At 54.3% G+C, this 121,896-nt stretch overlaps 11 protein-coding genes, 1 long non-coding RNA gene and 1 pseudogene across 21 annotated transcripts; 8 read left to right on the forward strand and 5 right to left on the reverse strand.

Moving 5' to 3' along the window:
- Window positions 1-2,449: 2,449 nt before the first annotated feature.
- LOC136373115 (zinc finger protein 892-like) lies at window positions 2,450-10,362 on the forward strand. Of its 3 annotated transcripts, none has more exons than XM_066338066.1 (3): window positions 2,468-2,605; window positions 7,596-7,823; window positions 9,115-10,362. In XM_066338066.1, the coding sequence occupies exon 3, from the start codon at window positions 9,142-9,144 to the stop codon at window positions 10,132-10,134; it is 993 nt and encodes a 330-aa protein (XP_066194163.1). In that variant the 5' UTR covers window positions 2,468-2,605; window positions 7,596-7,823; window positions 9,115-9,141; the 3' UTR covers window positions 10,135-10,362. The 3 variants fall into 3 exon arrangements, with proteins under 3 accessions (XP_066194165.1, XP_066194163.1, XP_066194164.1); XM_066338067.1 differs by having other exon boundaries at window positions 7,596-7,757; XM_066338068.1 differs by lacking the exon at window positions 7,596-7,823 and having other exon boundaries at window positions 2,450-2,605.
- An 11,784-nt stretch (window positions 10,363-22,146) lies between these two features.
- Window positions 22,147-87,922, reverse strand: LOC136373112 (zinc finger protein 3-like). 5 transcript variants are annotated; one of them, XM_066338064.1, is made up of 3 exons: window positions 30,841-30,978; window positions 23,620-23,726; window positions 22,147-23,547 (listed from the first exon to the last, which is right to left on the reverse strand). In XM_066338064.1, the coding sequence occupies exon 3, from the start codon at window positions 23,535-23,537 to the stop codon at window positions 22,461-22,463; it is 1,077 nt and encodes a 358-aa protein (XP_066194161.1). In that variant the 5' UTR covers window positions 23,538-23,547; window positions 23,620-23,726; window positions 30,841-30,978; the 3' UTR covers window positions 22,147-22,460. The 5 variants fall into 5 exon arrangements, with proteins under 5 accessions (XP_066194161.1, XP_066194160.1, XP_066194159.1 ...); XM_066338063.1 differs by lacking the exons at window positions 23,620-23,726; window positions 30,841-30,978 and adding an exon at window positions 87,782-87,922 and having other exon boundaries at window positions 22,147-23,564; XM_066338062.1 differs by lacking the exon at window positions 23,620-23,726 and having other exon boundaries at window positions 22,147-23,564; window positions 30,841-30,996.
- LOC136373087 (uncharacterized) lies at window positions 34,257-36,680 on the forward strand. Its single transcript, XM_066338028.1, has 3 exons — window positions 34,257-34,317; window positions 35,115-35,499; window positions 36,208-36,680. The coding sequence occupies exons 1-3, from the start codon at window positions 34,294-34,296 to the stop codon at window positions 36,678-36,680; spliced, it is 882 nt and encodes a 293-aa protein (XP_066194125.1). The 5' UTR covers window positions 34,257-34,293.
- On the forward strand, window positions 36,687-39,225 carry LOC136373117 (uncharacterized). Its single transcript, XM_066338070.1, has 2 exons — window positions 36,687-37,117; window positions 37,475-39,225. Exons 1-2 carry the CDS (start codon window positions 37,103-37,105, stop codon window positions 38,423-38,425), a joined length of 966 nt encoding a protein of 321 aa, XP_066194167.1. The 5' UTR covers window positions 36,687-37,102; the 3' UTR covers window positions 38,426-39,225.
- On the forward strand, window positions 42,884-45,836 carry LOC136373104 (zinc finger and BTB domain-containing protein 9-like). 2 transcript variants are annotated; one of them, XM_066338050.1, is made up of 2 exons: window positions 42,884-44,252; window positions 44,295-45,836. In XM_066338050.1, the coding sequence occupies exons 1-2, from the start codon at window positions 42,977-42,979 to the stop codon at window positions 44,963-44,965; spliced, it is 1,947 nt and encodes a 648-aa protein (XP_066194147.1). In that variant the 5' UTR covers window positions 42,884-42,976; the 3' UTR covers window positions 44,966-45,836. The 2 variants fall into 2 exon arrangements, with proteins under 2 accessions (XP_066194147.1, XP_066194146.1); XM_066338049.1 differs by having other exon boundaries at window positions 42,884-45,836.
- On the reverse strand, window positions 46,258-49,632 carry LOC136373111 (coiled-coil alpha-helical rod protein 1-like). Of its 3 annotated transcripts, none has more exons than XM_066338058.1 (9): window positions 49,479-49,632; window positions 49,262-49,403; window positions 49,046-49,219; window positions 48,282-48,371; window positions 48,010-48,111; window positions 47,482-47,758; window positions 47,024-47,087; window positions 46,665-46,810; window positions 46,258-46,529 (listed from the first exon to the last, which is right to left on the reverse strand). In XM_066338058.1, exons 1-9 carry the CDS (start codon window positions 49,592-49,594, stop codon window positions 46,408-46,410), a joined length of 1,233 nt encoding a protein of 410 aa, XP_066194155.1. In that variant the 5' UTR covers window positions 49,595-49,632; the 3' UTR covers window positions 46,258-46,407. The 3 variants fall into 3 exon arrangements, with proteins under 3 accessions (XP_066194155.1, XP_066194156.1, XP_066194154.1); XM_066338059.1 differs by having other exon boundaries at window positions 47,482-47,585; window positions 47,685-47,758; window positions 49,046-49,403; XM_066338057.1 differs by having other exon boundaries at window positions 49,046-49,403.
- LOC136373088 (mediator of DNA damage checkpoint protein 1-like) lies at window positions 50,708-59,985 on the reverse strand. Its single transcript, XM_066338029.1, has 9 exons — window positions 59,943-59,985; window positions 56,111-59,087; window positions 55,558-55,827; window positions 54,901-55,086; window positions 53,839-53,964; window positions 53,433-53,543; window positions 52,673-52,723; window positions 51,957-52,087; window positions 50,708-50,834 (listed from the first exon to the last, which is right to left on the reverse strand). Exons 1-9 carry the CDS (start codon window positions 59,954-59,956, stop codon window positions 50,708-50,710), a joined length of 3,993 nt encoding a protein of 1,330 aa, XP_066194126.1. The 5' UTR covers window positions 59,957-59,985.
- On the forward strand, window positions 60,260-71,532 carry LOC136373108 (tubulin beta chain). Its single transcript, XM_066338055.1, has 4 exons — window positions 60,260-60,463; window positions 64,645-64,753; window positions 67,060-67,170; window positions 68,939-71,532. Exons 1-4 carry the CDS (start codon window positions 60,407-60,409, stop codon window positions 69,994-69,996), a joined length of 1,335 nt encoding a protein of 444 aa, XP_066194152.1. The 5' UTR covers window positions 60,260-60,406; the 3' UTR covers window positions 69,997-71,532.
- Window positions 72,237-81,494, reverse strand: FLOT1 (flotillin 1). The gene is made up of 12 exons (XM_066338056.1): window positions 81,361-81,494; window positions 80,575-80,650; window positions 80,396-80,486; window positions 78,782-78,925; window positions 77,861-77,980; window positions 77,384-77,479; window positions 76,628-76,780; window positions 75,939-76,120; window positions 75,468-75,513; window positions 74,644-74,781; window positions 73,289-73,444; window positions 72,237-72,925 (listed from the first exon to the last, which is right to left on the reverse strand). Exons 1-12 carry the CDS (start codon window positions 81,401-81,403, stop codon window positions 72,845-72,847), a joined length of 1,326 nt encoding a protein of 441 aa, XP_066194153.1. The 5' UTR covers window positions 81,404-81,494; the 3' UTR covers window positions 72,237-72,844.
- A 3-nt stretch (window positions 87,923-87,925) lies between the features above and the next one.
- On the forward strand, window positions 87,926-93,682 carry LOC136373124 (uncharacterized). Its single transcript, XR_010745579.1, has 3 exons — window positions 87,926-88,209; window positions 92,843-92,949; window positions 93,072-93,682. It is a non-coding gene; the product is annotated as an uncharacterized lncRNA (long non-coding RNA).
- An 11,384-nt stretch (window positions 93,683-105,066) lies between these two features.
- On the forward strand, window positions 105,067-106,904 carry LOC136373114 (zinc finger protein 79-like). Its single transcript, XM_066338065.1, is given in 2 exon segments — window positions 105,067-106,268; window positions 106,271-106,904. Coding segments are annotated over 2 exon segments (1,077 nt in total). The 5' UTR covers window positions 105,067-105,280; the 3' UTR covers window positions 106,360-106,904.
- Window positions 106,905-108,661: 1,757 nt separating this feature from the next.
- On the reverse strand, window positions 108,662-111,408 carry LOC136373118 (class II histocompatibility antigen, B-L beta chain-like; annotated as a pseudogene).
- Window positions 111,409-114,287: 2,879 nt separating this feature from the next.
- On the forward strand, window positions 114,288-117,397 carry LOC136373089 (C-type lectin domain family 2 member B-like). Its single transcript, XM_066338030.1, has 5 exons — window positions 114,288-114,302; window positions 116,271-116,424; window positions 116,526-116,710; window positions 116,812-116,912; window positions 117,032-117,397. The coding sequence occupies exons 1-5, from the start codon at window positions 114,288-114,290 to the stop codon at window positions 117,144-117,146; spliced, it is 570 nt and encodes a 189-aa protein (XP_066194127.1). The 3' UTR covers window positions 117,147-117,397.
- The last annotated feature ends 4,499 nt before the right edge of the window (window positions 117,398-121,896 follow it).

Genomic DNA, 121,896 nt, shown 5'->3' on the forward strand with positions numbered 1-121,896 from the left:
GCCCTGGGAAGGGAGCGGCACATTGCCATCCCCACGGATCTTATCCCCAAAATCCTACTCTTGGGATTTCTCATCCATCTCTTCCAACATCTCTGGGTCTCTGGGAAGAGCCCGAAGGGATGGAATTTCCCACCCGTGGGTGGGGGCCACCAAGTCCCCGTTTGGAACTGCAGCCCCCACTTTTCCCAGTTTCCTTCTCCTGTTCCCCAGCCGGGTTCCCCCTGCCCCTAGCGGGTGGGAGCAGCTGTGAGATATTCATTTTGAAGAATTAAGGACTTTAGTTAAACTAGATATTGCTGACGTAGACTTCCCTTTGCTAACTAGACATTGTTGAGTTAAACGTCCCTTTTTTTAATGTAAGCTGGATTTAAGGAGCTGATAAATCAGGAGACCTGTCAACTTAATCAATAGACTCCAAGAACACAATGTGATCATAAATCAGATAGTCTTGAGAAAACAGGATCCAGGTGTCACCAACACTAAAAGGCTAAAAAGTCAAAGAAGGAAGATCCATCTTACTTCATCATTTTGAGACCCCACCCCATAAGAAGGACCCATTTCAAAGAACAAACAACGCATGCCTAATTGCTTTTTGGCTAATTACCATACGAAGCAGGGAATGGGATGGACCAGAGTTATGACTATACATTTGTGTTTTGGGTATTCAACACTCTTGTACATAGAAAGACCCTGTGATCATCTGTAAATTGCGGTGTGTATTCGGGAGCTATCCCGCGTCGTGATAAACACACACTTTGTAACTTCAAACTGTTAGAGAGTCTCTGTCCCTCATAGTTGGATATCGGTATTAGATTAATATCCATACTTTTAATAAATCAGAAACACTCTCTTTATTCTCAAGGCTAAGATAGAACTTGCACACATGAATTCCTGCAATGGGAGAATACAGGGTTTAGCACTGTCTGTTAAAGCTAAAGGAATTCCCAAGTATTAGTCCTATTTGTGACACTTGAACATATTCCCAGTGCCTTTCCTTCCTTTCCTTGGAATCAGACACAAGTGTTTTGTCCATATGTCCTGCAGTGCTCTTGCTGAATGAAGCTCCATCGGGCCTTTCTTTCAGAAATGAATCAAGCAAACACAGATTGCCTCCCCAAACCCTTCTGCACCCTTCCAAACCAGTGCACTACTCAAGCACAACCCTGAGGCACAGCCCGGATCGCCCCTGTCCCAGCAGCTCAGAGCTGCACTGCACAGTGCTTGCTGTGTGCCAGACAGCAGAAAGCATCAGGGCCTGGTGCCCCTGGATATTTCTGCTGAAAGGAAAGCTGTGTGCTAGTGGCTTTCCAAACAATTCGATGGGTGAAGGTCTGGCTGTTAACAGCTCTGAAATGGCTCCTACTGTCTCTACTGACTTTGGGCAGGAGGTTTGTTGCAGAGCTCAGACAGTTTGGCTCCTGAGATAGACAAGGGTCTGCAGGAGCCTGAACTTGGGAACTTGGGGCTAAACCAGGAGGTTCAAGGCGGGGAATATGTGGAAGGCAGTTGGGGAAGGCTGAACCTTCCTGGAACCTCAGCCAGTGGGGAAAGGAAGGGGCAACATGCGGCAGGGAATTTAGGATAAAAGGAGGGAGCGTCTTCAGAAACCTCAAGAGAGAAAACCCTGTGGGCGTGTGCCCCGGTGGACTCCATCCCTTTATTCTAATAAAGTTGAAAGGGACTCCTGTGTCGCCTTTTTGGACATAACCCTCTGGTGTTTGTGGATTTTCCGGACACCTGGGGCCCAGTGCAGCGCTTTGGGGGTGTCCAAGAAGGGGAGGGGGACAGTGAATGGGGGGTCCAGGTGCATGGGGGGACCCCGGGAAATTGGGGATAACGGGGTCCCGGCCGATAACGGGGAGGAACAGGAGCGAGCCCCGAGGGACCCCCCGGTGCCGGGGACCCCCCTGTGCCCCCCAGTCCCGCTCGGGCCCCCCCAGTCCCGGCGCTGTTCCCGGGGGTGAAACGGGAGGGGCCGAACCCCCGGGATGGGTGGGGGGCCCCACCTCACTTGGCTTTGCTTCGTTCTTCCCAACTCTGCGGGAAAACGACTTTGGGAGTTTTCTGCCACAAATCTCCCCCCGCCTCCGCTCAGCCCGAGGGCGTTGGGGGTTTTCCCTTTCGGGGGAAATCAAAGCCACGCGCTGATGCTCCTAATTCGGGCCAGGAGAACCGACGGCTTTCCTCGGAGCCGGTGGCGGCGAACACGCAGGGCTGGGCCAGGCGGGCCGGGAGCTGCGGAGAACTTTGTTTGTGTTTTCAGCTCAATCCCGACTCGGGCCCGGGCCCGTCCCGGGGCTGTTCCTCATCTCCGGCTTTCCCCTCACACAGCCCGGGGGCGGGGCCTGAGAGCGCGGGGCGGGGCCGGGCCGTGTGCAGAGCCCGCCCCTCGCTGGCCGCCATTGGCCGATTCTGCCGTCAGTGCCGGTGGTGGCTGCGCGCTGATTGGGCGGAGCGGGGCCAAGCCCGGCCCCGGGGCCGCCCCCCGGGCGCCCGTGGCTGGTTGGAGGCGCCATTGTGGGAGCGCGTGTGCGAGCCCGGGAGCGGCGGCAGCGGCCGGAGCCCGCTGAGGCGGCGGCGGAGCTCGGAGGCGGCCCCAGCGCAGGTGGGAGCCGCGCTCGCTTGTGCCGGGGCTCGGGGCCGGCTGCGGCCGGAGGGGGCGGCAGGGGGCTCTGGCGGCTTCCTTGTGCCGTGTGGGCGCCGTGTTGCCCGTGGCCTGAGGGCGCTGCGGGAGCGGCTGCCCGCGGTCTCCTTCCCGCCGCTGCCTCGGCAGGAGCCGGTGCCGGAGCAGCGCTGGCCCGTCCCGGTTCCCGTGGGTAGGACGGAGGTGGCCGTCCTGTCCCCGGGGCTGTGCGGGAAAATTCCCGTCGCCAGAGGTTTGTGTCCCCAAAGGAGACCGAGGAGTCCTGTAAAAGTGACTTTATGGATGAGCAAAGGGAGAGGCCGTGCGGCATTTGCTGTGGGGTCTTTAAAACGTACCACTTTTTTTGGTCCTTTTTTTCCCTTCTACATCTCCCTTTCCCCATAGCTGAGATACTTGGAAGGTTCAGACTTCCTGATCCACCACTTACTTAATTCATCTATTAAGTATGTCTCCCTTAATATGCACTCTCACTATGATATTAACCTCACTGCTTTCAATCCCTTCTCTTCTTATTTTCTCAATTTTTGTTTTTACAAACTTTTAATTACCATTGACTCTGTCTTTTTTCCTGGCTCCTCTTTGGCTTTGGGCTCATTGTCAGTGAGCTCCTTCCCTGTCCTTCTGTAGCCGTGTGTGGCTCAGGAGGCCTGGCTGCCACCTGCATCCCCTTTCTCAGCTGCTGAATGAGCTGCCCTCAGCAAGGTGTCCTGCAGGGCCCAAAGATGAGAGTTGCTGCAGCACAACAGAGGAGAAAGAGCATTCGTTTAACCCCTGGTGTGCCAGGGAACCACGAAACCGTGTCCCATTGCCATCCTTCCCATGTTTGGACTGGAACAGGAGCTGTTTTCTTACCTGCTTTGTCATCTGTTTCACCACTTTTCGGTGTTGGCTATTTGCCAACAGTAGTTTGAGTCATTTAATTTTCCACAAACTCTTCCTTCTTTTGCTGATAGATAATCTGATCCCTTCCCATAGTGAACTGTTGCATTCCTCATCTGAGTGGGCTGGTCACCAGGAAATTCAGGAGCTGGATCTGTCTGGTTGGTTTTTATTTCGCGGACATCTTGTAATCTAATTCTGCCATTGAAATGATCAATGGGTTCTGTGGCTCCTGATCTGAATTGGTTCGGGTTCCCAGGGGCTGGTCCATGGTGTTGTAGGATTTGTTCTGGTGACTGTTCATCTTTTCCCCATTTTTGGGTGCTCCTCCAGCCAGGGATGCATCAACTGATCACTTTTCTCTAATTAAATCATGACTTACTTGGATTCCCAACTGATTTCCCTGAATCTGTGGTAGCAAAAAACTCCAGTGGTCTATTACACCCTATAGGCAGTGACAGCACATGTTGGAGTGGGGAGAGGGATGATTCCCCCCTCACTTATTGTAGTGAAGTTTTCACAACATTCACCATTTGCTGTTTCCCTTTGCAGCTGAAGCAATTTGTGTTGCAGAGTCAGAAATCCTCACTGTGGGCTCTGCCTTTGGCTGTGGCAATTCCATCTGTGCAAGCAGGCAGAGCTTGGGCTGAGGGCCAGAGGGAATCAGCCCAATTCCTGCCCCAGGCAAGAAGAGCCTGGTGATTGTCCACACTTTTCCCCAGCAGTGTTCATTTGCATTTCTAAAGCTCTTCTCCAGGCAGCCTGGAACCTATGCTCCTCTTCCAGGGCAGCCTTGGAATGACTCACATGTGGCACCCCCCCAAAAGCTAGAGATCTTTTTCGTTGGTTTGTTTGAGGACTTGTGGAGGCCAGACGTTTGTTGTTGTTTTGTTTTTTCTTAACAGTATTCTGTTAACTGTTAAAGGGGCACCTTTAAAACTCTTCTAATTTTGCAATTGCAACCTATAGGTGAGCCCCGCAAAACCCATACCAAAATTTTGCCATCTCTAATGGTAAACGGCCACACAAACACACGCACAAAAAGACTCCAAAGCAAAAAAGATTTTTGCTGCGTCTTCTGCTATGAATAAAAATTGATTCTCAAACCCCTGGCCCAAACCTAACTGATAACAGAAAAGTAGGATTATTAAGAGAAAACACTCTAATGGTATAATCTAATCCCAGCCAGCCTACTATGGGAGGCTAATTGAGAGCCAGAGTGGAATTGTCCCGGTGCCTTCCCCAGCCCCTGTGGCAGTGCAGGCACAGAAAGGCCTGAAGCTCAAGCAGTGGCAGCAAGGCTTGGCCCCCAGTGTGTGGAGATGGCCGAGGAGGTGGCCAGGCAGACGATTCCAGCAGAGGATCTGTGGGCAGGCACAGGGGCTTCCCCCGCTGTGGAGCCCTGGCTGCTGCTCCGGTGCCTTCAGTGCTGCTCAGTCGTGGCCTCTTTAACATTCACAGACAATTCCAGTTCCTTTTCTGTGTCTGGGAGAGCCAAGGCTGGGGCATCAGTCATTTTGGTTTTTCATTTTCTCCAGTTTTGTTCTCTTTCTCATGTCCATACCACAACCTTGAGGCTCTCTGGGGTTACAAAGTCATGCAGTGTTCTGGCTGGAACAGAGAATCCTCCGTGGAGGTCCTGTAATTCCCTGTTAATCCTCAGAATTGTCGCAGGTTCTTTTAAGTCCTAGGTAACATTACATCTGAGATTCTCTGGACCCTCTCTGGGTCAATCCACCACAGACCTTCAGTCAGAATATATCCCAAATATTTAACCATTTTCTCCACCATTTCTGCTTTTTTTTTTTTTCTTTCAAATACTGATGGATGCTTTTTAGCTTGAAAACGGAGCCATTTCACAGAGGCTTCTTCTACCACTTTTTCTCTTCCTCCTGACTGAAGCAAGTCATCCACATCCTGCCTTTACCCAATCCCTGGGAGTGAGGTAAATTCTTTTGATATTTTCTGCAAGGCTTGCCCGAATAAGGCTGGTGCTCCTGTGCATCCCTGCAGAAGGACCGTCCATGTCTTTCCCATTTTCCCTTTCCCTCCTGTTCCCACTCACAGGCCAAACCCTGTTCACCGTCCTGTGTCAGTGGCATCCCCAGAAAGCATCTTTGACACCAAGTCCTGAATGGTGGCAGTGTGAGGAGGGAACCTGGTTCCAGATGGTGGAAGGATCTGAGCCTGTGGGGTGCCTGGGTTTGATAATCTCATTTCTTCTTCTTAGGTCCTGCACCATTCTGTGGATTCCACCTGATTTCTTGATGGGCAGCACAGGAGCATTATAGGGAGAGATCCCTGGCTCCAAAAGCCCTGCCTTGAGCAGGGGCTCAGTAACAGGCTGTAAGCCCTTCCTTCCCTCCCGTGGAATAGGGGATTGCTTTTAGACACCACTTGTCCTGGCTGCTCCAGAGTAATTTGGAGAGGCTGGGTATCTAATTTTCCCTCTTTCCCTGGGGCTGCCCACACTTGTGGGTTCACTTCAGCACAGGCCTTGCCAGACATTTGACACAAAGGTACAAGAGAAGTAGCCTGAGTAGCACCTTTGACAGTATTAATTTGCATTCCCAATTTAGCCATCAAATCCCTTTCCAGTAAATTACAAACACATTTAGGAGCAAAAGAAAATTCCTGCATTCCAAACCCATCCCCCACATCTCCTGATAGTGGTTGAATAAAACACATCCCATCATCTTTCCCACTTAGCCCCTGAATAACCAAAGAGATTTTTTGCCTTTTCCCGCCTTAGGTGTGAGATTGAGATTGGATGGAGTGGCTGCTGTGTCTATGAGGAAAGGCCTCCTGTGGATCCAGCCCCAGCCTGGATGTTGTCAAGGGCTCCAGTGTGGTGGGTCCCTGGTGTAATGGGAGCTCTGGCAGCCCCAGGAATCCATGTCCGTGCAGGGGTGGACTTGCTCCTGCTGAGGGTGCTGCTGTGTGTGCCTGCAGTGTCCTTGTGGCCTGCAGATGGAACCCTGCTTCCTTGCCCGGGGCTGTTTGGGTGGGCTCTCCGTGCCGAGGAGGGCACTGCCTGTGCCAGGTGCTTGTGGCCGAGCCCGTCCCCTCGGTGCTGGGGCCCCCTCGGGCCCTGGGCTTCATCCCTCAGGGGCTGTGGAAACTCTGCCATGGCCTTTGCCTTCAGCTCGGCCTTTTCCTCCTCCCTTCTTGCCTTCCCCTGCTGTGCCTTTGTGACCAAGTGCTGCAGGGGCTTCTTGTGGCCCTGGTGCAGCCCCCCTGAGTGCCTGTGGGTGCTCATCCTCTGACAGCTGCTGAGCTTTCTGCAAATCATTCCTTTCTCCAGCCACCCAAACCAAATCCTTACAAGATGATCTCGCTCCCTCCGTGTATAATGCCCATTTGGCAGCCGTTCCTGGCTGCTGTCCCTTGTTCTCCCCGTGCCCTGCAGAGCCCGTATCCCAGAGCCGGGGCCTGTGGTGCCGCAGTGTCCCAAGGCGGCTCCCCCGGCGGGCAGGGCCGGCAGCTCCACGGGGCCGGGCAGCGGCCGGGGCGTCCCGCAGCCTCCTGGGGGCCGGGGGCCAGTGCCGGCCCTGCCCTGGGGGTGCTGGGGTCAGGCAGCGCCCGGCGCTGAGCCCCGGCTGCCCCACAGCCCCGGCCCGGCCCCGCAGCTCCCCACAGGCCCCCAGCCCGTGCCCCCGGTGCCGCACCTCACAGTCCTCAGTATTTTTGCCATCATCCTTTTTCTTACCACAAAGATTCCTCCTGCTGCCTCTTCCTTCACCCTCTTCATACACACTCCCCTTCACCCTCACCCTTCCCAGCACACCAACACCATCTATCCCCTGTTGTCTAAATCTTTGCTCGACTTCCTTTATTGTCTCCCTGGGTGTCCATTTCCTTAATTACCTCTCAGAGAATGTGCCAACTGACCCAACATTCTCCCAAGGGATCCTTCAGAGATATTTTGGGATCATCATCCTTTTTGCCAGGACGCCTTCCTGGCTTTCCCTGTTCCACCCTCCATGGGTGCCCTGCCATGTTTACTTCCTGAAGATCCCAGTGTCCTCACTGATGAGATTTTCAGTGCTCTCTCCCTGCCGACTCCTCACAGAGCCCCTGATGTGTCACTCGTCTGTCTCCTGGACACTCTCGGGTCCCCAGTCAATCCCCGGTGCCGCCGCCACCCAAGGGAGCCGATCACCCAAACTGGGTGAGGCACTTTCAGCTCCAGTTACTCCCCGGACAGTGGAAGGAATTCCAAACAAGCCTCAAGGTGTGTGGAAAAATTGACATCACCAGAGGTTTGTGTCCACCAAGAAGACAAAGGAGTCCTGTGAATGTGATTTCATTCATAAAAAAAGGGAGAGGCCTGGGATATTTCCCGTGGGGTTTCTCCAGTTGGAGGAGGCAGCCTCCTTTACATCTTTGTTTTCCTGGCCACATCTCCCTCTCCCATTCCCCATAGACTGAAGTACTTGAGAGGTACAGATTTCCCAATCCATCTACTACATACCTCCCTTGATAATGACCCGACTTCTGTATAGGTAGCGATATTCTTGGCTCGGTTAAGTCTTTGTTCCTCTTCTTGAAGTTGATGAATTTCGCAGGACCTTGGCTGAGCAGCAGTCTGAGTGGTCAGTTAATAACATTTTGTGGAACTGATGGCTTCTTCCGTCCCTTTATTGTGTCCAAGTGCCTGGCCCTATCCCCAAGCAGTTGCGCAGCATCTGTTTGTAAAGACACTTTCCTCTTCCTTTCTTGGGGGTCTCCCATTTGCGGGACATCCCCCCTGGAGCAGGGTGTCGCCCCTTGCTGCAGCCCCACCCCTCTGGCAGTGCTCAGCCAATCGCAGCACGTAGTTTTGATGACTCACCAGTTGCCAGGCAGACTCGCCCCCCCAGCGTTCCCCACCCGGACCCCACCTGTCCCCCCCCCCCCCCCCTCGGCCCCAGCGCCCCCCGCGAGGGGAATTTGGGGAGGTGGGAGGGGGAGCGCCAAGGCCGGGCCCCCCGCGCTGTCGTGGCGGGAGCGGCCGAGAGCCCAGCGCTGCCCCAGCTCCATCCGTGCCCCTCCGGTGGGATGCTGTGGGTTTGGGGGGGAAGAGGGAGCCGGCAGTGGGTGCTGGGCCTGGGGGCAGGGGGACAAGGGAAGGAGCAGCAGGGCTGAAGGACAAAATATTCCAGGGATGCACATGGGAGGAGAAGGTGGCATTTTGCAGGCGAAGGACAAATAGTAGAAGGAAGATGAGTGTGAGGAGCAGTACTGACACAAGAGGAGGAGGAGCTGGAAGAGGAGGCAACAGAAAGTTACACCCCTCCCTGTATCTGCAGACTCCCCCTAGCTAAAGGTGCATTCCCCCCACCACATGCAGCAGGTGACCGGAGAAGGAGGATCCATGATTTTCTTGGGGTTGAATCTTTGTGTTTCTGCGCTTTGTGGAGCTAAGCGTTGGTGCTTTGGTTTTTTGCAAGGGGTTGAATCTTTATATTCTGCAGGGAGTTTTGGCTGAATCTTGGTGTTTTGGAGGTTGTTACAGGCACGAGATGCGCCATGACTTCCTGAGATGAACTTGGGCAAGGGAGAACACCCAGCGTAAGGCATTCTTCTCTTGTTTTTTTTCTCCACACCAGGATTTTTCATTCCCAAGACGTGGCCAGATGGAGGAGGAGGAAAAGCCCCAGATATTCCCCATGAGGAGGGGCTGCAAACCCAGCCCAGGGAGCTGTGGAGAAGAAGGACCCACTCTGTTCCAGGAGGGCAGCTGGAGATCCAGCCAGAGCTCGGAGTTGGTAGAGAAGCCTCATGGCAAGGAGAGGCCTTACAAGTGCCTGGAATGTGGGAAGGGTTTCAGCCAGAGCTCTAGCTTGCTCCAGCACCAGGTGATCCACACTGGGGAACGGCCCTACCAGTGTGGGGAATGTCGGAAGAGCTTCAGCCACAGCTCAAACCTTATTCGTCACCAGAGGATCCACACTGGGGAACGGCCCTACCAATGTGGGGAATGTGGGAAGAGCTTCAGCCAGAGCTCCAGCCTGATCCAGCACCAGGTGATCCACACTGGGGAAAAGCCCTATGAGTGTGAGGAATGTGGGAAGAGCTTCCGCCGGAAGGGCTACCTGAGGGAACACCAGAGGATCCACACTGGGGAAAAGCCCTATGAGTGTGGGCAATGTGGGAAGACTTTCAGCCACAGCTCCCTGCTGAAGGAACACCAGAGGATCCACACTGGGGAAAAGCCCTACGATTGTGGGGAATGTGGGAAGACCTTCAGCAAGATTGCCCACCTGATCCAGCACCAGGTGATCCACACAGGGGAACGGCCCTACACCTGCTTGGAATGTGGGAAGAGCTTTGGGTGGATCTCTGCCCTGAGAAAACACCAACGCATCCACACTGGGGAGAGGCCCTACGAGTGTCCTGAGTGTGGGAAGAGGTTTCAGATCAGCTTCAATCTCCTCCTTCATCAGCGGATTCACACAGAGGAGAGGCCCTTCCGCTGCCCCGACTGTGGGAAGGGCTTCAACCGCAACTCCACCCTCACTGTCCACCGGCGGATCCACACCGGGGAGAGGCCCTACGAGTGTCCTGAGTGTGGGAAGAGATTCTCACAGAGCACTCATTTAACCCAACACCGACACAGGCACCACTAATGGAAGTCTTGTGAGCGCCACAAGTGCAGGAGGAGCTTCATGCACTGCTCCATCTCCTATGGGAGGATCCACATTGGATGATGCCCAGTGACCCTGTTGCGCAGAGCCGTGGTGACCCGTGTTCTGAGTGATTCCTGTTGGGTGGGGAGCAAAGTGCTGGAAAAATTTTTTTCCGTTCTCTTTGTGCTGCCTTGATTTGCTTGGTAATAAATTCACTCCCTGTGTTCAGGCTGGGTCTGTTTCGCCCGTGCTGGTGCTCGGGGTGGAATCGCTCCTGTTCCTTCTCTCAACTCCTGGCCCTCACCTCAGCCAATCAGAGAAGGTAATAAACAATATTCAGTTAATCACAGAGAGTAGATCTGATGACTCACTGGTTGCCAGAAAGACCCGCAGCACCCAGTATTCCTCACCTGGACCCCAGCCTCCTCACCGAATCTCCACCCCTCTGCGGGGCAGGTGTGGCCTTGCCCTGGCCATGCTTTTAGGCCCCCATCAGCTGCCGACAGAGGAGTGGGAGGCTGCAGCTTAACATCCAGCTAACTTAAGCCTACCCCTCCCCGCTGGCCAGGCCGAGGGAGATGTTTGCTGAGGCACTGATAGCAGCTCTGGGCTCAGGGTGGACTAGACTGGCCCTTCTCTGCTACAGACCCCTCCCGGGACCTGTGTGTGGCCTGGCTGGGCGCAGCTTCTGCTGCTTTTAGGGCCGGGCCCACCCCATGAGATCAGAGGTGGGCAGGAGGATCCCTACTCGCCCTCCTCCCCTCCCCTGGTGACTTCCAGGCAGAGAGGAAAAGCAAGGAGAGGAGCCCAACTGCTTTGAGGTCTCTTGGTGTGAGAGGCAGCTGCCCGGCAGAAATCATGTGACTGCTGCAGGCTCTGGGCAAGATTCAACTTCTTTCTGGCACAGGTGAAACTTCTAAAGCCCTAACTTTCCTCTAAGTGAGAGAAACAGCTAAATTTGAGACATGTAAAGAAACAATATGAAGATATTAAAGTCAGTGAAGAAAGAGTGACCCCTTAAGTGGAAGAGATAAGAAGTTGCCTTGGTCCTAGGCTGAAAATCTCTTATGAGTTGTGGTAATGGACTGTAATATGAATATGCTAGAATATTCTTTTAAATCATAGACAATATTAATTGAGGAGAAAATTATTTAGATTTGTATATTTAAGCAAAGGTATCTGTGATTGAGTGAATAATGGAATAGTAGTTGTGATCTAGTGATCCTATGAGATGTTTGAACAGAGAGAGAGATAAGAAGCCTTCTGCACCAGTGAAGAAGTAAGAAGACATCTCTGTTCCTTGAGACGAAAAATCCTTTGTGCTTAAACTGTTTATTTTTAAAATGACACCCCAATATGCAGGAGTCCATGGCCCATATGTAGCCACGTGGGAAAGCCTATGTAATATGAGAGGTCTACAACTACAGAAGTTCCTGGGCAGCTGCTTTTTTGAGAGCTAAAAGCCACAAGCAGACTGTTTTCTTTTTATGAAAAGTTAGGAGAGCTTTCTCTCTCTAAAAGAGCTGAATGAAAGACTATTTTATAAGTAGTACTGACCTAGAATTCTAAGATTTCTCTCTTTACATTGTTTGTGGGAAAGTGAACACTTAGGGGGAGGAAGGAGAGTGTTTTGAAAGCTTCATCTTGATTCTCATTTTTCTTCTTTTAATGTGGTACTAAATCTATCTTTGTACCTTTAAGTATAGGCCTGCTTTGCTTCTCTCCTGATCTTATCTCACAGCCAAGACACTCAAACCACTGCACTAAATTTAGAAAACAGAGATAGGTGACTGTGAAACCCCTACACCAGAACACAGCTGTGAGGTGATCAAGGTGGTGAGGTGACCATGACTTAACTATACCCATGGTTAGGGTTAGGGAAGGAACTGGAAAGGGGAGAAGAGAAAAGTGGATGGATATAAATATTTGGGAGTTGTACTCACCCTGGATGGGGGTTTCCAATCCTTTAGTCTAGAGATCATGGAGGGTGGAATGCAGAGATAGATGGGGATCCTCAGGGATTTTGGGGGCAGGAGGAGGGATTGTGTGAACCCTTTGCTGGAGGGGGAGAGGGTCTGGCTGGAGCCCCTCCTGTGCTTCTGGGGCCTTTGGCTGCAGAGTTGTCACAGGCTCAAAATGGTTTGATCCCATCTCAAAATCCTCAATGCCACCCTAAAATACACAATCACATAGAACCCCCTAATCCCCAAGAGAGGTGGGATGGGGATTTGGAATGGTGGGATGAGGGAGAGATTCTGCTTCCTAAAACAGAGGAGGATAAACAGCTACAGGCAGAACTGAGGGGGTTTCCCCCACTGACATTCTCCAGCCTTTGGCATTCCTGCCAGAACCCCTGAGGGATTCCAGGTCCTACTCACCATCCTCCTCTGGTTAACCATTTCCTCCCCATACCCTCCATTGACTTCTTCTCTGGAGAAAGACTCAGGTCTACCAACTCCGACTCCTTGCTCTCCCCTCTGCACATGCAGACACTTCCCATTGATGAAATATTGTCACTCCCCATGTACTCTGTGAGCCTGGAAATAATGGACAAGGCTTGGCCCCCTCATGACTGGATTTTTTGGGTTTATGTTGCTGGGATTTTTTAAATATTGGTGTCTCTTCTCCAGTTCCACTCCAGGTTGGGATGGTGTAAACACAGCTGCAATCTTTCAGTGTCTGCCGAGTGAGAATTTACTACCAGAGCCTGTGCCAGGCACGGAGTCACAGGGACACTGGAGGGACATTTCTCTGCCCAGCACAGCCTCAGCTGGGCAAGTACAGCCCATGCTGAAAACAGCCAGTGACAGATGATTTCTGAATCTTGTCTTCCTCCCAGGAACTGGTTTGAGAAGAAAACCTCCTTGATTTTCTGAGGCAAAGAAAAAGAAAAGTATTATTTAATAAAATAAAAAGCAAGGGTTCTTGGAACAGTGGTTGTCTTTAAAAAGTCAGAGCCAACAATGTTCTGTGTGCTGGGGCAGACACTGATTGGAAACAAAAAGCTGCCCTTAGACTTCCCTGTTTTTCATCTCTGCTGTCATCTGGAAAGTTACGGTGCTGTATTTTGGTTTGCTTTTTTTGGTTGTTCTGTTGTTGTTTTTTAATGCTGAGTTGCTGAAATACTCCTAGGTAAAGAAAATAAATAGGAAATTCCCCCCTTCCCCTAGTCAAATCCTGTAGTTTGCCAAAAGAAGGATTGAGACTGTATGTCCAGCAAGCCTGGGCTGTTCCTAAGTGCTTTGCTTTGAAAGGACAGCTGTCTGTTCCTTCATGGATAGGAACAAATCAAAGCTACCCTGGAAGCAGAAACTATCCCTCCTTTCTGCCCTTCTTACAGGAATACAAACATGTTTTCTTCTGGTGAATGCTTTTCACATTGAGGGCAGCCCATCTCCAGCCCAGATTCCTCTCTTGCAGGAAAGTTTCTCTCACAGTCACAGAGCCTCCTCTCTCACCAGAGAAACAAAGTCTTCTGACGGGAACAGAATCTTTCAGGTTAGAAAAGACACTGAGCTCATTGAGTCCAGCCGTCAACCCAGCACTGCCCAGGCCACAACAACCATGTCCCCAGGTGCCACATCTACAGGTGCTTGAAATGCCCCCATGGATGGCGACTCACCCTTTGCCCTGCCAGCCTGTTCCTGTTGCCTCCTCCGAGGCCTGGCGACCTGGTTCAGGAACAGCACGGTGGCCAACCCCAGACCGTTTGGGCCATCAGCTCACAGACACCAGTGTGGTGGACAGCAAATGGCGTTTATTACTGTGTTGCCTGGGACTATATAACTTCTGTTAACTGCGTCACTTCCTTCTGCTTACGTTGTAAACTGTCACTGGCTAATTAAGGGGTCAAGTGACCTTAGCTGAGGAGGGAAGGGGGGTTCTGCCTGCCCGTACAACGCGACATCTTCCCATCGCCTGTCCCTAGTTATCTCGAATTAACCACATTTCCCCCCCATGACTATCTAAAAAACATACAGAGTATAAAGTTTTAAAAATGCAAAAGTTAGTAAGATCTACATAGTACCTTAAAAAGCAATATAACGTGTGTAATAAGTGCACTTCAAAGCAGCTGTCGGCAGTCAACTAGCAAAATGTTAACTTTTTCTAAACGGCTTCTAACAAACGACACTAATTTGTTTAGTATGCAAGGCCCAAAAATCAACATCAGGAGTATTATGGTAAGTGGGCCAATCAGAGAGGAAAGAAGGGTGGTCAGCCATGGAGACTGGTTGAACTAAGATTTGAACCATCCCTGTTGGGCTTCTCTCTCTCTTTTTCTCTGGGCTAACCTTTCCCTTCACTCGACCATGGAGTCTCGTACAACTCCGATGTGGTCTGCATAGAAACAGCATTCCTCTCTCAAGGCAGCACAGAGGCCTCCTTGCTGCAATAGCAAGAGGTCCAGTCCTCACCTGTTCTGGAGGACAAATTCTGAGAGCGAGGAAACAGATTTTTCTAGAAAGGAAATGGATTTTTCAATTCTTTGTAAGTCCCCCTCAGTGGTCATCTGCAGCTGAGAAAGACTTTGGTACTGGTTCATGAGGGCTGAAACAGTTGTGGCTGCACCGGTAGCTCCCAGGCCAAGCAGCATCGCAATGGTGATGCCTGTAATTACTTCTCTTTTGCGGAGCCAGTTGGGATCTTCTAAAAAGCGGTACACTTCTTCTTCTTGGTGGTACAGGACCCTAGGAACAATCAGAACTTGGACACAAAAGTCAGCAGAGTCATTAAATTTGTTAAGGAGCACACAGGGACTCACTCTGGATTGGTGACAGACCCACATTCCTAATGCAGATGGGATCGCCCATTTTTTGTTGGTTGATTTGTTAAGTTTGATAACTTCTGTGCAGATACTACTTTTTTGCTTTGCCAAGGTTGCATTGCCAAAACACTTACCTTGGCCTGTGATCTGACTCAGAGATTCCTCTCTGGGGGGTGTCCCATCTACACTGGTGTGGGTTTAGTTTTGTTGAGTAACTAAAAGGAACATTGAGGGCAACACCTTCTTAGAAAGGAGGTTCTATGTCATAGCACAGCCAGCATGAACTTGTAAGGTTTGGGTTTGATTGGTTCAAGGACGCAAAGGTAGCATTTAACACGCTAAAAAACAGATTGTAAGGAGTTATCTAGAGATTTGATAAGTGGCTGCAAAGTCAGATGCGGTGGTAAGGGTAAAGGTGGGGCTGGGTGTGGACCTTTTCTCAAGTCTAGTTACTGCAAAAATCAGACTGGGTCCAGCTGATCGGGGTGCTGGCAGTGGGAACTTGATGATTTGAATGTTTACCCAAAAGTCGGGAAAGGTGCAAACAAACACTGACCATACTTTGCCTGTCTCCCAACCTTTATGGGTTGGCTGCAAAATTGTCATTGTGTACTTTTTAGAAGTGTGTCTCATTCCATATAAGGGTGGGTATATTTGCTTGTTCACTCTAAATTTTGGTTCGCGATAGTTTGGGGGAGCATACCTGACTTGCAGGAACTCATCAGGTTGTTGCGGTTGCCATCTATCGCTTGTCACAATTGTCTCACAACCCCAATACCCACAGTATCCATACCCTGTGTAATTCCAGTAGCTTTTACCTGGGTTAGAGGCAGGACACCAGTAAGTTTGTTTTAGTGTGAAATCACCAAGACTGGGAAATCCTAATTGTGGGGGAAATAAGTCTCTCAGCTTAAACTCAAAAGATGGGCTGTCTGGTGTGATGTTTTCTTTGATTTCCTTTTCACTCCAAAGATGGCGTAGGACCCACCTGAATGGTTGATGAGGGTAATGGTTTGCATCGGCTTGCCCTTTGCTAACAAATCCTAAAAGCAAAATCACGCAAAGATGTCGTTGCTGCTTGGATCTCAATGATGTGCAACTCTTGGGCGTTGTCGGGCTGCTCGATGATTGTCCTGGGTTGTAGTTTAGGACATATTCTGTCACCATCTTCAGTTAATGGCCCATCAATGCCTTGTATATGACTCATGGATAACTGCCTTCGGGAATTATCTCTCTTCAATGGGCCATTAAGGGCCTCCTATATGACTCATCATCCCATTGTGAGATGCTCCACCCAAGGGGAGGACCCAAGCATTCTCACCTCGATATAAGCTGAGATTTGGGACAGTACAAGCAGCCCTCACCCACTGGATTCCCAGAGGACCGGAGCTACCAGACCTTTCTACGAGATCACTGCTTCAGGGAGACCACCTCGCCTGGACTGCTTCCATCACCCTGATCAGGTTGTATTCTGACTCTGTCAGGGGTGGGGTGTTTTTTTTGTATTATTGCTTTAATTTTACTTTATTTTATTTTATTTTATTTTATTTTTCCTTCTCATTAAATTGTATTTCTGACTTGGAGCCTCTCACTTGGTTTGTTTTCAAACCACACCAATGATTTGCTGCTTTTTCCGGGCCCCGTGGTGAAAGAGTCACGGAGGCGTCCAAAGATCCAGCCCTGCAAATAGAACTTCACAGTTTTCATTAGTTATATTCTGAAGGTTTGGTTTGATTGACTTAAGTGGACACCATTTGATTTTACCATCTTTTTTAACAGCTGCGTACCCTCGCCCTGTGAGCACTAGTCTCCGGCCTTGTTCCCACTCCCTGAGCTTGTTTCTAATGACAACTGGTAGGCCTTCCTCCAGTGCTCGAGTGGCCCAGTGTTTCTGGGCAGGACTGTTCATTTCGTCTCCCCTGGGGAATTGATTTAGTGCTAGCAAAGCGGTTGCCAGAATTCGTGCTTGGTTTCCTGGGGGAATGGAGCTGGCAAAGCCCTCTGTCTCTGCTAATACTTCTAATTTGGCTTTCAGGGTTTGATTTGCGCGCTCAACAATGGCTTGCCCAGTGCTATTGTAAGGGATGCCATGTACTAAAGTGATACCCCATTTTGAAACAAAAGCCTGGCTCGATTTTGAGGCAAAGTTCGGGCCATTGTCTGTTTTGATTTGCTTTGGAACGCCAAGCCACGCCATGGCTGTTAACCAATGTTGGATGGTCGCTTTGGAGTTAGTTTTAAGGTGTTGTGTGGCCACGATCACTCCGCTATATGTGTCTACAGTCACTGCAGGCCATGCTCAGGGTTTTAGCAGCTGACATAGGGTAAAGTCTGTTTGCCATATTTCTGAGGCTTTAAGGCCTCTGGGGTTGACTCCGCTGGACCACAGCGATGATTTCTGACAGTGGGGGCATGTAGCTACAATGTCTTTCGCATCAGCGGTCGAGATCCCGCACTTTTTGGTAATGCTTTAGCCCCGATGTGGAGAGACTCGTGTAGCTGACGGGCATCTCCCAGCGTCCACAGTCCTTTACCGGTGGCGTCTGCCTTGTCATTGCCGCTCTGAAAGTACCCTCTGGTGGGATTGTGGCTGTTAACATGGATAATGGAAATGGTGCCTTTTTGCGAGAAAAGTGCTTCTTCAAGCATCACTGCCACTGTGGATGTTGACACGCCAGGCCCAGCCATGGCTAGGCAGAGCTTGGCCACAAATATAGAGTCGGTTACAATGTTGAGGTGCTCTTCTGGGAACAGTCCACACGCCAGTACTATGGCTGCTGCTTTGAGCTGCTGGACCGAAAGCTTAGGGTTGGTTGTTTTGATGCACTGCCACTTGTCTTCTGGCTGCCATGCCGCCACTGCAGTTGAGGTTAGTGAGATTAGTCCTGGTTGTGATCGGTCGATGACTTTTCGTGGGAGGTTGATGTTGATGACTGCGAGCAGCTGAGTCCAAGGGGGTTTTGCTGAATAGCAAATTTCTCCTCCAAAACCAGCAAGGGCTAGGGCTAGATGCTCCGATACTGTTATTGATTGTGCAGAGAGCTGTTTGTGGAAGGGCAGGTATATCTTGGCGGGTTCAATTCCCAGGTGCCTTAGGGTGAGTTTTCTGCCTTTCATGATGAGGTTGCCAAGACACTTCACTCCCGGAGAGGATGCGTGTGATGGTTTTCCCAAGACCAGCCATTGTATTGGTTGAGCTTTGCCAGGGGGTCCTTGGGCTAGTGCTCCCACTCCTCCTTTCTTTGTAAAATGGACATATAAATCAAGTGGTGTGCCTGGGTCCCATCTGCTGAGTGTGCTCACGGACATTTGCTGTCCGATAAAATTGAGCAAGCTTGCCGCTTCTGGTGTCAGAGGTTTTTGCTCCCACGCGTGTTTTCCTTTCAAGAGGACATTTAGGGGGTACATGACCTCAGGAGGAATCAGGACAATGTTGCAGAGCCACTGTAAGGATCCCACCAGCTGCTGTATGTCACGGAGCATCTTGATGTTCCGGTGGATTTTTATCTGGGGAGGGGTTATGTAGATGCTTCTGATTCCCACTCCTAGAAAGGTTACACATGGTCCCTTTTTTATTTTTACATTTGCAATTTCAAAGCCGTTTGTTTTCAGAGTCTCTGAGACTGTTGACACTAGTTGATCCACTTGGTCCTCTGCTGGTGCGGAGATCAGGATGTCATCCATGTATTGGATAATAGTTGCAGCCAGGTTGCAGTCGGACAGGCACAATTGCTCGGTCTACTGTGATCTGGCAGATGGTGGGAGAGTTGACCATTCCTTGAGGCAGAACTTTCCACTGGAAGTGCAGGCTGTTCGGGAAAACAACGGAAAAGGCAAACTGCTCCTTGTCTTCATCATGCAAGGGTATGGAAAAGAAACAGTCTTTAATGTCAAGCACTGCACAGGGCTGCCCTTCTGGTATCATCGAGTTCATGGGCAGTAAAGTTTGGACAGGACCCATTGGCTGGATTTTTTTGTTTACTTCCCGCAGGTCGTGCAGAAGGCGGAAGCCTTCGCTAGATTGTTTGGGTGTGACAAAGACGGGAGTGTTCCATGCACTTGTCCTCGGAGGGTTCTATGTGATTCCGCTGCAGCTTGCAGCTAATTAGCTCAAGGAGGGCAGTCATTCGAGGCTTTGACAAGGGCCACTGCTCGACCCACACAGGATCAAGTGATTTCCATGTTAATTTGATGGGTAACGGCGGGTATGCAGCAGTGGCCCTGAGAATAAATGTGTCAAACTGACATTCATCTGGGCTAGGACATCTCTACCTAACAGGGGTGGACATTTTGGCATAATGTACAGGAAAAGCGTGACAGTTTTCTCTGGTCCTTTTTCAGTGAGAAGTGTTATTGCTATTTATTGAGTGCTTTTGAGGGCCCGAGACAGCCTCCCAATTCCACCTACCATAGGAGCCTCCTTTACTTTCCAGTGTGGAGGCCAATACATTTCTGGGACAACAGTTAGGTCCGAGCCGGTATCAACCCAAAAAGCAAGAGGGATAGCAGTGTTGTCAGAGCTTTTAGGAAGATAACAAAATCCTCGGACTATCAGTGAGTGTTTGCCCACCTTCATGACCAAGGCCACCCAGGGGTCTCATTCCCAGGGGCCTGTTCTTGGCATTCTTGGGGCACGGATGGGTATGGCTGATCTATTGGCTGAGCTGCAAAGTTGGTCATTTCTTGAGGGGGCAGTGGGTGCGGGAGCTCCGCGTCCCATTAAGCCTTGGCATAATTGAGCCACTTCATGTTCCAAGTGGGAGGGAGCTGTGTGCAGCCCGGCTGCCCCCTCCCCCTGCCATTTCCCTGAGACTTGGACCTACATTCTTTGGCAAAGTGCCCTTTCTTCCCACACCCCCAGCATGGCCCCTTGGATCGTGTCTGGTGTGGGGAGACTGCTGCTGATGGATGCCCTGACTGGGGGCAATTAATTGCAACGTGACCTGCCTGGCCACACTTAAAGCATGCCATTACACTAGTTATTGCAGTATGAACGGCTGCCTGGATTTGGGCTAGTTGTTGTTCTTTCATGACATGCTTAATCATGTCTGCAGTGCTGGACCCGGCTGGTAGTGACCGCAGAATGTCTTTGGTGGTTGAATTGCATTGTTGGCACAAACACTCTGCTAGCACAGGGCCCTTTGCTTCTGGGGGTAAAACTGAGGAATTGACTGCTGCTTGGAGGAAATCTACAAATTGTGTAAAAGTCTCACTCTCACTTTGCTTTATTGTGGCCCATGGTGATGGTTTAGCAATAACTCTGGAGGCAGAGCGGACTGCTTCTCTAGCAGCACAAGTAGTTACCATGACCTCGTGGGCCCGTAGGCCCTCGGCCTGTGCCTGGGGGGTGATCATGGTCGGGTCTGTGCCCATTAACCGCTGCAGGCTGGAGCCATGTAAGGGATGGTCTGCCCCAGTTACCGAGGCTAGTTGCTTTGCACAATTGTCCTCCCATTCTTGTTTAAAAACAATCATTCCTGCCCCATCAAAAATTAATCTGCAGGTTTGTTTAATGTCAAATGGAATCATGTCATCCCCCCTGAAAACACTGTCAATGAGGGTGGAAACCATAGCTGAATTGATCCCTCTGTCCACAATTGCTTTGACAATTGCCTGCACATCTTTAGGGTTTATTGGTGAATAAGTTCTCTGATTTCCGCCTTGCCCCCCCACTCGGACCAGAAAGGCCAACTTGGCTGAAGGGGCCCAGCCGGCACACACTACTGTTATTTTCCTCCAGTCCGTAAGTGGAGTTTGCTCCTTCCCTTTGACCCAAGCAGGAGCATTAAGGTTATTGGTTTTATTTGCCTTTACTATCTCTTTGTTGGAGTCGGAGCCCAAGTCAGCTATTGAACACTCCCGAAACCACTCATCCCAGCTGCTGTCTGACTCAGATTCGGAAGCTGAACGACCAGATACTTCCTGGCTCCGGTACCTTTTTGTCAGGCTTCAACCCCGCCCCTTTCTCTTTGAGTCGGGCCACTCCTTCCCCCTCGGCTCACCCTGCCTCCTGCTAGGGGAGGCTCTTGCCTTGCAGAATGCTTTTTGTTAAGAGTTTGAGTTTACCTTGCCCACTTTTCTGTTCTCCCACATTATTTGCTTGCAAATGTCCACATTATCTAACAAACCTTCTTTGTTCCATCTAGCCAAGGCTATGCCCTTCTCATCCCTCTGTTGTTCAACGCCATTTTGCGGTGCATAGGGCGGGGGTCTCTCCCAGGCCTCCTCGGACCCTGACTTAACAGTGATGCTCCTGGCCTCTTCCACTAACCCTTCCCAACATACTTGTGCCTGCTCCTTTCCCTCTGTAGGTTGATCCGAGCTCTGAGGCTGTAAAAGCGGCTTTTGCCCTTGCGAGTTTTCACACTCAATAAAATCACTTTCGTCTGTGGTCTGTGTGGCTGCCCCAACCCCCAGCTGAGGCGTGACCATCAGACAGTTCTATGCAGCTTTCCAGGTCTCTTGCTCTTGCAGAGCCTTTTGCAAAGCCTGCACAACTTTTCCCCATGCCTTAAGATGCTTTCCTGAGCCTGAGGACATTGTTCCCTCAGCCAGAGCCCTAGTACATTTATCCCGTATTTCTGGGTGGAGTATCTCCACCGGACGATCAATGACCCAAATTTGCACCAGTCTCACAATAGGGAGAGTAAAATCTTTTCGTTTGCACTCAATTCAGCATTGCTTATGAATCTGAGATACGACCTTCGCAAGAGCTTCCATCCTCCTTGCTGCTCCAGGGGCGTCCCTGTGACGGAGGGTCACACGTGCGGCTGCTGTTAGGAGCACGAAAGGATGAAACAGGCCAGCAGGAGGTCAAGCAGCAAAGCTTCTACTTTATTTTTCTGACTCCATATATACACAAATTTACAGACAGGCCAAGATTGGCTACACAGGTAGCCACTTTTTTTACCTTGTTGGTGAACATCACCATCCATTATCTTCCTCCTCCCAAAGGAGAAGAATGTAAACATGAAATTATTTTTTAAAAACATACATAGTTTACTTGAAGCTGCGTGAGAACAAAATGCAACAGTGAAAAGCAGGCAAACTTGAGGCAACACGTCCCCCTCACCGAGCTAGACCTGCTGCTCAATCGCTGTTTCACCCGTCCAGGTGACACCCATCTTCAGGATGATTTCCTGGGTTTTGGCACCACTTGTTACCTCCTCCGAGGCATGGCGACCTGGTTCAGGAACAGCACGGCGGCCAACCCCAGACCGCTCAGGCCATCAGCTCAGACACCAGTGTGGTGGACGGCAAATGGCGTTTATTACTGCGTTACCTGGGGCTATATAACTTGTGTTAACTGCATCACTTCCTTCTGCTTACGTTATAAACTAGGTGTTATTGGCTAATTAGGGGTCAAGTGACCTTAGCTGAAGAGGAAAGGGGGGTTCTGCCTGCCCGTACAGCGACATCTTCCCATCGCCTGTCCCTAATTATCTCAAATTACCCACACGAGGGTCACTGGGGATCATCCAATGCTGATCCTCGCATGGGGGATGGAGCTGGAGCAGTGCATGAAGCTGTTCATTCACTCAGGGCACTCACAGGGATTCCATTAGTGGTGCCTCCGTTGGTGTCTGGCCAAGTCAGAGCTGCTGGAGAAGCTCTTCCCACACTCGGGACACTCGTAGGGCCTCTCCCCGGTGTGGATGCGCCGGTGGACAGTGAGGACAGAGTTTTGCTTGAAGCTTTTCCCGCAGTCGGGGCATCGAAAGGGCCTCTCATCTGTGTGAATCCGCTGATGGACGATGAGATCAGAGCTGGTCTGAAATGTCTTCCCACACTCGGGACACTCGTAGGGCCTCTCCCCGGTGTGGATGCGCTGATGGTTTTTCAGGTTGGAGCTCCATCCAAAGCTCTTCCCACATTCCAAGCAGGTGTATGGCCCTTCCCCTGTGTGGATCACCCGGTGCCGGATCAGCGCCGAGCTTTCTCTGAAGCTCTTCCCACATTCCCCACACTTGTAGGGCTTCTCCCCAGTGTGGATCCTCTGGTGTAGCACCAGGCTGGAGCTCTGGCTGAAGCTCCTCCCACATTCCCCACACTCAAAGGGCTTTTCCCCAGTGTGGATCCTCTGGTGTTTAATCAGACTGGAGCTCTGCCTGAAGCTCTTCTTGCACTCCCCACACTCAAAGGGCAGTTCCCCAGTGTGGATCCTCTGGTGCCGGATAAGACTGGAGCTGTGGTTGAAGCTCATCCCACATTCCCAACACCCAAAGGGCTGTTCCCCAGTGTGGATTCTCTGGTGTTGCATTAGACTGGAGCTCTGCCTGAAGCCCTTCCCACATTCCCCACACTCAAAGGGCAGTTCCCCAGTGTGGATCCTCTGGTGCCGGATAAGACTGGAGCTGTGGTTGAAGCTCATCCCACACTCCCCACACTCATAAGGCCGTTCCCCAGTGTGGATCAGCTGGTGCCGGATCAGGTCGAAGCTGTAGGTGAAACCCTTCCCACATTCCAGGCACTTGTGGGGCTTCTCCCCTCCATGAGGCTTCTCCTCCAGCTCTGAGCTCCGGCTGGATCTCCGGCCGCCCTCCTGGCACAGGGGGGGCCTTTCCTCCTCACAGCTCCCTGGGCTGGGTTTGAAGCCACTCTTCATGCGGGATCTCCGGGGCTTCTCCTTCTCCTCCATCTGGACACTCCTTGGGAATGAAAAATCCTGGTTTAGGGAGAAAACACTAGGAAAGCACCTTAGACTGAAGGTTCCTCCTTACCCAAGTTCATCTCAGGAAGTCATTGGTCCCCCTGTGTCCGTAGAAGCTCCAAAACACCAAGATTCAGCCCCAAAATCCTCCAAACGAAGACTCAGCCAAAATCTCTTCTAAAATATAAAAATTCAAAACATGGCAAAAAATCAAAGCACCAACATTAAGCCAAATAAATTTCAGAAACACCAAGATTCATTGCCATGAAAATCGTGCATCCCCTCTCTGATCATTTGCTGTATCTCAGGGGCTGATGATGAGAGTGGCTGCATATACAGGGAGGGGTGAAACCCTGTGGCGTCTCCTCTTCCTGCTCCTCCTCCTCTTGTGTCAGTACTGCTCCTCACACTCATCTTCCTCCTACTATTCCTCCTTCTCCTGCACAATCCCACCTTCTCCTCCCACATGACTCCTTGGAACATTTTATTGTTCAGCCCTGCTGTTCCTTCCCTTGTCCCCCTGCCCCCAGGCCCAGCACCCACTGCCGGCTCCCTCTTCCCCCCCAAACCCACAGCATCCCACTGGAGGGGCAGGGACGGAGCTGGGGCAGCTCGGGCTGGGGCAGCGCTGGGCTCTCGGCCGCTCCCGCCCGCACTCGCTCCCCACTGCAGCCGCTCCCGCCACGACAGCGCGGGGGGCCCGGCCTTGGCGCTCCCCCTCCCACCTCCCCAAATTCCCCTCGCGGGGGGCGCTGGGGCCGAGGGGGGCACAGGTGGGGAACGCTGAGAGCTGCGGGTCTGCCTGGCAACTGGTGAGTCATCAGTGCCGCCCTCCCTGATTGGCTGAGCGCTGCCAGAGGGGTGGGGCCGCAGCAAGGGGCGACACCCTGCTCCAGGGGGGATGTCCCGCAAATGGGAGACCCCCATGAAAGGAAGAGGAAAGTGTCTTCACAAACAGATGCTGCCCAACTGCTTGGGGATAGGGCCAGGCACTTGGACATAAGGAAGGGACAGAGGAAGATATTAGCTTCAGAAAATGCTATTAACTGACAAGACTGCTGCTCAGCCAAGGCCCCGCTAAATTAATCAACTTCGAGAAGAAGACTTAACAAAGACTTAACGGAACTGTGAATATCATTACCTATACTGAATGGGGTTCAATTTAAGGGGGGTGTGTAGTATGTGGATTGGAAAGTCTGTAGCTCTCAAGTATTTCAATCAATGGGGAAATGGAGAGAAAGATGCAGCCAGGAAAAAGAGGATGAAAATGAGGCTGGGTCGTCCTCCAACAACTGGAGAGACCCCATGGGAAATGTCCAATGGCATCTCCATTTTTCTCTGAATGAAATTACATTTACAGGACTCTGTCTTTTTTGTGCACACAAACCTCTGATGTCAATTTTTCCATACACCTTTGGGCTCATCCAGAATTCCTTCCACTGTCCAGGGCAGCAGGCAATGGCTGGAGCTGAAGGTGCCCCACCCAGTTTGGGTGATCGGCTCCCTTGGGTGGCGGTGGCACCGGGGATTGACTGGGGACCCGAGAGTGTCCAGGAGACAGACGAGTGACACATCAGGGGCTCTGTGAGGAGTCGGCAGGGAGAGAGTACTGAAAATCTCATCAGTGAGGACACTGGGATCTTCAGGGAATAAACATGGCACGGCACCCATGGAGGGTGGAAAAGGGAAAGCCAGGAAGGCATCCAGGCAAAAGGCATGACTATCCCAAAATATCTCTGAAGGGTCCCTTGGGGAGAATGCTGAGGTAGTTTTCACAAAGTTTTAGCTTTCACGCTTTTCAGATTCTGTGCTGTCTAGGGGTGTAGTTCTGAGCCTCAGATTAAGTGCTAGTAAGCTCTCTTTACAGAGTAGGTAGACAAAACAAATCTTTTTCCTGATGAAGACCAACGTTAACAAGCACAAATTTCAAGTCTAAAAGCATAAACAATGGTGGAGTAAAGACAGAAACAAGGATGACACCTCAAGACCTGAGGCTGTGGTTGGACAACTGAGCCCCCATATGCAAATGGACCAAACCTTATAAAAGTTTAGGACCCCATGACCAGTCGTCCATTTTGTGACCGTTCTAAGTCCACCCTGGGTGTGGCCTGGGTCAGGATTGCAGGGGGTTTCTCTGGGCTGGGCAGCGGCAGCAGCGGGCGCAGAGGTGCGGCACCGGGAGCACGGGCTGGGGGCCTGTGGGGAGCTGCGGGGCCGGGCCGGGGCTGTGGGGCAGCCGGGGCTTAGCGCCGGGCGCTGCCTGACCCCAGCACCCCCCGGGCAGGGCCGGCACTGGCCCCCGGCCCCCAGGAGGCTGCGGGACGCCCCGGCCGCTGCCCGGCCCCGTGGAGCTGCCGGCCCTGCCCGCCGGGGGAGCCGCCTTGGGACACTGCGGCACCACAGGCCCCGGCTCTGGGATACGGGCTCTGCAGGGCACGGGGAGAACAAGGGACAGCAGCCAGGAACGGCTGCCAAATGGGCATTACACATGGAGGGAGCGAGATCATCTTGTAAGGATTTGGTTTGGGTGGCTGGAGAAAGGAATGATTTGCAGAAAGCTCAGCAGCTGTCAGAGGATGAGCACCCACAGGCACTCAGGGGGGCTGCACCAGGGCCACAAGAAGCCCCTGCAGCACTTGGTCACAAAGGCACAGCAGGGGAAGGCAAGAAGGGAGGAGGAAAAGGCCGAGCTGAAGGCAAAGGCCATGGCAGAGTTTCCACAGCCCCTGAGGGATGAAGCCCAGGGCCCGAGGGGGCCCCAGCACCGAGGGGACGGGCTCGGCCACAAGCACCTGGCACAGGCAGTGCCCTCCTCGGCACGGAGAGCCCACCCAAACAGCCCCGGGCAAGGAAGCAGGGTTCCATCTGCAGGCCACAAGGACACTGCAGGCACACACAGCAGCACCCTCAGCAGGAGCCAGTCCACCCCTGCACGGACATGGATTCTTGGGGCTGCCAGAGCTCCCATTACACCAGGGACCCACCACACTGGAGCCCTTGACAACATCCAGGCTGGGGCTGGATCCACAGGAGGCCTTTCCTCAGACACAGCAGCCACTCCAGCCGCTCTCAATCTCAGACCTAAGGGGGAAAAAGGCAAAAAATCTCTTTGGTTATTCAAGGGCTAAGTGATTGTAATTTATTGGGAGGGGATTTAATGGCTAAATTAGGAATGGAAATTAATACTGTCAAAGGTGCTACTCAGGCTACTTCTCTTGTACCTTTGTGTCAAATGTCTGGCAAGGCCTGTGCTGAAGTGAACCCACAAGTGTGGGCAGCCCCAGGGAAAGAGGGAAAATTAGATACCCAGCCTCTCCAAACTACTCTGAAGCAATCAGGACAAGTGGTGTCTAAAAGCAATCCCCTATTCCACGGGAGGGAAGGAAGGGCTTACAGCCTGTTATTGAGCTCCTGCTCAAGGCAGGGCTTTTGGAGCCAGGGATCTCTCCCTATAACGCTCCTGTGCTGCCCATCAAGAAATCAGATGGAATCCACAGAATGGTGCAGGACCTAAGAAGAAGAAATGAGATTATCAAACCCAGTCACCCCACAGGCTCAGATCCTTCCACCATCTGGAACCAGGTTCCCTCCTCACACTGCCACCATTCAAAACTTGATGTCAAAGATGCTTTCTGGGGATGCCACTGACACAGGACGGTGAACAGGGTTTGGCCTGTGAGTGGGAACAGGAGGGAAAGGGAAAATGGGAAAGACATGGACGGTCCTTCTGCAGGGATGCACAGGAGCACCAGCCTTATTCGGGCAAGCCTTGCAGAAAATATCAAAAGAATTTACCTCAGCCCCAGGAATTGGGTAAAGGCAGGATGTGGATGACTTGCTTCAGTCAGGAGGAAGAGAAAAAGTGGTAGAAGAAGCCTCTGTGAAATGGCTCCGTTTTCAAGCTAAAAAGCATCTATCAGTATTTGAAAGAAAAAAAAAAAAAGCAGAAATGGTGGAGAAAATGGTTAAATATTTGGGATATATTCTGACTGAAGGTCTGTGGTGGATTGACCCAGAGAGGGTCCAGAGAATCTCAGATGTAATGTTACCTAGGACTTAAAAGAACCTGCGACAATTCTGAGGATTAACAAGGAATTACAGGACCTCCACGGAGGATTCTCTGTTCCAGCCAGAACACTGCATGACTTTGTAACCCCAGAGAGCCTCAAGGTTGTGGTATGGACATGAGAAAGAGAACAAAACTGGAGAAAATGAAAAACCAAAATGACTGATGCCCCAGCCTTGGCTCTTCCAGACACAGAAAAGGAACTGGAATTGTCTGTGAATGTTAAAGAGGCCACGACTGAGCAGCAGCCAGGGCTCCACAGCGGGGGAAGCCCCTGTGCCTGCCCACAGATCCTCTGCTGGAATCGTCTGCCTGGCCACCTCCTCGGCCATCTCCACACACTGGGGGCCAAGCCTTGCTGCCACTGCTTGAGCTTCAGGCCTTTCTGTGCCTGCACTGCCACAGGGGCTGGGGAAGGCACCGGGACAATTCCACTCTGGCTCTCAGTCACACTCACACACTGGGCTCGATGGGATCACATTGATGGAAAAAAAACCGACTTTAAAAATTATTTTTTATTTCACTACTCCGGCTTGGTTTGCCTTTGCGTTGGAGAAAGGCATTTTAAAGGTTTTTTTAAAGGATGTTGAACCATTCAAAAGAAATGAGTTTAACATCTCAACAGACTGGGAATAGCTCAAAGGACACCTACAAAGATGACGACCATCAACAAAACATCCACGACCATCAACAAACAGCAACCCCAGACACTGTCCCTGGAATAGTTGGAGACACCTGGTCTGGAAAAGGATTATAGGGGAATCCAGGAGTGCCGACCTAATTAACATCAGAGGCAAAGAAATCAGGCTCAAATAAGAAACCAGATTCTAAGAACTTCCAAACCTGGAACCAATGAACATTAAACCAATGGATTTTTATGGGTTTAGACTTCTTAAAATTTAGGAAAAATTTACTAAAACTCACTTGCAATGGAATGATTTTCTCTGCACACATGGATTACGTGTGGATGAAATGATTTCTTTTCCATATCTTGGCCAGAATCAAGTAATGCCTTGATTCTCTAATACTAAAGATATTGTTGGAGAACAGCTTAACCCTGTGTTTCAGTCACAAAAGTACATCACTAGAATAATTTTTCAAAATAATCTTAATTTTATATTGTCAGTTAGGTTTGGGCCAGGGGTGTAAGAATCAGTTTTGAGTCCTAGGAGAAGAAGTAGAAAAAACTTCATTGGTTTGGAATGTTTTTGTGTGTTTGTGCATTCCTCCAAGCGATGGCAAAATTTTGATATGGGTTTTTCCACGTTTGCTTTTAGGTTGCATTTTGCAAAACTAATAGAGCTTTGAAGGTCACCCTTTAATGCATAAACAGTTAATAGAACATGGTTTAAAAAAATAGGAAGAAAAAAGAGTGTGAGGGAACCACAGATGAGTCATTCAATGTCTGCTCTGGAAGAGAAGCTTTGCTGCAGGCAGCCAGGGGAGGAGATTTAGAAATGCAAATGAACACTGCTGGGGAAAAGTGTGGACAATCACCAGGCTCTTCTTGCCTGCGGGAGGAATTGGGCTGATTCCCTCTGGCCCTCAGCCCAAGCTCTGCCTGCTTGCACAGATGGAATTGGCACAGCCAAAGGCAGAGCCCACAGTGAGGATTTCTGACTCTGCAACACAAATTGCTTCAGCTGCAAAGGGAAACAGCAAATGGAGAATGTTGTGAAAACTTCACTACAGTAAGTGGGGGGAATCATCCGTCTCCTCACTCCAACATGTGCTGTCACTGTCTGTGTCACACAGGGAGCATTAGACCACTGAGGTGTTTGCTCTAATTAAATCATCACATACTTGGATTCCCAACTGATTTCTCTAAATCTGTGGTAGCACAAAGAGATCAATTGATGCAGCCCTGGCCAGAGAGAGCACCCAAAAATGGGGAAAAGATGAACGGCCACCAGAACAAATCCTACACCAGGGACCAGCCCCTGGGAACCCGAACCAATTCAGATCAGGAGCCACAGAACCCATTGATCATTTCAATGGCAGAATTAGATTACAAGATGGCCTCAAAATAAAAACCAACCAGACAGATCCAGCGCCTGAGTCTGGCCCAGCAATATCCTCAAACCAAGAATGCAACATTTCTTTCACCATGTGATGGGATCAGATTATCGATTAGCAAAAGAAGGAGGACAGGGTGGCAAATGAAATTACTCAAGATCCCGTTTACAAATAGATGACAACAGAAAAGTGGTGAAACAGGTAACAAAGGAAATAAAGCAGCTCCTGTTCCAGTCCAAACGTGGGAAGGATGGCAATGGGACACGGTTTCGTGGTTCCCTGGCACATCAGGGGTTAAATGAATGCTCTTTCTCCTCTGTTGTGCTGCAGCAACTCTCATCTTTGGGCCCTGCAGGACACCTTGCTGAGGGCAGCTCATTCAGCAGCTGAGCAAGGGGATGCAGGTGGCAGCCAGGCCTCCTGAGCCACACACGGCTACAGAAGGACAGGGAAGGAGCTCACTGACAATGAGCCCAAAGCCAAAGGGGACCCAGCAAGGAAAAACAGAGTCAGGGAGTGAATCTGCTTGGAGATAGGGCCAGGGACTTGGGGATGAGGAAGGAACGGGAGAAACCATCACTTCCAGAAAATGTTACTCACTGACACGGACTGCTGCTCGGCCAAGGTCCCGCGAAATTCCTGACCATGGAGAAGAAGAACAAAGACTGAACAGAGCCACGAACATCGGATGTTATATAAAAGCGGGGTGCATATTAACGAGGACATGCCGGAGGCGGATCGGGAAGTCGCAACTTTCCAAGTCCCTTCGCCACTGGGCAAAGGGACAGGGAGATGCAGAAGGGAAAATCAGGATAAAAAGGAGCCCGCGTCCTACAACAACTGGAGAGAGCCCACGGCAAATGCCGCACGGCCTCTCCCTTTGCTCATCCATAAAGTCACTTTAACAGGACTCCTCGGTCTCCTCTGGGGACACAAACCTCTGGCGACGGGAATGTTCCCGCACAGCCCCGGGGACAGGGCGGCCACCTCCGTCCTACCCACGGGAACCGGGACGGGCCAGCGCTGCTCCGGCACCGGCTCCTGCCGAGGCAGCGGCGGGAAGGAGACCGCGGGCAGCCGCTCCCGCAGCGCCCTCAGGCCACGGGCAACACGGCGCCCACACGGCACAAGGAAGCCGCCAGAGCCCCCTGCCGCCCCCTCCGGCCGCAGCCGGCCCCGAGCCCCGGCACAAGCGAGCGCGGCTCCCACCTGCGCTGGGGCCGCCTCCGAGCTCCGCCGCCGCCTCAGCGGGCTCCGGCCGCTGCCGCCGCTCCCGGGCTCGCACACGCGCTCCCACAATGGCGCCTCCAACCAGCCACGGGCGCCCGGGGGGCGGCCCCGGGGCCGGGCTTGGCCCCGCTCCGCCCAATCAGCGCGCAGCCACCACCGGCACTGACGGCAGAATCGGCCAATGGCGGCCAGCGAGGGGCGGGCTCTGCACACGGCCCGGCCCCGCCCCGCGCTCTCAGGCCCCGCCCCCGGGCTGTGTGAGGGGAAAGCCGGAGATGAGGAACAGCCCCGGGACGGGCCCGGGCCCGAGTCGGGATTGAGCTGAAAACACAAACAAAGTTCTCCGCAGCTCCCGGCCCGCCTGGCCCAGCCCTGCGTGTTCGCCGCCACCGGCTCCGAGGAAAGCCGTCAGTGCTCCTGGCCCGAATTAGGAGCATCAGCGCGTGGCTTTGATTTCCCCCAGAAGGGAAAGAATAAACTAAACCAAAGTGAGGTGGGGCTCGCTCAGCAATCCCACAGGATTTTTCATCCTTCGATAACAGCTCCAGGATTTGGGGCGCCCGACCTGGTTAGGGCGGGGACAGGGGTGTCTCCAGCGATAGTGGGCTCCCTTGGGCCTCGGTCCTGTCCCTTCCCCTCCGTTACCCGGAGGGGAGGGGACAGGACCCGGAATCCCCCGGAATCCCCCGTTATCACCAGGGTCCCTTTCAGAGTCCGTCCAAGGATGTGATATGTCTCACGACCGTCTCCAATGACTGAGGACTGAGACCCCAGACTCTGAAAGGAGCCCTGGCCTGGCTGAGCTGGAATGTTTGCCAAGTCTCGGAGGACTGGTCTGCATCTCCATGAGAATGGAGTGCAAGAACAATGGAACTGGTCACAGTGGACTGAGCCAAGGCTACTTGCCCAAACTGGTCAGCCTGTACCAGAGTATGGCACGTACGGTGTGCAGCCTGTTCCTGAGCACCCAACCTCGACACGGGTGTTTCCCGCTCTGGCTCTGGGCCCCTTGCTTTGCCTCAGCACAGGTGGCTCCTGCTTTGGCTTTGTGCCACTCGCTTTGGTCCCCGCCTTGACCAACCTATAAAACCCTGGAGACCCCTGCTCACCTTTGTGATTACCCCACTGGAGAAGAACCGCGTCTATGGGCATCTCAGCCTCGAGGACTCGTCCCTCCACGCTGGCAGCTATAATCCCCTTACCCTCTTTCTCTATATTTTCTTACTATTCTTTATTTCTCTCCCACTATCGCATTTTGGTGGCACTAAATAAAGGTGTATTTTTCATTGAATAAACTGAGCTGTCCCCCGCATTGTCTTTTGCGCTCTGAGATCCATAAAACGAACCATCGGGACCCCCGCATATGTTTGCGAACCCTGACAGACCCCTCTTATTTACCGTGGACCCCCCATTCACTGCTTCCCCCTTCACCAAACCCCGCAAACCGCTGGGAGCCCCCCGACTCATGAGCCCCCCTCAGTGCGCCAAGACCGGACCCCCCACTCACCGCCGCTTCCCCCACCCATGGCACCCTCCACTCACCACGCCCCACCCCGTCAGCACACCCCGGACCGCCCCCAGCGCCTCCCTCTCGGCTCTCCCGAGCCCCCGGCCCGCGTTGGGCCCCGCCGGCGCCGGGATGGCGCCACCCTCCTGGGCCGCCGCTCGGCGGAGCCTTTCGGAAAATGCCGATCACTCTTGTGGACACGCCCATAAAGGGGCGGGGCCGCGCGAGGCGCATAATGACAGCGTCAGAGCAGGGCAGGGGCGGGGATTGGGACGGAATGGAGTGAGGGAAGGGGCGGGGCATCGGCAGCGGCGGATAATGAGAGGAGGGGCGTGGCCTGGGTGCGGCGGGAAGGGGAGCGTGGAAAGGGGCGGGACCTGAGGGGAAACGAGAGTGGGCGGGGCCCTCAATGAATGGGGCGTGTCCTGAAAGGGGCGGTGCCTAGAAGGAAATCAGTGGGCACGTGTGAAAGGGGCGGGGCCATCAATGGGAGCGTGGGAAGGCGAGACAATGGGAGCCTTTGGGGACTCCGGGGGAGGGTTGGGGACCCAGGGTGTCCCAAAGGACCCCAAATCCTGCTGGATCCAAAGGAATAGTCCTAAATGCTCTCAGATCCCAAGTCCTGCTGGATCCCAAGGAAGCATCCCAAATGCTCTAATAATACCAAATTCCAGATCTCAAATGCTGCTGGATACCCAAAGCCCAATCCTAAATGATCCCAAATCCTGGATCCCAAATGATCTAAAATCCTGCTGGATTCCAAAGAATTGTTATAAATGCCTATTATAAAGTTGGCTTTTCACAAGATGTGCTATATGATTAATAACGTTGGGGTAAGAATGTAAGTTTTTATTTCTGCTGTTAGTAAAGGAAATCAGGCATAGTGGTAGTAGTGATATAATATGGTTAAACTGTCTGTTTGGTTGGGATAACATCCAGTGAACATGTGAAGAGGACTCTGCTATTAATACTCCAGCTATCAGCATCTCCCATCTGAAGGAAGCACGGACCGAGGCCCAAGCTGGAGGTGATGATGAAGACACAGCCCAGAAACATGCAGCTCTGAAAAGGCGGACCCAAGGAGGGGCCATGCAAAACAGTCCCTGGAATATGGAAACTAGTTTATGGAAAAACGGGAACATTCAACAGATTGATACAATAGAAAGGGTATTTAAAGAAAGCCTGTGAAAAAGCAGAGTGTGGACTTGGCTAAATGCCAAGTCACCTGGCCGGCTGGACTTTGCTTTTTTTATCTCCTAATTGTCTTATCTTTTATTAAACCTATTTCTTAAAATTTACATAAAAAAGTGAATCTCTTTTTCACAGGATAATACCAAATTATTTCAAATCCCAGATCCTGGATTCCCAAAATCCCCAGATCCCAGATCCTGCTGGATCCCCCAAATCCAATCCTCAAAACTTCTCTGATCCTGGATCCCAAACAACCTGAAATCCAAGACTCAAAATGCTGCTGGATGCCAAAAAAACAATCCTAGAAACCCTATACTCAGTCAGGGTCCTGGCATGGTAAATCAGAGCCCTGGGTGGGGTGAAAGGGTCCTGAGGGGGTCAGTGGGTCCTAGCAGGGGAAATGAGGGCCCTGAGAGGTTAAATGGGGTTCTCAGGGGGTAAAATGGGTCCTGGAAGGATAAATTGGAACCTGAGGAGTTAAGTGGTGCCCTGAAAGGATGAATGGGGGTAAATCAGGGTCCAGGCAGGAGAAATCAGGGTCCTGAGGGGGTCAGTGGGGTCTTGGCAGGGAAAATGGAGTCCTGGAGGATCAGTCCAGACCCCAAGTGGTTAAACCCAGCCTCGAAAGGGTCACTGAGGTCCTGGCACGGTGAATTCTGCCCTTTGGGGGAGGATCAGGATGTGGGGCCCTCCCTCCTCCGAGCCTTGACGCCCTTGGCCCTCAGAGCTCCAGGATGGGGACAGGGATGGAGCCCGAGGTAGGAACCCCAAAACCCCCAGGGTCACCCCCAGCAGGCACCTGAGGGGATTTGGGGGATTTTCAGGGGATTTGGGAGGGGGTTCGGGGATTTTGGTGAAGTTTGGGAACCCCCAAGGCTGTGGGTGCGGCCGGGAGGGAATAAGGAAGTGGAAAGTTCCGGAGTCTGTGGAGCTCAGAGCGGCCAGGGAGGGAGAAATGGGCGGTGGAAACCCCCAAATTCCTGAGGAGATTCAGGTGGAAGCCCCCAAAATCTCACCTGGGTACCTGGGAACCCCAAAACCTCCCTGGAGCCTCACCTGGGACAGCTGGGAAACCCCAAATCTTTGGGAATTCTCCCCTGGGAAACCCCAAACCTCTCCTGGGAGACCTCAAATCCCTCAGGGGCTCCCTCTGGGTCTCCCCTGGCCCCTTGTGTCCACCCTGCCCCCCTGTGCCATGTCCCCTCGATGTCCCCTGCTCACTGGGACCCCCCAAAACCCTTCCAGGACCCCACTGAAACCCTCCTAGGGCCTCCCAAAGCCCCTTCAGGATCCCCAAAACCCCATCTGGGACCTCCCAAACCCCACCTGGGATGCCCAAGACCCCTCAGGACGCTCCAAAAACCCTCCCAGAACTCCTCAACTTGTGCCTGGGACCCCCATTCTCCCCCAGGCCCCACCTGGCACCCCTGAACTTCCCCCAGAGCTGCCCCAACACCCCCAGAATCCCCCAACCCCCACCTGGGACCCCCCAAACCCCACTGGGGACACCCCCAAACCCTCCCTCACCCCCCTGACTCCCCTCTCTTGTCCCCAGCTGTCCCCCCCTGCCCTCCCCGCCGAGGTGGCCCTGGCAGTGGCTGCATGGCGCCGGGCTCTGGAGGCGCTGGTGGCCCTGGCCGAGACCTTGGGGACACCGGGCAGCGTCCCTGCGGCACTGGAGCAGGCCAAGGCCGTGCTGGGCCAGGCCCGGGTGGCCCTGAGGGGGCTGGAGGTGGCCCAGGAGGCCACGGTGGCCCCGGCAGTGGCCCTGGGGACCCTTGGGGACGAGGACCCAGAGCGGCTGAGGCTGCTTGGGGCCATGGCTGAGGCAGCAGCGACAGCGCTGGAGCGTGAGGAGCAACGGGCACGGCGGTGCCAGCGCTGGCTGAGGGCCGGGCACGGGCTGGCCGTGGGGCTGATGGTGCTGTGTGCAGCTGTGTGTGAGTAAAAACCAGCCTGGACCAGTAGGGATCAGTATAGACCAGTATGAACCAGTATAGACCAGTATAGAGCAGTGTGGACCAGTATGAATTTCTACAGACCAGCAGAGACTTCCCTCTGCCCTGACCAATATGAACCAGTTCTGACCAGTATGGACCAGTTCAGGCTTTCCCTGCCCCAAGATGGAGACACTGGGAGGGAACTGGGGACACTGGGCTGATGCCATTGGGGGCACTGGGGACACCAGGATGACCCTGGGATGACTCACTGGGGTGGTGGCACTGGCACAGTGAGGGTGGGGACACTGGGATGAAACTGGGGACGCTGGGCTGGGGACTTTGCTCTGGGGGCAATGGGGTGATAGCATTGGCACAGTGACAATGGGGCAGTGGCACTGGCGACAGTGGGGTGGTGGCACTCAGGTGGTGACAGTGGGACAGAATTGGGGACACTGGGACACTGGGACAGGGTGAGGGACGCTGGGATGGGACTGGGGACACTGGGACAATGACATTGGTATAGAGACACTGGGATGGTGCCACTGGGACAGGGCTGAAGAGACTGGGATGGAACTGGGTTGGTGACACAGAGCTGGTGGCACTCGGGTGGTGACTGTGGGACAGAATTGGGCTGGTGGCACTGGGTTGGAACAGGTGGCACTGCCCTGTCCTTGGTGCCACCTGTGCGGTGTCCTCGTGTCCCCGCAGTGTCCCTGGACTCGGCCCGCGCCGCGCTGGGGGTGGCCGAGGACAGTCACCTGCTGCTGGCCCTGGCCGCGGTGGCCGTGTCCTGCGAGGTGGCCCGGCGGGGCTTGGGGACATCACGGCGTCACCTGGCCACCGCCGCGGGCCACCAGCGGGGCATGGCCCAGCGCCTGCGCCACCGCGCCCGGCGGGTGGTGGCCGCCAGGGCCAGCGCCGAGGCCGCCGCGGCCACCAACGAGACCACGGCGGCTGTGCTGGGGCGGCTGGAGGAGGTGACCCAGGCGCTGGAGACCTTGGTGGTCGCTGTCACCCAGGACAGGGAAGTGACGCCATGGGGGACGCGGGGACACGGGTTCCCCAACGCCGCCTGGGCGCTCGGGGACATCGTGGGAGCCTTGGGGACATCGGGGGAGGAGCACGAGGAAGCGGCGCGGAGGCTGGAGGTGGCCCAGGGGGCGCTGGAGGGACAGGGGTAGGGACAGCGTGGGGACATGGGGGCACTGTCACCGCCGGGGCACGGGACACCCAGGGACCTTGGGGACACCCCCATGTCTTTCCCTCGGGGACACCGGGGCCACCCTGGCGCCCCCTGTCGCGTTTTGGGTCACCACGATGTCCCAGCAGTGTCCCCAACAGGACCCCGGTGTGTTCCCAGTGTTCCCAACAGGACATAAGGGGGACACTTGCGCCTTGTTGAGGACGTGGGGGGGACATCGGGGTCCAGTTGGGGACACTCAGGCGGACATTCGGGAAACTCAGGAGGACTTTGGGAACTTGGGATGGCCCCGCGGGCAGGGCGGGGCCGGGGCGGTGACGTCACCTCTTCCTGCTCTCCCCCCGGCCACGCCGCGTGTCTCCGGAGTGTACCCAGAGTGTCCCCAGAGTGTCCCCAGCGGCCATGGAGCCCCGCGAGGTGCGACAATCCCTGCGCGGGGGGGCCGGGAGGGGACAGGGGGAGGTGGAGGGGACAAAGGCTCCAAAGGGGATGGGGGGACACGGGGGGTGGCAGAGGGGACGGGGGGGGACAGAGGGGACAGGAAGGCGTGGCGGGAAGGGGGGGGAGGAAACAGAGATGGAGGGGACCGAGGGTGGCAGGTGGATACAGCAGGGGGTGGCAGGAGGATGGCAGAGGGGACAGGGGATGACCAAGGGGACAGCTGTGTCCTCCAAGGAGGGGACATACAGGACCCCTGGAGGGCACAGGGGCCACCCCAGGGGTCACAGGGGCCACCTCACGAGGTCCCTGCCACCTCCCCTGTCCCCTCCCCAGCTGCTGGAGGCGTTGGTGGCTGTGGTGGCCACCCTGGGCCAGCTGGCAGCCACTGTGGCCGGGCCGGATGGGGATGTGCTGCTGTCCACATCCCCAGGGTCCCTGCACACGGCCCTGGGGACATTCATTAGTCACCTCCGGGACACCCTGAGCCACCACGGTGTCACCTCCCTGGGCCAGGCTCTGGCTGCCCTCGGGGCCACCCCGGGGGCCACCTGGGCCCATGTGACAGCCGCGGCCAGAGCCTGGTGGGACTCGGTGGCCGCGCTCGAGAAGAGCTGGGTCCAGGTGGCCAAGGAGGCCACGGAGCTCCGTGACGCCTGTGGGGACGCGGCCACTGCCGAGGCCACCACTGCTGCCACCGCCGCTGCCCGGGCTGGGGACCCGGAGGAACATGCCACGTGCTGGGGGACAGCTGTGGACAACATGAAGGCTGTGGCCTGGCGGCTGCCAGTGGCCCTGACCAAGGAGGAGGGGGCCTCGGCGGAGGCCGCACACGAGGCCCGGATGGTGGCAGCCACTGGCAAGATGGTAGCTGCCACCAAGTCCATGGAAGAGTCCATGGTGGCCTCCAGCCAGGAAGAGGCGGCCACCAGGAGGGGACAGCGGGCGAAGGTGGCCCTGGACATCCTGGAGTATTTGGTGGCCGCATGCAACAAAGCCACCGCGTTCCCTCGGGAGATGCAGCGCCGGCTCGAGGACATCAACTTAGCCCTGGAGGGGACAAGGGAGGGATCCCGTGATGTCCCCAAGGCCTTGGTGACCGAGGCCGAGCTGCTGTGGAAGGGCAGTGCCAGCCTGGCCACGCGTCACCTGCTGGGGACACTTCGAGAAATCCGCAACCTCGTCTCGAGTCACTCGGGTGACCCTGGTGGCTCCCGTAGCCGTGTGGTGGCCGAGCGGTGCCAAAGAGCCATTGAGGACATCCCGAGGCTGCTGGGGGAACAGTGATGTCACCACTGTGATGTCATCGGGGTGGTGATATTGCTGTGAGTTAAATTGATGTTCAAACTGCATACGAATTTACCCCTTTTTATGCTCTTACCTGTTCTTGTTCCAGCCCCAGCTGAAACTCCTCGTTAATGTACTTACCCCTTTCAACTCCAAGAATTCACTGTTAAAAAGTTCTTACCTGTTTTATCTGGTTTTTTACCCTACCTTTAGTCGTTTGTACCCCTCATCCCCTTTTAACTCGTCGGGTGGCCCAGCCGCTGCTCCCCAGAATGGACTTCTGCATTTCCTATAAGGACTTGCGCAGACATGCGTATTAAACTCATCTTGCTGCCTGAAAATAAAACAACCCTAGACAACGAGCCACTTTAAAAGGACACAAGAAACCCCACACTATGAAATGGCAGGAACCTAACGAAGCTAACTACACCGATTTCAGCCCAAGTGAGTCAACACAACCTGAACAGCACCCAAGCACGAAGACCCCCCCAAACTTCTAAGCCAAAAGGTAGTCTCTGGACGATTCCTGTGAGGGTAGAGGCTCCAGTCCTGCAGGTAACGACAGCCCTGCGTGACCCTCCTCCTGGACGTCGACCATCGGGACCAGCGGCGGCGGCCTGAGCCCCCACCTCCAGGCCCCTCTCTAATTAAGGCTTAACAAAGGAGCAGAAGGTCTCCTGGCTCTTTCGTTTTTACAATCTCGCTGGGAGATACTGCTGGTGTCACGTGTCCTCTTGGCAAACCCTGTGAGGTTTGAGACTAATTTGGGGAATTTGCATTAAAATTATCCCAAATCCTGATGGGAATTCTTGGGCTGACATCACTGGGGACATCTGGAGACATGGACATATCCATCAGGACACTCATTTACCCTTCCAGGAACGCCATTCCCTGCTCAGGATCCCGATATACTCTGCCAGGACACGGTGATCTCCTCAAAACCCCGATTACGCTGCCAGGACCCTGAGCCCCCCATTGTCTAGGTGAAATTTTCCCTTCCAGGATGCCAATTTCCGCCCCAGGCGCTCCCCTTTGCCCCGCCCGGATCCCATTTAGCGCCTCCGTTCGGGCCCCGCCCCCGGCCCCGCCCCCGCTCTGATTGACAGGACGGGAGAAAGGGGCGTGTCCAATGAGGGAGCGGGATCTGCGATTGGAAACCGAACGGGGTGGGGCGGAGGGAGGGGGCGGAGCGACCTCCCAAATTCCGGGAATTTCATGGGAATCCCCTCAATCCGGGAAATAGGAAATAGAGACACCCCAAAACAGAACCGCGGGCCTCCAAATCCTGGGAATTTCATGGGAATCCCCCCAAAATTCTGGGAATTCCATGGGAAACTCCCCCTAATGCGACCCGGGACTCCCCCGAATCCCTCAAATTTGGATAAAAGTTAATTTTCCAGGAAATTCCTGGATTTTAAAGCCTCCAAAAAGTTGATTTTCCAGGGAATTACCAGTTTTTAATGCCTCTAATTCAGATAAAAATTTGAATTTCCAGTGAATTCCAGGATAGTAATGCCTCAGATTGGGATAAAAAGCTGATTTCCCAGCGAATTCCTGAATTTTATTGCTTCAAATTGGGATAAAACTAGATTTTCCAGCCAATTCCCAGTTTTACAGCACAAACCCCAGGAATTTCCTGGAAAATCAAGTTTTAATCGCAATGTGACGCATTAAATCCAAGAATTTCCTGGAAAATCAAAATTTCCTCTCGGTTTTGGGCATTAAAATCCAGGAATTCTTGATCAGCACTGGAAAATCAACTTCTTATCTCAATATGAGGCATTAAAAATGGGAATTTCCTGGAAAAATCAACTTTTAAACTCAATTTGCCCTGGGGACAAGGCTGGGTACACCTGGACAGGGGTTGGGACATCTGGGGACATTGGGATTGGGGACATGAAGAGACACCAAGACCAGGATTGGTGACACCTGGGGACAGATTCTGGGGACACCTGGGGACATCAAAATCAGCTCTGGGGACACCGGGGACAAGGTTGGGGACATCAAGGACAGGGCTGGGGACACCAGGACCAGGATTTGGGGACACCAGGGGACACCAGGAAAGGGGTTGGGGACACCCGGGGACATCAAGGACAAGGTTTGGGGACACCAAGACCTGATTCGGGGACATCTGGAGATGTTTGGACAGGTTTGGGGACATCGGGACCCGGACTGGGGACAGCTGGACAGGATGTGGGGACACTGAGGGTCACTGAGGACAGGATTAGGGACACCAGGACAGGGCTTGGGGACACTGGGGGACACCAGGACCAGGGCTGGAAACACCTGGGGACGTCAAGAACAAGGGGACAAGGTTGGGGGACACCAGGACAGGGTTTGGGTACATTGCAGACAGAGTTGGGGACAGCTGGGAACATTGAAACCATTGTTGGGGACACCTGGGGACATCGAGGACAGGGTTAGGGACACCTGGACAGGGGCTGGGGACATCTGGGGGGCACTGGGGACAAAGTTAGGCAGACACCACCAGGTTCAGGGACATCTGGGGATGTTGGGGACCCAGTTGGAGACGCCTGAGGACATCAGGGACAGGTTTGGGGACAGCTGGGGACATCAAAACGAGCATTGGGGACACTGGGGTGGTGGGGGACAGGGCTGGGGACACCAGGACCAGGATGTGGGGACACTGGGGGACACCAGGACCAGGTTTAGGGACACCAGGACAAGGTTGGGGACAGCTGGACTGGAGCTGGGGACACCTGGGGATACTTGAGGAGATTTGGGATAGGATTGAGAGGGTCTAAGGGACACCAGGGCCAGGGTTGGGGGCACTGAGGACATCGGAGACACCAGGATCGGGATCGGGGACATTTGGGCAGGGGTTGGGGACAACTGGAGACGATAGGAGTGGCTTTAGTGACACCGGAGAGATTTTGGGAACACCGAGGGGGAGCAGTGACGTGTCCCGATGTCCCCCCGCGTCCCTAGGACGCCCCAAATGTCGCCAGATGCCCCCAACAGTCGGGGAAGGGGGGAAGAGGCGGAGGGGGCGTGGTCTATGCCGTCATGCCGGATGGGGCGGGGCTTTCCTTGTTGACGTCACCGACTGGAGCCGCTGGCGGAGCTGGAGGTGAGTAGGGGGGGCCCAGGGGGGTTTTGGGGGGGGTCCCGGAGGGTCCTGAAGGGTTCCAAGAGAGATTCTGGGGAATCCCGGGGAGCTCTTGGGGATCCGGGACGGTCCTGGGTGGGGTTTGTGGTGTCCCGAGGAGTCCTGGAGGGTCCTAGGAGGGATTCTGGGGGGTCCTGGAAGGTTCCAGGGGGATTTAAGAGGGTCCGGCGTGGATTTGGGGGACAGAAGGGATCCTGGGGGGTCCCAGAGGGTTCTCAGTGGGATTTGGGGAGTCCCAGAGGGGTCCCGGAGGGTCTGGGGGGGTTCGAGGTGGAATTGGGGGGGAAATTGGGGCATCCTAAAGGGAATTGAGGGGTCCTGGATGGGAAGTTGGGGGGTGCCGGGGGGAATTTGGGCAATTCTGGAGGGTTTTGAGGGGTCCTGGAGGCTTCTAGAGCAAATTTTAGGGGAATTGAGGGGTCCTCAGAGGGATTTGTGGGTTCTGGGGGATCCCGGGGGGGATTTGGGGGGATCCCGGAGGGTCCTGAGGGGGATTCGGGGAGCCCCAGGTGGTATTTGAGAGGTCCCAGGAGGCTTCTAGATGGGGTTTGGGGGGTCCTGGGGGAATTTGGGGAGGCCCAGGTGGGATTTGGGGGCCCCGGGGGGCTCCTGAGGGGGTTCAGGGAGGGATTTGGGATTTGGTCCCAGGGTGTCCCGCGTGGCAGTTTGGGGATCCTGGGTGGGATTTAGGGGGGCCCTGGGCTTTTCAGGTGGTCCCTGATGGGTCCTGGGGGGTCCCAAAGGGTCTGGGAGGGTCAGGAGGTTCTGGGGGAATTTTGGGAGGTCCTGAGGGAGTCTTTGGGTTCGGGGATAGGTAATTTGCGGTGGGGGGGGGGTCAGGGATGCAAGGGGTCGTCTGGGCGAGCAGGGGGCGCCCTGTGGGTGAGGGAAAAGTCAGTGGGGCACCCAAGGGGTCAGTGGGGCACCCAAAGGGGTCACTGAGGCACCAAAGGGGTTAATGGGGCATCCCAGCAGTCACCTGGTCAACCATTGGTCAGTTGGGGACCCAGAGTGTCAATAAGGCACCCAAAGGGTCAGTGGGGCATTCAAGGGTCAACTGGGCACCTGAGAGTCAAGAGGTCAACACAAGGGTCAGCTGGGAACTCCAATGGGCAACTGGTCAATCCAAGGGTCAACTGGGCATTCAAAAGAGCAGCTGGGGATCCAAAAGGGCAACTGGGCATCCCAAGGATCAGCTGGGCACCCAAGGGTCAACTGGGCAACCAAAAGGCCAACTGGGCACCCAAGGACCAAGAGGTCAACACAAGGGTCAGCTGGGAACTCCAATGGGCAGCTGGTCAATCCAAGAGTCAGCTGGGCACCCAAGGGTCAACTGGGGACCCAGTGACCAACAGCTCAACACCATGGGTCAGCTGGTCACCCCCTGGCCAGCAGCCTGACCCAGGTGGCCCGTGCTCACCATGTCCCACAGGGCGATGGCGCCGGGCCGGGTGCGGATCTCGTTCCCGCGGCACGCACCCGCGCTGCTGGACTCACTGAACCACCTGCGGCTGCAGGGCAAGTTCTGCGATGTCACCATCCACGCCGGCAGCCGCGTCTTCGCCGCCCACAGCAGTGTCCTGGCGGCCGCCTCACCCTTCTTCCATGACAAGCTGCTGCTGCGTGCCGGGCCGCGCCTGACGCTGCCGCCCGCTGTCGACGCCGGTGCCTTTGAGGGGCTGCTGGAGCTCATTTACTGTGGCCGGCTGACTGTGGCTGCTGAGGCGCTGCCCGGCCACCTGCTGGTGGCCAGCGCGCTGCAGATGTGGCATGTGGTGGAGCGCTGCTCGCAGATCCTGAAGGAGCTGGAGGGGTACAGGGCCACCCGGGGTCATAGTGGGGTGTCGGCATCAGCAGGGAACGTCCGTGGTCATGATGGGTCATCATCATCATCATCATCAAGGAACGTCCACGGTCATGAAAGGTCCTCATCGTCGTGGGATGCCTGTGATGGTCACGAGTCAATCCATGGTCTTGATGGGTCTTCATCATCGTTGTCATCATCAAAGGTCATCCATGGCCATGATGGGTCCAACCCTAGTCTTACAGGGTCCATCCATGGTCTTGATGGGTCCATTCGTGTTCTTGATGGGTCTTCAAGGGTCGTCCATAGCCATGATGGATCTTTGTCCTCATGGAACGTCCATGATGAAGATGAGTCCATCTGTGGTCTTGATGGGTCTTCAAGGGCCATCCATGGTCATGATGCGTCTTTACCTTCGTCATCATCACGGACCATCCGTGGTCAAGAAGGGTCTTTGTCATCATCGTCAAGGACCGTTCGTGTTCATGATGGGCCATCATCATTGTGGAATGTCCATGATGGAGATGAGTCCATTGGTGGTCTTGATGGGTCTTCACCATCATCATCATCAAAGGCTGTCCATGGCCATGATGGGCCTTTGCCTTCATCATCATCATCATTACGGGCCAACCAGGGTTGTGAAGGGTCTCCATCATCATCGTCACGCACCATGCGTGGTCCCAGTGGGTCATCGCATGCCTACCACAGTGGAGAAAGATCTCCATCTTCCTCCTCCTCCTCCTTGCGGACCCTTTGTGGAAGCGCCGCCGCCCTGCAGCTCAACCGCAGCAGAGCAGGACCCTTGTCATTGTCATCGTGGGGCTCCCACGGTGCTGAGGGGGCAATCCATGGTGACATCAGGACCATCCATGGTGGTGATGGGGCCATCCATAGTGAGATTGTGACAATCCACGATGACAGTGAGACAGTTCAAGATGACATTGTGACAATCCATGATGACAGTGGGACAATCCATGGTGACACTGTGACAGTCCATGGTGAAGACGACCCTTCCTCCTCCTGGGCCACCTGCACCAGCACTGAGGAACTCCTCCAGCTCCATGTGGCCACCACTACGTCCCCGTCCCTGTCGTCCCAGGAGATCCTCAAGATCCGTGTGGGGGACAATGACAACGACGATGACGAAGGCCCCGCGCGGATCCCACCGGATGCCACCACCACTCTGGCCATGCTCCCGGACCCGCCCACCGTCTACATCAAACCCGAGCCGGCCACTGCCACGGCCACTGTGCTGGACATCCCACCGCCAGCCGAGCCACCGCTGCCCGGCTGGACGCCAGTGGACTTGCATGGCAACGAGCTGCCGCAGCGCGACGGGCAGCCAGTACACGCGCCAGTGAAGCTGGGCACCGTGCCCACCGATGGGAAACGCTTTGGCTGCGCCTGCGGGAAGCGATTTGCAGCGCGGCCCAAGCGCGACCGGCACATCCTGCTGACCCTGAGCCTGCGGCCCTTTGCGTGTGCCCGTTGCCCAAAGCGCTTCAAGCTCAAGCACCACCTGGGTGAACACATGAAAACGCACCGCGCTGACCGTGCCAACCGTGCTGGGGGCCGGCATGGAGCGGGACAGAGCAGTATGGACTAGTATGGACCGGTACGGACCAGCAGTACACATCAGTACAGACCAGTGCTGGGCAAGTGAGTGATCAGTAGAGACCAGTACAGACCAGTATGGACCAGTGCTGGGCCTCTCAGTGACCAGTATGGACCAGTGCTGGGCATTTGACTGACCAGTATAGACCAGTACAGACCAGTACAGACCGCTGTTGGGTACGCAAGTGACTAGTACGGACCAGTGCGGGGCTGGCCAGTGACCAGTGTGGACCAGTACAGACCAGTATGGAGCAGTACTGGGCAAGTGAGTGACCACTGCAGCTCCCAGAACAGTTTGGAGCTCTTAGACAAGTTAAAGGATCTGCTTCCTGTTCATTTCAGTTCCCAGTTTATGCCCTGGATTGGTTTGGGATAGCTCCCAGTTCATCCCAGTTCACTCTGTACGGGTTTAGGCCCAGTTCTGCCTTTAGTCCCACCCCTTCAATCCCCAGCCATTCAACACTCTCATTCCAGAGCACAACAGCCAATGGGAGCGCAGGAGATGTGGGACATTGTTACCACAGGAACAGGCCAGCTGGGCCGCTCTCGGCCAATCAGCGCTTGTAGAGCGCGGCGGAACAGCCAATGGCGATGGGGGGGGGGGGGGGGCGGGAGCAGTGGTGCCATGGGGACAGGCACATGCGGTCGCCATGGCAACGGGTGTAGCTGGAACTGGGGCGGGAACGATGGGAAAATGTAAAAATAAAGGGAAAAAAAGGGATTTTAGTGTGGAGTGGCAGCGACTAGGGGGTGTTGGCGACAGCAGGGACCTCCTTGGGGGGGACACTGAGACCCGTCCAGGATGGCGCTGGGGCCTTTGGGGGCCCTGATTTACCCTGCCAGGACTCAGTGACACACTCATGGCCCTCACCCCCCATTACCCTCCCCCCACAGCGATGTCCCCATTGTCCCCATGTCTGTCCCCAGGCTGGACCAGGCACTGTTGGTGGCACTGGGGACACTTTGGGGATACTTTTGCGGGGGGTAGGGTAGTTTGGGGGCTCTTGGGGTCACGGAGGGGATGAGAACACCTTTAGGGCGCTGGGGTCATTTCTGGTATGTGTGGGACGCCTTGGGGACACCTTGGGGGCATTGAGAGGGTTTGGGGACACCTTGGGGAAACTTTGGGGAGTTGGGGACATCTCTGGGACATGTGAGGACACCCCAAGGGCATTAGGGGAGATTGAGGACACCAAGGAACCTTCTTGGAGACCTCAGGGCCACTTGTGGTGGCTTTGGGGACATCGGGGGCTGGGCGGAGACAAAGTGACACTGAGCCAGGGCTGGGGCAGAGCCTTGACATCATCGCTGTCATTGTGACATTAATGACATCACCACGATATCACAGCAACCCAAATGATGCCATCTCCATCCCTGCCATGTCACCTGTGACATTACTGCTCCCTGATGATGTCGCCACTATCCTCAATGACGTCACAGCTCCCTGATGATGTCACTGCTGTCCCCGCGGGGCGGTGGCACCGTGGGGTCCCTGATGTCCCTGAGGATGGCGGCACCGAGCGCCTGCAGCTGCATCACCAACGGAGCAAGGGACACTGCGGGGACACGTCGTGGACACATTGGGGACACTGGGGCCACACTGGGAGACACACTTGGGGACATTGGGGAGACATTTGAGGACATTTATGGACGTTTGGGGACACTGGGGACATGTTTGGAGACATACTCACCTGTGCCCAGGCGTAGCCTGGTCCCATCCCTGCCCTCGGGGGGGTATGGAGGTGGCACCTTGGGGACAGAGCCACCCCCAGTGTTCCCAGTGTCACCTCGGTGCCACCCCCTCAGCTGCTCCAGTGTCATCTCTGGGGCCATGGCACTGGGGACAGGGAGGGGACAAAGCCACTGTGTCACTGCTGGGGTCAGTGCTGTCCCCAGTGCCACCCCAATGTCCCCAGGGCCACCCTGGTGTCCCCAGGGCCACCCCCTGATGTCACCAGTGCCACCTCAATGTCCCCAGGGCCACCCCAGTGTCACTCACTGTCCTCAATGTCTCCAATGTGTCCTCAGGGCCACCCCCACTGTCACTCACCCGCTGTCCCCTGCTGTCCCCTCCAGCTGTCGCTGCCACCGGAGCCATCCCAAGGCCACCAGTGCTGGGGACAGAGAGGACACTGTGACAGGGACAGAGCAACAGCAACTGCAGCATCCCCAATATCCCCAGAGTGTCCCCAAGGTTCAGGAACATCCCCACCCCCCCAAAGTGTCCCCAACCCCTCTGAAGGTGTCCTCAGAGTCCCCAAAGTGTCCCCAAGATGTCCTCAACCCCCCTTAGGTGTCCCCAGTCCTCCCCTAACACCTTCAAATTGTCCCCAAACTTTCCCCAAAGTGTCCCCAAACCCCCCTCCCAATGCCCTTGAACTGTCCCCAGGTGTCCCCAACCCCCCAAGGTATCCCCGCAGTGTCCCCAGGTGTGCCCAAGGTGTCCCCAAGGTGTCACTGGCCCCATAGTGTCCCCAGGTGTCCCCACTGTCCCCAGCTGTCACTGACCCCACAGTCGGTGCCGGGCCCGTCCCAGGCGCTCACTGAGGGTTCCCAGGGCCACAACAGCCTCGGTGACATTGGCCAGGGCCACGCCCAGTGTCCCTAACAGCCTGGGAACAGCAACAGGGACATCAGCAGGGACATCAAGGGGGACAACAATGGGGACAGGAGTGGGGACATTAACGGGGACATCCCAGTCCCCCCAGTACCGCCTCAGAGCCTGGCCCAGTTTCCCCAGTTCCTCCTCAGCTGCCTCCGCCCGGAGCCGCTCCTGGGACAGAGCCTGGACATGGAATGACCCCTAAATGTCACCAAATGGTCCCCAAACATCCTCTCCCTGTCCTAGGTGTATCCCCAATGTCCCCAGGTGTGTCCCAGGTGTGTCCCGAATGTCCCCAGGTGTGTCCCTCACCTGTCCCAGGTGTGTCCCTGGTGTGTCCCCAATGTCCCAGTCCCAGGGGTGTCCCCAATGGCCCCAGGTGTGTCCCTCACCTGTCCCAGGTGTGTCACTGGTGTGTGCCCAGTGTCCCTCACCTGTCTCTCCCCCTGCAGTTCCTGCTCCCCACGGCGCAGCCGCAGCTCCAGCAGCGACACCTGGTGGGACCTGGCGGCCACGGCAGCACCCAGAGAGCGCAGCTGGGACAGGGGGACATCACAGGAGTGACATCATAGGTGTCACATGGGTGTGACAGATATGACACAGGTGTGACAGGCGTCCCCTCACCTGTCCCCCTGTCCCAGGTGTGGGATGTCTCCTGTCCCCTCACTTGTGCCCTGTGTCCCCAATGTCCCCAAGTGTCCCTCACCTGTCCCTGCAGCTGCAGCTCCTGGCCCTGGTGCAGCCTCACCTGCAGCAGCAGCTGGAAAACTTTCTGGCGCCAGCGGGACAGCAGCACCTGGGGGGACACACCTGAGAGCCCAAATACACCTGGGACCCCAAAATCTCACCTGGGACCCCCAAAATTCACCTGAGAGCCCAAATACACCTGGGACCCCAAAATCTCACCTGGGACCCCCAAAATTCACCTGAGAGCCCAAATACACCTGGGACCCCAAAATCTCACCTGGGACCCCCAAAATTCACCTGAGAGCCCAAATACACCTGGGACCCCAAAATCTCACCTGGGACCCCCAAAATTCACCTGAGAGCCCAAATACACCTGGGACCCCAAAACACACCTGGGACCCCAAATACACCTGCGGCCCCAAAAACTCACCTAAGAGACCCCAAATGCACCTGAGACTCCAAAACCTCATGTGGGATACTCCAAATGCACCTGGGAGCCCAAAAGTCACCCCTGAACAGCCCCAAATGGACGTGAGACAGCCCCAAACATGGCAGGGCCACCCTAGGTGTGTCCTCAGTGTCCTCAGGTGTGTCCCCAACATCCCCAGGTGTTTCCCCAGGTATCTCCAGCTGTCCCAGGTGTGTTCAGGTGCCCCCCAGATGTGGCAACGTGTTCAGGTGCACCCAGAATGTCCCCCCAGGAGCCTCCAAGTGTCCCAAATGTGCCCAGATATGTCCCCAAATGTCCCCAGGTGTCCCCAATGTCCCCCCAGGTGTCCTTACCTGCTCTGGGCTTGGCTCCGACCCCTCTGGGCCAAGGCCCCGCCTCCTCAAGGCCTCCAACTCCATCTCCAGGATTTGGCTCCGCCCCCTTTCTGCCTCAAGCTCCACCTCCAGTGCATGGCTCCGACTCCTTTCTGCTTCCAGGCGTTGGCTCCGCCCTCTTTCTGCAGCAAGCTCTGCCTCCAGGCATTGGCTCCGCCCTCTTTCCACTTCCACCTCCGCTTCCAGCACGTGGCTCCGCCTCCTTTCTGCCTCAAGTGCCACCTCCAGGCCTTGGCTCTGCTCCCTCAGCGCTTTAAGCTCTGCCTCCAACTCATGGCCACACCCCTTTTTCACGGCAAGCTCCGCCCCCAGGGACCTGTGAGGGGGACTGGGGTTACTGGGAGCACTAGGAGAGAGGAATGGGGGAAACTGGGAGAACTGGGAGCCTCACCTGGGGCGCAGCACGAAGTAGGAGGGGGGTATGAGCCCCCCCAAACTGGGAGGGAGCAGCTGGGAGCACTGGGGGCCACTGAGAGCACTGGGAGGGCCCGGGCGGGGCTCGGCCATTGGCGACCTGTGGGGGGAACAGTTCCCAGTAAGGACCAGTAAAGACCAGTAAGGACCAGTATAGCCTGCCCCCAGTCTCAGTAACCTCCCAGTCCTTCCCAGTTCTACCTCCCCACGTTCTCAGTCTGTCCCAGTCCCTTCCAGTCTCTCCCAGTACCTTCCTGTTCCCAGTCTCTCCCTGTTTCCCCGCGCGGTGCACGCCGGGAAGGCGCCCCCACTGCCGCTTTCGCGCGCTCCCGCCTCAGCCAATCAGAGGCGGCACCTCCCGAGTCCCGCCTCCCCCCGACCAATGGGAGGCCGCGCCTGGGAGAGGGGGGCGGGGCTACGAAAGGACACTGCCCCTTTGGTGAACGGACCAGTCAGAGCTCGGGAGCGGGGTTAAAAGCGGATCGGATCTTGGAAGGGGAAATGCGACCCGGAGGGGTCTTAGAAGGGGAAATGGATTGTTAGGAGGGGTCCTGGAAGAGAAAAATGTGTTTCTGAAAGGGTAGACCGGGGTCCTGAGGGGAGAATGGGGTCCTGGCAGGATAAATTTGGTGTCTGAGCGGGTCACTGGGTCCTGGCGGGTAAATCAGGGTCCTGAGGGGAGGATGAGGTCCTGGAAGGGTAAATCGGATTCTGAGTGGGTCACTGGGTCCTCGCAGGGTAAATCAGTGTCCCCAAAGGCCCCAGCACCATCCTGAAGGGGTCCCAGTGTCCCCAAGAGTGTTCCGGCTGTCCCCAACACCCCCAGAGATGCCACCCCCACCCCAGTCGCTCCCACCCTGCACCAAACCCTCCTTATTCCCTTTATTCGCTTTTTTTTTATCTTTTCCCGCCTTTCCCTCCCCAGTACCGGCAGCCCCCGTTGCCATGGCGACCGCCCGGGCCCGTCGCCATGGCAACGCTGCTCCGGCCCCTCCTGCAGCGCCATTGGCTGTTCCACCGCGCTCCGCGAGCGCTGATTGACCGAGAGCGGCCGAGGGCGGGAATGAGGACCCGGAAGCACCTTTGCCCGTTGCCACGGCAACCCGGCTGGCCGGTTCCCATGGTAACGAAAGGCCCGTCCCTCCCGCCCTCCCATTGGCTGCTGAAACGAAAGCGTTGATTGGCTGGGGGGTTTAGGGGGCGGGACTAAAGGCGAAACTGTTGCCAAGGGGGCCCCAAAACGGCCTCGATGTCCCCAAAGGGACTCCTGATGTCCCAACCCTCGGCGTGACCATCTCGGGGGCGTGGCCCCTGATGGGGGTCTCTGATGTCCCTAAAGGGCCCCCAAAAGGGTCACTGGTGTCTTCAGGGGGGGCCCAAGTGTCCCCAAAAATGGCTCCTTGATGTCCCCAAAAGTGTCTCCGACGTCCCCAAAATGTCCCGAACCTTCGCAAGGTCACCCCAGGCCTGTCTCTGGGCTGTCCTCTCTGTCCGTAATCCCCCCCACCCCGACTCCCCCCTCCCAAAATTTGGGATTTTTTTCCCCAATAACCCCAAAATCCCCTGCCCAAATTCACTTTATTGGGATTTGGAGGACTTTGGGGGGTTCCGGGGGGGTCTCCGGCGGCTCCGGGTCCAGGGAGGGCTCGGGGGAGGCTCGGGGACCTCAGATTTGGGGTGGGGACCCTCGAGAGGACCCCGGGGCTGGTTTTGGGTGGAATTTGGGCCATTTGGGGGCCGTTTGGGGGGTTTGGGGTTTTTTTGGGGAGTCCCTGAATTTGAGGTGGGTCTCTGCCTGCTTCGAGTCCTGGGGGCCTCCTGAGGGGGGTCCAGGGAGGGATTTGGGATCCCAAAATTGAGGTTGGGACCCCCTGGGGGCCCCCGGGGCTGTTTTGGGGGCTTTGAGGACAGGTGTGGGGCGGGTTTGGGTGGACTGGGGTTTTTTGGGGGCCCTTTTGTGGTTTTTTGGGATGTCTCTGAATCTGGGGGGTCCTGAGGGGGATTTTTGGGGAGTCCCCGGCGGCTCCGAGTCATGGGAGGCTCTTGGGGGGGGTCTAGGACCCCAAAATTACAGTTGGGACCCTCTGAGTGACCCCGAGGCCGTTTTGGGGGTTTTTTGGGCGGATTTGTTTTTTTCTGGGGGGTCCCTGAATTTGGTGCAGTTTTGAGGGGGGGTTGGGGGCGTCTCTGCCCACTCCGGGTCCTGGGAGGGCTTGGGGGAGGAGTTTGGGGTGGAGCTGGGGTATTTTGGGTGAGATTTTGTGGGGTTCTGGGGGGGATTTGGTGTCTTTGCGGGGGATTCATGGGTTTGGGGGCGGGATTTGGGGGTTTTTTGGGTGGATTTGGGCATTTCTGGGTAGGATTTTTTTGGCTTTTGTTGGGATTTTGGGTTTTTTTGGGGGGATTTGGGGTTTTTAGGGGGGGATGTGGGGGTTCCAGGTTGGTGAGCAGGAACTGGGCGATGTCGAGGCGCTGCCGCAGGACCCCCGAGAGCAGCAGCTCGGCCGAGAGCAGCGGCAGCCGCGCGGCCACGGCCGGGGCCCAGAGAGAGCGGTCCTGGGGACACGAGATCACCAGCACTCGGGGCTGGGGGGGAAAAACCCCAAAAGTCAGTGAGGAACCCCAAGATAACCCCCCAAAAACCCCAAACCCTGTGGTTCTGGGGACACGAGACCACCAGCGCTCGAGGCTGGGGAAACAACCCCAAAAACCCAGTGAGGAACTCCAAGATAACCCCCTAAAACCCCAAACCCTGTGGTTCTGGGGACATGAAACCACCAGCACTCAGGGCTGGGGAAAAATGGGGTAAATAACCCTAAAATAACCCCCAAAACCGCAACATAACCCCAAAAGCCATGGTCCTGGGGACACGAGATCACCAGGACTTGAGGCTGGGGGAAATAACCCAAAATAACCCCCAAATAACCCAAAAAGCGAGGAACCCAAAATACCCCAAAAGAACCGCAAATACCCCCCCAAAACCCTAAAAAAATAAAACCCAGTGAGAACCCCCCCAAAACCCCAAAATTCTCCAAACCCCGCTCCCCAAACCCCCAGAACCCCAGTGAGAAACCCCAAAACTCCAGTGAGAAACCCCAAATACTCAAAAAATCCCTAGTTCCCCCAAAATTACAGTGAGAAACCGCAAAAACCCAGTGAGGAACCCCAAACCCTGATGGGATCCCCCTGGTCCTGGGGACAGGAGATCACCAGCACACGGGGCTGGGGGGGAAAAACCCCAAAAGTCAGTGAGGAACCCCAAAAACCCCAAATACTCCTAAAACTCCAGTGAGAACACCCCCCAAAAAACCCTCAAAACCCAGTGAGGAACCCCAACGGGATCCCCCAATTCTGCGGACACAAGATCACCAGGACTCGTGGCTGCGAGAGGTCCCCAAAACCCCCAAAATCTCCTAACAAAACCCCTAAACCCCAGTGAGAAACCACCAAAACACAACAGGGATCCTCTGACCCCAATGGGATCCCCAAGTCCTACCCCAAACACCCCCAAATACCCCCAAAACCCCCAAACCCAGTGAGGAACCCCCCAATTAACCCCAAAACCTAATGAGAAACCCCAAACACCCCCAAAACCCCATCCCCCAATGTCCCTAGTCCCCCCTAATGTCCCCAACACCCCAATGTCACTGATGTCCCCTCTGTCCTCAGTCCCCCAATGTCCCCAGTGTCCCTGTTCTCTCCAGTCTCCCAATGTCACCAATGTCCTCAATGTCCCCGTCACCTCCAATGTCCCCAACCCTGATTGTTCCCAATGTCCTCAATCCCTGCAATGTCCCCAACCCCCAGATGTCCCTGATGTCCCCAATACCCCAATTCCTCTGATTGTTCCCAATCCCCTGGATTTCCCCGATGTCCCCACTGTTCCCAATCCCACTCTGTCCCCTGTCCCCGTGTCTCCGTGTCCCCTCACCGTGTGCTCCTGGGGCAGCTGTGGCAGGAAGGTGCCACCACAGCAGGTGATAATGTCCCGCATGTCCTTGGGGCACGGCTGCACGCTGGGGGTGACATGGACCTGGTAGCCCTGGGGACAGAGAGGACATTGGAGGACATCAAGGGGACACTGGGGACACCAGGGGGACAGTGGGGAAACCAGGGAGGGTGGGGACATCAGGGGGACAGTGGGCGATTGGGGGTTGGGGACATAGGGGCTGAGAGGGGGGTGATTTGAGACATTGGGGGATTGGGGACATTGAGGACATTTGGGGACACTGGGGACACTGCTGTCATTGCCACCTCCAGCAGTGGCCGTGCCCATGCCCAGGGCTGGCTCAGGGCTGGGTTTAGGTGACGTTTGGGGACACTGGGGACATTGTCACCTGCAGCAGTGGCTGTGCCCGTGCCCGTGCCAGCGCCGTGCGCAGCCGGAAACCAAAGCGCCGCTCAGGGGAGGGGTCCTGGGGCAGGAAGGGACCTGGGGACAGCGGGCGGCCACTGTGGGAACTCTGGGGACAATAGGGATGTGAGGGTCACACATGGCCACCACAGGAACTCTGGGGACAATGAGGACACAGAGCCACTCCAGAGTTCCCAAACCAACCCCCCCGCCTTGTCCCCAGACTTGCCACCCCAATAAAAGCTGCCTTTTATTGTCCCCAAGGTCACCCCCACTTGTCCCTGAAGTCCCTAAAGCAAATCCCCCTTGTCACCGTGCCCCCCTGTGCCCAAGGCCACCCGAGCTGTCCCCAATGTTCCCATCGTCCCCAAATCCCCCAGTGCCACCCTATCTCCAATGTCCCCATCATCCCCCATGTTCCCAAGGCCCCCTCAATATCCTCAAGGCCCACCTCTGTATCCCCAAGGTCCCCAAAATCCCTTTCCATGTCCCCAAATCCCCTCTCCTTGTCCCCAAACCCCCCTCATTGCCACCAAGTCCCCCTGATTGTCCCTAAGTCCCCAGTGTCCCAGGGAATCGCTCGATGTCTTCAATGTCCCTGAGTGTCCCTAATGTCCCTGAGTGCCCCCAATCCCCCCAGTGTCCCCAACCCCCTGATGTCCCCGATGTCACCTACAGGAGCCACTGGAGGGTCACAATGCGGAACCCCCAACCGAGGGTGCACAGAAACATCAGAGCTCCCCATGTCCCCAGTGTCACCAACCCCCAATGTCTCCAATCCTCCTGGTTGTCCTCAATGTCTCCAATGTCCCCAATATCCCCAACCCCGACTGTTCCCAGTGTCCTCAATCCCTGCAATGTCCCCAACTCCCAGATGTCCCCAATGTCCCCAATACCTCTGACTGTCCCCAATCCCCTGGATGTTCCAAATCTCCCCAACGTCCCCAATCTCTCCTGATTGTCCCCAACGGCCCCAATCTCCCCAATGTCCCTGAGTGTCTCCAGTGTTCCCAACCCCCCAACCCCCTGCTGTCCTCACTGTCACCTGCAGCAGCCACTGGGGGGTGACAATGGGGATGCCCTTGCCCAGGGCACAGAGGAATTTCAGGGTGCGCCGGATGCCATCTGTCACCAGGTGGCTGCAGTCCCTCACCGAGGTGGCCTCAGTGCCACCCAGCGTCCCCAGGGCCACCAGCAGCGCCGGGGAGGCCACCAGGCCTGTGAACAGCACCTGGGGATATTGGGGACACATTGGGGACAGCCCTGAGTGCCACCAGGCCTGGGGACAGTGGGGACAGGTTGGGGACAGCCCTGGAGGGTTTGGAGACACCTGGGGGACATCAGGACAGGTTGGGGACAGTTTGGGGACACAATAGGGACATCCCTGGGGGACACACTGGGGACACTGTGGGGACATCCCCAGGTGCCACCACCCCTGGGAACAGCAGCTGGGGACAGTGGGGACACACTGGAGACAGCTTGAGGACATCTCTGGAGGGGTTGGGAACATGTTGGGAACACTGGGATGGGTTGGGGGCGGCTTGGGGACATCATCCGAGGGCTCAGGGGACATTGGGGATGTCCCCAGGTGCCACCAGCCCTGGGACAGCGGCTGGGGACCCAGCGGGGGGGATAAGAGCACTGGCCTGAACTGGCCCATACTGGTTTATACTGGCCCATACTGGTTTATACTGGTCCTTACCCGGATGTGGGCGGGGCCCGGCAGTGGCCGGGGGCGGAGGCTGCGCTTGGCGCCCCCTGCTGGCTCCTCCTGCTGCGGGGGCAGGGCTGACACTGAGCCCCGCCCATTTCCTTTTATGGACATGGAGGGCGGGGCCTGTGCAAGCCCCACCCCTGCTTGGTGCCGCCTCCTCTGGGGGCGTGGCTGGTGATCTTGATCACGCCCCTTTGGGGTGGAGTCCGAGGAGACCACGCCCCCTCTGCTCTCAGCCAATCGCTGACTGCGCCGCACCTGCAGGGGAGGGGCTGCCATAGAGACCCCAAAACCCAACGGGAACCCCCAAAATTCACCTGGGACCCCCAAATTCAGCCAAATTCCCCGGGGCCACGCAAAACCCCCTAAATTCTCCCAGGACTCCCCAAAATCCATCTGGGATCCCAAAAATTCACCTCAGACCCCCCCCCCCCAAATTTATCTGAGACCCCCCAAACCACCCTGGGACCCCAAAATGCACCAGGAAGCCCAAAAAATCCACCAGGACCCCCAGAATCCACCCGGGAACCCCAAATCTGACCTGTGGGGTGGGCAAAGCTTCTGCCTCCTCCTGGATAGTGCCTGGGGCTCTCCCAACATCTGGATTTGGGGGTTCGCTCTCCACATCTGGAATCTGGGTCTCCTTCAGAGCCGTTTTGCAGCTTTCTGGGTGCTCCACGTCTGGATTGGGGGGCGGGAACAGCTGGGTGGCCACATCTGGATCTGGGCAGGGCTGCCCTGTGCCCTCCACATCTGCATTTGATGTCTCCACCTCCACATCTGGAATTTCAGGGAGTTTGCGGGGAGTTTGGGGTGTTTTTGAGAACTGAACATCTGAATCAGAGGGTCCCTTCCTCTCCATAGCTGGATCAGGGGGCAGGAACAGCTGGGTGGCCACATCTGGATCTGGGCAGGGCACCGCTGGCCCCTCCACATCTGGCTTTGGGGGTTTTGCCTCTACATCTGGAATTTCAGGGAGGTTTGGGGGTGTCTGGGGAGACCAAACACCTGGATCTGAGGGTCTTTCCCCCTCCACATCTGGATTGGGGGTCAGGAACAGCTGGGTGGCCACATCTAGATCTGGACAGGGCCCCTCCACATCTGGCTTTGGGGTGTCTGCCTCCACATCTGGAATTTTGGGGGAGTTTAAGTGAGTTTGGGGGGATTGGGGTGACCCAACATCTGGGACCAAGGGTCTCTCCCCCTCCACATCTGGATTGGGGCACAGGAACAGCTGTGTGGCCACATCAAAGTCCTCCTCCCCAACCTCATCTGGATCTGGGGGTGCTGCCCTCACATCTGGAATTCTGGGCTCATCTAGGGCTGTTCTGAGTTGTTTCAGGCCCAAAACATCTGGATTTGGGTGGTGCACCACATCTGGATCTGGGGGCAAGAACAGTTGCGTGGCCACATCTGGATCCAGGGAGGACAGTCCCTCCACATCTGGAATTTCAGGGGCCTTTCGGACAGTTTCAGGACTACCAACATCTGGAGAAGGCAGGAATGGCTGTGTGGCCACATCTGGATCTGACTCATCTTTCACATCTGGATCTGGGGTCCCCTCCACATCTGGAATTTTGGGTGGTTTCTGGGTGGCTTTGAGTCGTTTTGGTCTCCCAACATCTGGATCGGCTCCAGCCTTCTTCACATCTGGATTTGGGGGCAGGAACAGCTGGGTGGCCACATCTAGATCCCACTCCTCCTCTTCCACCTCCACACCTGGAATTTTGGCAGAGTTTTGGGTCCCTTGGAGCCTCCCAATATTTGGATTTGGTGGGATTGGCTGCACATTTTGGGTAATTTTCCGCCTTTTTGTGAGCCGAACATCTGGATCAGCCTCCTCCTCCACATCTGTCTCACTGTCTTTCAGCAGCACCCTGCGACCCCTCCATGACCCCCCCACAGCTGGATTTGGGGTCTGGCTGGACACATCTGGAGTTTCAGGCACGTTTTGGGTCATTTTCTGCCTTTTTGCAGGCCAAACATCTGGACTGGCCTCATCCTCCTCCACATCTGTCTCACTGTCCCCCAGCAGTGCCCGACACCCATTTTTGTGCCTTCCACCATCTGGATTTGGGCTCTTTAGCCCTACATCTGGACTTTCAGGCACATCTGGTGTCATTTTGAGCTTTCTTAGGGTTACCACATCTGGATTCACCTCCTCTTCCTCCGCATCTGTGTTGCTGTCCACCAGGAATGTTTGGCACCTGATTTCAGGGCCCGAAACATCTGGACTTGGGGTCTCTGCAGCCACATCTGGACTTTCTGGGATGTTTTGGGTTACTCTGAACTGTTTCAGGGGCTCCACATCTGGATCCTCCTCCACATCTGTGTCACTGTCCACCAGCAGCACTTGACACCTGCTTCTGGGGGTGGAAACATCTGGGTTTGGTGTCCCCAATTGCACACCTGGCGTTTCAGGCACATGCTGGGTACCTTTAAGCCTTTTGGTGGGCTCCACATCTGGATCCTCGTCCACATCTGTGTCGCTGTCCACCACCAGCATTTGATGCCTGATTTTGGGCCTTTCCACAGCTGGATTCGGGGTCCCCACCTCCACATCTGGAATTGCAGCCACGCTTTGAGTCACTTGGAGGCTTTTTGGAGACTGCAGATCTGGATTCACTTCATCTTCCACATCTGTGTCACTGTCCCCCAGCAACATCTGGTGATGGAGTTTTGGGCCTGAAACATCTGGATGTGGGGCCTTTGCTGCCACATGTGGAGTTTCAGGCACATTTTGGGTCATTCTGAGCCATTTTTGAGGCTGCACATCTGGATCCTCCTCCTCTCCTTCCTCATCTGTGTCGCTCTCCACCAGCAGCGTCCAATGTCCCAATCTGGTCACCTGCACAGCTGGATTTGGGGTCTCCACCTTCACATCTGTAATTCCAGGCACATTTTGGGTCACTTTGAGCCTTTTTGGGGGCTGCACATCTGGATCCGCTTCCACATCTGTGTCGCTGTCCACCAGCTCCATCCCACACCACATCTTTGGGCCTGGAACATCTGGATTTTGGGTCTTTGCTGCCACATCTGGAGTTTCCAGGACATTTGGGGTAATTTTCAGTCGTTTTGGGGAATCCACATCTGGATCAGCCTTCTCATCCTCCACATCTGTGTCACTCTCCACCACCAGCATCCCACACCCATTTTTAAGACATGAAGCATCTGGATTTAGGGTTTTCAGTCCCACATCTGGAGTTTCAGGCACATTTTGGGTAATTTTAAGCTGGCTTTGGGGCCCAACATCTGGATTTGGCGCCACCTCCTCCACATCCGTGTGGCTGTCCACCAGCAGTGTCCGGTGCCCATTTTTGGCCCACAGAACATCTGGATTTGGGGGTTCTGCTGCCACATCTGGAGCATCTGAGGTGTTTTGGGCCACTTCGGGAGTTTTTGTGTCGTTAACATCTGGATCTGGCCCCTCTCTGACCACATCTGGGGCCTTTTGGGGGCAGAGAAGGTGTTTTTGGGGGGTCCCAACATCTGGGGGCACAGGTGGATCCTCCAGGGTGCTAGAAAGGGGAGTTGGGGTGGCTCAGGAGTTTGGGACCCCAAAAATGCCCCAAAGAGCCCCAAAACCCCCATAGGAACTCTCCAAACTGCCCCCCAAACCTTCAAAAAATGCCCCATGGACCCCAAAACCCCCCATTGGAACCCCCAAATCGTCCCAGGGACCCCCCAGAATTTTCACTCCCCCCCGAAATCCCCTAAGCTGCCCCTTCCAAACATCTCCAAATTCTCTAAGGAACCTCCCCCCCCAATCACCCAGAGACCCCCAAACTGCCCCCAAAGCACTCAACACCAACACAGGCTCCCCCCAAAATGCCCCAGAAACCCCCTCAAAATTGCCCAAATTGCACCCAAACCGCCCCAAATCCCACAAGGATCCCCCAAAACTGCACACAAAAGACCTGAAATCCCACAAGGATCCCCAAATTCCCTCTCAGGAACCCCCAAGCCCCCTCAGGGACCTTCAACCCCCTCAGAGAGCCCAAACGTCCCTCAGGAACACCCAACCTCCCTCAGCGACCCCCAAATCCCTTCCGGAAGCCCCAACCCCCCTCAGGAACCCCCAAATTTCTCTCCGGAACCCCAAATTCCCAAACCAAGCTTCCAAACTTCCCTCAGAGACCCCAAACTCCTCAGGAACCTCCAACCCCCCTCAGAGGCCCCCCGCAATCTCCCTCAGGAACTCCCCAAAACTGCCCCCCGATACCCCAACCCTCACCAAGAACCGCTCCAACCCGCCCTGTGAAGCCCAAATCCCTTCAGGAGACCCTAGAACACCCCCGGACCCCAAATCCCAAAAACCTCCCCCCCAAATTCCCTCAGGAACCCCCCAAAGCGGCCACGGCCCCCCCGCTCACCCCTCCCGCGCCATCACCGCCGGGGCCCGCCCCCCGCGCTCCCATTGGCGGCTCCCATGGCGCTCCAAGGCCGATCGACGCTTTCCATTAGCGGGCACGCCCGTCAATCATCGGCAGACCACAGAGACGGGGCCGGGCGGTCCTCCGGGATACCCGGAGCGCCAGTGGGAAGAGCTTACGAAAGTTTGACCAATGGAAGAACAGAGTACTGGATTGACAGCAAGGTTAAGCAATAAAAGGTCAGCAAGCGGGCGGTGCTGACCAATGGGAGCCGCGGCTTTGTCCTATATGAGCGCGCGCGGGGCCGTGGCCCGCCGCCATTTTCGCCGCCGTCGAGCTCGCGCCTTCGCTCCGCTGTTAAAGGGGCCGCGCCGCCTCTGCTTTTTTTTTTTCTATCCGATTGTCCGAGCGCCTCCGCGCCGTCCGGGTGGGCCCGAGCCCCCCCGCCAGACTCCACCGTCGCCATGAGGGAGATCGTCCACATCCAGGCAGGCCAATGCGGCAACCAAATCGGCGCCAAGGTGAGCGGGGCGGGCCCCTCCTACCTTCCCCGCCGAGGCGGCGTTGCCCCTTTAAGAGCCCCCCCACCCCTCGCGCGCCAAGACAAAGGGTGCCCCAAACCGCGGCGTTTATTCCCCAAAATCGGCGTTTTCCCGCCGAAGAAGAAGCTCTAAGGGAAGGAGGCGGTGCTGAATTTGGCGGGTTTGGGGTTAAAACAAGGAGATTCTGTCGCTCAATGAGGATTTTCGGCGGTCGGATGCGCCCCCCCCCCCACGCGGCCGCAAAATGGCGGCTGAGGGCGGCGCCCCCGAATCGCGGCGGTTTGCCCCCAAAATCGCTCTTTTTGGGGCGTTCTAAAAAAAAAAAATATAATGATTTTACCCTACTTCGTTGAAATTTTAGTAAAATATTGGGTTGCAAATAGCGCTTTTTGCCCCTGATCGGGGGCGGGGGGGGGTTAGCCGAGGATGGGCGTGGAAGGCGCCAAAATGGCGGCGAAAAGTCCTGAAATTAAGGGATTTAACGACAGAATAAAAATTTTTACAGTAATTTGTTCCTAATGAAACTTAAAACCTGGTTTGCTTCTGGTTTTTAAACATCCTGGTTTAAATTTGGCTTTTTCATACCCGAAATCGTTGATAGCACGTCAAAACCGCCCCTAAAATCGATGATTTGCCCGACAAACCCGTCCTATTTTTCCTCCAAAATGCGGATTTTGTGACCCAAAGTGAAGATATTTGACCCCTAAATGGGGCGTCGTGCCCAGAAAGGTCAGTCCCGATAATGGGAGGATTCAACCCACAGAAAAGTGGTCTAATGTTCACCGTAAAGGTTTTTAGCTCATAAATAAGAGGCGTGTTTCCTTTTTTTTTGATCCAAAACCAGGGGGTTTTGTTCTGAAAAATGACTTTTTTGTTACAAAACAAAAATTTTTAAGCTTTTTTTAAACCACGGGTATCATAACAAAAACCCAGTTCGTTATTTAGTCCTTAAATGTATATTCTAGATCTTTAAATTGGAACATTGAACCCCCCCAAAATAAGGTTTTTCTTCCCCTGAATCAACTTCGTTGCCTTAAATACCCGTTTTACCACTAAAAATTATTTATTTTATTCCATAAAAAATACTTTTACTTCTAAAATCTTAATATTTTAGACTCATTTTTTAATTATTGATGAGGGGTTTTGCTGCTAAAATGCAGCTTTTTGTCCCCAAACCCTTTTTTTCCCAGCCCCAAAATGGAGTTTTGCAGCTCCAGCTCAGCATCTTTTTAGTGTTAAATAACATTTTTCTCCACAAATAAGATTTCTATCGCCAAAACATGGATTTTTTGAGGAGATAAAGTGATGGATTTATTTTCTAAAACTAGAACTTTGGTTAAAGTCGAGGTTTTTTTGCAGCACGGAGGGAGTTCCCAGCCCCAAAATGGAGGTTTCCAGCCCCAAAATGGAGGTTCGGGGGAAGAATTGCAGCTTTGTCCTCCCAAATCTGCTTCTTTTAACCTCAAAATCACTGCTGCTGCTCCAAAATAACGGGTTTTATTTGAGATTCATTCTTTTTAGCACAAATTGGCGATTTTTGCCTAAAAAGCATTGTTTTAGGCCGTGGAATTTACATTTCTTTACAATGGAACGTCATTTTGCCGCTCCAGAAATCTTTTTTTTCCCCTGAATGGGGAACCCTCAGAATGGCCTTTTTAAACCCCATATTTCATTCTTTTCTTCTTCAGATGTCACTTTTTGTCCAAAAATGGCCATTATCAGACCCAAATCTTTTTCGTTGTGTCTTCAGACCGCATTTCCTGCCCCCTAATTAAACAATTTCTGCCCCAAACCAAACCCTTTGTTTTCCAAAACCCCTGAAATTGGAGTTTTACACCCCAAAATGAGATTTTTTTTTTTAGCTCTGGAAAGGAGGTTTTGAACCAAAATTATGATTTTGAGGCCCAAAAACGGTTTTTTACTCTACAGAAAATGCCAACATTTAAAAGGTCAAACTTGCTCTGAAAAGATGGTATTTTTGCCCCAAACCTACATTTTTCACCCCACTATTTGCAATTTTTACCATTAAATATTATTTTTCTCCTAATAATCTATACTTCTGTCATTAAACTCCTAATTTCTATCCCAAATCCACACTTTTACCCAGAAATAGTGATTTTTTAACCTACTGTGTTCCAAGGCTCTAAAATGCAGGGTTTTTTTGCCCAAAAAAAGCAGATTGTTTCCAAATTTGATCTTTTAAAACCCAATTTCTTCCTCATTTGCCCCAAATCTCAATGTTTTAACCTCAAATTAAGACATTTTGGAGCTTTTCTATTCCTACATTTCCCATTTGTAAGCCATTTTTCTCCCCAGCCCAAATATCTGTCTTTAACCCATTTTTGCCCACAACCCACTAAAACGGTGAATTTTAACCAATTCCTTTCTTCTGCTCCAAAATCAGCATTTTTAAGCTCATTTATTCCTCTTTTAGCCTCAAATTGCTGATTTTTAATCCGTTTTCTCTCTTGGCTCCAAAATTAATGTTCCAAATCCCATTCTCCTTCTGAGACCTGAAATAGTGGCGTATTAAAAACAGTTTTTACATAATCTCCCAAATCGTCATTTTAATCTCAAATCACTATTTTTTGCATTTTTTAAATTGTCGATCGCAGAATTACCAGGTCTTAACACAAATTATTTTTTTAACCCTATTTCTCCCTCCGCAGCTCCAAAATATCCATTTTTTCTCTTTAGCCCCCAAATCGCCTTTTTTTACCTCATTGTCCCTTAAGGCCATGCGCCCTGCTCTCCCTCCAGGGCCCATTTTAACCCCAAACCCCCACATTTGTGGGGTTCTCACCTTCAAATACAAAACTTAAAAGCCCCCCGAGCTAATTTTGTGTGAAAAAAATCCTTGTTTTGGCTCCAGAAAGTGCCGATTTGGGGGGCAAAAAGCTGCTTTTGGACGGGTTGGTTTGAATTTGAACGTTTTGCCGCCGTTTTTCTGCGTTCCCGCCCTTTTGAGGGAGCAGGGCCACGCCCCCTCACAGCCGCACCACAAAACCACAGAAACAGTCTCAAAAATCACCTTTTTTACACCAAAGAAAAAAAGCAGTGGGGTGGCTGCGGGTTGTAGCCCCACCCTTTTACGACCTGACCACGCTATAAATTTATTTTAAAGGTCCCAGAATCCCTATTTTTTTAACCCAAATCTGGTCCTGACTGTGGGTAAGGTCTTTGATCCCACCCCTCACATTGCCGCGCTCCCGAATTCCTTTAAATCCCTCAAATCCTTTGTTTTTCCCCCCAAAAAAGCAGCCTAAGGGAGGTAAGCGGGGCCAGACTCACATCTCATTTTTCCTTTAAGGTCCCCAAATCCCCTTTTTGTCCCCTAAATGAATCCCAGGTGTAGCAAACTGGGTGTGGCCCCACTCCCTACAAGCTTCATGCCCTTTAGCCCAGACCACGCCTCCATTTCCTTTAAAATTTATCATAACCCCCCAGTTTTTTGATGCTGTTCAACAGCCATTTCCTACCCTAAAATTCCATTCTTTTCTTAGCCCCAAATCCTCATTTTCTCCACCAAAATCTGGTGTAGCAAAGTGGTCATGGCTGATAAACCCCTTCTTTTCCTTAAGCCCCACACCCCCAGCCTTCCTTTAACCCATTCAAATCCCCATATTCCACCCCAAAAATCTCCCAAGTTCTTTTTCCCCAAAATTCCCATTTTTCCCCAGAAATGTATCTGGGATGGGCATGGCCCAGCTGACCCCATTCCTCCTTATACCCTGCCCCTTTAAACCCCAGACCATGCCCTCAAATCCCCATTTCCCAGCCAAAAATCAATATTTCCTCCCCTCTAAAATCCCCATTCTTTTTTTTCCAAATTGTTTTTTCTCCCAAAATGTGATCCCTGATCCCACCCTTTAAGAAGCCCCACACTTTTTTTTTCCACAGACCACACCCTCAAGCTCCTATTTCTCCCCTTCAAATCCCAATTTTTCTCCTGCCAATCCCCATTTTTTCCCCCTGAATGAGGTCCTGGTTGTAGCAAAGTGGGTGTGGCCCAGCTGCTCTCCCCTCCACAAGCCCTGCCCCTTTTACCCCAGACCATGCTCCAAAACCCCATAAAATTCCCATTTTTCCTCCCAAAACCCTCGAGGCTTTTCCCCAAATCACCAGGTTTTTCCTCAAACGCTGTCCCTATGTCCCCACAGTTCTGGGAGGTGATCAGCGACGAGCATGGCATCGACCCCACGGGCACCTACCACGGGGACAGTGACCTGCAGCTCGACCGTATCAGCGTCTACTATAATGAGGCCACAGGTGGGGACACCTGGTGGCACCTGGGGACAGCTGTCACCATCTCCCGGGGCTCCTCTGCTCTTCCCTCCCCCATTGTGTCACTGCAGTGGTGGCTGGGAGGTGTTGGGTGGCACTTAGTGGCTTTTGTCATGCCCTTCAATGTCACCTTGCTTTGTCACCTCCCTCTGCTGTTACTTTGTCACTTCTAGTGTCACTTTGGCACCCCATTCCCTGCTTCGTCACCCCCCCCCCATATTACTTTATCCTCTTCATTGTCATTCTGTCCCCAGTGTCTCCTTCCAGTGTCACCTTCTTGTCTATTATCACCCCTGTGGCACCGTGTCCTGTTGTTCCTCTCAGTGTCAGTGTGTCTGTACCATTTGTCACCTCATCTCCTGTGTCCCTGGGTGCCACCCCCTCCTTTGTCACTCCAGTGGTATCACCTTGTCCTGTCACCCCCCCCACCCGGTGTCACCTCATCTCCTGGTGCCATCCCAGTCCTGTGACCTTGCAGTGTCATCTCCTGGTGTCACCTCTACCCTGGGGATTCCCTGGTGTCACCCTGTCCATCACTGCTTTCTGTGTCACCCTGTGAGCCTCCCAGTGTCACCTTGTCCATTGTCACCTCCCAGCCTGTGATCCCCCTGATGTCTCCTCCCATTGTCACCCCCAATTCTGTGACCCTCCTTGGTGTCACCCCCAGTGTCACCTGTCTTTTATCCCTTTGTCCTCTTCTCTGTCCCTTTGTCTCATTCTGGGCAGCTTTGGGGCCAGTTTAAAGATTTGGGGGGTTATGTTTGGGGTGTGCTGGGGGCCTTTTTGAGGTGGTCTGGTCTGAATTTATGGATTTCGGGGTGGGGTATGGGAGGTTGGAGGGTTGCATTTGGGGATTTTTGGGGTGCGATTTGGGAAGTTTAGAGCGATTTGGCGGGTTAAAGTTATTTGGGCTGGTTTGGGGTGAATTTGGGCATTTTGGGGTGATAAGGGATTGAGTTTTGGGGGATTGGGTGGTTTTCAGGTCTATTTGGGGTGATCCTGGATATTTTTGGGGTTATTTGGGTAGTTTCGGGGTTGGGTTTGGACAGTTTTTGGTAGATTTGGGAGGTTCTGGGGTTCATTTTGGGGCAAATTTGGATGTTCTACAGTGATATGAAGTGGTTTGGGGGTGAATTTGGGCATTTTGGGGGCGCTTTAGGGCTGAGTTTGTGGTAGTCTGGGTTTTTAGGTAATTTGGGGTGATGCAGGTAATTTTGGATGATTTACAGTGGTTTTGAATATTTTAGTATTTCGAAGTTGGTTTGAGATGACTTTCGGGGTTTAGGTATTTGGGTCTGTTTTGGGGTGTTTTGGATTTGATTTTGGGTGGGTTTGGAGTGATTTTTTGGGTGGGTTTGGGGTGGTTTGGGATAATTATGAGATGGTTTTTGTGTGAATTTAGGTGGATTTTTGGTGGTTTGGAGATGACTCCAGATAGTTTTGGGGTGATTTTGGGTGTTACGGGGTAATTTTGGTTTTTTTCAGGCTGATTTTAGTTCTTTTGGGGTCAGTTTCTGGTGTCATTCCAGGTGTTTGGGGGCAGTTTTGGTATTTTTGGGGTGGTTTGGGATATTCTGGGAATAATTGTGGCTCTTCCTGGGGTGATTTTTGGTATTTGTGCGTTAACTCTGAGCGTTTTGGGGGTAATTCTGGGTGTCTTTTAGATAACTAAGTATTTTGGGGGTGATTCCAGGTGCTTTAGGGGTAATTCCAGGTACTTTAGGGATAATTTTGGTGTTTTGCGGTGAATTCTGGTGGTTTGAGGTAATTTCTTGGGTTTGGGGTGTTTTGGTGGGAATTCCAGGTGTTTTCAGGTGATTCTGAGTGGATTTTGGTAAATTCTGGGTGGTCTTAGGGTATTTCCTGTTGGTTTTGGGGGGTAATTCCAGGTGATTTGGGGTATTTCCAGGCAATTTTGGTGTAATTATTTGTGTTTTTTGGGTAATTCAGGTGGTTTTAGGGTACTTCAGGGTGGTTTGGGGTTAATTTTAGCTGGTTTTGGGGTGACTTTTCTGGTTTTTGGTGACATCACATAAGGTAAATTCAAGCCCAGAGCCATCCTGGTGGTTTTTGGGTGCAATTTGGCCGTTTTGGGGTAATTCTGGGTGCTTTTAAGGTAATTTAGGTGGTTGTGGGTTAATTCTGGGTGGTTTGGGGGTGAATTTCTCAAATTTTGGTCCTTCCTCAGGGGGTAAATTCCTGCCCAGGGCTGCCCTGGTGGTTTTGGGGTGAATTTTCCCATTTCTGTGGTTACTCTGAGTGATTTTGGGGTGATTTTTGGTCTCTCCCAGGGGGTAAGTACGTGCCCAGGGCCATCCTGGTGGATCTGGAGCCTGGCACGATGGACTCGGTGCGCTCCGGCCCCTTCGGGCAGATCTTCCGGCCCGACAACTTTGTCTTCGGTGAGTGACAACCTGGGACACACTTGGGCACGTGTGAGACACACCTGGGGGCTCCTGGGGACATGTGAGGGCATTGACACACACCTGGGGACATGAAGGACACCTTGAGGTATTTGGGACACACCTGGGCACACTTGAGGGACATCAGGGACACTTAAGGACACATGGGAGCATTTAGGACACCCAGAGACACTTCAGACACTCAGGGACACACCTGGCACAGTGGGTGGTGGCCTCAAGGAGTGGCAGGGTCTGAAAGGGGAGATCAGGGTCCCCATGTGTCTCCAAGGTGGGGTTGGAGGACCCAACGGTGGCACAAAGCTCCTCAAGTGTCCCACCAAGGTGGGTTTGAAGGCCCTCAGGTGTCCCCAGAGATAAAGATTGAAGGTCTCCATGTGGGGGTGGAAATCCTTATGTGTCCCCCCAAGGTGGCGTTGAAGGTTCTCAAGTGTCCTCAAAGGTGAAGGTGTCCAAAGAGGGGGTTGAGGGGGTCCCTAAATGTTCACAAGGAGGAGTTGAGGGTCTCCAAATGTCCCCAGGGTGGAGTTGAGGGGTCCCCAAGGGTGGGGTGAAGATCCTCAGGTGTCCCCAGGTGGGGTTGGAGGACCCAAGGGTGGCACAAAGGTCCCCATGGATGGGCTTGGGAGTCCCCATGTTGTCCCCGAGGTATGATTGAAGGCCCCTGAGGCCCCCAAAGGGGCAGGAAGGTCCCTAAGATTGGTCAGAGTTGCCCAAGCTCCTCAGAAATGCTTTGAAGGTCCCCAGGGATGGTCTGAGGGTCCCTGAGGTCATCAAGGGTGGGTTGAGTGTCCCCATAGATGCTTTGCATGTCCCCAAGGGTGCTCTTAGGGTCTTCAGAAGTGGGTCCCAAAGATCCTCAGGGCTGGATCACAGGTCCCCAAGGGTGATTTTGAGGCTTCCCAAGGTGGGCTTGAGGTTCTTGAACTCCCCAAGGATGGTCTGAAGGGTCCCTAAAGGTGGTTTGAAGGTGCCTAGGGTTGGGCTGAAGATCACGAAAGATGATTTTTGATATTTCCAGGGTCTTCAGGGTTGGGTTGAGGGTTCCCAACGTGGTTTGAGGGTCCTCAGAGATAGTTTGAAGGTCCTCAAGGTGGTTTGAAGGTTTCTCAGCAGGGGTAAAGGTTCACAAGGTCCCCAAAAACCCTTTGAAGCTTCCCAGAGGTTGTTTGTGGATCTCCAAAGGTGGTTTAAAGATTCCTTGAACTCAGGGTTTTGAGGGTCTCTCTAAGTGGTTTGCAGGTCCCTGAAGATGAGTTTAGGTGTCCTTAATGGTGGTTTGAGGTCCTCAGAGATCATCTGAAGGTCTCCAAGACCCCTATTCCAACCCTTCCACCCCTTTTCTAGGCCATAGCGACGCCGCCAACACCCAGGCCAGGGATGACTGTATGGGGGGGCTGAACCACGACAGGGGGGTGGGTGGTATCAGAGGTCCCAGAAGTGGTTGGAAAGTCCCCAGGGTTGGGCTGAAGATACCAAAAGATGATTTTTAGATCTCCAGGGTCGTCAGGGTTGGGTTGAGAGTTTCCAGTGTGGTTTGATGGTCCTCAAAGCAGGGGTAGAGGTTTTCAAGGTCCCGAACAGAGGCTTGAAGGTCCCCAAGGTTGGCATGGTTTGGTTGAGGGTCTCCGAAGGTGATTAAAAGGTCCCCAAGGTTCTCAGGAGTGGTTTGAGGATCTCCAAAGGTGGTTTGAAGGTCCCCAGAGGTGTTTTGAAGACTCCAGCCCAAACCTTTCTCCCCCTTTTCCAGGCCAAAGCGGCGCTGGCAACAACTGGGCCAAGGGTCACTACACGGAGGGAGCAGAGCTGGTGGACTCAGTGCTGGATGTGGTGCGCAAGGAGGCCGAGAGCTGCGACTGCCTGCAGGGCTTCCAGCTGACCCATTCCCTGGGCGGGGGCACCGGCTCGGGCATGGGCACGCTGCTGATCTCCAAGATCCGTGAGGAGTACCCCGACCGCATCATGAACACCTTCAGCGTGGTGCCGTCGCCCAAGGTGTCGGACACGGTGGTGGAGCCCTACAACGCCACGCTGTCGGTGCACCAGCTGGTGGAGAACACGGATGAGACGTACTGCATCGACAACGAGGCGCTCTACGACATCTGCTTCCGCACCCTCAAGCTGACCACGCCCACCTACGGCGACCTCAACCACCTGGTGTCGGCCACCATGAGCGGTGTCACCACCTGCCTGCGCTTCCCGGGCCAGCTCAACGCGGACCTGCGCAAGCTGGCGGTGAACATGGTGCCCTTCCCACGGCTGCACTTCTTCATGCCGGGTTTTGCCCCTCTGACCAGCCGTGGCAGCCAGCAGTACCGGGCTCTCACCGTGCCCGAGCTCACCCAGCAGGTATTCGACGCCAAGAACATGATGGCGGCCTGTGACCCCCGCCATGGCCGCTACCTCACCGTGGCCGCCGTCTTCCGCGGCCGCATGTCCATGAAGGAGGTGGATGAGCAGATGCTGAATGTGCAGAACAAGAACAGCTCCTACTTCGTGGAGTGGATCCCCAACAACGTGAAGACGGCCGTGTGCGACATCCCGCCGCGTGGCCTCAAGATGGCCGTCACCTTCATCGGGAACAGCACGGCCATCCAGGAGCTCTTCAAGCGCATCTCGGAGCAGTTCACGGCCATGTTCCGGCGCAAGGCCTTCCTGCACTGGTACACGGGGGAGGGCATGGATGAGATGGAGTTCACCGAGGCCGAGAGCAACATGAATGACCTCGTGTCCGAGTACCAGCAGTACCAGGATGCCACGGCCGAGGAGGAGGAGGATTTCGGTGAGGAGGCTGAAGAGGAGGCCTGAGGGGCTTCTGCAGAGTCCCTCCCCTTCCCGGTGTGTTGTCCCAGAGAGGCGTCAACCGGTGGGCGGCGCCTTCGGTGTCATTGTCCTTTATCATCATCGTCAGTGTTGGCCTTGGTCATCGGCGGCAGCAGCAGCGGAGTCCTCACCCGACCTTCAGCATTGTCCTCATGGTTCCCCAGTCTTCATCATCTTTAAAGAGTTTTCAACCTTCATAGTCATCATCATCATCACCGAGTCCGTGGTCTTCGTCATCCTGGAAGAGTCTCCAATCTCGATCATGGTTCAGAGCTCCAAATTTCTGTCATCTTCGTCCTTGAAGAGTTCCCAATCTTCATCAGCATTGAAGAGTCCCCAACTTTCAGTGTTGTCCTCACAGCCCCCATCCTTCATCGTTGTCGTTCTTGAGGAGTCGTCAGCCTTCGTCATCATGGAACAGTCTCCAAACCTGATCATGGTCAGAGCTCCCAACTTCGTCATCACTGAAGAATCGGCAAGGTTCGTCGTTGTCAAGGAGTCTCCAGCCTTCATCATCGTCGAAGAGTCCCCAGAGTTCATCATTGTCCTCCAAGGGTTCTTGGCCTTCATCCACCTCCTCACAGAGCTTCCAGGAGCTCTGAGCCTTTGTTGTGGTCCTTGGAGGGTCTTCAATCTTCATCATCCTCAGCCCTTGGTCTTCATCAGGGCTGGTCAGTTGGCCTTGACCTTCATCATCATCATTATCATGGAAGAGCTTCAAAGAGCCCCTGGCTTTCGTCATCATGGAGGAATCTTCAAGAGTTTCTAACCTTCACCCTCATCCTGGAAGAGTTGCTGACCTTCATCTTCCTCATCATCATGGAAGAGCTCTTGACTTTCATTATGGTTGGGCCTTGACCTTCATCTTCATCATGGAAGAGCCCTGACCATCATCATCATCATAACCACCTCCACCCCTCCCCAGCTGCCACCTTGGCCTCTTGTCCCCTCCCCCATGCCCCTCTACCTCCATTTCCCTAATTTTGGGTTGTTCTTCCCAGTTTTTGGGGGGTTTCTCCCTTTTTTTTTGTCACTTCCTCCATTTTTGGTTCATTTTCCTCCTTTTATCCCCTCGCTTTTGTTTCTTGTCATTTTCCCTCATTTTTGGTAATTTTTGGTCCGTTTCCCCTATTTTTGGTAATTTTTTCCTATTTTGGTCATTCTTTCCATGTTTCCCATTTTTGCTGTTTTTTTCCCCATTTTTGGCTGCTCTCAGCCCAGTCCTGTTTTCCCAAATTTTGCTTCCTTTCTCCCAATTTTTCGTTCATTTTTCTCTATTTTTGCTTGCCCATTTTCCCTCATTTTGCATTTTTATTCCTCAGTTTTCGTTCATTTTTTCCCGATTTTCTTCCACTTTTCCCCATTTTTTGTCCGTTCCTCCCCAATTTCTGTCGCCTTTCCTGGTCGCGCTCTCCCATTTTTGGATGTTCTTATTGTTTTTTTTTTTTTTCCCCGTTTCTTTCGTTTTTCATATTGAAAAGTCGCCCCCGGGTCCAGAATAAACTCGGGATGGAAAAGCCACCGTGGGTGTCACATCCTGGGTCACCTTTGTCACCTCCAGGGTCACTTGGGGGTCCCCAAGGTCACTTTAGGGTCACCTGGAGGGCCCCAATGTCACCTGGGATGTCCCCAGCTGAGGGTCCCCATTGTCACCTGGCGGTCACTGGGAGGGATCTCGGGGTCACCTGGAAAGTCCGGGGGACACCTTTGTCACCTGGCCCCCCAGGGTCTCAATGTCACTTCAGGGTCCCCAGTGTCACCTGGGGTGTCCCCATTGTTACCTCTGTCACCTGGGGGTCCCCAGTGTCACTTGGGGGTCACTGGGAGGGGGCCACCGATGTCATCTGGCGGGGGGGGGGGGGGGGGGGGTGTCGGTCTCCCTTGTCCCTTTTGGTGCTCCTCCATGTCCTCTCCTCCCTGGATGTCCCCAGGGTGTCACCGCGTCCCTTAGGGGTCCCCAGCGTCCCCTTGGTGACTCGAGTGTGGCAGCACCGTTGGGTGGGGACACTAGAATGACACTTTAGGGACAAGGTGGCACTTCAAAAAACTGGGGGGTGGCAGCACCTTGGGGACACGGTGACACTAGGGGTGGTGGCACTTTAGGAACATGATGACATTCAGGGATGGCACCTTGAAAACACATTATGGACATGACCAAGGTGAGTATGGTGGTACCTTGGGTACACTGCAGGGCTGGTGGCACTTAAAGCACACAGGGACACTGCTGTGGTGGCACCTCTGGGACACTTTATTGACATGGTGACACTGGGGGTGGTGGCACTTTAGGGACACTTTAGGGACAGGGTGGCACCAGGGGTGGTGGCACCACAGGGACACTTTTGGGACACAGTGACAGCAGGGTAGTGGCACTTTGGGAACATTTCATTGACATGATTGCACTGCAGTGGTGGCACTTTGGGGACAGGGTGACTGCAGTGGTGGTACCTTGGGGACACTGAGGTACGTTGAGGAAAACACAGTGACATTTGGGGGTGGCACTTTGGGGATGCTGCCATGGGGTAGTGGCAGGTTGGGGACACCTGGGGGACATGGCAACAAGTGCAGTGGTGACACTGCAGGGACAGTGGGGACGAGGTGGCACCTTGGGGACAGTGACACCATAGGGACACGCTAGCACTTCAGAAGTGGCACTTGGAGGAGAAAGGTACCTTGGGGCCGGTGGCACCTTGGTGGCCTCAGGCGGTGCTTTGGGGACACAGTGGCATCAGGGACTAGTAGCACTTGGGTGGCACTTTGGGAACACAGCGGGGTCCCGGTGGTTCCAGGGGAGGGTGGTGGCACCTGGAGACACGTTGAAGTCACTTTGATGTCACTAGGAGGTGGCGCTCGGAGACACTTTGAGAACATTAGGGGACATTTTGGTGGTGTTGCCCTCGGCCTCTGTTGGGGTCACCTGAGGGGACAAAGGCGGGGGGGGATGTTAGGGGGGACCTGGGGGTGTCATCTCCCCCCAGGGGACACCAAATATCCCCAAATTCACCCCAAATCCCACCTGGGACCTCCCAGATTACATCAAAATCCATGTAAACGCCCCCAAACTTCACATGGAACCCCAAAATCCCCTCAGTGACCTCCAAAATCCTCCTGGATTCCCTAGACACTCCTTGCAGCCACAAACCCCGCAAAATCCCCCAAATTCACCCCAAAATCCACCTGGGACTCCCTAAATCCCCCAAATGTACCCCAAAATCCCTCTGAGCATCCCCCAAACCTCACCCAGGACCCCTAAAATCCCCCCCAAATCCCCCAACCTCACCTGGGATCCCTTGGCCAGCGCTCCCACAGCCCCCGGCAGCCGCGTCACCAAATCCAGGATTTCCGAGGGAATTTTGGCCACTCCGACGTTCCCGGAGCCACCCACAAGCGTCACCCGGCGCGTCCCCAGCAGTGGCTGCGCGACTGCCTCGGCCACCTGTGCCCCCAGGAGCCCGGGACCAGGCCAAATTCCAGTCACAATTCCCAAATTCCCAAACTCCAGCCCCAAATCCCCCACTTCCATCCCCAAATTCCTGACCAAATTCCCAGGTTTTAGCCACAAGTTCATGATTTTTCCAAAACTCCCCGATTTCAAACCCAAAATTTCCAAATTTTCCTCCAACGTTTCCAATTTCACCTTGAAATCCCCAAATCGCAGCCTCGAATTCCCAGGTTTTAGCCCCAAGGTTTTTTCCCCAAAATCTGCAGATTTCCCAGCGAGATTTTCAGATTTCGCCCCAGAATTCCGGAATTCCAGACCCCCCCCAATCCCTCTGCAGATTCCCGAATTTCAGGGATCCTTCCTAAGAGACCCCAAATCCCTTTAAACAATCCCAACCCCCCCAAATTTTGGGTGTCCCCAGACTCCCCCCTAAAGACCCCCAAATCCTCCAAATTCCTTTTTAGTGACCCCAAAATCCCCCCACGGAACCCCCAAATCTTCCCTTAAGACCCCAAATTCCCCAAAATCCCCCCCAAATCCCAAAAATCTCTTAATGACCCCAAAACCCTCCAGGGACCCTTCAAATTTTGGGGACATTTTCTTAGGGACCCCAAATCTCTCTTCAAATTGCCCCAATTGCCCCGAATTCCTCCAAATTCCTTCACGGCACCTCCAAATTCCCCCTCAAAGACCCCAACCCTCCCCAGTGTCCCCAAAGTGTTCCTCAAGTGTCCCCAAGGTGCCACCATCCTCCCCAGGCCCCTGAATATCCCCAAGGTGCTCTCAAGGTGCCACCATCCCCAAAATGTCTCCAGAGTGTCAGCTTGAAATGTCACTGTCCCCAAAGTGCCACCACCATCCCCATGTCCCCAAAATGTCCCCAAATGTCACTCTGTCCCCAAAGTGCCACCACCGCAGTGCCATCTTGTCCCCAAGTGCCACCACCACCCCTTCCAGTGTCCCCAAAGTGCCACTGCCTTCCCCATGTCCCCAAGAGTGCCACCACTACAGTGCCACTGTCCCCAAACTGTCCCCAGAAATGCCACCCTAAATGTCCCCATGATGTCCCCATGTCCCCAAAATGCCCCCAAGTGCCACCACTGTCCCCAAAGTGTCCCCAAGTGTCCCTGCAGTGTCCCCATGACCCAATGTCCCCACCTGTGGCAGTCCCTGCAGTGTCCCCATGTCCTCACCTGGGGCAGTCTCTGCAGCACCATCTCCACCACGGCTGCGTCCTGGAACTGCCCAAAGGCCTCGGCCTTGGCCGCCGCCGCCGCCGCCTCAGCGCGGGCACGGAGAGACACGGCCTCGGCACGGGCAGCGCCTGTCACCTGAGGGGACACCGGGAGTGGGACTGGGACCCCAGAAACGGGTTCAGTAACCCCAAAAATGGGACTGAGAACCCAAAACCAGAATTGGAAACTCCAAAACCAGGAATGGGACCCCCCCAAAAAAAGTCAGAAACCCAAAAATGGGCTCAGGACCCCAGAAATGGGATCAAGACCCCAAAACCAGGATTGGGAATCCCAGAAACAGGATCAGGAACCCAAAAATGAGGGCAGAACCCCAAAAACAAAACCCCCCAAAACGGCATTGGGACCCCAAAAAACGTGGTCATGACCCCAAAAATGGGACTGGGGACATCGGAGACGGGATCGGACACACCGCAATCCCAGGAATGAGGAGGAACCCAAAAACACCAAGGGAACCCAAAAATGTCAGAACTTGGACCCCCAAAATCCCACCTGGGACAGCCCAAAAGTGGGTTCAGGACCCCCAGAAATGGGACTGGGGACATTGGAAATGAGGTTGGGAACCCCAAACACGGGATCGAGACCCCCCCAAAATTCCAGGAGAGCCAAAAATGCCCCAGGGAACCCCAAAAAACTCCAGATTTGGGGCCACAAACTTCACCTGGGACCCCCCAAGCCCCACCTGAGATGCCCCAAAATTCACCTGGGACCCCCCAAATTCTGTCTGGGACCCCTGAACCCCCCTTGGGAGCCCCCGGACTCACCTTGAGGGCCTCGGCCTCAGCCTCAGCCTGCAGCAGCACCTGTGTCCTGTAGGGGGCGCCAAGTCAGAGGGCAGAGCTGTTCTTAAAGGGGCAATGCTGTAATATGAGTGGGCCCACAGAACGAGGGTGTGGCCTATTTGAAGTGGGCGTGGCTTCTCTTTAAAGGGAAAAATTCGTCTTTAAAGGGCAATGACAGCACCAATTGGGGCAATGTGTCTCTTTAAAGGGCAATGGCTACAGACAGACTGGTGGGGCCGACTGAGGTGTGATGGTGGCTAACTGGGAGGTGTGGCTTCTTGCTCAAGGGGTGTGGCTTCCCTTAAAAGGCCCACAGCTTGACTAAAGTCTCAGTGAGAGTGTGGCCTCTCCTTAAAGAGATGGGACCCTTCAAAACACCTCCAAACCTGAGTGGAGGAGGGCGTGGCTCGTCCATGGAGGGGCGTGGCCTCCCTTAAAGGGGCGGTGCCTCACCTCTCTGCCTCGGCCAGCCGCTCCAGCCGGTAGCGCTCGGCCTCGGCCGGTTTACGCACAGTGGCCTCCAGCTCCTGGCGGCGCCGCCCAACCTCCTGCTCCTGCAGCTGTGCCCGCTGTGCCCGCTCCACCAGCGCCACCTCGCCCCGCTGCGCCGCAATGGCCTGTTGCGAGCGCGCCGCCTGCCAGAGACACGGGACAGGTGACGCAGGGACACCTTGCCCCACTGCACCACGGCGGTCTGCTGAGAGCACACTGCCTGCTGGGGACACGGGACAGGTGACAATGGGGACAGGGGGACAAGAGAAAACCATCAGGGGTGGGACATGGGGACAGGTGACAAATCCATGGCGGAGGGACACAGGGACAGGTGATACCATGGACAGGTGCCAAATGCATCAGGGGAGGGATGAGGGGACAGGTGACACTGGGAACACAGGGAGAGGTGACAGCAGGCAGGGGTCCAGGTGTCTCGAGGGGCAGCTCAGGTGGCTGGGGGCAGTCCTCAGGTGACCCAAGAGACCCAAATTTGGGGCCAACTCCGGGATTTGGAAGTTCCAGGTGTTCTGGGGTGGTCCTAGGTGAGCCAGGTGAGCTTCAGCCCCCACTCCAGCCCCCCCAAGTGTGTTCCCTGTCCCAGGTGTTCATTTCCTGTCCCAGCTGTGTTACCTGTCCCAGATGTTTCTCACCTGTAACTGGAAGGCCAGCTCTGCTGTGGCCCTGCGGGCACTCACGGCTCCGTCACACTCAGCCTGGGCCACCTGGAAGTCGCGCTGGGCCCTGGCTGTGGCCTCCTCACTGAGCAGCTGTGCTGACACCTGCTCCTGCCGTGCCCGCGCCTCCTGTGGGGACACCAGGGTTACTGGGAGGGACTGGAAGCACTGGGGGTACTGAGAGTACTGGAGAATAGGGCACTGGGAGCACTGGGAGCACTGGTGGGGCTGTGGCCTCCTCGCTAAGCAGCTGGGCAGACACCTGCTCCAGCCCCACTCACACTCCTGTGGGGACACTGAGGGGCCTGGGAATAGTGGGAGGGACTTGGGAGGGACTGGGGTTACTAAAAGGGACTGAGAGGGTCTGGGATGGAACTGGAATGGGACTGGGAGGACACTGGGAGGGCACCAGGAACACTGGGAACGGGGTACTGGGGGTACTGGGAGCACTGGGGATGTTGAGAGAGTTTATGGAATGGGGATACTGCGGGCCCTGGGGTGGACTTGGAGATACTGGATGGGACTGGAAGGCCATTGGGAGAACTGCGATGGACTGGGAGAGCAGCACGTACACGGTACCGGGGTATCGGGTACTGGGAGCACTGGGATGAACTGGGGGCCACAGGGAGAGCACTGGAGGGCACTGGGGCATACTGGGAATACTGGGGGTGACTGATCAGAAGGTGCCCCAGGTGTGCCCAGCTGTCCCCAGCAGTCCCCACTGTCACTCACGCGGATCCCGGCGTCGCGTTTGGCCTCAGCCTCTCCCACGCGGGCGTCGCGCTGGACCTGTGCCGTGCGGCCCTTGCCAAGGGAGCGCAGGTAATCCTGCATGGTAAACCACAGGTAAACCTGTGTCACCTGGGGCACACCTGTGTCACTCCTGTGTCACCCCATCGCCCCAGGGTGTGTCGCAGGTGTGTCTTAGGCTCCCCCACATCTCCCAGGTGTGTCCCAGGTCTCCCTATCTTGTCCCTGGGCATCTCCAAGTGTGTCCCAGGTATGTCCAGTGTGTGGCTTGGTTGTGTCCCAGGTCTCCCCAGGTGTATCCCAGATATACCAGAGCTTTCCCACAGGTATCCCAGGTGTCCCAGGTGTATCCTGGCTGTCCCCAAGTGCCCCCAGGTGTGCCCAGCAATAGCTCAGGTATCTCCCAGGTGTATCCCAGCTGTCCCCAGCTGTGCCCAGGCGTCCCCCAGGCATCCTTACCTGCTCATCGTGCACATCCTTGAGTGTATAACTGACCACAGAGATGCCCATGTTCACCAGATCAGATGAGGCCACGCGGAAAACCTGATCCGAGAACTTCTGCCGGTCCTTGTAGATCTCCTGGGCAGGGTCGGGGCTGGGGCTTAGAAGGGTGACACCCAATTTGGGCAGGGCTCAAAGGGGCAGGGCTCAAAGGGGCAGAGCTCAAAGGGGCAGAGCTCAAGCAGGGTGGAGCTCAAGGGGGGTGGAGTTAGTGAGGTGGGGCCCAAAGGGGTGAGGCTCAAATTGGGCAAGACTTGTTGTGGTGTGGCCCAGAGGAGTGGGATTGAGCAGGGTGGGGCTCAAATAGGTCATGTCTTGGTGGGGCAGGGGTGGGGCTTAGCAGGGCAAGGCTTAGAAGAATGAGGCCTGAGGAGTGGGGATTAAATTGGGCGGGGCTGAGGAGGGTGGGGCTCTAAGGGGCAGGGCAAAAGAAAGCAGGGCTTAGCACAAAAAGGGCTGGTGGGTGAGGCTTAGACAGGGAGTGTGGCTTGAGGCAATGGGTGGTGCCAGGTGGGCATGGCTTGGACCTGGGGGTGTGGCTCTGGCATAAGGGTGGTGCCTTAGGGGGGCGTGGTTTGCCCACTGGGCGTGTCCTTCTCTGGAGTGGGGCATTTCAAGGGTCAGGGCTCATGGGTCAAATGGGGGAGGGGTCTCTTGAGGGGCCACATGGCATCCCAACGGGGGAGCGGTGAATGGTCCCCGAGGGGCCGTGTCCATCTCGGGGATGTGGCTTCTGAGCCAATGGACCTTCCAAGCAGATCTGGGATTTCTTAAAGGGGCCACACCCCATCTTAGGGGGCAGTTTGGTTGGATCCGAAGTAGGTGTCCTGGGAGGCACATGGCTTCCCCAAAGTGCACGTGGCTCCCTCCCAGCCCCACCTCCACGGTCATGTGGGCCATGATGGCGCGCTGGTGGCCCTCCAGTGTCTCCAGGGCGATCTGGCCGATCTCGCTTTCTGACTTGCCCAGGAACATCTGGCAGGCGGCTGCCAGCATCTCCTTGTTCTGCCCCTGGATTTTCACCTGCGGGGAGGAGGGGCTGGGATCACCTGGGGACACCCCCAGCCATCCCCAGGACCCCCAAAACTGGCACAGTCCCTTTAAGGGGCTGGTGTGGCATTGCCCTTTTAAAAGGCTAGTTGCTTGGCAAGGTGGGCACCAACAGGGCAGTGCCCTTTGAAGGGTCTCATCTTGGAGAGGGCTTGAGGGTCCCCACAACCCCCAGCCCACTGTGTGTGTGGGGGTCTGCCCCTCTTAAAGGGGTCCCCCCCACCAAAACCCCTTTGGAGGTGGCGTCTGGACCACTCTAATGGGATTTTGTGGTCCCCAAGCCCCTTTAGAAGTTAGATCTTGACCCAATTAAGAAGCGTTTAGGGGGGCTGCCCCCATCATGAACCCTTTGTATTTTTTAAAGGGTTTTTAAATGGTTCTTAAAGGGTTCTGTAAGGTTTCGAAAAGGGTTTTCAAAGGGTTTTTGAAAGGCTTTTAAAGGATTTCTAAAGGGTTGTTAAAGGATTTTAAAACATTTTTAAAGAGTTTTTTAACGTTTTTTAAAAGATTTTTAAAATGTTTTTAAAGAGTTTTTAAGAGTGTTTAAAGGCTTTTTAAAAGTTTTTAGCCATTTAATAGGGGGGTTAAAAGGTTTTTTTAAAGGTCTATAAAATATTTTAAAGGGTTTTTAAAGGTTTTAAAAGGATTTTTAAAGGCTTTTAAAGGGTTTTTAAGGGGTCCCCCCCCCCGTGAGGATTTTTTAGGGTCCCCACCTCTCCAAGCCTCTTTTAAGGGGGATTTTCCCTCCCTGGGGTTTGGGGATCCCCAAAACTTCGAGCTCCTTTTATGGGATTCCCTCCCCCTAAATGTCCTTTTAACCCTTTAAATTGTTCCAAACTCCCATTAAAGGGCCCCTCCCTTTCCCCTGCGTTGTTTTACTCTTCCCGTGACCATCACCGCTTTAAGAACGCCATTTCGTGGGCCCCACTATCACCTCCCTTAAAAGGGCAACGCCACCCGGGTTAGTTCGGGCAGGGGAGCCCGGGGTTTGGGGGTGGCCCAGGGGGGAATTTGGGGGGTCCCGAGGGGGATTTGGGGGGTTCTGAGTGGACTTTTGGGGGTCCAAAATGTGCTTTAAGGAGTCCCAGTGGGGTTTTGAGGTACCCGAGTGGGAGATTTGGGGCTCCCGAGGGGGATTTTGGGGGTTCCCAAAGAGCCATTTGAGGGGCTTCTGAGTTGATTTGGGGGGTTCTTAACGGGGTTTTGGAGTCCAGGGAGGGTTAGTGGTTCCGAGGGGCATTTTGGGGACCCTGGAGGGATTTGGGGGGGTCCTGGATGTATATTGGGGGGGTTTCAAGGGTGGATTATTTTTGGGGGTATAGAAGAGGATTTTTGGAGGACTTTTGGGGGGTTCTGATGAGGGGTTTTTGGGGGTCCAGGAGGGAACTTTTAGGGGATCTTTGGGGGTTCTGATGGAGGATTTTGGGGCTGTTTCAGGGTTACCTGGGCAATGCCGGTGACGGAGATGGGCACCCCGTGGCGGGTATAAACCTTCTCGCTGCGCACTGGCAGCGTCAGCGTGTTCAGGGAGATCCTGGGGGGAGCCCGGGGGGGTCATCCCAAATCTCGAGGGACCCCCTCCCCCCTCGAACCCCAAATCGCCCCCCTCGGCCCCTCCTCACCGCTGGATCTGCTGTAGGCACGGGATCACCAACACCCGGCCCCCCGCCACCATCACCGGAGGGCTGCGGCAGAAACCTGGGGGACACCGAGAGCTCGGGGGGACCCCAAAACCCGGGGAGGGGGACAACCCAAAACTCCAGGGGAAATCCTAAAACCCCGCGGGGGGCCAGGGTGACACCCCCAGGAATCGCCAGGAGTGGCGTGAGGGGTCCGAGGAGGGGTTTGGGGCGGGGCTGGGTGGGTCGGGGGGACCCCCAGGAGTTTTTGGGGGGAGGAATTCATGGGGGATCCCAGGAGTCCCGAGGGAGGCAGGGGAAATGGATGGGGGGGACCCAGGAGGGTTTGGGGGGGTTGGGAGGGGTCCAAGGAGTCCCAGAGTGGGTTTGGGAGTCCCGAGGGGTGGTTCCCAGTTTTGGGGTTCTCAGGGAATTTTAGGGTTCTAGGGGTTTTCTGGAGGGTTTTTGCAGGATTCTGGGCGTTTTTGGAGGGAATTCTGATGGCTCCCAGAAAATTTTGGGGGTATTCTGGGAGGGTCCCAGAAAGGCTGAAAGGCTTTGGGGGGATTTTGGGGGTTCCCGGGAGTTTTGGGGGAGATGTTTTAGGGGTTCCCAGGAGGTTTTATGGGGGGGATTCCTGGGGTTCCCGGAAGGGATTTGGGGGTATTCTGGAAGTTTCCAGGAATTTTTGGTGGGAATTCTGGGAGTTCCCGGGAGTTTGGGGAGATTTTGGGGGTTTCCGGGAGTTTCTGGGGGATCCCCAGGAGCCCCCGGGCCCCCCGAACTCACCCGACACCACCATGGCCTCGTTGGGGCCGCAGGTGAAGAACATCGCGGCGGGGGGACCGGGGATCGATCGGGATCAATCGGAGCCGATCGGAGCCGATCGGGATCGATCGCCACTTCCGCAACCACCGCCCCGATCCCGGCAGCCCCCGCGCTCGCCACTTCCGCTGGGCGGTGACGTCACGCGATTGCCCATTGTTCGTCGCGCAGGGGCGGGAAGGGGAGGTCTGTTTTGCCTGGCAACTGATGACGTTATGATTTTCCGGCGCTCCATTGGCTGCGCCGCACCGTGCTCAGGTGTCCTTATTATCCATGGAAAATGAGAGATTTCAGTAAGGGATGAACATGGAGGTGAGGGGAGTGATGGGGTCTGGGGACCTCCAGACCATGGCTGGGTCGTGATCATCTCATGGTCATCCCATGGTCACCTCATGGTCATCTCATGGTCAGCTCATTGTCAGCTCGTGGTCATCACTGGGTCAACTAATGGCCACAATAAATCAAGGTCATCTCACGGCCATGGTTTTGTCATGGTCAAAATCATCTCGTGCTCACAGTCATGTCATGGTGATGGTCATCTCCTGGTCACCATCATCTCATGCTCATGGTCATCTCATGGTCAGGATCATGTTATGGTGATGGTTATGTTATGGTCCTTTCTTGGTTGCAATACCTCATGCCCAGGGTCATCTCATAGTCATTGTCATGTCATGGTCACAGTCATGGACACTGCTAATTATGTCATGGCTATGGTTGTATCATGGTCATCTCATGATCACTGCATGATCTCGATCACCACATGGCTGTGTTATTGTCATCTCTTGGTCACAGTCTTCTCATGGCCATGGTCATGATCATCTCATGGTCATCTCCTGGCCTCAATACCTCATGCTCATGGTCATCTCACAGTCATTGTCATGCCATCATCACAGTCATGGTCATTTCCTGATCACCATTATCTCATGCTCATGGTCAACTCACCGTAATGGTCATCTCATGGTCGCCTCATGGTCATGATCATCTCATGATCATAATCCCCATCATCTCATGGCCATGGTCAGACCATGGCGACAATCATTTCATAGCCATGGTCAGAGTAGGGGAACCTCACAATCACCTCTTTATCTAAATCATCTCCTGCTCATGCTCATGGTTGTTTCATGGTCATCTCATGGTCTTGATCATCTCCAGATCACCATCATGTCATGCTCATTGTCATCTCACTGTAATGGTCACCTCATGGTCATCTTAAGGTCATGGTTGTGTCATGGTCTTTGCATGGTCATTGTCATCTCATGGTCTTGATCACCTCATAGCCATAGTTGTGTCATGATGTCACCCACATGCGTGACATCACATCTCCACCACCCCCACCCAGGTGTGATTTCACCACGCTACCTGGCATGATGTCACCTTGCTGTGACATCACCTGTCCACACCCCTCTCATCCTGCTCAGGTGTGACATCACCCCCGCCAGGGGTGACATCATCTAGGAGTGTGACCTCCAGGCTCACCTGGACATGACATCACCTTTGTACTGAGCTGTCCCCTCCCCCCTCCCCACCCATCCCAGATGTGATGTCACCAATCTCACCAGGTGTGACATCACCAACCCACCCAGGGGTGACATCACCCACTCCGGTGTGATCCCACCTGTGCCCAGGTGTGACAGGTGTCCTAGGTGTCACTCTGTCCCTGTTCCCTGTCCCCTCCCCGTGTCCCTGTCCCCGCACAGGTGCCCCGGTGCCTGACAAAGCTGTCCCTCCACATGAAGCGGCGCTCGCAGCCCGGGCAGGTGTAGGGCCGCAGCCCCGTGTGCGTTTTCATGTGCTCGCTCAGGTGATGTTTCATCTTGAAGCGCTTGCGGCACTCAGGGCAGGTGAAGGGCCGCAGGTCCAGGTGCATGTTGACGTGGCGCTGGCGCATGCTGCGGTGCGAGAATGCCTTCCCGCAGTGGCACACGAACAGCCGCGGGCCCTCGGGGGAGCCGCACCAGCTCACCTGGTCTGCAGGGGTCCGGGGGGGTCTCCTGGGGGGAATTCTGTCAGTTCCGGGCGCGGTTCCATCAGTTCTGGACAAAATTTACGTGTTTTCCTGTGAAATTCTGCTGCTTCTGGTCAAAATTCCCTCGTTTTGTGTGAAATTCTGCCAGTTCTGGGCAAAATTCCCACCGTCAGGAAACTCATGATGTCCCCCGGGGCCATGGAGAGGCGCCCGGTGTAGGCGCAGCCCAGCACCAGCGCGAAGGCCGCGGGGTCCATCACGCTGGGCAGCTCGATGGAGTCCAGGTTCTTCAGGAGCAGCTGGTCATGGAATAAAGGAGAGGAGGCGGCCAGGACGGCGCGGTGGGCGCGGAATTCCCGGCCCTGCACTCGGATGGAGACGTCACAGAGCTTCCCCTCCAGGCGCTGCCGGTTCAGGTTGGAGAGCAGCGCCGGCGGCACCTGCGGGAACTCCAGGTGCAGCAGCGAGGGGCAGGAGGAGGAGGAGGAAGGGGGGGAGCAGGGCCGGGGCATGGCAGAGGACGAGGAAGAGGAGGACCTGCAGGGGCTGCGGGGGTGGGAAAAAAAATCTCCAGGGGTTCGGGGGATCAGGGTTTGGGGAAGGAACGGGGCAGAACGGGCTCAGAATGCACTGGTTCTGCGCTGAGATCCCTGAGTTCCGGCCCAACTCCCATGAACTCCAGCCAAAATCCCATAAACTCCAACGAAAATCCCATTAATTGCGGCCCAAATCCCCGAGTGAGCGAGGGGTTCACATGCCTTTGGGAGCGATCCCTCATTGTCCCCAGCGCTGAATAAATTACAATACCTACTTTAAAATTACTTTGAGTTTTACAGTCTTTTCGTGTGTCACTCAGGTGAGAATTCCCAAGGATTTGGGGGTTCCCAGCTGCCCAGGTGAGGCCCCGGGGAGGTTTTGGGGTTCCCAGGTACCCAGGTGAGATTTTGGGGGGTTCCACCTGAATCTCCCCGGGAATTTGGAGGCTCCCATCTCCCTTTTCCCCCTCTCTGCCCATCTGAACTCCACAGGCTCTGGAACTTTCCACTTCTCTTTTCCCTCCTGGTCGCATCCACAGCCCTGGGGGTTCCAAACTTCACTAAAACCCCAAAATCCCCCCAAAATCCCCCAAATCCCCCAAATCCTCTCAGGTGCCTGCTATGGGCGATCCCTGGGGGATCATCCCTCAAGGGGCAGAATTTGCCCTCCCAGAACCTCAGAGAGCCTTTCAGAGGCCGTGTTTAACCCTTTGTGGCTCACATTGATCCCCCAGGGCTCCATTTCCCCTGAGAGGACCAGACTGACCTCCTCAGGGCCCATTCACTCCACCAGGGCTCTGAGACCCTACCAGGACCTTGATTTTGAATTGGTTTTTTGGGATTGTTTTTGGGGATGCAGCAGGATTTGGAGTCTGGGATTTGGGATTGTTTGGGGATCCAGGACTGGAAATCTTTGAGGATTGGATTTGGGGTATCCAGCAGGATCTGGGATCTGGGGATTTTTGGGAACCAGGATCTGGGATTTGAGATCATTTGGGATCCATCCTTGGGATCCAGCAGGGTTAGGGATCTGGAATTTAAGATTGCTTGGAATCCAGGATTTGGGATGATTTGTGACCCCCAGGGTTTCCAAACCTTCCTGATGTCCCAAAAGTGTCCCTTTGTCTCCCCTTCCCTGGATGGGGAAAGGGATTGATGGCTCTGCCTCTTTCCCACGCTTCCATTCCTTCTCTGCCCATTCCTGTGGTTGCACTTGAGGAACTCCTGGTGACACAAGAAGCTGGTGGCACTCGTGTGTCCTCAAGTTTCCCCACATGGCCACCCCAATGATGTCACAGCAGTAATATCACTGTCCCCCCAGCAGCCTCGGAATGTCCTTGATGGCTTTTTGGCACCGCTTGGCCACTGCGCAGCCACTGAGGCCAGCAGGGCCACTGGAGCAGCCATAGAGACTCCAGAGGAGGTGGTGGATGTCCCCAAGTGTCCCCAGCAGGTGACACATGGCCAGATGGTCGCTGGCTTCCCACAGCCACTGGGCCTTGGCCACCGCCGCCAGCAAGACCTCAGGGACATCGGTGGATGCCTCCTTTGTCCCCCCAAGGACCAACCTGATGGGCCCAAGGCAGCGCTGCAGCTCCCAGAGGAGCACAGTGACTTCTTCACACATGGCCACCAAGTGTCCCAGCAGCCCCAGGGCCACCTCTGTCTGCTGTCCCCTCCTGGTGGCTGCCCCCGCCTGCCTGGTGGCCACCAGGGCCTTTTCATGTGTGGCCACCACCAAGGCCACCTCACCCTTGTTCAGGTTGCCCAGTGGCTGCAGGGCCACAGCCACCAGGTTGTCCCCAGCTGTCCACCAGCCAGCAGTCTCATCCCTCAAGTTCCTGGTGGTTGCAGTGGCTGGTCTCATCTTCGCAGGTGATTTATTAAAAAAATATGGATATTGATCTAATACCAATATCCAACTATGACGGACAAAGACTCTCTAACAGTTTGAAGTTACAAAGTGTGTGTTTATCACGATGCCGGGCAGCGTGCAGGATAGCTCCCAAATACACACCGCAATTTACAGATGATCACAGGGTCTTTTTATGTACAAGAGTGTTGAATACCTGTGGGAATACACAAGTCTGAGAGTAAGACAGACTTAATTAGCATAACTAGTCTGGTGACTAGGATGCCGTGGCAAGGACAAACAGAACTTTGAGCCTATGAGAAGATGGGATTAAAACCTGTTTAAGGGAAATGATTCAATCAACCCCCTACGATAAAGATGTTGTATAATGCATCTTCTAACCTAATTATTGTAGTAGAAATTATTAACCTCGCTGAAATGGTATATAAGACTTGGAAAACCTCAGTAAAATCGAATTCTGATCATGAATCAGTCTTCCCGTCTCTCCATCAATCGCCGATAAATACCCAAAACACAAATGCATAGTCATAACTCTGGTCCATCCCATTCCCCGCTTCGTATGGTAATTAGCCAAAAAGCAATTAAGTATGCGTAGTTTGTTCTTTGAAATGGGTCGGTGGTCCTTCTTATGGGGTGGGGTCTCAAAATGAGGAAGTAAGATGGATCCTCCTCGCTTTGACTTTTTAACCTTTTAGTGTTGGTGACACCTGGATCCTGTTTTCTCAAGACTATTTGATTTATGATCACATTGTGTTCTTGGAGTCTATTGATTAAGTTGACAGGTCTCCTGATTTATTGGTTCCTTAAATCCGGCTTCTGTTAACAAAGGGAAGTCTACCTCAGCAATATCTAGTTTAACTGAAGTCCTTAATTCTTCGAAATTAATGTCTCACAGGTATTGTGGAGCTCATCAACCAGCCAGAACTGGCTGCAGTTGTCACATTGGTCCAGGTGGCCTCTTGGGTGTCCTTGAGGGCAGCCACGGCTGGGCCCAGGGGTGTGACACCGCACTGGTGCAGGAAGGTGACATTGTTGTTGTCCACTGGAGGCCCCAGGTGAATCTCCTCAGGGCTGTGTGCAGGGACCTTGGGTACAGGAGCAGCCACACTGCTCTGCATGGCATGTTCATGGTGGCCACCAGCTCACCCAGGGTGGCCACCATGGCCACCAGCACCTCCAGTACCTGGGGAGAGGATAAGGGGAGGTGGTGGGGACCTCGTGGCCTCCCTGGGTGGTCCCTATGGACTACAGTGGTCCCCTTTGTCCCATCCCTGGAGGGCACAACTGCGCAATATGTCCCTTTGTCACCTTCTCGTCCTGTCTGGCACCCCCTACTGTCCCCCGTGCCACCTCCCGCTGTCCCCTCGCCACCGCCCCGCGCCACGCTCGCTCCCCTACACCCGTCTGTCACCTTCCCCCTTCCATCCAGGTCCTGCTGTTGTCTTTGCGACGTCCTGTCCCCTCCTGCCAACTCTGTGTCCCCTCTGTCCCCCCCTCCCCCACTCTGCGCCGGGATTGTCGCACCTCTCGAGGCTCCATGGCCGCTGGGGACACGCCCGGGTGACACTCGAGAAACACGCGGGTGCGGGTCCGGCCCCCGCGGCCACCGCTGGGGTCACAGCAAAGGGGGACACAGAGGACAGGGCTGCTCAACCTCTCACGCTCCATCCCGGCTGCTGGAGCCTTGGAGCTGCCGTGGGGGCCGTGGGGCTGTCCTGGGGGCTGCACCCCGAGCCGGGGCCCCTTCCCAGTGCTCCCAGTCTGCCCATCCAGCCGAGAGCAGCCAGCGAGAGCTTCAGCTGGGACGGCAGAGGGGCGCTGCTGAGGGCTGGGACCCACCTCACTTTGCTTCAGTCTGTTCTTCCCAACTATGGGGAAAAACGATTTTTGGAGTTTTCTGCCAGAAATCTCCCCCCTTCTCCACTCAGCCCAAGGGCGTTGGGGGTTTTCCCTTTCGGGGGAAATCAAAGCCACGCGCTGATGCTCCTAATTCGGGCCAGGAGAACCGACGGCTTTCCTCGGAGCCGGTGGCGGCGAACACGCAGGGCTGGGCCAGGCGGGCCGGGAGCTGCGGAGAACTTTGTTTGTGTTTTCAGCTCAATCCCGACTCGGGCCCGGGCCCGTCCCGGGGCTGTTCCTCATCTCCGGCTTTCCCCTCACACAGCCCGGGGGCGGGGCCTGAGAGCGCGGGGCGGGGCCGGGCCGTGTGCAGAGCCCGCCCCTCGCTGGCCGCCATTGGCCGATTCTGCCGTCAGTGCCGGTGGTGGCTGCGCGCTGATTGGGCGGAGCGGGGCCAAGCCCGGCCCCGGGGCCGCCCCCCGGGCGCCCGTGGCTGGTTGGAGGCGCCATTGTGGGAGCGCGTGTGCGACCCCGGGAGCGGCGGCAGCGGCCGGAGCCCGCTGAGGCGGCGGCGGAGCTCGGAGGCGGCCCCAGCGCAGGTGGGAGCCGCGCTCGCTTGTGCCGGGGCTCGGGGCCGGCTGCGGCCGGAGGGGGCGGCAGGGGGCTCTGGCGGCTTCCTTGTGCCGTGTGGGCGCCGTGTTGCCCGTGGCCTGAGGGCGCTGCGGGAGCGGCTGCCCGCGGTCTCCTTCCCGCCGCTGCCTCGGCAGGAGCCGGTGCCGGACCAGCGCTGGCCCGTCCCGGTTCCCGTGGGTAGGACGGAGGTGGCCGCCCTGTCCCCGGGGCTGTGCGGGAACATTCCCGTCGCCAGAGGTTTGTGTCCCCAGAGGAGACCGAGGAGTCCTGTAAAAGTGACTTTCTAGATGAGCAAAGGGAGAGGCCGTGCGGCATTTGCCGTGGGCTCTCTCCAGTTGTTGTAGGACGCGGGCTCCTTTTTATCCTGATTTTCCCTTCTGCATCTCCCTGTCCCTTTGCCCAGTGGCGAAGGGACTTGGAAAGTTCCGACTTCCCGATCCGCCTCCGGCATGTCCTCGTTAATATGCACCCCGCTTTTGTATAACATCCGATGTTCGTGGCTCTGTTCAGTCTTTGTTCTTCTTCTCCATGGTCAGGAATTTCGCGGGACCTTGGCTGAGCAGCAGTCCGTGTCAGTGAGTAACATTTTCTGGAACTGATGGTTTCTCCCGTTCCTTCCTCATCCCCAAGTCCCTGGCCCTATCTCCAAGCAGATTCACTCCCTGACTCTGTTTTTCCTTGCTGGGTGCCCTTTGGCTTTGGGCTCATTGTCAGTGAGCTCCTTCCCTGTCCTTCTGTAGCCGTGTGTGGCTCAGGAGGCCTGGCTGCCACCTGCATCCCCTTGCTCAGCTGCTGAATGAGCTGCCCTCAGCAAGGTGTCCTGCACGGCCCAAAGATGAGAGTTGCTGCAGCACAACAGAGGAGAAAGAGCATTCATTTAACCCCTGGTGTGCCAGGGAACCACGGAACCGTGTCCCATTGCCATCCTTCCCATGTTTGGACTGGAACAGGAGCTGCTTTCTTATTTCCTTTGTTATCTTTGTTACACCTCTTCTTGGTTGTCATCTATTTCCCAGCAGGATCTTGAGTCATTTAATTTTCCACCCTGTCCTCCTTCTTTTGCTAATCAATAATCTGATCCCATCCCATGGTGAAATAAATGTTGCATTCTTCATTTGAGTGGATTGGTGGGCCAGACTCAGGAGCTGGATCTGTCTGGTTGGTTTTTATTTCGAGGACATCTTGTAATCTAATTCTGCCATTGAAATGATCAATGGGTTCTGTGGCTCCTGATCTGAATTGGTTCGGGTTCCCAGGGGCTGGTCCCTGGTGTTGTAGGATTTGTGCTGGTGGCTGTTCATCTTTTCCCCATTTTTGGGGGCTCCCTCCAGCCAGGGCTGCATCAATTGATCTCTTTTCTGTAATTAAATCATCACTTATTTGGATTCCCAACTGATTTCTCTAAACTTGTGGTAGCACAAACCCTCCATTGGTCTAATGCTCCCTGTGTGACACAGACAGTGACAGCACATGTTGGAGTGGGGAGAGGGATGATTCCCCCCACTTATTGTAGTGGAGGTTTCACAACATTCTTCATTTGCTGTTTCCCTTTGCAGCTGAAGCAATTTGCGTTGCAGAGTCAGAAATCCTCACTGTGGGCTCTGCCTTTGGCTGTGCCAATTCCATCTGTGCAAGCAGGCAGAGCTTGGGCTGAGGGCCAGAGGGAATCAGCCCAATTCCTCCCCCAGGCAAGAAGAGCCTGGTGATTGTCCACACTTTTCCTCAGCAGTGTTCATTTGCATTTCTAAAGCTCCTCTCCTGGCTGCCTGGAAGGAAGCTTCTCTTCCAGAGCAGACATGAAATGATTCACAAGTGGTCCCCACACAATCTGCTTTTTTTTTTTCTTTTTTTTTTTTTTTTTCCTATTTTCTTCCTTTTTTTTTTTTTTTTGCCTTTTTTTTTGTGTGTTTTTTTGTTGTTGTTGTTTTTTGTTTTTTGTTTTTTGGTTTTTTTTTTTAAACAATATTCTAATTACTGTTTATATGGTAAAGTGTGACCTTCAAAGCTCTACTAGTTTTGCAAAATGCAACCTGAAGGTGAATATCGAAAAACCCATAGCAAAATGTTGTGATCTCTAAGAGTCCCACACAAGCACACACAAAAACATTCCAAAACAATCAAGTTTTTTCTACTTGTTCTTCTAGGACTAAAAATTGATTTTGATACCCCTGGCCCAAATCTACCTGACAATATAAAAGTAAGATTATTATGAAAATTATTGTAATGGTGTAATATTTTTGTGGAAACTGTAGGAAAAAAATGCTCTAACAAAATCTTTACTGTTAGAGAGTCAAGGCTTTACTCCAATATAGCCAGGATGTTCATCAGGAATCATTTTGTCCACACATAGCCCATAGTGTGCAGAGAAAATCAATCCATGACGTCAGTTTTACTAGATTTTTCCTAAAATTATGTAGTCTCAACCTCTTGGGTTTTTTCTTCACCCGAGATTCAGGTGGTTGAGAGTCTTTTGGCCTCTGAGAGGCCCGAGCCAGATGCAGGAATGACACGGAGTCTTCAAGGTCATGTTTTTCAAGGTTTCTCATTTTTATTATTTCTTATCTTACAGTTTTCTCTGTGCACGGCCGAGGTCTGTTCAGCAGCTCTGACACAGGAGGACTCCCCCCACAGTGGCATGTCACAGCATTCTTACACAGATAATTACGTGTCTCTTATTTACATTTAATTGCCAATACCTATTACCTATTCTCAAAGGGCCACCTCTACTCTGACCCAATCTCCTTGAACTCCTGTGTGCCACTGTCACAGTGGATGGGGGCCAAGGGAGAACAACCCAGGGCACCGTCCTAAGTCCTCCATTTTATCCCCATTTACCTCCGTTCTAAGAACCTCAGAACTACAAAATAATGCACTACACTACTGTCTGTCACACCTTTGTGACTTGCAATTTCTCTCAGTGTTGCAAGTTTTTTCCCATGGGCTGAAGTCAGAGACAGTGCCTTCCTGGGCTCTGTGCCAGGGTCTGCAACCCCCCTGTACATATTCCAGACACCCCTGTACAGATCTCAAACCCTCTTGCTCGAGTCCCAGACCTCACTGCCGAGGTCTGTGACCTTCCAGGGTGACCAAAGGAATGCCCGGGACTCCAACATCTCCACCTTCTATTTGCACCAAAAACACCTCTTTGGCAGCTCTGTCAATGGCTTGCTGTATGCATTGAAGCAAACATGGCACGATCATGAGAAGAATTACAAGCCCCAATAAGATATATACAATTGTTTTCAAAACTTCTTGGCCTAGAGTGTGGTCCTTGGTGGTCGTGCAACACCACCCAAGTCCCAAAGAAAATCCAAATCCCAAAAGTCCTTGCACGCAGGATGAAAAGATGGTTGCACTCTTAACGCTGGTTCATGTCTGTGTGTTCACTTCTCTCTTGGATCCATCAGAGCTTCTGAGCTAAACATAATTTCACATTCATTGCAGGAATTCCCTTTTGTTCTGTATCTACAGATATATGTAGCCCAAATGTCCGGGGAAAATCATTCAATGACATGTGACTTTTACTGGATTTTTCCTAAACTTTAAACAGTCTAAACGCATAGAAATCTTTTGGTTTGATGTTCTTTGCTTCCAAGATGCTGAGTTCTGAGTATTTGGTTTCCTGTTGGAACTGGATTTCTTTGTCTCTGATGTTTATTAGGTCCATGCTCCTGGATTTCCTTATCAGCCTTTTCCAGAACAGGTGTCTTCAACTATGCTGGGGGCAGTGTCTGGGGTAGGTGTTGGTTGCTGTTTGCTGATGGTCGTTGGTGTTTTGTTGATGGTCGTTGTCTTTGTGGGTGTCTTTTGGGCTATTCCCAGTCGGCTGAGATGTTAAACTCATTGAGTGGTGTAACATCCCTTAAAAACAGCCTTTAAAATTCCTTTCCCCAGGGCAAAGGCAAGCCAAGCTTAACTAGAGAAATAAGATTTTAAAAAAATTTACACTTGGTCTGTTTCCCATCAATGTGATCCCATCCAGTGTGTGAGTGTGACTGAGAGCCAGAGTGGAATTGTCCCGGTGCCTTCCCCAGCCCCTGTGGCAGTGCAGGCACAGAAAGGCCTGAAGCTCAAGCAGTGGCAGCAAGGCTTGGCCCCCAGTGTGTGGAGATGGCCGAGGAGGTGGCCAGGCAGACGATTCCAGCAGAGGATCTGTGGGCAGGCACAGGGGCTTCCCCCGCTGTGGAGCCCTGGCTGCTGCTCAGTCGTGGCCTCTTTAACATTCACAGACAATTCCAATTCCTTTTCTGAGTCTGGGAGAGCCATGGCTGGGCAACAGTCATTTTGGTTTATTAATTTCTCAAGTTTTATTTTCTTTTAAATGTCCACACCCTAACATTGAGGCTGTCTGGAGTTAAAAAGTCATGCAGTGTTCTGGCTAGAGCAGAGAGTCCTCAATCCAGGTAATTCAATTCCCCGTTAATCCTGAGAATTGTTGTACATCTATTTTAGTCCTAGGTAATGTTACTTCTGAGATTCTCTGGACCCTCTCTGGGTCAATACCTCATGAACCTTCAGTCGAAATATATCCCAAATATTTAGCCATTTTCTCCACCTTTAGCGCTTTTTTATTTTCAATTACTGTTGGATGCTTTTTAGCCTGAAAATGGAGCCATTTCACAGAGGCTTCTTCTACCACTTCTTCATGTCCTCCTGTTTGGAGCAAGTCATCCACATCCTGCATTAACCCAATCCCTGGGAGTGAGGTAAATTCTTTTGATATTTTCTGCAAGGCTTGCCCGAATAAGGCTGGTGCTTCTGTGCATCCCTGCAGAAGGATCTTCATGTCTTTCCCATTTTCCCTTCTCCCTCTTGTTCCCAGTCAAAGGCCAAACCCTGTTCACCATCCTGTGTCAGTGGCATCCCCAGAAAGCATCTTTGACACCAAGTCCTGAATGGTGGCAGTGTGAGGAGGGAACCTGCTTCCAGATGGTGGAAGGATCTGAGCCTGTTGGGTGCCTGGGTTTGATAATCTCATTTCTTCTTCTTAGGTCCTGCACCATTCCATGGATTCCATCTGATTTCTTGATGGGCAGCACAGGAGCATTATAGGGAGAGATCCCTGGCTCCAAAAGCCCTGCCTTGAGCAGGGGCTCAATAACAGGCTGTAAGCCCTTCCTTCCCTCCCGTGGAACAGGGGATTGCTTTTAGACACCACTTGTCCTGGCTGCTCCAGAGTAGTTTGGAGAGGCTGGGTATCTAATTTTCCCTCTTTCCCTGGGGCTGCCCACACTTGTGGGTTCACTTCAGCACAGGCCTTGCCAGACATTTGACACAAAGGTACAAGAGAAGTAGCCTGAGTAGCACCTTTGACAGTATTAATTTCCATTCCTAATTAAGCCATTAAATCCCCTCCCAATAAATTGCAATCACATTTAGGAGCAAAAGAAAATTCCTGCATTCCAAACCCATCCCCCACATCTCCTGATAGTGGTTGAATAAAACACATCCCATCGTCTTTCCCACTTAGCCCCTGAATAACTAAAGAGATTTTTTGCCTTTTCCCGCCTTAGGTGTGAGATTGAGAGTGGATGGAGTGGCTGCTGTGTCTATGAGGAAAGGCCTCCTGTGGATCCAGCCCCAGCCTGGATGTTGTCAAGGGCTCCAGTGTGGTGGGTCCCTGGTGTAATGGGAGCTCTGGCAGCCCCAGGAATCCATGTCCGTGCAGGGGTGGACTTGCTCCTGCTGAGGGTGCTGCTGTGTGTGCCTGCAGTGTCCTTGTGGCCTGCAGATGGAACCCTGCTTCCTTGCCCCGGGCTGTTTGGGTGGGCTCTCCGTGCCGAGGAGGGCACTGCCTGTGCCAGGTGCTTGTGGCCGAGCCCGTCCCCTCGGTGCTGGGGCCCCCTCGGGCCTGGGCTTCATCCCTCAGGGGCTGTGGAAACTCTGCCATGGCCTTTGCCTTCAGCTCAGCCTTTTCCTCCTCCCTTCTTGCCTTCCCCTGCTGTGCCTTTGTGACCACGTGCTGCAGGGGCTTCTTGTGGCCCTGGTGCAGCCCCCCTGAGTGCCTGTGGGTGCTCATCCTCTGACAGCTGCTGAGCTTTCTGCAAATCATTCCTTTCTCCAGCCACCCAAACCAAATCCTTACAAGACGATCTCGCTCCCTCCATGTATAATGCCCATTTCGCAGCCGTTCCTGGCTGCTGTCCCTTGTTCTCCCCGTGCCCTGCAGAGCCCGTATCCCAGAGCCGGGGCCTGTGGTGCCGCAGTGTCCCAAGGCGGCTCCCCCGGCGGGCAGGGCCGGCAGCTCCACGGGGCCGGGCAGCGGCCGGGGCGTCCCGCAGCCTCCTGGGGGCCGGGGGCCAGTGCCGGCCCTGCCCGGGGGGTGCTGGGGTCAGGCAGCGCCCGGCGCTGAGCCCCGGCTGCCCCACAGCCCCGGCCCGGCCCCGCAGCTCCCCACAGGCCCCCAGCCCGTGCTCCCGGTGCCGCACCTCTGCGCCCACTGCTGCCGCTGCCCAGCCCAGAGAAACCCCCTGCAATCCTGACCTCCTTGTCTGCCTCTGCTGGGAACCGGGGACACAGAGGATCTCCATCCGCTGGGACATTTTGAGCATTACGCCCTACTGAAAAATGTCCCAGTCCTCAGTATTTATCTCTTCCATTGTCCTTTTTTTTTAACACATAGACTCTTCCTGCCACCTTCTTCCTTAACGATATTCCTGCACACTCCCCTTCACCCTCACCCTTCCCAGCACATCAGCACCATCCATCCCCTCTTTTCTAAATCCCTTCTGGACTTCTGTTTTTGCCCCCCTGGGTGTCCATGTCCTTAATTGCCTCTGAGAGCATATGCGAATTGCCTCAACATTCTCCCAAGGGACCTTTCAGAGATATTTTGGGATCATCATCCCTTTTGCCAGGACCCCTTCCTGGCTTTCCCTTTTCCACCAAGGGTGCCCTGCCATGTTTACTTCCTGAAGATCCCAGTGTCCTCACTGATGAGATTTTCAGTGCTCTCTCCCTGCCGACTCCTCACAGAGCCCCTGATGTGTCACTCATCTGTCTCCTGGACACTCTCCAGTCCCCAGTCAATCCCCGGTGCCGCTGCCACCCAAGGGAGCCGATCACCCAAACTGGGTGAGGCACCTTCAGCTCCACTCACTGCATGCTGCTTCGTGGTGTGTGGAAAAATTCACATCACCAGATGTTTATGTTCACAAAGTAGACAGAGGAATCCTGTAAAAAGTAATTTCATTCATAAAGAAAGGGAGAGGCCATGGGATATTTCTCATGGGGTCTTTCCAATTGTTGGAGGATGATGGAGCCTCCTTTCCATCCTAATTTTCTTTTACTCTCTCTCCCTTTCCACATGAGCTGAAGTACTTTAAAGGTACAGACATCCCAATCCACCTACTACATACCCCCCTTAATATGCAACACATTTTGTATAGGTAACCATATTCACAGCTCTGTTAAGTCTTTGTTGTTCTTGTTGAAGTTCATGAGTTCCGCAGGACCTTGGCTGAGCAGCAGCCTGAGTGGTTAGTTAATAACATTTTATGGAACTGATGGCTTCTTCCGTCCGTTCCTTATGTCCAAGTGCCTCGCCCTATCCCCAAGCAGTTGGGCAGCATCTGTTTGTAGACACTTTCATCTTCTTCCTTTCATGGGGGTCCCCCAATTGCCGGACGTTTCCCCTGGAGCAGGATGTCCCCACCTTGCTGCAGCCCCACCCCTCGGGCAGGACTCAGCCAATCGGAGTGCTCAGTGCTGATGACTCACCAGTTGCCAGGCAGACCCCCAGCTCCCAGCATTCCCCACCTGGCTCCCACCTGCGCCCCTCCCCCAGGCATCAGCGCCGCCCTCGAGGGGAATTTGGGGAGGTGGGTGCAGGGGGAAATGGGCTACTGAAACACACGGACCAATTTGGTTCCAACAGAAGCTGATTTATTGTTCACATTAAGCCACAATTATAGTTTGTAGCACTACTGTTCACGTGAACAGGAGTCTCTCGATTGGTTAAGTCATTTGTCTATCAGAAAGGCACACATTCTTCAGGGCAACTAATTGGTCAACTGTCCATCACCACGTTGTGTGATTTCTGTCTAAGTTTTGCATTTCTTGTCGACATTTTCCCAGGCTCTTCCTCATTAGTTTTAGACTTGTTCCTGTAGCCTTGATGAACTCTGTAAAACAAGACTGCAGGTGTCTTCTTATTTACCAACAGTTTGGCTGGTACAGGGAATGGCCTATATTATTCAGACACATTGCTACAATTCCCCCCTCTCTTTCTTGGACTGGCCAAACTTTCTTTATTGAATTTTTTGCCCATTGAGTTATCAATTTTACAATGCATGGAATGATACAAAGCAAGCTATAATGAAAGCTAATATTACCGAAGCACCTATAGTGCTCTCTTTTAACCAACCAGTGATTCCCCACCCCCTAAACCATTCATCCAAACTCCAGTCATTAATAGTCAACTTCTTCATGTTATCCTGTAACTGTTTAAGTTTCTTGTGCATGGATGCAGAATGGTCAGAGATGTTCATACAACACATTCCCTCAAAATCTTCACACCCGTGCCCATGAGCTAATAACAAGAAGTTGATGGCAGCCCTGTTTAGCAGCATGTCAAGTTTAACACTCTCTACATCAGCGAGCATTTGGTCTATAATGGCTGAAGTGATACTTAACTGCTTACCTGTCCAACAACCCAACTTAATCCTTAGGAGTGGCTAAGGCTTGAGTCACAGAGCACCTGTCGCAATGGTTGATGATATTATCCTTGCTGGAGCGCCCCAAGACTGTATATTATCCTGATAATTTGGCCCCAAGCTTGTGATTGCTCTTTTTGTTCTTTTGCTGTGTCCTGCTCTCCAGATGGTCTGATATAGCAGCTCCCTCTTGCTGGGAGCAAACATAGTTAGTTTCCCTAAGTAACACAGTTCACCAAATGCATTACTCGGGGTTGTGGGCCGGGTCCTGTCTCCACAGATTAAGAAGACCCCTGGTGGAAGCATTCTTACAGTTGCATTCTCACCAGCACTTCCAGAATAAGTCCAACCATGGCAGTGTTTAGTTAGGTCCTGATACCATGGAGAATTGGGATTAAGAGTAACACTACTATTTTTGAGACATGGGACTAGGCGATTGCTCATGTTTGTTGATCTTCTGTCTAGAAAGTAATTGAAAAACAAGCAAAAACTTCAGGTGCCAATCCTAGCAGATCCAGCTCCTGAGGCTCCAACCCTGTCTGGTTCAGTGTTCGTGCTATCATGCCTGCCTGGAAGCCTTCACTGTTTGGCTTGATTCTCAGTCTTCTACACATGTCCATCTTTGTCCTTCCTTTGGTTATGCTGCACCAATGATCCTCTGCACTAGGTCTACTTGCTCCTACATAGGGTTTTCCTGTAGCTCCTACCCATTTTGTGAAACCACTGAAGTTACTCAAAGGGACACCAATTAAACATGTGTGAAAGGGGTATCCTGGCATGGCTAAGGATAAGCAAAACGAACCTACCCCAGTCGCATTAGCCCAATTAAACCAAACATTCTGTTGATGCCTTCCTGGCGGGTGAATTTCTTCTGCACTACAGATGGAACCACACAGTGCAAGTATCAAAGCGAATAACTCAGAAACCTGCATCTCTGGTTTATGACTGCTCTTTGTCCTTATCCTCAGCAAAGCCCATCCCCTTTAAGATCAGGGAGAAAAGCCCAACCTAGCTGTACTCCTTGCCTTTTGTGCCCTTCTCCTATTCCATCTTCTTTGGTTCTCCTTCTCCCACCTACGCTTTGTCTGTTCCCACTGCTCAGGTCTAACAACCCAAGTTCCAGAGATGAATATTTCCTCTCCACACTAAATTGCCTTGACTCTATTCTCCCTTTCTTGCCTCTTGAGCTTCTGAAGCTTACTATGATACCACCGAAAGGCCTGCACTAGATGGTCCTTGGAATCAAACAAACTCTGTTCCTCCTCACAGGTTTCCAGGGAACTCACAGTTATTCCAGTCACCTGAGATAACAACACCCATGCATTAAATTCTTGAGATGTCTGCAGTTTATGCACCTGGGAAAACTACCTCGTTTGAACTGATGCCACCGGTCAGAACCACATCCCACACATGCTAACCTCACCCAGGTTAGAATTTTTCGCAGTTCTGAGGACAACTGATGTCTTCAAGGTTGGTAATTCATTTGCGTTGCTGGGAGTCAGTGTGTCTTTCACAAGCCAGGGATGAACCCACTTCGCTGGTATCCATTGGGGTCCCCTTGTCTGTAATGACACAAGCATAAACCCTCCCCCACATTAATAGATCTGCCGGTCCTTCCCATAGCCCTGTCACAGGATTCTTAAATCGAACTTTTGGCTGGTGCTGTGCCAATTCAGAATCCTGCTGCAGACCTGAATAATGGGTTAATGGAGGAGGTTCATTACACCTACCTACTAGCCATAGATGATTCATCACATAAACTGCTTTCATCACTCTGTTCTGTGGGCTCAGCCCATCCTCACCTGTTTTTTGTTTATCAAGCAGTCCTTTCAGTACCTGATGTGTCCTTTCAATACTGGCCTGACCTGTGGAGTTACCAGGAATCCCTGTGGTGCGTTTCACCCCACAATGGGCCAAAAAGTCTTGGGTTCCATGGGCTACATACCCCGGCCCATTGTCTGTCTTAATTTCCTGGGACAGACCCATTACAGCAAAACAGCCTGGCAGGTGCCGAATGACAGTGAAAACAAGAACCATCACTTGTCATTGGAGTGGCCCAAACCGTGGCAGAAAAGGTGTCTACAGTCACATGAATGTGTTTGAAATGACCAAAGGAAGAATAGATAGTTACATCAGCCTGTCGCAGCTGCAGCAAGGATTGACACCCGGACCAAATCCGCCAATCATACCCTGACATTGCAGACAAGTTGTGACAATTCCTTGGGCATCCTGTAGTGGTATCCCAAATTGTTTGTGTAGAACCTTCATGCCCTGGTGAAAGAACTCATGAGCCCTCCTAGCCTGAGTGAATTTGTCAATATTTGAAGAAGCAGAGGCCCAAAGTGGTGCCATCAACTAGTCAGTCTTCTCGTTACCCAAGGCCAGACCTTCCAGCAGGCCAGAATGACTTCATATAGGGGTAATAAAATAATCTTGTCTACAGTAATTAAGTAATTGCCACAGCTGCAAAAAGAGTTGCCACAACCGTCTGTTCTGGACTTCCTTCAGCAGTGCCCACTCCATTGGCTTGACCACGCCTACAGAACAGAGGTAGTCAGAAACAATTTTAATGGGATCATTCCAGAACCTGCAAAGAGTCTCCTGGCCCCTCAAGGACCTCACTGGGCCGTTCGCCATTTTCCTGCCACGTAAGACCTGCTTTAGAATTTTTCCAACTGGCATCAGTGAAAACCGTGAGGCCTTCCACAGGTTGCCTTGATAACCAAGGTAATTCCTTCAGCTGTTGATGCAAAGAACTTATGTGGAGGAAAATGAGTACTAGTAAGACCTGAAAAATTCAACAATGCCCATTGTAATGTGTTCAGATTCTGCAACGACTACTGCAAGTACTTCTTTGGTAACAGAAGAAGGATACTTTGGGGTTCCATCCCCGCTATTTCCAATGTCTGTTTCCGTGCCTCAATCATGACCTTTGCTATAGCTTCCACTCGAGTGGTCACAGATTTGTTCAAATTGAATGGTAAAAACACCCATTCCAGAATTTTGAGCAGTTGTTTTGTCTGGCTATCCCACTGTGTCAGTATAGCCATCCTGTGTGCTTCCTTATTCAGCGCAGCCACCGACAATGGCAAAGCAGGTGACCAGCAGTCTGCAAAGGAGTTGCCCAATTTAGTGGCAATCTGAGTCAAAGCCTTCTGCTGCTTTTCAGTTAGCTCCTGCTGCAGATTGGCCAGACTGCTCCCTTTCAACAATGGCATCAGGCTCAAGGGTCTCATTAGTTATACCACAAGTGGTATCAATCTACTGTATGTCTCAAATCAGTTTTTGAGCATCTGTCGAGGTCTGAGTCTCAGTGCAAATAGTTAATTTCTGGGGGCGAATTTGGGCTTCAGTAATAATCATTCCCAAATATTTCCATGCGGCCTGTTGCTGAACTTTCTCAGGGGCAATTTGAAGACCTTCAGTCTGCAATTGTCGCTTTAAGACAGGTAGTAGGTTCTGCAATCAGGTGTAATCCACGTAATGATAGATAAGATACTGTGGGTACTGTTTTCTCAGTGGAGCTAGTGCCTAAGCAACATACAGCTGGCACATCACTGGTGAGTTCCGTATCCCTTGCAGCAAAATGGTCCATTGATATCTTTTTGCTGGTTCTGCCTTATTAATGGATAGTACCGAGAAGGCAAACTTCTCACTATCGTCTTCATGTAGAGGAATTGTGAAAAAACAATCTTTCAGGTCAGTAATCAACAATTGTCAATTCACAGGTAACATTGCTGGTGTAGGTAGACCAGGCTGCAAAGACTCCATGTCCTGCATTGCCAAATTAATAGCCCGAAGATCATGCAACAACTTCCACTTCCCTCATTTTTTCAGAATTGTGAAAATGGGTGTGTTCCAGGGGCTTGTAGAAGGTATTATATGCCCCTTCTGCAACTGTTCATCAACCAATTCTGTAACATGGGCAAGCTTTTCTTTTGACAGCGGCCACAGATCAATCCATATGGATGTTTCAGTTAACCACTTCAGTTTTAGGGTCGACCACCCCTCAATGGCCGCAACTAAAAACACTCATTAGTAAGGGAGAAACCCATCTGGCTCAATGCATCCCTTCCCAGCAGCCAGATGGTTGTGTTCATCATGTAAGGTCTCACCTGGGCACAAACATGTGCCTCATTATCAACCCACACTGTTAGGAGTGACTCACTAACTCGGGTCATCTGCATACCCCCCACCCCCAGAACCAGTGCCCCCAGGGTGGTGAGAGGCCATGCATCAGGCCTCAAAGAAAGGTACAAGGGTTACGTAATAGGTTTAATTGGTTTATCCTTGGACAGTGGCATTGTGAACATCACATGAGGAGCTCTGTTGATCCAAAACCCCCAACCCCCCTTGAACCCCTTCCTAGGAACCTGAGCCCAAAAAGGAATTAGCTGAGCCAATCTAGTGCCTTTTGGGATGTAAACAGGTGGGCTCATGGCCTGCACCATCATACCAGTATTACCCACATAGTCTGCATCTATCAGTCCAGGAGAGACAAAGATGCCTGTCTTTGATGTGGATGATCTCCCTATCAGTAGTGCACTGAGTCCATGCCCCAAGAGTCCATGAGCCATAGATGGAACAACCTGCACAGTAGCATCAGTCAAGCTGACGTCTACTCCTGTTTGTAGATCCACTCCAGCACCTCCTGATGTTGCAGAGACAAGAAGGTCCAGGAAGCTGCCTGACCGTGGCCTTGGAAGCACATCTGTGTCGTGGCACGCCCCTCCATCGTGCTCAGCTTTGCATTTCCCAGTGAGGTTCCGTCCTTGCGTTGAGATTTGCACTGGCCAGCCGTATGCCCAAACTTGTCACATCTGCAGTTTCCTGAAGAGTCAGTAGATGGCACTATGGCCTTATTTTTCTTTGCAGCCTTGCACCGGCTCTTCTTGTGACGGACTTTTCCACAGCGAAAACCCTTGAGACTGATGCTCTTGCTGCGCTGGACTAACGGCTTCAAAAATCGCATCTGCCAAGCCAGCATTTTTCTCCTCCATAATTCCAACCCTGGAACATGCCTCTATCGTCAAAGTTGCCGAGCGTGGCAGCACGTGTATCATTCTCTGGCACGCGGGATTTGCGTTTGCCACCGCTAGCTGTTCTCCGATTGCAACTTTAACATCTGAGGACATTCCAGGAACTCGGTCAAGCGCATCCCTGAGACGATCTAGGAAACTCATAAAGGTTTCCTTTGGTTCCTGCCTGATCATAACATAAGATGGTTTTGGAAGTCCCATATTGGGGACAGCCCAAAATGCCTCTCTAGCAAATCTCTGGGACTGCTGTAAAATGGCAACATCTAACAGATTGTTCCTGGGGATTGACATAAGGTCCCTTCCCCAGTAGCATGTCTGTAGTCGCAAACTGTCTGGGATCTCCCTGAGGGAGTGAGAGATTCTCCGTAACTGCAGCTTCCACTCTCTGCTCCCAATCTGCTAGCCACAAGAGCTTCTCTTTGGGCATTAGAAAGGCATCTGCCAACTTCTTGCAGTCAAAAGGGACCAATAACCCACTAGTAAATATATGATCTATCAGCGACTGCACATACGGGTTCGTCAAGCCATATTGCATCATGGCCTTTTGTTCCTCATGGGCAAGTTTCCAGTCCAGTGGTGCCCACAGGTGTTGGTTTGGGTCCCCAGGAGCAGTGATAACCGGGAAAACACTCGGAGTGAACTCACCCTCAGCCAAGGCATTGCAAATAATACCTCACCACTTCCAAATGTGATTGGAATATCCACTGGGACTCAAACAACTCGGAGAACCCCCTCTGCAGGTCGGGATCCGTGCCCCTCTTCCCTCAGCCATGCGTGCTCTCGGCTGTCCAGCTGGGTTACAAGGGGATCTGTCATCCTTCGCATACCAAAGTGCCAGTCGAAATCACACTCCTGTGACCTCCGTTGCTCCTCCGCCCACAGTACCAACTCTCCCTCATGGCTACGTTCTCTGGTGAACCAATCTCGCTTATCACCATAGCTATCTCGGTCAGGATCGAGACCTTGGTAAGATGCTTCCTCAACGGATTCGTGCCCTGTGGTCCTTCTGCCACTGCAGCAATCTGTCTCTTTGCCTCTCAGTCATCTGCATATCAACCAGAGCTCTGAGCTCAGCTAATTCTCTCTGCTCACGCCACCTCTCCTCTTCAAAGCCTCTAATTGCTCAGGATGTGTAAGCTGCATTTGAATGCTCGGAGTTATCAAGCATCTTTGCATCAGAATGCTCGGCATGGTTAAGCCAGTCTGAGTGGTCTGAGTGAGGTGGTGATGGCTGGCGGATCCTTAACACGGCCCCCTGATGCAGCTGGTAACTCTTCAGAATTAAGCTCCCTGTGGGAGACCCTGTTGCAGGGGTGGGTGAGGGTGTATCCACCTCCATTTTTTCCACTTCTGCTGGGGGTTGTGAGGCAGCACAGGTTGTTACTGTGTATTGTTAGCATTATCAGTCACCTGTGGACCCTGTGGGTCTGGCTTTGGGGCTGCAAAAGGTGAAGATGGTATGACAGAGTCCTCCCTCCCAAAGAATTCTCGGGCAAAGGTCGGAAATGAGACTGCAGGGTCCTCCGGCTCTAACGTGGTGACTGCTCCCGCCATAGCGGTTTTTTCTGTTTTTAACTGCCTCAGAGCCGTAATCATGATCCTCCACATCCTGCATAATGCTTTAGTACCTTTGACTCCAGTGCTCACCGCTTCCCAGAGCTCTGCCCCCACTCTGTCCCATTTGCAAGTATTGAATACGCTTCTGGGGATGGCAAAAAATCCTCTATCTCGACCCCCTTTAAAAAACTTCTTTAAGACCTCCTGATCATACTTATCACCTTTCTTTGAAAGGATAATGTGCAGGAGATTCACGGCAGCCTCCTCTTCTTTGGACAAAGACTTCCCCTATCTCCTCCAGCCCTGGCCCCTCACCTGTTTTATCTGCTCAATTTGCTGCAACATTCTGAAGCTTTGCTTCTTCCAGAGCTTTTCCTCGAAAGGCTTTGTGCTTTCGTACTTTGATCTCTTTGTCCGGAGCTTTTCCTCGGAAGGCTGTGAGCCCCCATACTCCGAGTAGAGTCCGTGACTCCTACCTCCATGGCCAATCGCAGAGGTGTCAGGCCGGGCTCCCTGCCTGTGTTTCCCGCAGACGCTCTTCGCACCCGATCAGGTTCAGGGTTCTGGTCCGCTTCAGTCTTCCACACTCGTAGAGACAATTGGGGTCACCCATATGCAGGGGAAAAATGTGCTACTGAAACACACGAATCAATATGATTCCAACAAAAACCAATTTATTGTTCACATTAAACCACAGTTACAGTTTCTAGCACTACTGTTCACACATACAGGAGTCTCTCGATTGCCTAAGTCATTTGTCTATCAGACAGGCACACATCCTTCAAGGCACCTAATTAGTCAAGTGTCCATGACCAAGCTGTGTGACTTCTAGCTGAGTTTTGCATTTCTTGTAGACATTTTCCTATGTTCTTCCTCATTACGTTTAGACCTTTTGTTGTTCCTGTAGCCTTGACAAATCTCTGAGAACTCTGAAAAACAAGACTGCAGGTGTCTCCTTATCTAAAAACAGTTTGCCTGATAAAGAGAATGGCCTAAATTATTCAGATCCATTGCTACAGGTGGGAGGGGGAGCGCCAAGGCCGGGCCCCCCGCGCTGTCGTGGCGGGAGCGGCTGCAGTGGGGAGCGAGTGCGGGCGGGAGCGGCCGAGAGCCCAGCGCTGCCCCAGCTCCATCCGTGCCCCTCCGGTGGGATGCTGTGGGTTTAGGGGGGAAGAGGGAGCCGGCAGTGGGTGCTGGGCCTGGGGGCAGGGACAAGGGAAGGAGCAGCAGGGCTGAAGGACAAACTATTCAAAAGATGCAAGTGGGAGGAGAAGGTGGGATTCTGCAGGAGAAGGAGGAATAGTAGGAGGTAGAGGAGTGTGAGGAAGAGTAGAGACACAGGAGGAGGAGGAGCAGGAAGATGAGGCAGCACAAGGTCCCACCCTTCCCTGTATCTGCAGCCCTCCCCAGCCCCAGGAACATTGCCCCTCTCCATCACATGCAGTAGGTGACCAGGGAGAGGGATCCATGATTTTCATGGGAGTCAGTGTTGGTGTTTCTGAGCTTTATTTGGCCTAAATGTTGGTCCTTTGTTTTTTTGCAAGAGGCTGAACCTTTATGTTTTAGAAGAGGTTTTGGCTGAGTCTTGATCTTTGGGTAGGTTTTTGTCTGTGTCTTGATGTTTGGAGGACTTCTGGGCTGAATCTTGGTGCTTTGTAGGTTCTTATAGACACAAGGTGCCCAATGAGTTCCTGAGATGAACTTGGGCAAGAAGGAACCCCCAGCCTAAGACACTCTCCTCTTGTTTTGTCCCCAAACCAGGATTTTTCATTCCCAAGAGTGGCTGGATGAAGGAGAAGGAAAAGCCCCGCAGATCCCGCAGGAGGAGGGGCTGCAAACCCAGCCCAGGGAGCTGTGAGGAGGAAAGGCCCCCCCTGTGCCAGGAGGGCGGCCAGAGATCCAGCCGGAGCTCAGAGCTGGAGGAGAAGCCTCATGGAGGGGAGAAGCCCCACAAGTGCCTTGAATGTGGGAAGGGTTTCAGCTACAGCTCCCACTTGATCCAGCACCAGGTGATCCACACTGGGGAACGGCCCTATGAGTGTGGGGAGTGTGGGAAGAGCTTCAACCACAGCTCCAACCTGATGCAGCACAAGAGGATCCACACAGGGGAACGGAGGTTTAAGTGTGGGGAATGTGGGATGAGCTTCAGCCAGAGCTCCGATCTGAGGAAACACCAGAGGATCCACACTGGGGAAAAGCCCTATGAGTGTGGGGAATGTGGGAAGAGCTTCAGAGACAGCTCTACCCTGTTCCAGCACCAGGTGATCCACACTGGGGAAGGGCCCTACACCTGCGTGGAATGTGGGAAGAGCTTTGGATGGAGCTCCAGCCTGAGAAAACACCAGCGCATCCACACCGGGGAGAGGCCCTACGAGTGTCCCGAGTGTGGGAAGCGTTTTCAGACCAGCTCTGACCTCCTCATCCATCAGCGGATTCACATGGATGAGAGGCCCTTCCGCTGCCCCGACTGTGGGAAGGGCTTCAAGCAAAACTCCACCCTCACTGTCCACCGGCGCATCCACACCGAGGAGAGGCCCTACGAGTGTCCCGAGTGTGGGAAGAGGTTTAAGACCAGCTCCAATCTCCTCCTACATCAGCGGATTCACACGGATGAGAGGCCCTTCCGCTGCCCCGACTGTGGGAAGGGCTTCAATCGAAACTCTGTCCTTACTGTCCACCGGCGCATCCACACTGGGGAGAGGCCCTACGAGTGTCCTGAGTGTGGGAAGAGCTTCTCCAGCAGGTCTCACTTGACCTACCATCAACAGAGGCACCATAAGGGAAGCCCTGCGAGTGCCCCGAGTGCAGGAAGAGCTTCGTGTGCTGCTCCAGCTCCATCCCCCATGGGAGGATCGGCGTTGGATGATCCCCAGTGATCCCATTGAGCAGAGCCCTGGTAATCCGTGGTCCTGGGGATTCGTGTTGGGAAGACACCTGGCTGTGGGGGCTCCACATCTTCCTGTCTCCCCGTGGCCACCTGGATGAACACAGGGAGAGGAACATCCATTGGGACACAGACTGATATTAGAGAATTTCTTGGGGAGAGCTGATTTGTTGTCTTTCATACCCCAGAAAAACTTTGGTGTTCAATCCTGTCTTCTGGTGGCAGCAAGGAATGCTGGATGGTCTTGGGGGTCTTTTCCAGCCTCAGGGATTCCACAATTTTGATTTCCTATTGCCCGAGGACATCTTCTGCAGCCAAATGGTGATGGACTGGGGCGAAGACTGAGATTTTGGCATCAGTGGGGTGGAAACTCCTCCAAAAAAGGTTCTTCCCTCCCATTCAAGCACATGGATCCTCAGCTGGCACAAACACAGAAATCCTTTTCTTTTAGCCTGCATTTGCTCTTCATTTCACTTAATGCCTTTGAAATATCCAACAGTGGGGTAAAAATTCAGACATTGAATTAAGACATGGGTAAGGACATGAGGGGACATTGACATGGTGGGACACAGACATGGAGAGTGACATGGGGACACATGGACCTGGACAGGGATGTGGCCATTCATGGAGAAATGGAGGGACAACAAGCACAGATGGAGACATGGGGGGACAATGACAGGGTTAGAAACATAGTGGGGAGACAGCCATGGGTGAGGACATGGTGGGACATGGCCAGTGACATATGAGGACATGGCCATGGCCAATGCTATGGGGGGAACTGGCAGGGGCTGTGGGGGTTTCTGGGTTTGAAGGAGTTGAGGGTTCCTGGGAGGGACTTGGGGTTTGCTGAGGGCTTTGGGGACCCCAGGCCCAGCAGCTCTGGTTGTGCTGGGAGACCCTGGTGTGACACGATGCCGGAGTTCTTCTGCCCAGTTGCTCCTGGCACCGTCCCCAGGACGGTGTCCCCCCGCAGGGCTGACGCCATCCGGGGGCAGCTGTGGCTGGAGCACGGAGCAGCTGCACGGCACAGATGGAAGTTGTGTCCATGGGCAGGGACAAGGAACAGGGAGAGGCCTTCTGTGTGATTTACAAAGGTGTTTATTCCCCCGAGGGTCAGGGAGAGAAAAAGGGCACAGAACCTGGGCTGGCAGAGGGTTCTAAGCGGGGGAGGTCTTGGGAGAGGACACAATTTCCAGCCAATAAGGGTTACATGGGGAGGAACATGAGGTGGGGAGTACAATTCATAGACCAATGAAAGAACACAAGGGGAGGGAACAGCCCAAACTAACCAGTAGGGCATCGAAGGTTGGGGGATTGAAAGGGAACAGAAGGAAGAAGGGTCGGGGTTGTTAGGGAAGGATTGACAATTCTGTGGGAGAAGGGAAAGGCAGGTCTAGGGAAGACACAACCAGGGCAAAACCAGCAATACAGGGGGGAAGGGACAATCCATCAGGGATAAAAACCACTATAACAGTACAAAATATGGGTGGGGGGTGTTATAAAACTGACTATTGTAAATGAGCTGCCGTTGAAAACACAATAAAAACGCACCACAGCACTAGTGGAGGTTCTGGGCCAGCTGCTCAAGGACCCCCTCACCCGGGCCAGCAGCCCCAGGGTTTTGGGGGCAGCTGAGAGGCCACAACAGGGAGGAGAAAGCCGGACAGAGCTGTCCCTTTCCAGAACTGCAGCTGTGAAATCCCAAAACTCAGGGATTCCTCCCAGGAAAATGTTGTCAGGAGGTGCCTGAATTAAAGGAAAGGGGGGATGGGACCCCCAGACTGAGCAGAAGGGGCCTGGAGCCCTGCAAAACCAAGCATGGGGGACAAGGGTGGTCCCCCATGGACCAAGGGTGGAAGGGACAAGGACTTGGGGGGCAGTGGGGAAGAGTGTGGAAGAGTGGGGGGAAAAAAGGTGGCTGGGACCAGAAAGAGTAAGGGAGGGAGCTGGCTGGGGCCCCCAAATTTCATTAGGAGGGGTCCCACTCCTCTTCCTTTATAATCTCCAGAGCCAGAGCAGGTCCTGCTGGTGCAGCACTGGGCTCTGAGCCCAACCTGGGTGCCCCCCAGGCACCTCCTCAAAATTTTCAGGCGGCTTCGGGGGATCGTGGAATGTTTTGGGGTTCGCTGGGTGCTGTGCTGGGGTTTAGGTGCCTCCTAAGGCCCTCCCAGAGCAGAGTGACATGGAGAGGACATGGGGGTCCCATTCCTGATCCATCCCGGGGCCAGGTCTGCCCATCCCCAATTACAGCCCCCCTGAAGTCTCTTCACAATGCCCCCCATAAACAGGACGCTGTCCAAGTGGGAAGCTTTATTGGGACCACTGGGAGCAGCTGGGTGGGGACAGAGTGACAGCGGGGCTGGGGGGACACACGACCCCCCCAAAATCATCGCAGGGATGGAGCGGGGGGTCCCACCGGGCCTGAGGCCACGGGGAGGGGCTGCAGCTGCCAGCAGCTCAGGAGCTCTGTGGGCAGAGAAAAGGGGGTGACACCGGGCTGGGGGGCCCCAGGGGAGCACATACACTCCAAGGGAGGGGGACACAACCCCCGGGACCCCCCCTCACCTTCTTGCACAGGTAGAAGCCCAGTCCCGATGCCAGGAATTTGAAGCCCAACACATAGCCCCTGATCCCCATCAGCTTTTCTGGGGGTCTGCAAGGCTTAGCACTCCCCAAAACCTCTCACAGACACCCCGAGCCTTTCCATGCTCCCTCACAGTCTCTCTCAGCCCACCCAGGACTCCATGAAACCTCCCAATCCCTTCTCAGCTTCCCCAGGACCCACCAAACCCCTTCTGTCCCTCTCAGGATCCCACAAGCTACTTCCAGTTGCCTTCCACCTCCCCAGGACCCCCCCAAACCCTCTCCCAGTCTCTTCCCAGCCCCTCCAGGACTCCAAGATCCTCCCCAGTCTCTTCCCAGCACAACCAACCTCATCCCAACCCTCGCTTTCCAATCTTCATCTCCTTCCAGCCCTTCCAAGCTCACTCCATTCTCTCCCAGTTAATCCCAGCACACCCCCATCCCCCTACCATGCCCCGCAGTGGCTCCCCCGTACCCCAGTGCCGGCTCAGGGGCTGCTCCAGGCTGACGTGCTCCACCTGGCACGTGTAGGTGACCCCGCGCCGGGGCGGCGTTTCCAGCAGCACCAGGAGCTGGTAGCTCCAGTCCCCGTTGGGGACCACGTCGGTGGCCACCACGTGTCCCGAGAGCTCCTGCTGGCCCTGGAACCACCTCACCTGGATGTGGGCAGGGTAGAAATCCATCACAGAGCACAGCAGGCGGCTGGTGCCGGGCCGAGAGCTCGAGGGCATCAGCGAGATGGAAACGCTGGAGGGCACTGGGAGAGAGCGGGAACACACTGCGGGGATCAGCTGGGGGCAACTGGGTGTTGTGGTTTGTAAACAAACCGAGTGAGAGGCTCTAAGTCAGAAAATACAATTTAATGAGAAGAAAAGGAAAAATAAAATAAAATTAAATAAATGCAATAATACAAAAAAAAGAAAAAAAAAGAAAAAACCAACAAAAAACCACTGACAGAGTCAGAATACAACCTGATCAGGGTGATGGAAGCAGTCCAGGTAAGGTGGTCTTCTTGAAGCAGTGATCTCGTAGAAAGGTCTCGTAGCTCCGGTCCTCTGGGAATCCCGTGGGTGAGGGCTGCTTCTATTGTCCCAAATCCCAGCTTATATCCAGGTGAGAATGCTTGGCTCCTCCCCTTGGGCAGAGCGTCTCACACTGGGATGATGAGTCATACAGAGGGACCTTGATGGCCCATTAAAGAGAGATAACTCCCCCGGAGGGAGTTATCTATGAGTCATGCACAAGGCATTGATGGGCCATTAACTGAAGATGGTGATGGAATACATCCTAAACTACAACCCAGGACACTGGGAGAGAGAGGAGAGGGCTGATGTGGCATTGAGAGGGACTGGGAATGAAATTGGAGAGAACGGGGGAACACTGGGAGAGAGTGGAGTGGCAGTGGGAGAGAGGGTGGAGGTGTGGGAGTAGAATTAGAAGGACACAAAGTGGATTTGGAATGGGATGGCTGTGGACTGAGAGGAATTGGGAGGGGCTGTGATGACACTGGGAGAGACTGGAATGGACTGGGAGAGTCACTGGAGTCACTTGGGGTGAAGGGGCAGGAGGCCCAGGGGATGAGCACGGGGAGGGCTGACAGCTCTGCGGTGATCCCCAGGGAGGGTTTGAGGGGCTCCAGGGTCATTCCCAGCGCAGGGCCCGAGGGGACACTGATCCACATTCTGCTCTGCGCTCCACCAGGAACGGGTTGGACAACTCGTAGTTGTGCCGGCAGTGCCTGTCCACCGCAGCCGGTCTGTACTCCATCCATTCCGTGTTGCTGTTCCAGTACGTGGCAACTTCTCCCCAAAGGAGGTGTCCCCCACCTGCAGCCCCACATCACTGCCCCAATGCAGGAGCTGCTCCCGCTTGTAGATGTTCCTGTCCATGAAGAGCCGCCCGGTGCCGTTCATGAAGTGACGGCTGGACTGAACCATCTCCTGGAACAGCCCTGTGTGTGCAGGACACCGGTCCGAGGGTGCTCCCCCAGCACCCCACAGCAGCCAAGAGCTCCGAGGCAACCCCGACTCGGCACCCCCAGTGCCCCACGGCCGCCATGGGGCCCTTCTTCCCGCGGTCCCAGTTCCTCTGTTCCACCCTTCTCCTTATTTTCCTCCCCCTTTCCCACAACTCCTCAGTCGCCAGCGCCCCCCAACATCTGTTTGCGGTCCCACCTCCCCATTTCCCTTTCTCTCCCCATCGTTCCCACCGTCCCACCGCTTCCCTTCCCTCCGTTCCCGCTCACCCGAGAGCTCCGCGCCCCCAGCCAGGGGGGCTCCCAGTGCCACCGGTCGGGCCCGAGCTGCCGCCACACGCCCCACGGGCAGCGCCGGGCGGGTTGTGACACCTGCCCCCTCCCCAAATTGCCCTGGCGGGGCGCTGGGGGCGGGTGGAGTCCAGGGGAGGAACTCTGGGCGCTGTGGGTCTGCCTGGCAACTGGGGAGTCATACACTCCGCGCTCTCTGATTGGATCAGTTCTTTAAGGTGCCTTCTCTGATTGGCTGAGGAGAGGCCCGGGAGTTGAGAGAAGGATCGGGACAGATCCCGCCCCGAGCAGCGGCACGGGCACAACAGACCCAGCCCGGGCACGGGAGTGAATTAATTACCAACCAAATCACAGCAGCACAAGGAGAAGGGAAAGAAATCTCTTCAACACATTCTTCACACCCAGTGGGGATCACCAGGACCACGGATCACCAGGCCTCTGCCCAACAGGCATCACTGATGATCAGCGATCATCCAGCCGTGATCCTCCCATGGGGGATGGAGCTGGAGCAGCGCTCGAAGCTCTTCCTGCACGCAGGGCACTTGCAGGGCTTCCTTTATGGTGCCTCTGTTGGTGTTGGGTCAAGTGAGAGCTCTGTTGAGAAACTCTTCCCACACTCGGCACACTCATAGGGCCTCTCCCCGGTGTGGATGCACTGGTGCCTGATAAGATAGGAGTTGCACTTAAAGGCCTTCCCACATTCCAAGCACCTGTAGCGCCGTTCCCTGGTGTGGACTGTTTGGTGGCTGATCAGGTTGGAGCTCAGGCTGAAGCTCTTCACACATTCCCCACATTCATAGCATCACTCCCCAGTGTGGATTCTGTAGTGCTTAATGAGGTCAGTTATTGCTGAAGCTCTTCTCACATTCCAAGCACTCATAGGGCCGTTCCTGTTTGCTGTTGTGGATCTTCTGGTGGTTGATGAGGTGGGATCTCTGTCTGAAACTCTTCCCACATTCCCCACACCTGCAGGGCAGTTCTTGTTTGCTGTTGTGAATATTCTGGTGGTTGATGAGTGGTGGATGCACCGGTGCCTGACGAGGTGGGAGTTCCCATTAAAATGCTTCCCACATTCCCCACACTCATAGGACTGTTCCCCAGTGCAGATATTGCAGTGGTTATCGAGGCCAGACTTCTGATTAAAGCTCTTCCCACATTCCAGGCCCTCAAAGGGCTTTTCCCCAGTGTGGATCACCTGGTGGTGAATCAAATGCGAGCTCTGGTCAAAACCCTTCCCACATTCCAAGCATCTGTGGGACTTCTCCCCACCATGAGGCTCCTCCACCAGCTATGAGCTCTGCCTGGATCTCCGGCCGCCCTCCTGGTACAGAGGGGGTCTTTCCCTCTCACAACTCTGGGCTGGGTTTGCAGCCACTCCTCCTGAGGGTTCTCTGGGGCTTTTCCTCCTCCTCCATCTGGCCAGGAGTTGGGAATGACAAATTCTGGTTTGGGGGAAAAAACAAGGGGTGAGCACCTTGGGATGGGGGTTTCTACTGCCCAAGTCCGTCTCAGGAAGTCACCAGGGATTCTGTGTCTGTCAGACTCTTCAAACTACCAAGATTCAGCCCAAAATACCCTCCGAGGAGTTCTCCCTCTCTGATCTCCACACTCTGGTGTTTTGGGGGTCCCCCTTCCATGGGCCGAGGGGGGTCCCGTGGTTTTTGCTGTCCCCTCTCTCTAGGATCTCACTTAGGGATGATATGGTGATCCCACATCTGCCCACGCTCCGCTGGCAGCAACCACCTGCACCCCTCCCCAGCGCCCAGGAGAAAACCCCAAGCTGTGGTGTTCCCTCATTATCTGCCAAGGGGCATTTGTGGTTCAGCTTCGTGGTCCTCCAAGGTCTAAATATCCACAACCCCCAGAAAAACCGCTAGGAACCCCCTGGGATATTTTGGGGGAGCTCCCCACCCACACTCACCAGCCAGCACTGAGCACCACACGGTGCCACCAAGGACAGCCCAGAGCTGCAGGGGACAGAGGTGACAGGAGATCAGCCAGCATACCACCCAAGGAGGCAGAACTCTGTAGATTTGGGCTGTTTTGTCCCCAAAAGCAGCTCAGAGCCCAGCAGCTCCCAGGGTTCAAAGGCTGGTGGGATTTTTCTCAGCAGAATTACTCCGTGGCAGGAATTAAACCCTTTAATTAGTGGTCAGATTTAGGATCTTCCAGATCTTTTCTAACCTACACGGTTCTGATTCTTCTCCTGGTTTTTCTCCATAGGGTAACCAAAATTGGAGTCAGCAGGAAAAAGCACGAGACACAAGTGCAGCAGAAAGACACAAAGCAGGAGCCCCTACAACTGCAGGGAAAATGGACCAGGAACATCAAGGCTTGGATCAGGATTTCTAACGGCACCGGCAGCCCCTTCAGCATCCCAGGTCTCCTTTGAGCAGCACAACTGGGGCTCCTTTGGAGCTTTCACTCCGAGCACGGACCCTTTGGAAGAATCAGCTCCTGGAAATCACGTTTGGTGTGGAGTTCAGTTTTCCCAGTTCAGTCCCTGCACACAGGGATGAGGCTCAAACGGCCAAGCTGGGGGATGTCAGGGCTGAAAAGTCATCCTGCGGAGCCAAGGTTTGATCCTGGCAGGGCTGAGCTGAAGCGGCCACACTGGAAGCAGGAGGAAGGAGGTGGAAGGGCAGCGGGTGTTTAACCCCACGGCAGTGAGTGTGAACAATCCCAGGGGGAGGAATCCCGGGGGGGAAGAATCGCAGAGGAGAATCCCAGGGGAGGAATTCTGAGGGAGGCATCCCTGGGGCAGAAATCCCAGGGTATGAATTAACTGAGTAATTAATCCCATTAATTGAGCGGTGGAACAAAGTGGTGCCCGCTGCTTCCAAGAAATTCAAACCCAAATCCTCCGCCAGGATCCCTAACCACAGCTGGGATCTTATCCCACCCCACAGTCCCTTCCCCTCCCTGCCCCTCCTGGAGCTTTGAAGCCCCACAGCCCCTCCAAAGGCCCCCAAAGCCCACCCCGGACTCACAGCCCGGCTCAGGGCGCCACAGCCGCTTCCCGCAGCACTCCCCGGGACTGAGATCCAGGTGGGCATGACCGATGTCCGTGGCCATGGTGGGATCGCGGGAGGTCTGGCTGGCCCCGACCCCGCAGGCCGGACCCTCGGAGCCTGGGCAGGGGTCGCTGGCCCTTCCCAGCCTGGCCCCAGGCCAGGGGAGCTGCGCGGGGCCACCCCCAGCATCCCCGGGGCCGGACGGGCAACACCGAACCTGCCACAGCCTCTGCCGAAGGAAGCCAGGGAAAAGTTGTTCCCCCCGAGGAATGGGACCCCATCGAGAAGCCTGTGCTGGCCCCGGCGGAGCCGTGGTTTGCCCAGTATTCAAAAGGCTTCCAAACAAGACACCTTTACTAATAAAAAAGGCCAATCCAACCCAAATTTTGGGTTGTGCAAAGAGATGGCTTCAGCCTCACTCCCGTCTGTCCAATGTGCTGATTTGTGATGGAAAAAAGTCAGGTGACATTGTAAGAATCGTGGAATTGCTGAAGTTGGACAATGTCTCCAAAGTCGTGGAGTTCAGCCCTGCCAAAGGCACCCCTGACTGTGTCCCCAGGTGCCACACCCTCGGGTCTGTTAAATCTCCCCAGGAACGGGGACTCCCCACCTGGCCTGGGCAGCTGGGGAAGGGCTGAACAATCCTTTCCAGGAAGAAATTGTCCCTATTTCCTCCTCTCTTGGGAGAAGAGCCCAACTCCACCTGGCTGAGCCCCTTAGCAGGTAATTTGTGTAAGAAGGGCCCTCCTGAGCCCCCTTGTCTCCAGTCCGAGCCACTTCAGCTGCTCCTGAGTTCTCCACACCTATCCCCAGCTCCATTCCCATCTCTGCACATGCTCCAACTCCCCAGTGCCTTTCCTGGATCTTGAAGCCCACCACCTCATCCCAAAACAGCAGGGAGACTCTTTGGAAATGGGGTTAGAGATGAGCCCTTCAAGGGGAAAGGAGGGGAAATGCTCCCAAGAGCTCAAGAACACTGCTTCTCCTCCAGTTCCTTGTTTTCAGGTCACTTCCATAAGACAGCTGCTCCTTTTAGAAACCAGGATGGGACTAGATTTGTTGGCGCCAGGGAAGCTACAAACAAGCCCCAAATTAAAGGAATTGAAGGTGTTAAGAGTGTGAGGCTGCATTGCTGATTGTGTATTTAGGGAGAGTTGCTCATCTTTCTGTGCAGAGGGGCTGAGAATCCTTTCCAAGGACCTATGGAAGCATCCAAAATTCGGGAATTTATCCTCATATAGGAGAAAGTGTCCCAGCTAAGCTGATCGTTTAATTCTGCAATGAGCACCAGTCAACCCAGGGCCCCATTTCTGGCACCACCTCCCAGTCTGACCCCCCCCATTTCCATCCCCTCGTGAGACAACCATCACGCAAAACTCTTTTTCCATCTGATAAATGGCTCTGAGGCCCGATTGGGTAAAAGATGCTCTGTCCCTTCAGAGAGCAGGGATGGCTGCTGTTGTCAGCAGCGTGAAAGCACAGAGGGGGTGGCAAAGGGGCATCCTGTCAAGCTGCCTCAGGTGACTCCAAAGCTGCTGCAGCCAGAGGGATGCTGATCCTAAGAAAAGGAGGGGATCTCCTCAAAGGAAGGGAATTCTGCTCCAATGGCCAACTCTTCCCTCCCCGCAGCCTGATCCCACCTAAGCCCACCAGAGCCAGGGCGACAGGCACATTCCAAGGTGGATCAGCAACCAGGAGAGCCCTGGAAAGAATCCGTGGAGGATTTCTGTGTGAGTGCAGGGCCAGCGCTGTGGCCTGTAGGGAGGGCCAGTGTCACCCCAGGGGCACAGGGCTGGCAGGGGTGTGGCTGTTTCCAGGGTTCGGGAAGAGCCCTCCTGCTCTGCCGGGCCCTGCAGTGGCCGGGACTGACGCTCCCGGCTGGCCCCGGCGCTGGGCAGTTCTTCTGCCCCGGGCTGTCCCCTGGCCCTGGATGTCCCTGTCCCTTGTCTCTGGCTGCCAGCTGAGTGAGGGGCACACAGAATGAGGGATCCCTGCTTGTCCCCGGGGGTTGGGTGGTGGTGGGATGTGAGGGTTGGGCATGCTCAGAACAGCCCCATCCTCACAGCCAGAGGCTCTTTACTGCTCCAGGCAAGTGGATCAAATCCCATCCCAAGGTCACCCTGGTCCTGGCTCTGCTCGTGCTCCTGGTCCTGGCTTTGGTGTTGGCCTTGGCTGTGTGGTCAGGTAAGGGAGGGGCAGCTGCCCCAGCCCAGCCCCTTGGGGCACAGCAGGGTCCCTATTGCCTGTGGAGGGGAATCCTGGACCTTCTCCTCTTCCCTCTGCAGGGAGAAGACAAACAAATATTCCAGATGTCCCTGGCCCTCCGCGGCTGCTGGCCTGTCCTGCTGAGTGGGTTGGGTACAATGGGATCTGCTACTACCTCTCAAAGGATCAGGGCACCTGGGATGAGGGTCAGGCTCGGTGCTCTGAGCTCGGGGCCTCCCTGGCCGTGCTCAGGGATGAGGAAATGGTGAGTGAGGGGCTGGGGGGTGTGGGGTGGCTGAGGGGAGCCTGGGGGGTTGGGGTGGCCGGGGGTGCAGCTCCCACTGCTGGTTCCTCTCCACTTCCCAGGAGTTCCTCTTCCGCCTCAACAGGAAGGTCAATCCCTGGCTCGGGCTGCGCAGACGGGGACAGCAGCTCCAGTGGGAGGACGGCAGCAGCTTCACCTCCTGGTGAGTCCCAGGGAGCCGAGCAGGGCCTGGGGGCATGTCAGGGCATGGGGGGATGGGCAGGGGATGGGGCAGTAGGTGTCCTTTTGTGGTGCCAGCACTGTCTCTGCTCCTCCTTGCAGGGTTCCTGTCCTGGGCGATGCAGAGTGTGTTTTCCTGGCTGAATATAAATTCAGAAGCATATTCTGCTCAAATCCAATGCCCTATCTCTGCAGCAGACCCCAAACTCAGCTGTAGTAGGGAATGGACAAAGCACCTTCTCTGTGCTGGGCAGTCACAGCTTTGCCCTGTCCCCAAACCCTGGGATGTCCTTCCTCAGGTGCAGTGTCTACGTTGCACTGACCCTCAGGGTCGCCTCAGTGCCTGATCTCATCAACATCTCAGGATTTTGTCTCACAGTCACCTCAGTGCCTGGTCTCCAAGTGATGAAGCTGCAGGAAGAGGAGATGATGTGGAAGCTGACGTGTGGCTGCCTGGGCTTTTCTTTTTCCTTCTGGAGCCACTTCCAGACTTATCCATTTTCTCTTGCACTACACATTTATACACAAAGCCTGAATTTATATATGTCGATAGAACACTGTGGAAACAGATTTCAAATACTTTCTTCCAACACTGTATTTATACACTAAGGCTTTATATCTACATTGGTATATCACTGTGAATACAGACCACAAACAAGTGCTTCCATGTGGATGTGACCTTGGTTGGGGCAAGGTTTCAATAATGCCAATTTGTTATTTTACCCTCCATACACTATTACCTTAACGGTTGGACTCGATCCCTGTGGGGCCCTTCCAATTCAGAGCCTTCTGTGGGATGTTTCTGCCTGACCCCCATCAGTATTTAGAGTACCACTGTTGCTGCTGGCTTTGTATTCTTCATAATTTTAGGTTTCTTTTTAAGCCCCCAGTGTCCCTCGTGTTCCCTTGGTGCCAGCAGCCCCGTCCCTTCCCTGCTCCCCCTCTCACATTCCATCCCGGCTGCTGGAGCCCTGGAGCTGCCGTGGGGGCCGTGGGGCTGCCCTGGGGGCTGCACCCCGAGCCGGGGCCCCTTCCCAGTGCTCCCAGTCTGCCCATCCAGCCGAGAGCAGCCAGCGAGAGCTTCAGCTGGGACGGCAGAGGGGCGCTGCTGAGGGCTGGGACCCACCTCACTTTGGCTTGGTTTGGTTTGTTTTTCCCAACCTGAGGAAAAGCAATTTTGGGAATTTTCTGCCAAACCCTGTCCTGTCCTCCACTCAGCCCAGGGGATTTGGGTTGGTTTTTCCATTTTTGGGGGTAATCAAAGCAATGTGGGGTTGAGACCTGGGGCAGCCCTGAGGGATGAGGTGTGGGACTGACTGGGACTGCTCCTCCCCTCCATTCTGACCAGTCAGCACTCAAGGACTGGTGTGGAGTGATGGGAGAACCAGCTAGGTGAGGTGCAGGTTGGGCACACGGGAGAAATTGTCCCAGCCTGTGACGGAGGGTCACACTTGTGGCAGCTGTTAGGAGCACGAAAGGATGAAGCAGGCAGCAGGAGGTCAAGCAGCAAAGCTTCTACTTTATTTTTCTGACTCCCTATTATATACAATTTTACAGACAGGCCAAGATTGGCTACACAGGTAGCCACCTCTTCGACCTCGTTGGTGAGCATCACCATCAGTCATCTTTCTCCTAGAGAGGAGAAGTATGTCAACAAAGATAATTTTCTAAAAACATACATAGTTTACTTGAAGCTGCGTGAGAACAAAATGCAAACAGTGAAAAGCAGGCAAACTTGAGGCAACACCAGCCCTCACACAGTGCTGCTCCCCCAGGAGATGCCAAGATATGCACACGCCGGGGTGTGCCCGACCTGGGCAGGAGGCCAAGGAACCGCTGCTGCCCTGAACCGCCAGGAGCTCGGAGTGACCTGGAGCTGGAGGCACTGGAGGCTGCGCCTGAGGCCGGGATGGGGCAGGGCCCCACCTGCAGCCTCGGCAGGAGCCCCGGCAGGAGCAGGGGATGCCTGAGAGAGGCCCCGAGCCCGTGGGAAGCCCCTGCAGGGCCGTGGAAGCGGCTCCTGGCGGGACTTGTGAGCCCGAGGGGATCCCCGCTGGAGCAGCCTGTTCCTGAGGGACTGTGTCCCGTGAGAGAGGCCCCAGGCCGGAGCAGGACAAGGATTCCTGTGACAGCAGTGACATGACCGGACTGTGACCCCCAGCCCCTGTGCCTCTGGTTTGGAGGACAGAGGGAATGGAGGGTACAGTTCAGCTCAGTAGGAGGGAGAGGTGGGAGGAAGATGTTTTCATAGGAATTCTTTCCCTTCTCATTCTCCTGCTGTGATTTGTTTGATAATAAATTCAAATAATTTCCCGAAGTCAAGTGTGTTGTGCCCGTGACCAGTGACCGAACTCTCCCCACCCTTATCCAGACCCTCGAGCCATTCCTTATCTGTTCAGTTCCCTGCCCAGGGTGAGGAGGGAAGTGACAGAGAGGTTTTGGCTCTTTCCAGCATCCCCTGCCCCACCCCGGCCTCAGGCGCAGCTCGCAGCGCCCTCAGGCCCCGCTCCCCCCGAGCTCCCGGCGGTTCCGGGCACAGCGGTTCCTTGGCCTCCTGCCCGGGCCGAGGTTTCCGAGGAATGCCGGAGTTCAGGGAAAGGGAGGCGGCTCCGTGCTGTGATGGGGAGGTGACGCCGTGGGGGACGCGGGGACAGGGGTTCCCCAACGCCTCGGGGGTCACCGTGGTGGCCTTGGGGACATTTGGGGAAGGGCACGAAGAGGCGGCGCGGAGGCTGGAGGTGGCCCAGGGGGCGCTGGCGGGGCTGGAGTAAAGACAGGGTGGGGACACGGGGGTGGCACTGTCACCGCCGCGACACGGGGACACCCCGGGGAACATTGGGAACCGTGAGGACACCCCCGTGTCCTTCCTTCAGGGACACCGGGGCCACCCTGACGTCCTCTGTCGCGTTTTGGGTCACCATCATGTCCAGAGTGTCCCCGCAGCGTCCCCAACAGGACCCAGTGTGTTCCCAACAGGACATCGGGGCCACTTGGGCCTTGTTGCAGATATGGTGTGGACACTGTGGTGCCGCTGAGGACCCTCAGAGGGACCCTGGGGACCCCGCGGTGGCCCCGCAGGTGAGGAGGTGGGGCCGGGAAGGTGACATCACCTTTTCCTGTTTCCATCTGGCAGTGCCAAAACCCACGTGTCCACGACCGTTGCCATTTCTCCCCCCGGAGTGTCCCAGAGTGTCCCCAGTGGCTGTGGAGTACCGCGAGGTGCAGCAATCCCGGCGTGAAGGGGCGGGATGACAGGGGGCACACGGAGGGTGGCCGAGGGGACAGGGGGTTGCAAAGGGGACAGGAGGGTGTGGGAGAAAGGGAGAAGGTGGCAGAGGGGTGGAGGCGACTGAGGGGACAGGTGGGGAGGAACAGCAGGGGATTGCAGGAGGAGACATGGGGGGACAGCAGGCAGTGCAGGGGGGTAGCAGAGGGGACAGTGAGAGGTGGCAGAGGTGGCAGGAGGGTGACAAAAGGACAGAGGAGACAGCAGAGCCTTCCAGCAGGGGACAAAGAGGTCCTGGGAGGGCACAGGGGCACTCCAGGAAGCCACAAGTGCCACAAAATCTCTGCTACCTCCCCTGTCCCCTCCCCAGCTGCTGGAGGTGCTGGTGGCCATGGTGGCCACCCTGGGCGAGCTGGTGGCCACTGTGACCGCACCACACAGACGCCTGTGGCCGGTCCTGTACCCAGAGTCCCTGCACGCAGACCTGAGAAAATTCATCTGGACCCCCCGGGACACTCTGGACCACGGTGATGTCACCTCCCTGTGCCAGCGTGGTGTCACTCCCCTGGGCCAGGCCGTGGCCACCCTCAAGGCCACCCCGAGGACCACCTGGGCTGATGTGAGTGCTGCAGCCAGAGCCTGGTGGGCCCTGGTGGACACGCTCATGGAGACCTGATCAACCTGACTGTGGATGCCACACAGCTCTGCAGTGGCCTGGAGGACAAGGACATCAATGAGGACACTGTTGAAGCCACCCCCACTGGCCTGGCTGGGGACCTGCAGGACAAAACTGCCAGCTGGGAGGCATCTGGGGACAACCTGGTGGTTGCAGCCCAGCAGCTGTCAGTGGCCCTGCCCTCAGCGGTGGCCAAGGACACAGAAGAGGCTGTGGTGGCCATCGGACAGGCAAGGGCAGCCACCAAGAGGGGACAGAGGGTGGAGGAGAACCTGGAGCTGCTGAGGCACTTGGAGGATGCGTGTGACAGAGCCTGGGGCCTCCCTCTGGAGCTGCATGCCTCACTCTGGGGCATTGACGACACTCTGAAGGGAACAAAGGAGCTGTCCCCTGATGTCCCTGAGGACCTGCTGGTCATGGTGTCCTTGGCTGAGCAGCTGTGGGAGGCCAGAACCCTCCTGACAATGCATCACCTGCTGGTGGCACTTGGGGAAATCAACTTCTTCCTCTGGAGTCCCTATGGTGGCTCTGGTGGCCCCGGTGGCCACACAGTGGCCAAGCAGTGCCAAAAAGCCATCGAGGACATCCCAAGGATGCTGGAGGACAGTTATGACACCGTTATGACATCACTGGGGCAGTGAAACCATTGGGGATGTCACTGGTGTCACTTGTCCTCTGCCTCTCACCACATGGGATTTGAGATAAATTGGTAGAGTTTTCTGGGAATTTTCATTGAAACTGTTCCAAATGCTGATGGAAATTCCTTGGCTGATGTCACTGGGGACACTCTGGGGATGCTCAGGAACACTCAGGGACACTCAGGGACACTTGGGGACATGCAGGGACGTGGGGGCAGGGGGTGAATAAGCCCCCTCAGTGCCTTGCAGAAGAGGCAGCAGACCTGGGTTATAAATGCAATAAAATACTGGCTTTTGCACTAATGTATCAGCTTTTGCACGTTGTTATTCATCACAACGATTTTCATACCGTGCAATTTATAATCCCTTTCAGCTGTTTTTTGGTATAACATAATCTATCAGTTTATGTGTGCACCATACAGCCAAC

The sequence above is a fragment of the Sylvia atricapilla genome, chromosome 31, assembly GCF_009819655.1.
Source record: "Sylvia atricapilla isolate bSylAtr1 chromosome 31, bSylAtr1.pri, whole genome shotgun sequence".
Classification (NCBI taxonomy): Eukaryota; Metazoa; Chordata; class Aves; order Passeriformes; family Sylviidae; genus Sylvia; species Sylvia atricapilla.

Bases quoted from the DNA above. Each gene is read 5' to 3' on its own strand.
- LOC136373115 (XM_066338068.1), top strand. From the start codon at position 9,142: ATGGAGGAGGAGGAAAAGCCCCAGATATTCCCCATGAGGAGGGGCTGC.
- LOC136373108 (XM_066338055.1), top strand. From the start codon at position 60,407: ATGAGGGAGATCGTCCACATCCAGGCAGGCCAATGCGGCAACCAAATC. The intron at 60,464-64,644 runs GTGAGCGGGGCG...ATGTCCCCACAG, and splicing joins GCAACCAAATCGGCGCCAAG to TTCTGGGAGGTGATCAGCGA. The intron at 64,754-67,059 runs GTGGGGACACCT...GGTCTCTCCCAG, and splicing joins CTACTATAATGAGGCCACAG to GGGGTAAGTACGTGCCCAGG.
- LOC136373112 (XM_066338060.1), bottom strand. From the start codon at position 30,357: ATGTCCTCGTTAATATGCACCCCGCTTTTATATAACATCCGATGTTCG. The intron at 23,565-30,231 runs GTGAGTAACATT...TCCCTAAACCAG, and splicing joins CCGAGCAGCAGTCCGTGTCA to GATTTTTCATTCCCAAGGAG.
- LOC136373089 (XM_066338030.1), top strand. The intron at 116,711-116,811 runs GTGAGTGAGGGG...TCCACTTCCCAG, and splicing joins TGCTCAGGGATGAGGAAATG to GAGTTCCTCTTCCGCCTCAA. The intron at 116,913-117,031 runs GTGAGTCCCAGG...TCCTCCTTGCAG, and splicing joins GGCAGCAGCTTCACCTCCTG to GGTTCCTGTCCTGGGCGATG.
- LOC136373104 (XM_066338049.1), top strand. From the start codon at position 42,977: ATGTCCCACAGGGCGATGGCGCCGGGCCGGGTGCGGATCTCGTTCCCG.
- LOC136373088 (XM_066338029.1), bottom strand. The intron at 55,087-55,557 runs GTAAGGACCAGT...CAATATCCCCAG, and splicing joins CGGGCCCCGCCCACATCCGG to GTGCTGTTCACAGGCCTGGT. The intron at 52,724-53,432 runs GTGAGGGGACAC...TTTCCCCCCCAG, and splicing joins AGCTGCCCCAGGAGCACACG to CCCCGTGTGCTGGTGATCTC.
- LOC136373111 (XM_066338057.1), bottom strand. From the start codon at position 49,594: ATGGCCGAGCCCCGCCCGGGCCCTCCCAGTGCTCTCAGTGGCCCCCAG. The intron at 46,811-47,023 runs GTGAGTGACAGT...CCCTGTCCCCAG, and splicing joins GGGACAGCAGGGGACAGCGG to TGCCATGGCCCCAGAGATGA. The intron at 46,530-46,664 runs GTGAGTATGTCT...GTGTCCCCGCAG, and splicing joins CAGGCTACGCCTGGGCACAG to TGTCCCTTGCTCCGTTGGTG.
- LOC136373087 (XM_066338028.1), top strand. From the start codon at position 34,294: ATGGGGACAGGGATGGAGCCCGAG. The intron at 34,318-35,114 runs GTAGGAACCCCA...TCTTGTCCCCAG, and splicing joins GGACAGGGATGGAGCCCGAG to CTGTCCCCCCCTGCCCTCCC. The intron at 35,500-36,207 runs GTGAGTAAAAAC...GTGTCCCCGCAG, and splicing joins GGTGCTGTGTGCAGCTGTGT to TGTCCCTGGACTCGGCCCGC.
- FLOT1 (XM_066338056.1), bottom strand. From the start codon at position 81,403: ATGTTCTTCACCTGCGGCCCCAACGAGGCCATGGTGGTGTCGG. The intron at 76,781-77,383 runs GTGAGTGACAGT...GTGTCCCCACAG, and splicing joins AACGCGACGCCGGGATCCGC to GAGGCGCGGGCACGGCAGGA. The intron at 76,121-76,627 runs GTGAGAAACATC...TGTCTCTGGCAG, and splicing joins AGCTGGCCTTCCAGTTACAG to GCGGCGCGCTCGCAACAGGC.